At 37.2% G+C, this 119,134-nt stretch overlaps 1 protein-coding gene and 1 non-coding gene across 6 annotated transcripts; both read right to left on the bottom strand.

Annotated features, from left to right (window-relative positions):
- Window positions 1–9,186: 9,186 nt before the first annotated feature.
- On the bottom strand, window positions 9,187–81,195 carry ZFR (zinc finger RNA binding protein). 5 transcript variants are annotated; one of them, XM_073237428.1, is made up of 21 exons: window positions 81,040–81,195; window positions 80,651–80,750; window positions 67,609–67,632; window positions 65,872–66,154; window positions 64,002–64,146; window positions 61,974–62,192; window positions 56,591–56,838; window positions 53,882–54,073; window positions 53,078–53,369; window positions 51,028–51,221; window positions 49,390–49,509; window positions 48,424–48,569; window positions 44,748–44,910; window positions 43,537–43,742; window positions 36,288–36,438; window positions 34,128–34,296; window positions 29,489–29,586; window positions 28,531–28,626; window positions 15,836–15,947; window positions 15,626–15,723; window positions 9,187–13,166 (listed from the first exon to the last, which is right to left on the bottom strand). In XM_073237428.1, exons 1-21 carry the CDS (start codon window positions 81,074–81,076, stop codon window positions 12,987–12,989), a joined length of 3,273 nt encoding a protein of 1,090 aa, XP_073093529.1. In that variant the 5' UTR covers window positions 81,077–81,195; the 3' UTR covers window positions 9,187–12,986. The 5 variants fall into 5 exon arrangements, 4 of the variants coding, with proteins under 4 accessions (XP_073093529.1, XP_036857694.1, XP_073093533.1 ...); XM_037001799.2 differs by having other exon boundaries at window positions 34,155–34,296; XM_073237432.1 differs by lacking the exon at window positions 67,609–67,632.
- Window positions 75,314–75,420, bottom strand: LOC118969181 (U6 spliceosomal RNA). The gene has a single exon (XR_005057094.1). It is a non-coding gene; the product is annotated as a U6 spliceosomal RNA (small nuclear RNA).
- Window positions 81,196–119,134: the final 37,939 nt, after the last annotated feature.

Genomic DNA, 119,134 nt, shown 5'->3' with positions numbered 1-119,134 from the left:
AATGCTCTTTACCCTCTTCATCATTATAACCTCCTCCCCACAACAAGTCACTCCAAATACACCCAAAATCTACGTGAAACCAAATGTGCTTACTTTCGCAAACACAATTTCAGGACACATCCTATAGCCCCATTTTCAACTACATTGCTGTTAACCCATTTCCCTATAGTAGTACTGGAGTCACCATTGAGTTGCATTATCTCAGTTTTCAAGTGAGAAGATAGATGCAAGTAATATGCCCAGTTCTCACAACTAGTCACTGACAGCTGGGATCCCAGCCCTGATTCCAAAGCCCAAAATTTTAAGATTATAATTACACAAATTAGGAAGGAGCACAATAAAAGGGTGGAAAATTCTATCTGGGAAGGCTGAGTCAGGCTGCACAAAGGACACTCCTTATAGAGATGTTGAAGAATGAATATTTGTCGGGACTAATATCACTTTATTTTTCATAGCAGTTTTTACTTTCAAAGGAAATGGCAGGGCACATTATTACAGCCTGAGCAAATTTTTACTTTCTTACTTTTCAAAGGATTTTGAATTTCCACAATCTTCCACCATAGTCAGTATGTTAGCATCGGTACCCATGGCCAGGGGCTGGCTTCTTGGACATGCAGTTAGCACATTGATATAAGGCCCACACTTAGATGGGCTTGGGATTTAGGGCTGTACAGATTCCTCCTTGAAATTCTTAATCATTTTATCTTTGAATTTGAATTTTTAAAGTAAATTTTGATTGGACAATGGAGCAAGCCCAGGGGTCTGGGAGCCTCAGCTCCTGTGCAGATCCACCTCCCATCCTCTCCCCACCTCCTCTCTGTACCCACACCTTTGGCACCCTGGCTCTCCCTGGGCATCCCACACTGCTGCCCATCTCTTTCAGGACAGCAACTGGCCTCATGCTGACAAATGGGGAGGGGAAGTCATATGTTTCAGCTCTGGACAAGTTCACTATGGATTCAATGTGACTGAAGAAATGACACTAGAACATTCTTGGGGCAAAAGGGTTTATTACCTGGCTTGTTCTCCCAGTGGTAGGTTAAGCACTAGCATCTCTACCTCTGCTTCTCTACCTGCACAGCTGTCCTCTGGGCCTCTGCCCTCACAGCTGTCCCAGTCTCTGTCCTCGGTGCTGCCACTACAGCCTCTTCTCTGCTTTCCTGCAGCCTTGCAGCTGTGCCACTGTGTCACCCAGAGCAACATATTGCCCACATATGTGTAGTGAGCTAGCTGACCAGGGCAAGGTGAGAATCCTGGCCACAGGAACCTTCACCTAATCTAGTCTCCACCCCTCCAGGATTCTTGCCTCTCAATCTATGCACCCTCAATCCTCTACAATGGTCCCAATGCAAGGAAGCTGGAACATTGCAACCAAATTCCATAATAACAACAGAGGCTACAAAAATATACAAATAACAAAAGTTACAGCAAATTATAATAACCCTCAAGCCTGAGGAGATCCATTGCCACCAAGTGGTCATCCTGGCTGTATTCAAACCAGTTCTAATCAAATGAATTAACCAAAAGGGGAATGGTGGCCTTACAATACCCACCTTCTCCAGTCTTTCCAGACACACAGGCTGATCTTGTTGCTTTATCTCTGCCTTCTGCTTTGTCCTCAGCAGCCTGAAATGCTGCTCCAGTCTCAGTTGTTGCCACAGCTCCAGTCATCTGATTTCTTTCTGTCTGCTCTTGCCTTACCAAATCAACCCACATCTGGGTCCTCATGGCCTTCACAGGGCCCTTTAAGTTCTTCCTTAGAAAAGCAGAACATATTTCCTTGTGTGCTTGAGCCTGAGGATAGAAGCAGAGCATGGAGTGCTCCATGACCTGAGGAGGGGGCTGCACCTCTCCTTAAAGAACCCGTGGTTGCTGAGTCCTTCTGGCTTTCCACCAGCTTTCAACAAGGTGGGGTTTTAACAAAGGAGACACAGGCAGGGCCTCCACCCCCACCAGTTCGTCAACCTCCGCTCCTCCATTTCTGGGGTTGAAGACTCCACTACATCCTTCACCTGCCCCATGGCACCTGGTAGCCTGCATGCTGCTGCTTCTCAAGCTGCTTCCTCTCGGGCTACCACGACATCCTTTACTATTTCCGCAGCAGTTCATAGTGACATCATTTTAGTCAGCAATAAATTTTCTTTCTCTTGGGGTGGACCCCAGTCCTTCACCCCTTCACAGTATCACATGTCCACTGGGGGACACTCGGATGTCTCCCCATCCATAGATGCAGCCTGTTGAAACACTCCTTCCATGAGAGCACTCTGTTCTTTTTCCTCGGTCACCAATGCCTCCTGCCGACTATGCCAATTGTCTTGCCAATGGGTTTCAGCCCTGGACAAGGTCACTAGGATACAATGTGATGAAAGAAATGACACTAGAACGTTCTTGGGGCAAAAGGGTTTATTTATTACCTGGCTTGTTCTCCTGGCGGTAGGTCGAGCACTAGCATCTCTGCTTCTGCCTCTCTACCTGCACAGCCATCCCAGTCTCTGTCTTCGGCACTACCACCACTCCAGTCTCTGCTCTGCTTTCCTGCAGCCTTGCAGCCATACCACTGTGTCTCCCAGAGCATTGGGTGGAGCTCTTTATGTAGAGTCAATAACAACGTATTGCCCACACGTGTGTAGTGAGCTAGCTGACCAGGGCCAGGTGAGAATCCTGGCCATAGGAATCTTCACTTTATCCACATCCCCATCACCATACATCCCTCATTCTCATGCACGCCTGGGCACTGACTAGGAGATAACCAGGGTTGGCACAATCCCCTCCCCATCCCCCACCCCCATTCTTCCCATGTCTCTGGGTGGAGTAAGGCTCTAGGCTGGCAGGACCATGGCTATGGCCAGGGCTTCTAGCCACCTTGGTGTACATATTTAATGTGGCCAGGCACAGAGGTTCTAGTGTGTTAGGGGCCACCCTTCTGCATGGGAAGGTGAGTTGACTTCCCTAGCCCAGCAGACCCCAGCTTTCCATTTTGCACTGGGCCATGAAAATTACGGAGCTGGCCCTACCTATGCCCTTTATTATCTATGTGATCTGGAGCAAGGTACTTCGTCTCTCTGTGCCTCTGTTTCTTTCTAGGATGACACTGACAGCAATACTTATTATCTCAAAAGGTGGCTGGGGATTGTTATGAAGATTAAATGTGAGCCAAGTGATGCCTAGTTATCAGCAAGACTAAATAGGTGATGGTTGTCCTTAGTACAATCCCACTAAAGACATGATTTACCCCTTTTTGGGGACTTCTCCTAATACCTAGCTGTGGGATTTTGTTTAACAAAGAGGTTTTGTTTGTTCACTTGCTTGCTTTTAACTTCTGTCCCAGTCCTTGGGCTAGAAATAAATAATGGCTTTTATTTCTTGCCACAGCAAACTTCCCTCTCTTCAAACCATCCTGCATTATAATAATTACTTTATCCTATTCTTCAGTATCCATTTGTGGGCAAGTTGGTTTGAAATGAGATGATTCTGGAACTTTACACAACCTCTGCCTCCATACACTCTCAGGAAACTACAGCCAAGCAAATGAGGAAGTTTTTAAAGACTGAAGAGCTAGCTGCTTCCAGGGGCAGTTTTGACTCAGTGATGAAAATCCACACTTTTTTTAAGGCGCAGTAAAGGAACGAGGACAGAGAAGAAATTTACATCTGTTTCTGTCCTGCTCTGAAGCTATCAGCATATTTTACTTCATCTTTAGGGTGTGTGTCATATATCTTCGGAAGAGTCTCTCCCGACTGACAGACAAATTCCTGTCATGTTGAGGTCAAATAATTCTCCATCTATTAATAAAACACAGATGGTAGCCCTTAAACTTTGAAGTATTTTAACTCACACATGACAGTTTTAGGTCATTTTTTCTCCTAATGCTGCCCTATGCTTTCTTGGAGAATTATAAATAGGAACAAATCTTAGCTCACATAGAAGGAAGTGCCAGACCAAACGCAGTGCTATTTCTTCCCACAGACAACTGACACCTGCAGCATACTCCCAGATGACCCAGAAACATTTGCCCCTGGTGGACAGTTACCATAGCTATTCTCATTTCCATCTCTTTTGGAGTCACTGGAAGCAGCCTACTTGCGTGTGTTATTCATCTTTATTCAATAGGTGCCAAGTACATAGTAGGAATTCAATAAAGATTTGTACCTGAGTAAATGGAATCGCATTAAATGAAAAGTAGCCTGGGGAGTGATTGATTAATAAGTGGGAAAAGGGAGAGTTCGAGTTCAGACTCTTGGCATCCTAGTTGGAGCCTGTACTTTTCAATCATTTGGTTACAAAGTAGGGTCTAATTTAAAAATAAATAAATAATATTATATGTAATATAAATAATACATAAGCACATACTAATTATGTATAATATATATTTTATATGATGTATATTACTTATATATTAGAAATACATGTATTATACATATGCACACGTGCACAATATTCAAGGACTAAAATGCATGTTATTTAATGGCCATTTTTTAAACTTCCATTTTTGCAAGTGGTCCAGATCTGAAGATTTATCCTCCTCTTTGACTGGAAATAGAAAATTCCTTAGCCTCTTGCTATACCACCATGGGTCTTTCAACCTTCCCCTGGAGATGGTGAGGAATAAACCTAGATTAAGCAGCAGTCCGATCTTGTGGTCCCACAATATGAGGGCCCACTGGGGAGGGTCAGCAATTGTAAAGGACTTTCTGGTGATTTTTTTTTTCTTCACAAAACATACAACCTAAGATGGTCACAGGGTGAGGGGCTTGATGAGCCTACTCTATAATTTGTATTCTGTCTTCTTCAAAACAAAAGTTAATAGCCTGACTGATTTATTCATTAAATAAAGGTTCACACTGATGGTCTCCAGTGACTCATTCCCCAACCTCTCTCACTGAGATTGTACATTCTCTGGAAAAGGGATGGTCTCCTTTAGAACTAGCACCTAGCCATGCATTGGGTGCTACAGTATTAAGTGAGCCCTCAGTGAGGATGGGAGAATCAGGGATTCTTATCCATTTGGGGGGGGGTGCGGGGTCCATTGATAGGGCAAGAGGGAGGGCAATTTTGCAATATCCAACAGAAACTGTATCAGGAAGTTCACTTCTAAAATTTAGCCTACAGATATCCTCATACATACATGAAATGCCGTATGTCCAAGCTTACTCACTATAGCAACTTCAGTAAAGGCAGAAGATTGGAAAATGCTGAAATGTTCATCAATAAGGATGGGTTGAGTAAATTATGGTACAGCCATAGAATGTGATACTAAGCAATTGTGAAAAAGAATGAGGATGTTCTTTAGATAGAGGCTCTAAGGTTTAGTGGTTAAAAGCAGATACTCTTAAGTCAGACTGCTTGGGTTCAAGTCCTGGCTCCACCAATTATTAGATGTGTGACCTTCAACTAGGCATTTATCTTCTTGGACCTCAATTTTCTCACCTATGAAAATAAAGATTATGAGGATTATAATGGCATCTACCTGATAGGATTGCTGTGAGGATTAAAGAAGTTAATGAATACAAAGTGTTTAGAGTGTTGGTATATGAGGTATGGGAGCCAAGATATAATGAGCAATTAAAGTAAGGCGTGGAACAGTGAAGAGTAGACTACCATTTGTGTAAAAATGGATGGAAATAAGACTGCATACACCTCGCTCTCTGTTTTTGCCTAGAATATTTTTGGATAAATAAAAGAGAACTATCACATAAGTTTGTTTTTAGAAGGTGGAACCGGGTGTTTGGAGGCCAGATTGAAAGAAGAGTTTTCATTTTATTTACTTTTGGAGTTTGAGCCATGAGAATTATTACCTAGCTCAAAAATAAATTAATTGAGAATTATACACACAGTGTTGTTCTTTTTTTAAACTGAGGTGTAAGTCACCTCACATAACATTTTAAAGTAAACAATTAAAATACATTGGATTTTATCTAAAACCAAGAGCCATCTTGGTTTTAATAAGATGTCATCTTCTGTCCCTGTTTGTCTTGGCATTGGTCCCCAAATCACCCCAGCCATCAAGAACTACTCCCAATGCCACTACCCCTTTGACATATTCTTTAAAGACTATTGGAACCAATTCCAAATTCCCAAGCTTCCAGAATCTGTGTGCTGCTTTGGCCTGTGAACTTCAGTGTCTGGGAATCATTGCAAAAGGCCCACACTTCTGTCTTCTTCCCTAGAGCTATTTCAGGAGCGTCTTGTGGCCAGAAGAGGCCCTCCTGTGCGTTCTGATACTCCCTACGGTACTGTCCGCAGCGCTTTGAGATTAAATGGATGGAAAAATCTTCAGAACCTGACAGGACCACTGAACATTCCTGAGCCCTGGGAGCTCTGGGACAAGGAAACTGTGCCCTCTACAGGACTATTTAAAAGATAGTGAGTGAGGAAGGTACAGGTTTCCTCTGCGACCCGAAAGTTCTCTTTATACCACTTGGCTTTTCCAAAAAGCCTAAATTAGTACCTGTTTTCAATGACTGAAAGAAACCCTAGAGAATTTTCACTTTTATGAATTGGTAATTGCTTCTTTGCTTTGTCATTTCAGCTTGGAATAGGTTTCCTAGAACAATCCACTTTCAGAGAGCAGGGGGAAACCTGTCTCAACACTGGTTGGGGTATTCCATCAGTTTGGGCACAGGTTTAAGGAATATGATAAAGGAGGCCAGGCCCAGTCCTTCCATGTCCTCCTTCACCAGGCTTCCTCTGGGCATACTTACTGTATCATCTACAACCACAAGGATCATGCAGTCAGAACTTGGCTTGTGACACCCCTGGAGGCTGCAGAACTACTCCCAGAGCTAGAGAAAGTTCACTTTGAAGAGCTGGGAGTAGGAGTGGGGATGGAGTATCACAAGGCCCAAGGAAGTAAAATATTTCACCCAAGATCACACTGCTGGTCAGTGCCGCTGTGGTACTCATTTCTGTAACACAATCTGATTTCTGAACATGAATCTAAGCCACAGCAGCCTGATGCAGGCAACTTAATCTGGTTATTTCTGAGCTTTATCTTTATCACTTCATCTTCTAGGACTCTCTGGGCTGAATTAAAGGTTCTAGGATGCCCAAAGCCCCAGGCAGGCCTGACCTGGTCTCATTGCTTATCCTGTGTTCTTGGCAGGAAAGGTTCAGAGGGTGCCAATTTGGGCCTGCAGTCGCTCCACTCTGCCCCTGTGCAGCTGGCTGGCACAGTGATTCCTCAGAGATGCAGCTAAGTCCTCATCCCTGGGGTGGTAGTGCCCTATCCTTGAATGGCTGTGCCCATTTCCTCTGCCCAGCAGCCTCCCAGCAGCACCTTGGCTCTTAATTACTTTCTAGGTCTCAGTTGGGGGCCATGGAATACCGTGGGTCATTTCTCAACCCCTTGGGAGACACAGAAGAGTCAAGGGGCTCCTGCCTCTGGAAAGCCCATACCACCCCTCTACTCTATAGCTGTGGGCAAGGGAGGAGAGAGCATCAGCAGAGCCAGTACACTGCAAAAGGCCCAAACAGGGGTGCCAGCAGGGCAGGGTAAGTGCAGAGCCACAACCTGCTTCTTATTCTCCAGAGGGGAGGTGCTTTTGTGTGTGGAGGAGGGAAGGTGCTGTTGAGGCCCAAGAAATGTGTGTATGTGTTGGGAAGGAGGAAGCAGGATGTAGCAGGCAGAGAAATCTGTTATTCTGGTTGGCTTTCTTTCAAATTTCTCTTGACTCATTCCAGGATAACAGAAGTCAGTATCTCGCATCTGACTCAGAAATGATCTCCAGGAGAGGAATGAAAAAAGCTTGTTGATATCTCAAATACATACAGACTGTCACAGTTTAATGCTTTCCATGTCATCCAATCACATAAAGGCTGTATATCAGAAAATAATGTACTATTCCTTCTGGAACTTTAACTACAATCAAAGCATTAAGTTCAGATATTAGAACTTCCAGTACTACAGAGGGACCTGGCATCCCGGCTGTTTATTCTGATTTGAAGGAGGATGGCACCGAATTCTCTCTCCCAAGTTCTGCCCAGGGTTGAATAGGCTTGGAGATCTGGAAGAACAAGAGGTCATCTCTTTTCCACAGATGAGGGCCACTAGTGTTTGGAGTGTAATGAACTTAGAAGGAAGCTGTTGCTGTCGTAAGGGCAGAGAGAATCTTCTCAAATAAAAATGAGCCAAGGGTAGGTCCCCACTGGATATTTGATCTCTTAAAAATTCAGTCAGGCCTGTTTCAAATTTGGCTAACCCATTCCTGTCACTGAACACCTCAAAGGTTTATTGTTCAGGTGGCTGTTAAAGAACACAAAGATTGTAAAAGGCCCACTGTTTTGTTTGAAATAGTCATTTGTTCCAAAATATAATCAAAATTGCTTTTTGAAATTTTTTTGTCCAAAGATGAAAAGAGAATATAAGGAATAGAAACGGCTGAGCTGCAACTATCTCAACATTTTTTAGAGTAACTTTTCTGCTTGATCACCGTTAATGATCAGCCACTTCCCCACTTCCCTCCAGGACACTGGCGTCTGTTCACCATTTATTCACCTGGTCTCTAGAAGGAATTCTGAGGGTAGCCAAGTAAAGCCCCAAGCAAGGGGGCTCAGACACCCAAATATCTTACTCAGGTTTAAGAAGTCTGAAAACAAGTTTTACAGCTCAGCTGAACTGGGGGCCCAGAATGGGGAAAAAATTCTTTCTCCAGCCTCACTTAAGACATCAACCTAAGATAAAATATTGAGACACTTTATTTGGAACCATATAAGGTCAGAGAAGTAATCGATTTATTTTTAGAAAGGTTTCTCTGCTCTACTTTTCCCCTAATTTCCTCATATGCCAGGGTAACACTTTCCCAATCCTAAAGGCAAGTCAGAAAAGCACCCGACATAGGCCTATTTAAGGCTGACCAGAGGAAGGACATGCACTACTGGAGGTGAGAGCAAGGGCTTGGCCCTGGGGGTTACACTAAAGTTTCTAGTACAGGGAGTGGCCAGAGTCCAGGCTGGAAGAATAGGGTGGAGCAACAGTTTATGGGGCCCTGAGTGCCATGCTAAGGACTTTGGAATTTATCTTTATGCATGTGGGTGTACTGGAGGGTTTTATACCTTTTCCTTTTCAAAGAATTATTATGTAGAAATTATTTAAGAATTATTAAGTAATTTATTACATAGTGAAAGTTATTATAGAAACATGGAGATTAGCAAACCTCCTAATCAAATAGAAATAAAAGCTCCAAACTGAACAAGACATAATTGTATTATACAGGGGTAACCACTGGAAACATTTTGGGATAATACTTTTACACATGGTTTTACAATCTTTTTCATTAAACATTATAAATTTTTTCCTGTATTATTCTTACATAGTTATTTTCAACTTTTTTCCTAACATTCCTAAGGGAGCAAACAACGTCTCAAGAGTAATGGGTTGAATAGTGGTTTTTAAGAAGGGAGCACTCCCCCCTTAAGTCACTAGTCTATGTCGTTTAGATGGTTGAGCTGTTTAATTAAAATACTTCCTGAATATTTCAATTGCTTCTAATTTACACACTTGCCAGTAATTCTTAAGTAAATATATTTGAATTTATTGTTTTGCATACTTACCTGATTAAGATAAATTACTTAAAGTTTAGTTGCTGGGTCAAAGACTTGCTCTATTTGCATTAAACAAAACATAGTAATGCAGATGTCAACTGAGCTAGTGCTCCTTGCCTTTGCCTTTAAGATCTTGGTATTACTAGCTCAGACTTTAATATATTCTCTCTTTATATTCTTTGTCAATCTGGTTGACAAAAAAGCCTATTACCTTTTATTTCCTTGTCATTTGATTACTAGGTTGAAAATTTGTTTTCGTATCGCTATTAGCTATTTATATTTTTGAGAATGAATACCTATGCACATTGCTCACTTATCCTTTTAAAGAAAGTTTCTATTTTACCCAAGTATTTCATGTTCATTGTCACATGGAACAACCTCCAAGACTCCAAGATACATTAAATGAAAAAAAGGCAAGGAGCAGACCAATATGCACAGTATGCAGCCGTTTGTATAGAGAGTGAACAGGTGCACACATTCATGCTGTATATGAACAGAGCACGTGTGAAGGATATACAAACACGTGTGAAGGATATGCATAACACTGACTGCTCTGGGAAAAAGGCAAGGCAGAAGACATTTATACCATATATTCCTTTGCAGAACCGTCAATTCAAGTAAGTACCTATGCGAAAGCCATCTTTAATGCAAATTTTCAGGCCCTTCTCAATCAGAATCTTTGGAATTAGGGCTTAGAAATTTTAATTTTTAGAATGTTCCCCAGACTGCTCTCATGAACAAATCTGAGACTACTGCTATGCCTTAAAAGACTATGAAATTTGCTTATTGGGAAATTTTTAAAAACTAGAGTTTTGTCAAATTTCGCATTTAAAAAATGGTGGATTCATTAAAGGAATTATTTATAAGAAATTCATATTGACAACATTATAGCATTACCATGCAAAAGACTTATGCTTTTTGTCAATTAAAGGAGAAAAAAAGATTTAAAACACCAAGGCCTTAAAAGTCAGCTATTATGCTGTTATATAATTTTTCATTTTTAATTCTAGTTTATTCAAAGAAACAGAAACTACAGTGGTAAAGGCAAAGAAAGTTCTAATTTGGAATGCATGATATAACTGAGGGTGAAGGAGAGGACTCAACTTGTTTTACTTGGGTTACCATTAAATTATTGTAACCTAAGCATGCACAGGTAACAAGGAAAGCCAGCTTGAGAGAGTAACTGGTAAGGAAATTAGCTGCCATACAATTGGATGAGAATGTATTGTCAGGGTAATAACCAATGAGTTTCGACTAGAAAGTGTATTTTAAAAAAACTGTCAAACATAGTAATGAATAGTCCATCCAAGTTATTTCACATAAGATGATTAATGTGATATGAAAACCATGCAACAAATAATACTGATATAATTATTTTAGTAAAAATTTAAATGGTACCCATTATGTATCTGGATGAAGATACCCACACTAAATGCAAAATTGTGAAATGCACTGCAAACTTTTTAAAACATCAATTGCAAGATGAAGGCAGCAGCTTGGCAAACTTTGAAACCTGACTCCCAATTTCAACTATCACTTAAATTGATGTAGAGTAGCCGATTGAGGCTTCAATTTCCTCATCTGGAAAATAAGAAATATAACACCTTCATTTATTCTTATGTTTTAAACTGAAAACGTGAAAACACCCAGGACAATGTCTTATCATTAGTGTGTGGCATCAGTTCTTTTCTTCTCTCTTAAGAGAACTGTGGGAAACAAAATTCCCAAATTTAATTGGGTGATTTATTTTTCTAAAGAGTAAAATGAGATGCATAAAGAATAAAATTTACAAAAAAGGAAAAAAAAATAGCTTGCCCGTTACATAGATAGTAAGTGGCCAGACTAGGAGAAAAGCCCATCTCCTGCTCTGGTTCGCCAGTGACCATCTGTAAGTCCGGGGAAAGATTCTGACCCAAGGAAGAAACTGAACCAGCATGTTAATGAATTACAACATTTTCTGTAAATTATGTGCTCAGGCAATGAACATTTGTCAGAAATAGCAAGATTTAAGTATCCAATAAATCTGAATATGATTTTACTGAAGCCTAAGTAATTTCAAAGCAAAAATAGTTTATGTCAATTCTAATATATAATACATGTAAGTCATCATATGAATTTAAGTTTTTATTTGTGTATTTCACTGTAGTGCTGTGACAACAAAGGACATCTGTGTACCAGAGCATACATACATCAACGGTAAGATGTAACTTTTCATTACACCACTGATAGAATATTTAGCTTTTTGTAGGACACATAAGCATGTAAGATGGCCACACCAAATCATTTTGTTTTCCTTAATCTTAATTTTTATCAGTAATACTTTATCAACCTCACTGTTAATAGAACTGTAAAGTATCTGGGTGATGGGATATGGGGGTGGAGCAGGAATCATTCAATTGTGTTATACTGTAATAGTCGCTAGAGTACTCTCACACACACCAATAAGGAACTGTCATCATAATTAAGGGCTAGTTACTGTTGTTAGTTGCACAATGATAAAGTTCTTTTGAAAATATTGGTTAGCCCACTTATATGAAAAATGTCCTTTCCACTTATGCAGAAGAAAAAAATATTCAGAAAGTTATTTTTGGCCTTGCTATGTCAAAAAGTCAACTGTACAAAGATCCATGTGTCAAACCTAAAATTATAATTTTAAAAGTCTATTAAAAACAAAAATGTCATGCATTTTTATTATCAATAATGCAGAAGCTTTAAAACTGTTGCAAGACCATATAGTATATATTAGCTTTTATACTGCTAATGCACAACTAACAGCAAACTTGATTAGATTACCAGAGATCTTTCTTAATTACACCTTTATATATCACACTAGAGAGACAAATGCCACAAGATCTGCAGAAGCATTCAGTTCTGAGCACTTAAATGGCAGGATAACTTTTTGTGTTGTAATCCATCACATATAGAATAACAAAACAAAAGGAAAAAATTCTGCAGTTTCACGTTACAAAAAACTGCTGTAAAATATTAAGAAGGGGTAAAGGATATGATCTGTAACACAAAATAACTAGTGTCAAAGAACAAACAAACCCTCTAAATAAAAATATCAAAATACACAGCAACTGAAGCACAAATACTGCATTAAATACAGTAAAGATTTAATAAGACTAGTTAATAAAAGACACAAAAATAGGGAGAGCTAGGGCAACCAGTAATAAAACCAAAATAAAGGGAAAAAACCTGAACCACAGTTTTTCCCCTAGTTGGAGCACAGGTTTTTGTGGGGCAAAGATTGGCGGGGGAGGGGAGGGGGGGTGGTCTTTCCATTCATATAATACCTAACACTGTACATTAAGATTTTAATGTCATAGAAAAACTTGGTTCTTCTATGAAATTCATAAATTTTCTGAAGTAGACATTATTGTGAATGAAAAACAGCCAACAAATGGGGCACCTGTTGTTTAACACTGAAGATTTACAGAAACTTTTTAAAAGTTATCATAATCTTTTTTGTCTTTTTTCCCTTCAGCTTCAAACCCATCAACTCCATCGCTATCCCTTCTTCGTTTCCTATTGTTGTGGATGTTAAAACGTTGGCTCATTTGGGGTAATGGATCCATGCCTAGAACTTTGTGTATCTGGCGGAATGCAAGGAGTCTCAAAGCAAACTGCAACAACAACAAAAAAGAATTGTTAATTTAAAACACCAAAATATTAATTTTTAGGTTTATATCCCCATTTAACTATATATAAAAAAGCAAAAAGCATGTTTAATGAAAGAAACACCTTGAACATATTAATCTCACAACTTAAATACTCCATATGTTCTGGTGCTTTTATGTTCAGGCTTTTCTGTGTGAGTGCTATTTCATTTTTTAAAATATAAGTTAAAAAATAAATCTTAAAAAAAATGTAGTGTTATGTTCATTAAAAAAGAAATCCTGAAATAATATACAGCAAAAGAAAAAGTGTCTCATTTATTGAGTGAACCCCTCTTTGGCTCATATTCACAAATTTTCCCACTTTTTCTGGGGCTGCCCATGTGTGCAGGTTCAGCATTGGCTGCAGATGGGCATGCATGCGTATGAACACACATACTTTCCCAGGTTTACAAACAGAAGAGCAGCATACTTCTTCAACTTGTTACTTTAAGAACTAAAAAAAAGGTTTTTATTACATGATTATATACACATACAGGAATAATGTAGGCATCAATGTCATAAAACTATAAAATCTTGAAACTAAAGGAACTTCTGAGATATAACTTAATCTACTCTTTAAATTTCTACCCCTTAAATTCAAGATTTTTATAATATTTGATTAAATGGCAACTTCCACTATGTCATTATAACCTTCAATGTAATTAATTTAGACTATTTTTAATATAATTCACATATCCTAAGATTCAGTTTTAAAGTGTACAATTCAGTTTTTTAGTACACTTAAAAAGTTGTTCAACCATAACCACTCTAATTCTAGAACCTTTTTCATCACCCTAAAGAAATCTCATGGCCTAATAGTAGTCTTCCTTGACACATCTACCCCTAGGCCCTAAAAACCACTCATCTACTTTTCTGCTTCTATAGATTTGTCTACTACAGACATCTCACATAACTGAAATCATACACATATGTTTTTTTGGGTCTGGTTTCTTTCACTTAGCCTAAGGTTTTCAAGGTTCATCCATGCCTACATTAAGGCATGTATATATGCACCTGTTATACATGCATTCATGTATGTGTGTGTATAGCTGCATGCAATTTTATCACATGTGCAGCCTTGTGTAACCACCACCACAATCAAGACATTAAACCATACCATCATCACAAGACTCTCCCCTTTATAGCCATAGCTATCTCCTCTCTGATCCCTAAGGCACAGGAACCATTAATTTGTTCTCCATCTCTATAATTATGTTATTTCAGGAATGTTACATAAATGAAATAATGCAGTATGTAACTACTTCACTTTTAACAAGGACATTTCTAAATACCTCCCAAAACCAGGTCACTTTCTTCAAAGTTACATTAAAAAATTGCTTACCTTTCAATTGTGAATTCTATTAGTTTTTGAATGTCTTGCTCCTAACCCTAAATTTCCTTTCTCTTAAATTTTGAGCAACTCCTTCTTTCCAAAGAAGAAAAGCTACTTAGAATAACTATCTTCTTCCCAAGAAAATTAAACCTGAAGACATAAAAGCAAAACTTGTCTAATACACACAAATTGGTAATCTCTAAGATACTCATAATGTTCTATTACCACTGATGCTCCCTTACATATTTTTGACCATTACAATTTATTTTTAATCCTGACATCTTCCAAATTTCAAATTATCCTTGCCAAAAGAGACAACAAATCAAGATCTTAAGCCCAATAACTTCAACTGTCTTAGAGTAGATTATCATTGTTCATAGTAGCCTTTTCTCCCCTTAATGCATTTCTGGAATCAAAAAAGGAAAGCTATAGCAGTTTTAGATTTATTATTTTTTTCATTCATTCATTAGGTTTACCTATTCTTTCTTTCCCATAGTTCTTCTCCTAATAGGATTGGTAACTGATAATGATGATAACAGCTAACATTTAAGATCCTTCCATATACCAGGTACTATTATAGTTATACCTATTAACTCATTTAATCCTCCCAACAATCCTGTTTGAGACAAGATACTGTTTGTATCACCATTTTATACATGAGAGGGCAGAGTTGGTATTCAAACCCAGGGAGTCTTGATTCCAGAACCTACACTTTAAATTGCTACATTACATGTCCTTTCCAATGGCAGGAGAGGCTAAATTATAATAATAATTACCATAAACCATATAGCACATCACTTCTGTACAGAGAACATAGTCTCTCTACTGATCTTAGCATATAATCTAAAATCCAGATTAATGAAACATGGCAGATACTGATGATTTCTGTATCTACATAATATACTTAGACACATAGTTAATAAAATTTGATTATAATAATGAAATCTAGTTTTAAACTACATCCCTTAGAACTCACAAAACAAGCAAAAGAATGAACAGTATATAGCAATTTCTTCTAAAGAGCAATTATATAAAAACAAAACCATACAGACAATGACCCAAAAAACTTTTGAAATTAGGAACACAATGGTACCTGTGCACTGGATGTGATGTCTTCACGCTGCTGGTCAGTCATTGTTGCCAAGGTATCAAAGGGATCCTTCTCACAAGGATCCAGAAGTCCAGGACTACCTACAGCAATCACCACAGAGAGAAAAAAGCATTAGCATTATTCATTTGTAGAAGAAAAGAGACCTTACTCAACCATCAAACACACAGACATGAAAAATGAAGTAAAACTTACCTTTAAGGATAATCCCTGAAGAAATGCACTCAAAAACTCTTCTCAGTGCATCACCAGGGCTCTGAGGACTAGAGGCACTACTGATTGCTTTCTCTACTAGTAATTCCATAGCCTAAAAATAAAAACATAAAATACGTGCTGAAGAGCTTACAGACCAAAGAACTTACTCATTTTCAAACACCAGAATGACATACTTGTGAAGTTATTAAAAATTTTAAAAACTGAAAAAGTACATAGAGCAAGTCACAAAACAGAAAATAAAAATCAAATATATAAATAAAAATTAAAGCAATATATATATAAATTTACTCTTTTAAAAGATTTTGCAATTAATGCTCACTGAAGAATGATGTAAAATATATTACTAGGGTTTTTTTGCTTTTTATTTTTAATTATTGCTATCCTTCCCTATTAATATATGAAAGTCCTTAAAATTCTTTAGACATTTAGGGTTCACATATTGTTCTTTAGTATCTACTGATCTATACTGATCTTAGTATATAATCTAAAACCCTGATACTAGAGTGTTATAGCAGGTCAGTATTCTAAGACTTCTGTTTTCTCTTTACAAAATGTATTTATTATCTAAATTTCCATTTAATGTATAAGTGGACATCTATTACCCCAAAGGAAAATACAAATTATGCTTCCACTGTAAATTACATTTGAGAGACTAGAAATCTAAACCAATGAATAAAAGACAAAAACAAAATAAAAATTTAGAAAGCAGATAATTCAGTAAGTGTTTTGAGGGGTTTATTAGAAAAATTTGCTTTCATTTAGATTTTAATAAGGGGACACATAATTCACATGGCAACATTCACTCTTTTAAAATGTACAATTCAGTGGTTTTTTAGTTTGCTTAAGAAGTTATTCAATCATAACCACTATCTAATTCCAGAACATTTTCATCACCCCTGAAAGAAACTCCATATCCATTCATTAACAGTCACTCTCCATTCTCTTTTCCTCCCAATGCCTGACAACTACTACTTTCTATTTCTATGGATTTGCCTACTCTGGACATTTCATACAAATGGAACCATATAAAATGTGGCTTTATATGTCTGTCTTTCTTCACTTAGGATGTTTAAGGTTTATCCATGCTGTAAGTATGGGTGAAATTTTGTAAGACTACCCAATAACAAATCAAAGAAACTAAATAGATTGCAACTGCAATGGAATCCTTAAAATGATACTTAAGCTGAAATTACCTTAGTGAGAATCTATTTTTAGTTGTGTACTAAAAAACTTAAAATTTTATCAGAGTTAACTACATCTACCTATTCAACCCATGGACAATACTTAGAACTTCTAAATAAGAATAACTCTAAAAAGTTTGGAAACATGGATATTGTAGCCCCAAACAAATCAGGAACAAATTGTAAGAGAGACGGGAATTTAAAAAGACAATGTACATCATCAGCCATAAAAAATTATAGCTGCAGCCATGAGGGATTGCAAAAAAATGTGAACAGTGGATGTTCATACTGATAAAAAAAATGGCAAATCAAAATGAAGTAAATTACTATGACTCTGTTTATTCAGCTGAAAAATGCAGGAAGGTGTCAGGGTATTTTTTAAGGATTTTTACTTGAAACTTTATTTTAGGGAACCAGCTTCAGTTATCCAGACAACTTTATGAATTTATAATAAATTTCTCTCATTTCCAAACCAAGAATTACTTTAAGATGTCCAACAAACTGAAATCCTTGAGGATAAGGTTGATGTTATTTATTTTGAATCCTTTTTGCCTATTGTAGGTTGCCAGCCTAAAGAAAATACTCAATAAATAAATACTTCTGAAATGGAATACTTTTGAAAAGAGCATGAAAATAATCCTGCTGATGAAAGAAACAAGGGTAATAACTAGAAATATTACGAATGCTGTCAGTAAAATATGCAGCTTGCCATGAATACCCCAAACTTAGAAAAGTACTTTTAGAGAATATTAAGAAAAAATAACTATTAAATAATCAGCTATAATCTAGGTATGTCCATATATAGAATGCTTCAAGTAATTCAAAGATTTATCAAAATGTGCATATTGATTGACCTTATGTGCACACTTGTAATACTTGCATATAAAGGTAGAAACTAATTAAAAAACAAGAAATGAATTATTTATGGAACATAGTAAGTCAACATACTAAAACACACACAATGAAGCTACATCAACTATCTGCCCTCTGAGATCACTTGCTATGAAGCAAGCAATTAAAAAATATCAATTTTCCATAGAACATGGTTGTTCTCCAAGCAGTTAGGAAAGCAAAAGTAGAATACATGTGGTTTATAAACTCTGAAACATACGCATTCAAAAGTAACAGGGCAACACCAAAGATGAACAGAATCAAATTAGAGAAATGACATCTAGGCTGTAACGTAAAGGTTCTTGGGGGTTTAAGTTACTTACAGAGAAAAGCTCTCCATATTAAATGAAATGAAATCTAGGATTGTAATACTGTTTTAAAAAACACTCATGAAGCTTATTTTTCCTTTCCATCTCTGGTATATTAATAAAAATAACGCAGGTAATACTTTCTATAAGCTAAGCACTTGAAATGCATGATCTCATCTAATTCTCATAACTAGATACTATACAGTTTTAAAGATTAAAATGAAAAACTTAAGCTTTTTTTTAAGTAATAAAATTTAATTTAAAAAAAGATTAAATTGCTTGTTCAAGGTCATACAGGTAGAAGATAAAAAGGCTGCAATTTGAACCTAGGCCTGTTTGACTCAAACTTTTTTTTTTAAACCATAACTCTATTTCACTAAGTATCTTTTAATCAATAGGTGCTCCACATAGTTAACACTGAATAAGTTCCTTAGATATAGCTTCTGCCTCTGGCAGAGGTCAAGGGCCCTGTTGAAAAAAAACTCCTTTTGAGATTGCAGTTACACAGGCACTTTCATCCAGTGGGAGGGTAAACCAGTAAAAACCTTTTTAGCGCACAACTGGTATGCTCAAAGGCATGCACTAATGACCCCAGTAATAGTATTAAAGATTTACAGTAAGTCTATTATACTTAATGAAAGCACAAAAAATATTCAGTGCAGTAGTTTATTTGTAATGGACTGGAAATCTAAGTAACACTAGGAAGTCTGGTTAAATAATAGTAATAGTAGCAGTTGCCCTCTTCACAATTACAACTAACCCTTTCTGAGTACTTACTATATATATTAAGCATTGTTCTAAGCCTTTACATGCAATAACCAATTTTAATCAGAACAATCACCTTTTAGGAGGTAGATATAACTATTACTCCCATTTTACAGAAAAAAATGTTTATGTTATTAAAATAGGATTTTATGAATTTTATGACAATTGTATATAAAGTCATTTCTGTATTCCAGTTGACATTAATATGTCATATTTATACATACATGACAGACTTCCAACATTCCTAAGTCCATCTGCAGGATGCTGTATTTTTATATTTATGCACAGCACCTTACTTCAAACTCGACAATTCTTAATAAAAACTATCAAGTCTTATGGAAAAAAAAGTGTACTCAAAAGCTTTTGTGATGAGAGGACATATGTGGACTGAGTAGACGGTTTTTGTTAGGGGGTAGTTAACTGCTACATTATTATTTTTAAGCTAAGGTGAACGAGATGATACAGTCCAAATTTAATTTGTTGATTCTTTGCAAGCTAAGAGAATGTTAGGTCTTTGTCCTGGGATGTCAGCGCCCTATCATTTAAAAACTCTTCATTAGTTCTAAAAGTGACAGACAAGAACTCTCGTACTACAAGCCACCACCACTAAAACCTAAATTACTCAAATTCTTGAGAAGCCAGTAAAATGCGTGGAAAAAAATGTTGCATCACATATTTCAACCACTATTTGAGCAGAAAGTATAATTATGGCAATTCTGTTGACATCATCTTTGGCAACTATTCTTCTACATTTGATAGATCATTCTTTAAAAAAAAGTAAGTGAAGTAAAATTCACAGATCATAAAATTAATTATTTTAAAGTGACTAATTCAGTGGCATTTAGTCCATTCACTATGTTGTGCAACCACCACCTCTACCTTGTTCAAAACATTTCCATTACTTCAAAGAAAAACTCCTCACCCATTAAAGTAGTTTTTCTCCATTCCCTCCTCCCCTCTCCCTCTGGCAACCATCAATCTGCATTCTGTTTCTATGAAGTGGTCTATTCCGGTATTTCATACAAATGCAATCACATAATGTAGGACCTTTTGTGGTCTGGCTTCCTTCACTTAGCACGTTTTGGAGGTTCATCCACATTGTGATATATTATTATTTTCTGCAAAATATTTCTCATTCTTGTAAGTACTATTCAGAAATAAAATGAACAATCCATGTCAAAAAATTAATGCTATGCTTTCTGTAACTTACAGCAGGCATACCATTCTAAAGAATGTTTGGATACTGCATAGCAATTCGGATGTCAGACCAACCTTGCAAAAGAACTCTACCTTTATTTTCTTGAGTTCATCAACATGGATTCAAGACAGAAGAACTAATTTGAAGGCAGAGTACCAGTTGCAGTACTCACTGCAGTGGTAAAGGAAAAGGTTCAAAGTGGGCATTGTTACCTAAAGATTAATTCAAAGTAATCTGAATACTAAATATGAATAATAAAGTTTTTAAGAATTTTATATTTCATTTAGGAAAAAACAAGAAGAGAAATTACTTTCTGCTTAAGGTGACAGCACAAAGTCAAACCTCAAGATCTCTTGCTTCCAAAACATGATTATGATTAAGAAATATGTTACAACACACACTACCACCACCCAAGCAAAAATGTAACAGCTTCAAACAGAGGAAAAGGTTAGTGAAAAAGCATATCCAAGTTACTATTAAGTGGCTTGGGCAACAATCCATGTAGCTATGAGCTTGGCTCCATAGGAAGATGGGGGTAGAGTTGGCAGTTGAGTGAAAAACATCCAAAATATTTCACCAATATCAGAGAGGTAGAACAAGTCATGCTTCATGTAGTCCCAGGAGAAGAAATTTTCTGAAACATAAAAACCCCTTCTGACCATCTTCCATCTCTCCAGAGAAAGGAAAAGCCACAGAATTCACCATCGTGAAGACTTTCTTGAGGTGAGGAGGGGAAGAGCAGAAGAATCCTAATTATCCTTATCTATCTCTAAATAGACATTTAGTTAACATGTAGATAAATGGAAAAATGAATAATGTAAGATATATTCCAAAGGATTAAGATGTAGGGAAAAATACTGAAGATGGCTGTGAACTCTCAACACAAATGCCCAAAGTGGCTTCATATAAAGAAAACCCTTTATTGGTTCAGGGAAACAGAAGTCGTTCCTAAAAGGAGACGATAAAACAGGCTCATGAACGAAATAGAGCAGATTCTGCATAAGAAAAGGCTCAAAGGAGACCATCCTGGCTTTCAAACATAGAGCCTGAAGGGGTGCCAATGGATTCCACCTCAGAGCGCCACAGCACATTCAATCGAGACATAGGAGAGCACAGCCTCTGTCTCTAACCAGGCTGCAGGACACCAAATCTCACTCCTTTCCATAAGCAATCCTCAAAGCAGAGTTCACAGGGGAAGAAAAGGGAGAGGTATCTCAAAAGGTGTGGACAAAGACAATTCGAGTGTGAATTTCTCAGCAAAGAAAGATGATTTTGTAATGGAACCTGATGATGCTAAGCACTAAGGAGATGAAAAAACTAGGCATATTTTTGTATTTGGCGGAAAATAGCATGAAAAAAAAAAGACAAAAAATCTATTTTTTATGGATTCTGAGTGACAGTGATGTGTCAATGTAAGTTCATGGCTTCTAACAAATGTACCCCTCTGGCATGAAATGTTGACGGAGGGGCTGTGTGTGTGGGGGGAGGGGCAAACAAAGGCTATGTGGGAACTCTTTTATACTTTCTGCTCAAGTTTGCTTCTAAATTCAATTCTAAATTCAAAAATTGCTCTAAAAAATAATGTCTTAAAAAAGCCCACTCTGGAAGAATCTTAATTTAAGGGAATGAAGATACAAATCTGCTAATGCTTTGAGTTATAAGAGAACTTGATATATGTAAAAGGCCAACAGAATTAAGAGCTCAAAACTGAGATGAAAAGGAAGACTGAAGAGCTAATAAAGCAAGTAAAATGCAACATAACATTATTACAGAATTCATAAATGAATTTTAAATAGCAAAGATTAGGCCTTAGGTGAAAATCAAGTTACTGCCAGAGATAATCATGGGAGACACAGGAGGAAAGAGAATGAAGATTAAAACAATTATAAAGATAAAGGCAATCCAAGGTAAGGATAACTGATGTCCCTAAAACAGGGTTTAATCAAACGTAAGAGAAGACTGCTTTTCCCTCTAATTGAAAGATAACTGAATCTGCAGGACAAAAGATTTCAATGAAATGCTGATACTGAACAAACAGATTTCAAGACATAATTTGGTTAAGTTATTGAAATTCAAGGATAAAGAATTCCTTCAGAAATCTGTAGAAAAGGGGCAAAAAAATTTGCTGGACTTAGCCTTAACAATACTCAGTGCTGGAAGATCAATGGAGCAAACTAAAACTGGAGAGGAAAAAACGGTGACCTGACAATGTATATCTTGTTAACGTAATGGCAGGGAATCTCAAACATGAAAGAAATTAAAACTGAAATACTTTTTGATGATGAAATGCAATCAATCAAGAAACAAGGAGGAGAAACTCCAGTAAAAGACCCAGCAGTTACACTGAACCATCTAAACAGAAAACATTCAACAATCACAGGGAATGTGACTACAGACGTACTTGTAGTTATTTTTACACTTTTAAAGTTAAAAAAGCATAACTGTGTAAATTTCCTCATTTTCTTGGTAAAATCGGCATATGAGTAAGATAAATCAAGAAATAAGGTTTCAATACATTAAAGAAATGAATGAAACAAATGAAAGAAGAAACCATAACAAAAAGGGAGGATTTTTTTGGTGGAAGGGAGAATATGAAATATAAATGATAATTTTCTCAAGTTTTATAGATCTGAGGTTGACAGACATTTTTCTAAAATTGCTAACAAAGGAGAGTATCACATAAAATTATAAGCACAACAATGAAACAGCAAGAAGGAAAACACATTCACACATACAAAGACCAAGAAAAGGAAACTTAAGAACTATGACAAAGGACAGGAAAAAAATCACAAATAATCATACCAGACAAATGATAACCAAACAAGCTAGTCTCAACATTAATAAATGGGCACATTATTAACTGATGGCAGAAAACGTTAACTAAGGAGTCCTTTACAATGGCAGAAAAGTTCAAATTCACAATAATGACATAACTTGTCTTAAGTGTTTACGCCCAAAATATCACTGCAACGAACAGTAAAGCACAAACTTAAAGTAACAGGACAGAAATTAACAGGAACACAATACAAGGTTTTAATTCCTTTTCTTTAGTTCATGAACAGATGAAGTACACAGAAAAAAATATAAGGAAATACAGAAAATATGAACAAAATAACTGATGAAGCTGAACCCAAAGGTATGTACAGTACACGATACCTTGCTGAGAACACATCTTTTAAGCATCCATAGTTTATTTAAATTGTATGCATTAAACCACAAAGAAAAACTTTAAATTCCAAAAAAACTGCAAATAATAGAATACAGTGAATGGATTATAATACTATAAAAACGAGAACTTTTTTACAAAAGCAAAAGCAACCGTCCTTCAATCATGCAGAACTTAAAATTCTCTCAAAACTATGCTTGGCTTAAAGACAATATTAAAACAGATTTCAGACTACATAGAATATAAAGAGAAAATATTACATATGCAGCTAAAAATCTGTGTTCAGCCTTAAATTACAATTTAAAAACCTCCATACAATTAAAGAGTGAATGAAACAAGTATCTAACTCAAGAAATTTGTAAAAAAATAAACCCAAGGAAAAATTAAAAGTTAGAGATGAAATCAGAAATTAATAAATTATTAAAGAGGGAAATGACCGATCTGGTAGATAAATCCAGGGAACTGATTCTTTGGGGAGAGGAAAAGGTAATAAAATAGATAAACCGTAACCTAAAGTATACAAGAGTGATTTTTAAATGTCAAAATACTGACATCCTGGTGTTTTCAACTACCATATTGGTGCACATGATTTCAAAACTCAGCCAGCAGCTTTGTTTGCCCTCCCTGACTCTGCCTACTATTGTCATCTCACCAAAACCTATGCTCTTCCAAATCCTTCTACCTGTGCAATCTTTGTTTTCCACTAAGTTCTTACAGCTCTGCACCCTCAAAACATAGAGTGCCCTCTGTAGGTGATATCTCTCTCTGATAAAGAGGAAAAAGCAAGGTCTAGGGTAGGGCAGTGTTGTACTTGAGGTTCCGAGAGTAGCCCAGAAGGAGTGGCCTGAGAGTTTACTCTCTTAAGTACTGAAACTTGGACTTATTACAACAGGAACAGTCTCAAATGCACCTGGGTTGTGGGAACTGAGGAAGCAGGAAGTAGAATGATGATATAAAATGCTTACATTTTTACATATTTAAAAAATTTGAAGTTATATAATGCTTATAAATTTTTATATTTAAGATCTATTAAGAATTTAATGAATTCTGACCACAAATAACTGAAACACCCACCTGTCCATTCTGCTCCTAGATGGCAATTGCTGTTACTAGTTAGTCTAATCAAGCAGGGAAGAATTAAAAGCAGAAAGAGTGATAATAAAGATGCTCTAAATATTTAAAAGGCCAAGAGGGCAAAACTATTACATAAAAATTTGATTATGTGGCTGAATTGGTTGATTTTTCAAGGAAAATGCAAGCTGCCAAAACTAACCGAAGGAGACAAACAAATTAAACAGACTATAGTTAATAACAACAGAAAAAAACTGAGAAAATGCTACCACTTTAAAGGGGACTGGGAAATGACATCAGATGCATTTTATAAATTATCAAGAATTGTTCCAGAGTTTAAAGAAAAGCTTCCAAATTGTTTTTATATATTTTGTGCATGCTTACTGATTCTAAATCTGACAGAACACAAAAATAAAACTATAAAAATTTCCCTTATGTCACTATACAGTTCCTATAATAGATTATCCATAACAGAACTTAATAGTTCATTAACATTAATTCTCAAACACATGAGAACCATACTTATCAAAGGTAGCTCAATGAGGCAATCTATTCGTATAATATACAGTATTAACAGGTTGAAGAACTATGTGTCATGTCAATAAACCTTGAAATGTGATCTGATAAAATTCCATTTCCATTCCTAATACCAAATTACTTAGTAAATTAAGATTGATGCTTCTAATCTGATAAAGTAGTAAAAATCTCAAATGAAAGGGTATACATACCACCATGCTTAGTATTAATACACTTTTCACACTAGAAGCATTTTCAATACCATTAGAACACACAATGCACATGAAGTATTATTTTTTTTATTCCATATTCTAGAAGTATCAATTAAGTTAGAAAAGAGAAAAGGAAAAATACTGGAAAAAGGCAAAATAGCATTTGTAGATATGATTCCAAGGCAAAAAAACCCCCAGAAGAATTGTGAAGAAATTATTACAAATAAAGGAATGCAGTCAGGTGGTGGGTTACAAAATTAATAGCCAAAGTTAATAGCCTTTATATACATAAACCAGAAAATAGGATGTGAGGAAAAAAAACCCCTCTAAGACGGGTAAGATTTCTCAAGGGAGGAACAACCTAAGACAGGCACAGTCGCAGGGGGGCCATCAGGTGAGAATTTGGGGATCAACAGAGGTGAGGCTCAGAACCTCACCCCCCCTGCTTTGAGAGAAATCTTCTGCATCCGTGGATGTCTTGCTGCCCTTGTCTAGCCTGGATTAATACTTAGTCCATAGGCACACACCTGATCATCTGATCATCTACATTTGCCTTCTTACAGCACTAAACTATGTTTTCTACCTTTATCTTGCATCTACCTACCACTTCAGCATTTTATTAAAAATAAAAATAATAATAATAATAGGAGAAATGTGGGATCAACATATAAATCAAGTACAAAAATCAAACGAATATTCATATTTGACCTGATTGTTTATAGGTCATAATGCATGATCAAAACCGAAAGTTTCTGTGATGAATGCCCTTGTACTGTTCACCATGTAAGAATTTATTCACTATGTAAGAATTCGTTCACCATGTAAGAACTTGTTTGTTATGCTTCAGAAGATTGGAGACTGACGAGAATTAGGCTTGAGATGGATTAATGATTGTACATTGAGCGTTGACCCCCCCTATACTGAATTTTATTGTTGTTAACAACCATTTGATCAATAAATATGAGAGATGCCCTCTCAAAAAAAAAAAAACAAAAAAAACCCCCTCTAAAAGATAAAATACCTAGTTACAACCAAAAAGAATACTTAACATGCAAGAACCTATTCACATCTAAATAGCTTCCTAAAATTAATTCCAGTAAGTAGAACATGCCATACTCTTAAGAAGAGCTACTATTATAAAAGTGATGACATTTTCCAAATTAATCTATTAACTTAATGTAGTACTATTTAAAACATATCAAGAGAACTTTGGAGAAACTGAACAAAATGGTAGTCAAGTTCACTTGGAAAAACATACAAGAAAGTCAAAAAAGATTTTCTATACAAGATGGTGTTTATAACAGAAGGCAGAGTATGGAGAGGGAGGGGTGTAATTCAGGGCAACCAGAGCTTTAAAACACACTATGAAGCTTCACTAATTAAAAGAGTTTGGTACTAGAAAAGAAAATGGACTGAGGAATGAAAGACTACTGCAGAAATAGGCCCACAAAAAAGAACTTTAGTTATGACAGGATTTCTCAATCTCGGTGCTACTGATGACCATTTTTGACAACCAATAATGTCTCCAGCCATTGCCAAATGTCCCTTGAAGGGCAAACCATCCCTGGCTTATTACCACTGGTTTATGGTAACAGTGATATTTCAGACTGGAGGTTGGGAGAACAGGTATCATTAGTAAGTAATTAAATGGTATTGGAATAACTGGATCCATCCTTAACTCATTTACGATTTCAAATTAATTTTTAATTATTCAAGTTATGTGTGGATATTTTACCTGGTAAAAACTAAAATTATAAACCTCTATCCTCATCATTCCTTTCTCCTACTCTGAAGAAACAACTGCTATTTTGAGTTAGAATATATCATTCTAAGAGCTTTTGCTATGTATTAAAAAATATATATATATTGTGTGTGTATGTACATGTGTTATATATGCACTTGTGGAAATATACTTTGATGCGAAATAAGTTATAGAAGAAAGCATGTATTGACCTAATTTATAATTTTAAATAGAACAGGTTTTTGTAGGTAGAATACAAAACCCAAAAATCATAAAAGATCAAAAAAATTCAAAAACTTTTTTAGCAAAAATATCATAGAGCTGAAAACATAAAAACTGGAAAAAATCATTTTCAATAAGGGCTAATTTCTTATACGTTGAGTACCAAAGGAATTGGCTGTTTAAAGAAAAATTATTACAAATGCCTGGAATAATTATATAAATAAAAAATGAGACACAATTTTTCACTTGTCATATTATTAGTTGAGTGTGATGACATTCCAGAGTTAATGAGAGTATAAAGGCAATGATCAGTCCAACAGTTTTTTGCAGGTTTTAAATGTTCCAACTTTCTGGTGAACAATTAGCACAAGTTCTTTGACCTTGGAATTCCAGCCCTAGCGATTTATCACATAAATATAATACTCACATAAAGCTTGACAACAATATAATGAAGATTTAACAGCAAAACATTGGAAATAACTGAAGTGTACATCAAATGGATACCAGTTGAATTAAACATGGCATGTCTATACAAAGGGAATATACTGTACTCAACAAAGAGATAAGGTAGATCTGACTGTGCCCTTCTCAAAGAGCTCTAAGATGCATTTAAGAGATGGAAAAAATGTAAATAATATAATCAATCCTGTGTTTAAAAAAAAAATTAAGGTAATCCTGATTATTTTAACACTCTTCTCACTAACACAACTCTGAAATTAATAGGTACAATTATGTTTCTCAATGGATTCCTTTGTACCTGAATTCTTGCTATTCAGGAACCAAAAAGATTAAAAAAATCAAAGGGATACTTGGCATATATATAAAAATAGAAAGATGTATGAAATGATGTATATGCATGCATCTTTTTCCTGGAGTAAGTGCCAACATACTATTAAGGTAACTTGCCTGTAAATGATGAGAAGGATTTCACTTCTTACCTGATGTCTTCCTGCATTAATGGAATTTCCTAACTTAATACATTTTCAAATAATCTACATTTACAAATTTTTAAAATTCCAAGTATATACATTATTTTTTAAAAAGTCAGCAGAACCCTGCATAGGGAGATTAATAGCTCTAGCTTTTGTACCTCTATGTGTGTAAATGCCAGTAACTGCTGTTATTTTTAAAAAAATTAATAAACACTGTGAGAAGAGCAAAAAAAAAAAAGGGAGAGAAAAATACAAAAAGAAACCTCAAATCCCAGTCTTTAAATAGTAAATTCTCAGAAAATGAGGCATCTAAGATGCGCCCCCTCCCAGTATTTCTCACTAGAAGAGGAAAGAAACTGTATTTAGGAAATGAAAATAAAGTTGATAATTAAATGTCAGCTGAGTCTATAAAAACTGCAGAGGTATTTCCTAAATATTTATTTTTCGTATCTACAGTTACATACTACTTACCCAGCTTGGAAAATCAGACCAAGTTGGAACTCGCTGACAGAGGTCCCGGAGAATACGTATGATAATCACACAGGACTGCAGACCATTAGCTCTAGCCTTAGGAGCAACACAAAAACCAACTGAATTAATCTTAGAAATATTAAAGATATCCCTTGATGAAAAAAAGTTAAAATACCACTGTTCAATGGAAGCTCAGATAAAAATAAAACAAAAATAACCACACTTACAATTGAATTCAATGAGCTGCCATTTACAGCAATATTTTATGCCAGGGTTAGTATTTAAAAGCTGGTATTTAGGTCAAAGTAAACAGATTATACAAGAATACTATTTCTTGATCCCCTGTGAACCTTGACCTGTGTTCATTTAAAACAGTGAACTTAAAAAAAAAATCTGCCTACATTAGAAATAAAAGAAAACGTAAAGAGCTAAAAAGTTTGTCTAGGGACTGAAAGGTTAAGGAAATCTGTTTGGTTTCCCTTCTGTGCCTTTGCATGGCTGCAAAGTCACTAAACCAAACAGCTGCTTCCTCACCTTTCACTCCCTACACTTATTAACTTAGAGAAAGAGGGGGGAAAATCTTAAAACTATACACAAAGCTTTAAACACATATTCCATTATTTAAAGCAAAGTTAATCTGCAGCCTTATGGAATATAATATATATACACAAACATGTGATGTTCCTAAACAAGTCAACTTTAAATATAGCCACTAAAAATAAAAATAAAAAAACCCAAACTATGAAATACCCCCCAAACATAAGTTTATTGTCAAATTAATAGTAACTGCAATATGCAGATCTTCATACCCAGCTTTCTATGTTAACATATTTTCTGAAATTTAATTTAAAATAGTATTGCTTGGGAAATCTTTTGAAATGTTTAAACACAGTTAAACATGTGTGCTGAACTACTCTCTCATAAGGCTACAAGAAAAAAGTAAAATGATGTTCCGAACCTGGAACCACTTAGCGTGGCGTAGAGCAGCCAGAGCGTCAAGGCATTTTTGCCTGTCCAAGACGTCCGGTGGGTCTTTCACCATACCCGAGGTTACATCTAAAATGGATTGAATTGGCAAAATGCAGTGAGGAATGGGTGTTTGACCAGGTGAGCAAGACACTTCCTTAAAGTAGCATCAGTGTCACATGAGCCATTTGAGAATTTATCAGCACTTTAATGTACCCAGGGAGTTATTTTCAATAAATTTACATGATATGAAGATCAAAAGGAGAATTAATTAAAAATCTTAATTTAGAAATACAATAAATAGTTTCTGCAAATGTAAACCTTACCCACCAAAATAAAATTAAAAGGAAGGATTACTAGACACAGAGCACGATCACAAAGACAAACAAGAGGGAACACAAAAATCCACCTTAATAAATGAGAATGTACAATAAACCATTCTAAATGGTCACAGGTTATTTTGGGGCTAATACAGCAAAGAACTAATGATAAATATGGAATGATCAATACAGTAATAATCATAGAAAAAACAAAGAGCCAAAAAACAGGCAATTCTAAGAGTTCAATGTTTTCTCTTCTCAGGGAATTTTGGCAATAAGGAATTATGAATTCTTTTTAAAAATTCAAAGTTCCCACAAAGTCCTCCCAAGAATAATTGGAGAAAAAACAGTGGGTCAAGTAGAAAAGGGCAATGGGAACTAGCACAATTAAATAAAGTTAAGTATAGAAATAGAAGAGATGCAGTAAGCAGTGATGATAAACAATATGAAGTGTCTATGGTTGTACAGTAACTAATTTTAATCAGATTATTGTATTAAAACATAAATGAGCTACATGAGAAGAAAATATGAACCTAAACCAGGACAAGAAGTTAACTTTACATTCTTTAAAGTAATTGGAAGGCCAGCTGTATATTCACCTAAAAATATCTGTAAAATGTGTATAAAAATAACAGCAAATTTACTAATTAAACTATTCAAAAGTAAATGCCAATTAAGTCAATCTAATTCACAGCTCTTGGGATCTTAACAGAGTAAATATTTTCTAAGTATAGGAAAATAATATACCAGGCAAGTATCTATTGAACTTAACAGCCTTTTGGCTAAAAAGCAACAAAATTATGGGGCACTGAGGATATAACTTAATAACACTGAGGGCACCAAATGAATACAAGGGACAAAAGAGGAATGTATGATTAAAGAAAAAGTTAAAGAGGATTTTCTGCAACTCTGGGCAAGTTATTTGGTTGTGAATTTATATGCATTCTGAAATCTTAAAAGATATTTATCTTTATTTTGAGTAGATAACATAAAAAAACATTTTCAAAGTGATAATTCCATCCCATCTGGGCTTTCTATTCTTAGTTCTTACTCCTCAAATTATCAGATGGCTCAGATTTTTCAGAAGACATATTAGAAGGGAAATTTACAGATAATCAAGGAACACTATGAGGCATTCTGAGAATGAACACCAAAGAGAAACTGGGTACTAAGAAGAAACTACCAAGACAAAAAGATTAATTTTTAATGTAATAATCTCAAAACCTACAAGGACCACCTACTAAATCCAGAAATATAGTGAACGTAAGAAATGAGCTATTCTGAGATACAGAAAAGGAACACAGGAAAGCACAGCTAACTAATGAAGCAGAAAAAGAAACAACAACAAATATAAAAACCCACTCCCCTCAAAGCAGGGTTAGAGAACATGCTGAAGGACCCTGTTTCCATTTCCCTTATTTACATTCTTTGCTAAAGCTAGTATGCAAATAGGTGGCAATGTACATTGTCTTTCTGAAAAGTTTCTGAATTTCTAATGTTAATTCACAATGTTATAATTTCCTCCAATATGTAAGAAAATTATTCTTTTTGCACATGAACATTCATAACTTGGGAAATTTTAACTAATGATAAAATTTCAAAGAATCAAAACACCTATTGTAATTTTAAACAAATTAAGAGCTATAAGTAGGAAAGTTCTGTCAAATTTAGAGTGTGGATTTTTGCATCCATTTTGTGTTTCAAGTGGATTAACCCCTTATATATAGTGCTAAAATCATACTTGTTGCCTAATACCCAGTTAACAAAACAAAAATCAATTTATAAAAAAAAAGGCAAAAAAAGAGCAAATTCTTACCCTACATGGAAGTATTTCACAGATTTTAAGGGGTTAATCACTAGTTAGAAGACATGCTGTGTCCACACTATTTTATGATTAAAAGTTAATGGGAATATATTAATTTAAATTAACATGGTTATATAAAATATATAATCCACCCAACCATTTAAAAACTAGTGTGAACACTGCTCAATTCTAAAAGAGACAAAGACAAAACAAACGAAACACGCACACAAAGGACAACAAATGCCAGACTCTGCATCCAAAATCCCTCCTTAATCAAATGGCAGGTGTGACACTGAGCTCTGAAAACCTTGGTCAAAAATCCTTCCGATGTCTTGGCAGCAACCCCTGACAGGAATCAATTCCCTCTGCTAGAAGGCTTTGGACCGGCCTGATAAGCTACAGGTGGAAAAAAACATACACAATACTTGACTTGCTGCAGAAAGACTGTAGCAAAGGTTAGAGCATTTTGACCATTGCAAGCTTCAAGTCAATTAAATGTTTACTTAATGTTTAACTGTCAAACACGGTACCATAAAAATTAGATCTGTCATGCGTTTAACAGTTATTTGGGCAATTTATTCATTTCATTTAAATAATTTTTGATGCTAAACAGGATAATCACTCATTAAAGAGGCTACCGGCACCATGCGCAAGTCACAAGTCTTGTGATTTACAACTGCTCTTCCGGCAAAGCCTTCCTTACCCCTGTACTAACTTCCCAAAGCAAGCTACAGGCTTAGGCTTTAAATGATTTTAAGACACAGAGCATTGGGAGCTGCAGTGAAAGAGAATACATACCATTATTCTGCAGCAAGAAAGAAGCAATCTTCATAATGAAGCTAAAGACATGGTTTACTGCAGTTATCTGCAGCAAGGAACACTCTTATCAATGTTTCTAAACTTTTTGCATATCCAACTTTCAGCTCAGTGTCTTGAGGTAAAACCTTTTGATTTACGACTTTTCATTTCTCTCATATTTATGAAATTCAGAACAATAATTCGAACTCAAGTCTGGGTCAGACAAAAATATAGTTTTGTTTCCTTTAGAAGGGATGGGGTATCAAAGACTCTACTACAAATACTATAGTTAACTTTAGATTTTTGCAACATAAAATGACTTGATACTGCACAAATTTAACTAAGCCTAAATTTAATTAGACAATTAAATTGAAATAAAATTAAATCATCATGTGAGTATAATTTCATCCTAAGTATAGCAACTTTTACTTATAATATATCACGTTAAAATATATTTCTTTAATTATAAGAGTGATAGGCTACATATAGTTGACTAGATTGATTCAAGAACTGTTTTGCAGTACCATCCACAGCCAGACCTTGTGTGGAAACTCATTTTCACATAAAAGATATTTTACACAATACCAGTTTTTTTAAGATGCAAAGCTTATACAACATACAAGTCCTGACGTGGTGTATATACAAAGTATGCAAGACTAGACATGTCTCCCTATGACCACATTTTTAATAAAATGTTCTTTTCCTGGGTTATGGAAAAAGCCCAGTGCCTTAAAATGCTTTGCTGTAAGAAAATAAGTTTAAACAGACAGTAATTGAGAGCCTACTGATACCATTTCAAATTTTTAATATTTAATATATAGTATTTTATCCTCTAATTGTGTCACAAAGAAATATTAGTGTGAATTATAACTCCATACCCAACAAGTTCAGAGGTACAAAAACAACATGAAAGGAAACAAAGTAAATTTTATCTGACCCATAAAACAACAGAACCAACATATGGCAGACACTGACCATGCTTTTTGGCTTAAAAGCTTTTGAAGCTTTGAGAATGTTATAGAACAGTCCCTAAAGCAACATTGCTGGCACCAGCTGGATTTCACATTCTACAATTGTAACTTAAGTTTAAAAACCCTGAATTGCACATAACTCACTAACTGCACCTACACCATTTATTTTTCAATATCTCTAGTATAGTATTAGGGCCAAATGCCCAAATCTACGTGCATTAGGATGCTCTGCATTTATGAAAGTGCTTCAAACCAAAGAGCAACCTCAGAGAACTAGAAATATTTACCTGAGAATGAGCCAAATCCATGATTACATATATAACAATGCCTCTTCAAATGTAGATGCTATATTAACCAATTTTGTTTCTGAAACTCTCGTCTTTTTTGTAAGACAAGGCAAGAACAAGAACTTTTTAACGGAAGTTAAATTTGTGTCCCCCTTACTAGCAACACTTAATTTTTTCACATGTCAACTATTTCAGTAAGAATAATTTTGAACTTTTTTCCAGAAATCTGAGGTTAGCAAGAAAAGAAAAAAAATCAAGAAAATCAATAATACCATGAGTGTTTTATATAAATGTACATTATTTAAAAAGAGCATTTACTTTCTGGGAAATCACCTTAAGCAAAACTGGTTGCCATATAACACAATCAAATTCATACATAATGCCAGCATGTTGCCTTCTAGGGCTTAATGCCATCTAAAAGAGTAGATGAATAAAAAAAAATAGTTAATACTAGTAGAATGTTTAATGGCTTTCCAACCTCCTTCCCTCATGTTCTCTTCTCGAATAATTGGAGATGTCAGGGTGATAGTGACTTGCATTTTGGGTTCCACACATGAATTCAAAATTATTGCCGCTTCAGACACAGCACATTTTATGTCATACTTCTCAGGACTTATAACCTATGTAATGAAAAGTATAAGAAATTAGTTGGACCTTTTAAATTATTAGATAAAACTGTTTCATTATGGCTCTTTCATTTTTTTTCCTACCTTACCATCTTATAAGGACTAATTCATATACTACTCCCTCCAAGAAGCCTTGCAAAAAATGCAATTATCATTAATCTCTTGGGCTCCACTTTCTAGAATTCTTTGCTGTGCTAATACTTATCATTATTTTTATCATACGAGTTATTTGTGTATCCCCCTTAAGTGACTTTGTGGATAAAAAAAAATACTGCCATATTTATTAATGTACCTTCCAAACTGCATCTGGGTAAATACTCATATTTTCACAATCTGAATGAAACTAAAATAGATACTTGAGCCTAATAGGAGCCACACATAATTCAACCATTCCCATTGTACAATATGAAATCAACAGATGCACATTTTATCAGGGAGCAAAAAGTCCTGGTTAGTATCAAGAAAAGCCAGGATTCACTGTAATCTGGTACACCTGTAATAAGCCACAGTTTACATGAAATGCAACTACAGAAATTACATGGAGTGTTTACAGAATAATATCTAGGTTCAAATCCTGGCTGTGCTACTTCACTAGTGATATAAAAATGGGCAAATTATTTAACTCCCCTATATACTATTCTGGGGATAGTAATTTTAACTAACCTATAGAATTGTTAAGGATTAATTTAATTAAGTAAAGCACTTAAAATAGTGCCTGGCACATGGTAAGTACTATACAAATGTTAATTATGGTGATGATGAAGAATTCATTTATCTTGCTTATCCACTTGTACAGTAAGTACAGACTGATTCAGAAATGGAAAGAGTATTATTTTGCTTTTCAGCTTAAATGCTTAACTGTTGATTTGTTAGTATATATTTCCTGCTTTGTAGTTTTACTAAGCACACAATTAGAATGAGAACGTTTCTGGCAAATTACATAATTCTTGCAACATGCTTAAACCTTTTCTTCTCCCCCTCTGTTGACCTCGCAGCTTCAACAGAGCGGTAAGCAGACATACAATGCCCATTCTGCTAGCTCCTAATATGTAAAAAGACTCACCCACAAAAACTTAACTTCCTATCTAGAACAATGGAAATATGAAGCAAACACAGAAAGTGCCAGTTATTAGAGCTTACGTTCACTACATGCGCCCTGCTATCCCTTTTGTTATCAGTTGCTCTGCTATGATCAGGTACTATTTATTCTGACTCACTACTGTGAAATACCCATTACAAATGAAATGTCAACTTAGATTCAGAATGCCAAATTAAACTCCAAAGTTTTGAAATAAGTTTTATACTTAAATTATTTAAGGAATCTATTTTAAATCAGTCTGAGATTCTGATAAGCTAATGTATAAAATTTTTAAAGATTCAAATTTAAGAGAAAAAAAAGTTTGCTTTTGTAGGACCAAAAGGGGATATTCCACTAAATTGTGCATTGTCATGACTTTTGGAGACAGAAGTAATTCTTACCATGATAACATGGAGAAAAACAAAAATAACTGCATTAAAATTGGGAGATTCAAATCAGAAAGACTGTTTTAGTTACTATAGTTTATTAAGAACATGTATTCAACTAAATAGGAAAAAAGTTCGTGAATCTAAAAAATTTGAGCTTTCTAGATAGACATGGGCTTTGCTTGAAATAAATAAATAAATATACAACTTTCTGTCCTGAATTGCCTTCTCTCTTATGATTCAAATCTTAGAAAAAGAACAGGAAGAGGACATGTGCTACAATTTTACATTTTTAAATAAATTAACAACATGGCTTCATGCCAAATTCAAGCACCATAAAACATAAAAATACAAAGTAGAAAACAGTTCTAACCAACTTGCACAATCTAGAAAAAAACTCCATATGGAAAGCCAAGACAAAATTTTAAAGACTTGTTTAGGTTGAAGCTGAAACAAAGTTAGCCCTACCAAAAACTTTGAACTAGACAAGCAGTAAAAATGAATATTTCCATAATACTTACAGCAAGCTGTTTGGGTAGGTTTTCTGCAATACGGCTTAATAATGTCTTTGAAGGTTTCTCTGAGCACAGCAAAACAAGGTTGACATTTCTATCTCCTCGGAGAAGTAATCCTTTTGCCAAAACTCCCACTCGCAAAACTCCCTTTAAAGCTCTACAGTGAGATCAAATTATATTATGACATTTCTCTAATCAAGCAGAACCATAATAATCTCTAAACATATAAAAATAAATTCAGTAAATTTCATACTAAAATTTTCAATACAATATAAAAACATTTAATATTTTTAGAAGTATCTTTCATTTAGATAAGATATACGGATAGGCAAACAATTAAGAGCCAAGTTCTCAGAGGGACAACTGCAAAAAACACTAATACTTCTCTCACTTTATAAATTAGAATAAGTCATGTTTAATATAACACAGAAATATTTCCAAATAGCAAAGGGAAAATGAAAAATTGTATCACAATGTAAAACTATGAAAGATGTTGCTAGAGGCAACAAATTAAAATAATTGAGTTAATAAGTAAATGTAATTAGAAAAACTATAAAGGATGCTTTAAAAACAGATTTAAAATAATTTCATATGAACTTAATAGTAAAATTACGAAGTTTGAGATTGTATGGAATGATTTCTCATTTTAACAAAAGGAAGTTGAGATTAAAGATGGTGTGAGAGGTGAGACAGAGGCTTCGTCCTAAAACCGCATATAATATGAAAATATAATTAATATGACTAACCCTGAAAAAGCAACAGGAAAAAGGGCTGCATCAAACTGCATACACCTGGAGAAAAGAATAAACCTCACGGAGCAGGGTAACGTACCAAAGCTGTGGCCCAGCTGGACCCAAGCCCTTCCCCTACCCCAGTTCACTGGCATGAGGAAGAGAAAGAGCGGGGAGGGAGTGAAGGCCTGAGACTGCTGAATACCTAACTCTGGAGATCTGCCCTGGGAGCACAAACCTACATTTCATGGTGCTTTCATGATACTCTTGTGATTACGGGGTTGGAAAGCTAAGACAGGCAGAATTCCAGCCACTTGTGGAAAGCAGGGATCCATATCTGGCTGCTCTGGGACAAAAGAAAGGCAGGCAATCTGAGAAACCTCCTAACAGCAAGAGGGCTATCAAATGGGCAAGGATTGCACAGAGCTTACTGCTCAGGAGAAAGGACAGGTAGACAAAATTTTCCAGGTGCACTCTGTCCAGCAGGATGGGAACTTTCACAATCTTCAGGTGCTCCAGCTTCCTGGCTGGCTACACAGCTTGAAGGACCCCCTCCGTGATACACAGCCTACTGGGCCTTCCTCCCAGCCAGCCCCACCTCGCTTGCACACCGGCAAACCCTACCCTGGCATAAGGCCAGAGAGAGGGAAGCCCCATCTACAGCAACTATAAATACAAAGCACAGAGGCTTATGCCTGTGTGCTCGGCCCACTGGTTCTGGCAGTGGAGACAGGCATAGCAGACGGGAAGCAGGAACAGCTCTTTCCTCCACCCAGGCACCGTGACCGCTCCCCTGCGACCCCTGACATTGCTTCAGGGGCTGAGCAGCTCCAGAGAGTAGAGCTTCTGTGCACTAGAGGATGCCATATACAAATATGAAATGCCAAAGAAACCTGGTTCAAAGAAAAAATTATGAATACACCACCGGACAAGATTCAAATGAAATCTTTCATATGAATCTTCCTGAAAGAGATTTCAAAATAAAAATCATTAACATGCTCATGGAGGTACAGAAAAATATTCAAGAACTCAGGAATGAATTCTGGTCAGAGAGCCAATTGTTGAAGAGCACAATGGAGGATATTAAAGCAGATTAGATATGGTGGAGGAGACGATAAATGAAATAGAAATTAAAGGAATACAAAGAACCTGAGGCACAGAGAGAAAAAAGGAACTCTATGAATGAAAGAATATTGAGAGAACTGTGTGAACAATCCAAACAGAACAATACACATTATAGGGGTACCAGAAGAAGAAGAGAGAGAAAGGGAAAGAAAGTGTCTTTGAGGAGGTAATAGCTGAAAACTTCCCCAATCTAGGGAAGGAGATAGTCTCTCAGCCCACGAAGGTGCACAGATCTTTCAACACAAGGGACCCATGGAAGACAACACCAAGACATACAGTAATTAAAATGGCAAAGATCAAGGATAAGGACAGACTATTAAAAGCAGCCAGAGAAAGAAATAAGATCACATACAAAGGAAAGCCCATCAGGCTATCATCAGACTTCTCAGCAGAAACCTTACAGACCAGAAGGGAGTGGCATGAAGTATTTAATGAAGCTGAAGGGCCTCGAACCAAGAATACTTTATTCTGCAAGATTATCATTTAAATTTGAAAGAGGTATTACAAAAATTTCCAGATAAGCAAAAGCTAAGAGAATTTACTTCCCACAAACCATCTCTACAGTCTATTTTGGAGGGGCTGCTATAGATGGCAGTGTTCCTAAAGTTTAATAGCTGTCACCAGAGGTAATAAAACCACAGTAAAGAAAGTAGAACAGTCAATTACTAAGCAAATGCAAAATTAAATCAACTATCCCCAAAGTCAATCAAGGGATAGACAGAGAGTACAGAATATGATACCTGATACATAAAGAATGGAGGAGGAAGAAAAAGGAGAAAAAAAGAACCTTCAGATTGTGTTTGTAATAGCATATTAAGTGAGTTTAAGTTAGACTCTTAGACAGTAAGGAAGCTGACCTTGAACCTTTGGTAACCATGAATCTAAACCCTACAATGGCAATAAGTACATACCTATCAATAATCACCATAAATTTAAATGGATGAATGCACCCATCAAAAGACATACAGTCACTGAATGGATAAAAAAACAAGACCCATCTATATGCTGCCTACAAGAGACTCACTTTAAACCCAAAGACATAGACAGACTAAAAGTGAAGGGATGGAAAAAGATATTTCATGCAACTGATAGAAAGAAAAAAGCAGGAGTTACAGTACTTGTATCAGACAAAATAGACTTCAAAACAATGATAGTCACAAGAGACAAAGAAGGACATTATATAATGATGAAGGGGTCAATCCAACAAGAGGATATAACCATTATAAATATCTATGCATCCAACACAGGAACACCTACATATGTGAAACAAATACTAACTGAATTAAAAGGGGAAATAGAATGCAATGCACTCATTCTAGGAGACTTCACTCCACTCACTCCAAAGGACAGATCAACCAGACAGAAAATGAGTAAGGAGACAGAGGTACGGAACAACACATTAGAACAGCTGGACCTAAGAGACATCTACAGAACTCCATACCCAAAAGCAGCAGAATTCACATTCTTCTCAAGTGTACGTGGAACACTTTCAAGAATAGATCATATACTCTACAAGAAGATATGTCAAAGAAATAATCAATCTTCCCATGTTTTCTTACGTCTGCTACTTCCATAGCTTTTCTTCTTCCTTCCTAATTACAACCCTTAAATAGAATTCGTGCCTCATACCGAATTTACCGAGTATAATAATTCTTCCAAGTGGTAAAGATACCTCAAGACAAATGCTGGGCATAAAAGTCACAGGGCATAAATCTGCAAAGAAGTAAAAAGCTAACCTTTTCAAACAATATTGCTTCTCTCTCACTTACCAACTTTACATTTCCCTGTATGGCCCTGGAAGACGACTGGTTAGCCAGAGACGGGTAAGATTCCTCAAGGGAGGAACAACCTAAGACAGGCACAGTCGCAGGGGGGCCATCAGGTGAGAAATTGGGGATCAACAGAGGTGAGGCTTACAACCTCACTCCCCCTGTTTGGAGAGAAATCTTCTGCATCCGTGGATGATTTGTTGCCCTTGTCTAGCTTGGATTAATACTTAGTCTACAGGCACACACCTGATCATCTACATTTGCTTTCTTACAGCACTAAACTATGTTTTCTACCTTTATCTTGCATCTACCTACCACTTCAGCATTTTATTAAAAATAATAATAATAATAATAATAATAATAATAATAATAATAATGGAGAAATGTGGGATTCACATATAAATCAAGTATAAAAATCAAATGAATATTCATATTTGACCTGATTGTTTATAGGTCATAATGCGTGATCAAAACTGAAAGTTTCTGTGATGACTGCCCTTGTACTGTTCACCAGGTAAGAACTTATTCACAATGTAAGAATTTGTTCACCATGTAAGAACTTGTTTGTTATGCTTCAGTAGATCGGCGACTGATGAGAATTAGGCTTGGGGTGGATTAATGGTTGTGCATTGAGTCCCCTATACAGAATTTTATTGTTGTTAACAACCATTTGATGAATAAATATGAGAGATGCCCTCTCACAAAAAAAAAAAAAAAAAGAATAGATCATATAGTAGGCCACAAAAAGAGCCTCGGTAAATTCAAAAAGATTGAAATTGTACCAACCAGTTTCTCAGACCACAAATGTATGAAACTACAAATAAATTAGGCAAAGAAAATGAAAAATCTCACAAACACATGGAGGCTTCATAACATTCTCCTAAATAACCAATGGATCAGTGACCAAATAAACACAGAGATCAAGCAATATATGGAGACAAATGACAACAATAATTCAACACTGCAAAATCGGTGGGACTCAGTAAAGGCCGTGCTAAGAGGAAAGTATATTGCAATACAGGCTTACCTCAGGAAAGAAGAACAATCCCATACGAACACTCTTAACTCATAATTAACAAAACTAGAAAAAGAAGAACAAATGAGACCCAAAGACAGTGGAAGGAGGGAAAAAATAAAGATCAGAGCATAAGTAAATAATATCAGGAAGAATAAAACAATAGAATCAATGAAAGCAAGAGCTGGTTCTTTGAGACAATAAACAAAATAGATAAACTCCTAGCCAGACTTATCAAGAAAAAAAAGAGTCTACCCACATACACAGAATCAGAAACAAGAAAGGAAAAATCACTACAGACACCACAGAAATACAAAGAATTATTAGAGAATACGATGAAGAATTATATGCCAACAAACTGGATAACCTAGAAGAAATGGACAACTTTCTAGAAAAATACAACCTTGCAAGGCTGATGCAGAAAGAAACAGAAAATCTGAACAGATGATTTACCAGCAACAAAACTGAAATGGTAATCAAAAAACTACCTAAGAACAAAACACCAGAACTAACAATGAACTAATAGAAAGAGAAATCAAGAAAACAATTCCATTCACAATTGCATCAAAAAGAATAAAATACCTAGGAATAAACCTAACCAAGGAAGTGAAAGACCTATACTATGAAAACTGCAAGACACTCATGAGAGAAATTAAAGAAGATACCAAAAAATGGAAACACATCCCATGCTCATGGACAGGAAGAATTAATACTGTCAAAATAGCCATCCTGCCTAAAGCAATCTACAGATTCAATGCAATTCCTATCAAAATACCAACAGCATTCTTCAATGAACTAAGGCAAATTGTTGTAAAATTTATATGGAACAACAAAAGACCCCGAATAGCCAATGCAATCCTGAGAAGGAAAAATAAAACTTGGGGGATTATGCTCCCCAACTTCAAGCTCTACTACAAAGCCACAGTAATCAAGAAAATTTGGTACTGGCAGAAGAACAGAATCATAGACTACTAATGGAACAGACTGAAGAGCCCTGATATAAACCCAACCATATATGGTCAAGTAATATATGATAAAGGAGCCATGGACATACAATGGGGAAATGACAGCCTCTTGAACAACTGTTGTTGGCAAAACTGGACAGCTACATGCAAGAGAATGAAACTGGATTACTGTTTAACCCCACACACAAAAGTAAACTCGAAATGGATTAAAGACCTGAATATAAGTCATGAAACCATAAAACTTTCAGAAGACAACATAGGCAAAAATCTCCTGAATATAAGCATAAGCAACTTCTTCCTGAATGCATCTCCTCAAGCAAGGGAAACAAAGGCAAAAATGACCACATGGGACTACATCAAACTAAATCTTCTGTAAGGCAAAGGACACCATCAACAGAACAAAAAGGCCTCCTACAGTATGGGAAAATATATTTGTAAATGACTTATCTGACAAGGGGTTAACATCCAAAATACATAAAGAACTCACACACCTCAACACCCAAAAAGCAAATAACCCAATTAAAAAAATGGGCAGAGGATATCAAGAGACAATTCTCCAAAGAAGAAATTCAGATGGCCAACAGACACATGAAAAGATGCTCCACATCACTAATCATCAGGGAAATGCAAATTAAAACCACAATGAGATATCACTTCACCCCAGTAAGGATGGCCAGCATTGAAAAGACTAAGAACAACAAATTCTGGCAAGGATGCAGAGAAAGGGGAACCCTCCTACACTGCTGGTGGGAATATAAGTTAGTTCAACCATTACGGAAAGCGGTATGGAGGTTCCTCAAAAAACTCAAAATAGAAATACCATTTGACCTGGGAATTCCACTGTTTGGAATTTACCCAAAGAATACAAGTTCTCAGATTCAAAAAGACATATGCACCCCTATGTTTATCACAGCACTATTTACAATATCCAAGATATGGAAGCAACCTAAGTGTCCATCAATAGATGAATGGATAAAGAAGATGTGGTACATATATACAATGGAATACTATTTAGCCATAAGAAAGAAACAAATCATACCATTTGCAACAACATGGATGGAGTGGGAGGATATTATGCTCAGTGAAATAAGTCAGGCGGAGAGAGACAAGTGCCAAATGATTTCCCTCATTTGTGGAGTATAACAATGAAGCAAAACTGAAGGAACAAATTAGCAGCAGACTCACAGACTCCAAGAAGGGACTAGCGGTTACCAAAGACGATGGGTGTGGGAGGACGGGTCGTGAAGGGGGGAGATGCGGATTGAGGGGTATTACGTTTAGTACACATGGTGTGGGGTGTCACGGGGAAAACAGTGTAGCAGAGAAGGCAAACGGTGAATCTGTGGGATCTTACTATACTGATGGACAGTGACTGCAATAGGGTATGGGTGGGGACTTGATAATATGGGTAAATGTAGTAACCACATTGTTTCTTCATGTGAAACCTTCATAAGAGTGCATATCAATAATACCTTAATAAAAAGTTTAAAAAAAAAGGCAGTTGAGTATGTTAAATATTTAACCAACAAGTCAAAACACGTAGAATCACACCTGGAAGTTTTCAGTCACTGTAACTTTTACTTCAAGTGTTAGGAACTCCATGTATGGAAAAACACAACTGTACAAAATAAATTAACTCTTATAACATACCTGTCTTTACCTCCCTCTTTCTTATCATCTCCCTCTTTGTTCTTGCTCTTCTCATGTTCAGACAAACTGTCTGAAACAAGTTTTAAAGCACGTTCAGTGATAGAAACAATTTTCTGAACTGCCTGTAATTCCTCTTCAGTTGGATAAATGGTCGCATGTTTTGTCATCACATAACGGTCATCAGATGAGTCAGGGCGACGTAAAGGCTAGAAAGAAAAAAAATTACTTCATAAAAAAATATGTTCCCTGAGCAGAAGTAAACTCATTTTTCATCTATACATGTTTGTCGTAACTTTTTAGTAAGAAAGTCAATTATGCAAAATGCCCATTTAAAACTGTCTTTGTTTCCATAAAAACAAAAACGCAAACTATGAAAAGTTACACTATCAAAAATATTTAAGTATATATGTATATACATGCTTTGCCTCAAATCAAGTAAAATTATAACACTATCTAAAATTATAAAAATACTTTTTACTCAACTTTAAAAAACAGTGATTCTTAAAAAAAATGTTTTTTGTTTTTAATAAACAAATTTTTACAAATGGCTGTTCTGTGCAAAGACAAGAAGGAGAATAAGTTGAGGAGGAATTTGCAGTTTTTTCCTAAGTGAAAACAAAACAAACAAAAAATATCTTGTTGCCTTCCGTAGTCTAAACTTCTATAAAATGTTCCTCATAATCCAGCTTCCACGGAATATAAATTGTCAAGATGCAGGTCTTTCCTACAGTTTCCTCTTGCGCTCATCTTGAATCATTTAACTACTCCCCTTTATGCTGCACTGAATTACAAAGTAGATTTTAGACGGTCATAATTTGAAAAAAGAAAAATGATTCTACATCACTGGGGATGGAAACATAGGAAAAATTCTGAAGGCAAAGCAACTGCCTTCAAAATTAATTTCTTCCTGATAATCTAAAGAACAAAGGCAGGAAAATCTCTGATGTGAAAGAAGAGCTGGCAAAAGCAGCTCTGCTCCTATTTATCTTACACTGAAGATAAGATTCAAGATTCATGGAAACTCTATGAAGTGCTTATAAAGACATGAGTTGATAACCTCTAATGAAGGAGGGAAAATTCTAAATCAAATGAAGAACTTACATCGAGATTATGAGACTATTAAATGTAGGAATTGGCCCCCCAAACTATTATCTTCTAATGCTAACCAGTCTTGCACTCTCACCCCCTATGTAAACAAAGTGGACACTCACTGCAGGCCCCTGTGGCTGAGGAGGCATGCCTGGGCGGACTCCCAGAAGGCCTAATGGGCCTGGGGGACCGTGAGGATAGCCTCCATCAGGCATTCGGCGGCGATCATCCCAATGATGCTGTTCTTCCTCCATTCGTCTCCAGTACATGTCCTCTTCATAACGTCTGAAACATACAGAATATTAATTATAAACCTGTAAGAAAAACGCAACCTGAGAACCTATATCAATAACATCATAAAAAGCAAAAACAAAACAAAAACAAAAACCCCAAATACCAAAACCCTCAAATTAGCTTAGGTAAATGCTTTTTTACTTTTTTACTTTATTTCTCTTTCCCTTATTTACTTCAATCTAGAAGTAAATGAAAGTGAAAAGAGAATGAAAGAACAAAAGGAAAAGAAGGACAAAATTTTACAGCCTGATGTCAGTCAAAAGAACAAGCATCAGAAACTTCAGGGCTCCTTCCAATCTCTCCCTCTTTAAGGGAAGGATTGTAAACTTAAATGCCTACCCCGAAGTGGCCAGACCAGTTAAGTGAGCAAAAGACCCAAGGCACACATATAGAAATTTTCTTCATGTCTCCAAAGAAATATGCTCTCCTACTTTCTCCTTAGAGAGACCCCTTTCAGACTACCTTTAATTTCCCCATCTATGACACAAGCAGAGACAACCTATGAGGAAACCTAACAGTGGAGGACAGTAACATAGGGCAACTCACACTCTGTCTAATTCTTGGGGACACATTAAGGGTTGCGGATACTATGTAAGTAGAAAGCATGTTCTGACTAGAGACAACAGCTGCAACTCAAGCTCCTATTAATTATTGCCATAAGGGAATACAGGTTGTAATCACAAAGTCATCAGGATTTTTAAGTTTTTCAATGTCTTTGATGTTGATCATTAAATGTTGGTTCAGATTTTAAAATACTATGTATACCAAATAAAATACCTACAAGGTGAATATGGACTATGGACAGCAAGTGTGTAGTCTCTGCTTTAATGTTCAACATTTCCAGGGTCTAATTTCTTTTTCACTGCCTCACTCTCTTTCAGTTTTATCCTCATTTTCAGCTTCAAAGTAGGATACCAGTTACTCCCAAGGGAAATCTCATAGCACTAAAGCAAATTTTGGTAGCAATAAGATTTTATTAGACAAATTTGTTTAATACAATACAAAAGAAACAAGTGTGCTTCTCAAGTAGCACTGCAGAAACTACCAACTTCCTCAGGTTGGGAATAAGCAGTGTGTTTTAGGTCACCCAACTTAAGACTTTGGAGAAGTATAAAACTTTATTTTTATGTTATATAGGCCTTGAGAGAAAACAAATAAAATCAGCTTGAAGGCTCTGGAAAATCTTGTTCATTCCTGTTTTGAATAATTAACTATTACTAAATTACATTGTTATTACAGAAGATGTTCAAGTTAAATAAGGACAGGGGCCTTTATCCATTGTTTGCCAATTCATACTCAGTGCCAAACACACTAAGGGCTACTTCTTGGCATACAGTAGATGATTAGTATTTGAAGTATTAGTGAAAACAGGAAATAACTGCATAATCTAGGTACAGAGGAGAATTTCCAATGTATTACTAAGGTAGAAACTTCATAAAGGAGACTGGTAGATTTAAATACCTTAAAAATAAGTTGATACATAACAGTATGTAACAGCAAAAACTACTTAAAGGTAACACATTAATAATGGGTTAACAGCTACAGTTTAAGAAGTGTCTATACAAATCAACAACAGGTAAGTAAAAAAAATAAATGAATAGGCAATTTACCATAGAATAAATACACGTGATCAAGAATGAAACAAAAATTCAATTTGCTAGTAATACAAATAATTCAAACTGAAATAAAAATGGCTCTCACATTTCACTCTCTCATTACAGAGATTTTAGTAAGTTACAGCAATAGTTCTCAAGGTGTGGCTCAGGGAACCCAAGACATCAAAATTACTTTCATAATGATATAACACATCATTTGCCTTTTCTATTATCATTCTTTTTATGAGCATACACTGGAGTTATCCAGAGGCAAAATGGCATCACAGCATATTACACACAGCAGATACGAGAATCATGCTTCCTTCTCTTAAGCCAAACATTAAAGAAATCTGCAAAAATGTGCAATACTGTCATTCCCACTATTCTGGGAAAGAAGTATAGTTATTTTGTCAGTTTTCACCATATTGTTATTTATTAAATATACCTTATAGTCATATATTATAGCCATTAACTATACTTAATTATGTAGATGAATATAATTAAAAGGTCATTTTAAAATGAATTATTTAGATTTCTCAGTTTTAATTTCTAATGTAGCAAATCTTGATAAGTATACATAAGCAAAAGTTCTTCTGAGTCTTCAAATAATTATTGAATATAAAGGGTCCTGATATCAGAAAGTTTGAGAACCAGTAGGTTATACTATCCAGTACAAACAGAAGACATCCTTCAAGCAAATGTTTCCATTTCTGTGCCCTTATTCTTATAAACTTATTATGATTTACACAATAATATTAGCCTCAAGGATGGTTAATGTAATAATTATATTAGGGGAGTACTAGAAACAACCTAAATACCAAACAATATGGGACTGGTTATAAAGAAAATTTTACACCTGCACAAGAAAATAAGCTACCATGGAAAAAATTTTTTATGTTGATACATAAATGAAAAAAGTGGGTCATAAATTATGCATATATTATACTTGTTATTTTTTGAAATTGTGCTTTAGAACTTTTACACAAATATTCATAGCAGTATTCGTGACAGCCTTAAAGGGGAAACACCATAAATATCCAACAATTGATGAATGGATAAAATATGGTACATCCAAATGATGGAATATTATTTAGTCATAAAAAGGAATGAAGTACTGATACATGCATGAAGCTTGAAAACATCATGCTAAGTGAAAGTAGCCAGACACAAAAGACCACCTATTTTATGATTCCATTTTTATGAATTCTCCAGAATAGGTAAATGCAGAGAGATAGAAAGTATATTAGTGGTTAGGGGTACAGGGAGGGGATGGGAGAAGAACAGACAGTAACTGCTAATGGATTCATAATTTCCTTGGTTGTGATGAAAATGTTCTAAAATTGATTGTGGTGATGGTTGTACAGCTCTGTGAATATTGTAAAAGTGACTAAATTGTACTATTTAAAGTTATGTTAGTTAGATCAATAAAACTAAACATTTATGTATCTTTGAAAGTTGTTTTCTCATTTCATCTCCCCTATAGCTTTTAAAGTTTCTAATGTAAGTTTCTTTTTAGAAAGAAATATGTTATTAATATTTAGAATCTACTAAATCTTATTCTCAGGATAGTTTTATCATGTAACTAAATGTTCTCTTTTGATTGTTTTAAATTGATAAGGCATGTATTTATAACATTAAACCATTTGTATATTTAATATATACATGTAAGATACCACTTACCACATAATTCTTAATACCAGGGCCACGGTCAAATACTAGAATAGAATAGCCAATAACTTAATTTTAATGCATTTCTTTCCTAGACCTAGGATCTACTTGAAAAATGAAAATTAAAAGTACATTAAATAAATCTGGATTACTTTGAATGGAACCCACATACTCAGAATAGCTAAGTTTCTTTAGAAAGGCTGAACCAATTATCAGGCTACTGAAAGTTAAAAGACATTACCTCATTTCCATTCTCCAGCGTTCTTCTTCTTCTCGTCTTCGCCAATACTCCTCTTTCTGCATTTGCTTCCTCATTTTCTCTTCTTGAATCTTTCTTGCTCGAATACTAGGCTTTACTTCTACTTGCAAATCTGGATTTACTTTTTTCTGTTAAAATATACAAGACATTTAAAAACTAGCAGCTCTTCCAACAGTCTACACATAATTTTAAATCACAGAATCCCACATATTCTTTCATCAGAGGCTTTTAGTTGCAAATACCCATTATAAAAGTAAATCAGTAAATGAGTTGACTCACAGGAAAGGCTGAGAATACATTAATAAACATTCTTTTTTTTCTCCCACCCACAACATTACCTGTTTAACTTTAAAATTACATCTTTCTATGTGAAAAGTATATAACTTAGTAGTGATCAATGAATGAAATTCTTAGGGGATTAACAGGTATTTAATTTTCCTCTACTTGTTTGTAAACAGATGACTTTAAATGTCTTGAGTTGGTGATTAGTTTCTTTTCATATAAAAGTATTGCCCTTTAACAAACCTCTTTGTTTAGAAAACATGTATCTAGTGCGTTAGTCCAGCCTAATTAGAAAACTTTAAATTCAGTATTTAGAGTTAACACTTGAAGTGTTTTTTCATGAAGAATTACTCATCTCAAAATTCATTTTAGTAGGAATTCTACCAAAACAGTTTAAGTGAAGCAATTACCTTTTCATGAGCACTGATGTAAACAGTGTTATAGTTTCATTTTGTCACCTCACTAAAAATAATGAAATAGGTTATATTGTTCTGACCTGTGTATAACAAACTGATCAGTAAAGACCAACAATCTGAATCTAAGTAAGACATGAGATCCTAATCTTGAGTGGGAGTTCATGGGCTCAGTGAGTTATGTTCAGATGCTTTGTTTTGCATCTAGAATGTTCCAAGATGCTTAAAAAAAGATGCTTGAAATTTTACTCACTTTATATTGAAGTCTGTGTCTTCGCCCTTTTAAGTGCATCTCCTTAGCATTGGGATCATTAAAACTGCACTCACATAATTTACAATGGAATCGAATTACTTTTCCTTCATCATTTCGTACCTTGATATGGAAGAAAAAAATCCAGAATCATAAAAGGAACGCTACAGTTGAAGATCCTATTCATGAACTTCCACAGATTCTCTGATAAAAGAAATATTGTGAACAAGTTTAAGAAAAATGTAAGAAGTAATATAATATTTTAAGTTTTAAGAAAAATGTAAGAGGTGATATAATACTTTAGATTATTTAATATTTAAATCCTTTTAAATATAGAAACAACCTAAATATTAGAAATTTTAACTGTGGTGTGCAAGATGTGCTAGCATGTATTTATTTGTAATTAATTTTCATACTTTTGTCCAATTAGATACATTAAATGCTCTAATAAATAGTTACTGAATACCTCTGCTACTGAATACATGTACTGTTCTTGAAGATGGAGATAACATGATGAAAGGCATTATTTTGGTATACTAGTATCTACAAAGCTCAAGATTTTATACATATAACTGTATAGAAAGTCAAAGTCAATTTTTTCTAATTCCACGACCAGTTAGTTAGGAAGACAAATAGATGGGAATGTTATTAGGAAGTCTATATTGTACTGGAGTACATTACTACCTAAGTCTGTAAGTACATAAGTTCAAATTGTGCAAGCTTTCAAGACTGGCTCTGAATGCAATTCCTTGATTACTTAATGATTATCATTGGAGATTACGGTGTTCTGGCTCTGTACACCTTTTAAGAGCTATAACTTTAAGTTAAAATTATATATGAACTACTTACAAACTATATAAGCCAGTTTTCCATCTTGTAAACCAAGGATCCAACAAAATACATTATTTTTCTTGATGGGGGAAAAAGATGAAGGTACAAATATTTACCAAACCTACTGTATATGCTAGGCACTGTACTTCATCTAGTTTTCACAACTTTGAGAATACCCAAATTGAATAGACATGGACACTGAAGTTCAGAGAACTCATACATGTTCTACAATACAGAGCAAGGGTAGTGCTATACCACTTGATGTTACTCTTTCTGCTAACAGCAAATACTTTACAAGTCCCTTTGATGTTCCCTCAATAGCTCTGTTTTTACCGAGTTTACTTTTCCCTGTAAAACAGGACTAGTTTTCTAATCAGCTTGAGAAACCAAATAAGCAAGATCTGTTAAATCAAGAACCTCAGCTTTACATAAGAAATTAAGTGACTGTTTAGAGAAATAAATAATCAGCTCTTTGTCAGCATATTTGCTGCTCACAATTTTTTGCTTTTTATGTTGAGGATAGTTGAAGGATAATTACAAGAATGCCTACCAAATAAATGGGAAGTTACTTTACAATAGCAGAGTGATGATATTAGCAGAGAAGGAGGTAAGTTAACAAAACAATGTGATGTCACTTAGGCAAGTTTAAAGGGTATGCTTTTCAAAAACCTTTAACAAAGATTCTTTTGATATTTCTTCATGAGTAACCTAAATCTAATTGAATATAATTTAATTTTACATGTAAAGCATGCATGCAACAAAGTGATATGCTTTTTTATCTCATCTCACAGCATAATCTCCAATTAATACCTCCTCCACATAATCATGGCCTACTGGCTGCACGTCACTCTGCAACGCAGCAAGAGATGCAGGTGTAACCGGGTCTGACACTGTGTCTGGCTTTACTTCTGGTATCTGAACAGAAGTGACAGGAGTGCTTTTAACACATTCAGCTCCTTTTAAGTCTTCTGTTTTATTTCCTGTTGATTGCAGCTTATTACCACCTAGGAGAACATAAGAATTATGGAAAGTTCAGGTATCTTTCTGCATAAATGTATAAGCTGGTACAACAATAACTTCATATAAAGTTCTTATCTTTTCTACCAATAGTCAAACTTCTACTTGGCATACAATAGTTCAGAATTTTGAAGAACCTCATAAACCACTTGGCTTTTAATCCTATTAAAAAAATACATGTGGTGATATTCCTTCTCCCCCACCCAATAATCCTCTCCTTCCCCACCACACTCTCATAACATCAAATACCTAAAAAGGTAGGTCTAAGCCTAATTCACGTATGTATCTTTAGTTCCTTGCCAAGGAACTGAGCACTGTTCCAAGTTCTGGTAATATGACATAGTACAGCTGCCTCTGAGGCGACAACTTATGGAAGATATAAGTAATAGTAATAATACAATGTGAAAAGTGCTATAGTAAGTCTGCATAGAGTACTGTGAGAATGTGAAGCAAAGTAGCCATTGCCCTTTAACCTGACCCACTTAGGAAAGGCTTCACTAAGGGTGTGACACTTGAGCTGGGCTTTGAAAGAGGAGTAACAAGTATGAAATGGCCAGGCAGAAAGAAGAGAATGTCTACACAGGAAGGATAGTGTGTACAAAAAAGAGTAATAACAGACTTAAGAAGACTATAGTAAATTCAAGGAAGACTCAGTAATTCAGTATGAACTACTATCTAAGTAAAAGTTAAAATAACCGATGTGGGGTCAGACTGTGAAGGGCCTTCGATGACATTATCTAAGGGATATAGTTTTTTCCTATATGCAAGGGGAAAGCCACTGAAAATTTTTAAGCAGGAGACTAATACAATTTGAAATATATTTTTAACAAAATGACTTTTATAAGTGTTGGGAGAGACTGGATGCAATGAGAGAGAGAGCTCTGAGGAAGAGACTTTGAAGGCCTAAAAACAAGGTAGTGGCTATGAAGAAAAGATATTTTTTGTAGCAATAGAAACAAAAGGACTAGGTAAATAACCAGAGGAGGCAATAAATAATAAATAATGTCATGAAGTTTCCCACGTGGAAAAGCAGCAAATTTATGAGATTATTTCATGGTACTCTTGTGATGAGGTAAGAAGTTAGAATGAGACACTGGCAGACATCCACAGAGCTGTACAGATAACCAGAGAATACCTAAAATATGGATGGATCTAGAACTCAGGTTGGGAGGTTCTGAGTTTGCCCCAATTATTTCAAATTCACTGCACACACTAATATGAATGACATCACTCATGAATACCGGGTGAGTAGAGTGAGGCAAGAACCAGAATCAGAACTTAGGAATACCACCATTTACTGACATGAAGGCAGGAGAACCAACAAAGACACCCAAGAAAAGGGTGTGTCAACACATAAGAGGGAGCAAGAGAGAGCTGTATCTCAAGTTTTAAGGTACAGCAGTCACTGTGCCAAATATTAGAGAGGTCAACAGGATGAAACTGAAAACTGACCACTGGGTTTGGTAATTAGGTCTTTGGTGACTTCTGAAAGCAGTCTAAGAGCAGAGCAGAGTGGAAACACTATAACAGACTGACCACTAGAAAGAAGTATAGACGTATAAAAAGAATTAGGGTTACTGGTTTGAGAATATTATAGGAATGAAAAAATGTCTGTTTTAAGATTATGAAGACACAGGTATACCTATATGGCTGAAGGGAAGAGAGAAGAAACCATTAGAGGTCTGACTAAGAACTGGAGGAAAAAATACAGATACATGATGGAACAAGGTCCCAGAGCAGGGAGGACATGAGTACTACAGTGTAAGCAGAAGGGCTAATCCTGGAATGGAGGAAAAACATCATTTTGCCAGAGTTAGGAGAAACAGAGAACTTCAGTACTTGCCAACAAAGTTTATTTTGGGTGTAGATGTTTTCTTGGCAGCCATATTTGTAGGCACTGCTGATACTTTAGTGTTGGATGTGCTATTTAGAGACGAGTTTCCTGTAGTTGTAAGACCTTTCACTGAAGAAGTTGCAATTGATGAAGTATTCACAGTACAATTGCTCGATGCAATGCTTGAAGGAGAGGCTGTTGGTTTTGAAGTAGATACAGCTGTTGAAGAAGTAGCTTGACTGACAACATTTGGTTCTGTTGAAGGAATGGGTTTACCAAGTTTTGTGTGTAATTTAACCACCTACAAAATAAAAGCATATTTATTTGTGAGGAAACTCAAAGAGTAGATTTTTAAGTTTCCCTGAAAGACACTATATGAAATGAAAACCTGAACTCTATTTTTCTTTGCTGTACTTTTTCTGTTATATATTTTTATACACAAAACTCATCACTTTCAAAATAACATATGGGAAGCAGATATGGATACATGTTCCATCTACCACCAGGTGAGGGAACTAAGGTGAGAAGGATGAAATGACTTGGCCACATGCATGCCAATCAAGACAAGCATAACAAGAGGAGGAAAATAATGATACAACTAATTTCCAGTTGGAATAAAAGATCTAGTTCAATTCAAAGAAGGTCTTTAGTCTTTTCCTCTTTAAGCAATGATTATTTGATGTCAGCTTTACATATATTAGCATATAAGCAAGTTTTCAAATTTTGAAGCCACCTTTACATTTTTAAATCCCCATCGAAAAAGTAAAAGAAAACAGAGTAAGACATGAGGGTGTGTGGGAAAAAAACACCTACTTTCTGATGCTTAGCACCACGAATGTGGGCAGCATATGCATCTGCTCCTGTGCAGGACACATCACAGAGCTCACAGCGCAGTTGGTTCTGAGTCCCACGGGCAGAGCTGTTGCTGCTGCTGGTATTTTGTGAGGCTTTCAATGCAGCTTCCTTTTTTTTATGTTTTTGTCCTTCTAAATGTTCTTTATAAGTCTGTTTTAAACAAAAAGGGTAAATTCTGATAATTTTGTCTACATTTGAAATTCTTCAATTCCAAAATCTCTAATACTCATTTAAAAATGAGGACTAAACAATTGTAAAAGCAAGTGAACAAGAGCATGTGGAATTCCCTATGTGATCTATCTATGACTCTTGTATCTTGTTTATTACCAATACAGTCATCTAACACCGATTTACAGATGACTGTCGTATGCAGCCATGCTTTCAATATAGATAACTACTGTCACTTTTAAGAATTTGCATCTTTTGCTGCTTATATTAATGCTGGATAGAGAATAATTAACAGTGATCATTCCACAAAGAATTATGTAATTATAGGATTAAGATGAGAGAAGAAAATGTATCTACATCATGAGAAGAAAAATAGTTATTGTATGGTAACAAGCCTTTACAAACAGGCATGTTTATTTACAGAACTGACTTTTCTAACTTAGAATGCACTTTAACATAGAATCCCTGTCACCTTGAACAAAGCCTTTGAAAAATACAGACATTTTTAACATATACAAAATCACATATATTTGTAAGGAAAAATAGTATTATTGTAGTACTAGGCAGCAAAATAGTGAAATATATGTTGAAAATTTTCTTGAAGGCAGGAGATTTATTAAAATGAGAGGAGGTTAATAAGGACTGCTGGGTAGTTTGTTTTTTCCTTGAGTGGGGCCAAATTGTTCCTTTCAAATCTTATTTTTAAAGTTGTTTTTAAGACAGATAATTAGTACATAACTGTGTATTCTTCATAGAATTTTCAGAGCCAGATGAGACTTGAGAAATTATCTAAAGTGATGACTCTCTAATTTTTAAACTAGAGAATTCTTTCTCGAAATAAAATCTTATGCACAAGAAAAGTTGCTCTGTGTTTTCAAACAAAAGAGGGAAACCTAAGACCCAGCCATTTGATTCTCCTCTCACTAGTGGTGGCCTCAAGTGCCTCCATGAACAGTATTAGCCTCAGTTATTTAGGAAAAATCCTTATTATGGAAGTGAGGAAACAAAAGCCCAAAGAAGTTAAAGGCCTTCAACTTGCCCAAGGCCACATGATTAGTGACGGCGCCAGGACTGGAACCACGGCCCCTTACATCTGAACCGACTTACTCTCCCTTCTTACATACACGCCTAGACTCTTAACTCAAAATTTCAGTATTTTCGGGCTCTCTTGTCTCCTCCTGGCATTAGCCAGGAGCTTGATTCTCTCACTTTATTTCTAAATAAAAGCTTTTACCTTGCTCTCCTAAAAAAAAAAAAAAAATTCAGTATTTTCCTTTAAGGCTCATTAAACCCCTATGGCACTGCCTCCAACTTGCAGAAGTACCATTGGCCTATTCTTGTGTAAACATTCAGATACCCAAATCATCGATCAGCCTTATATACTCAGAGGTGCTGCTGTTAACCTATCATCCTGGAGCCATCAATATTTACCCTTTCATGTGGGTGCCACATATTCAACAAACTTCTTAGAGGTCTACATTTGCCACTCATACCATCATCTCCTTTAAACAGTCATCACAGAGTAGTTTCAATGTAATCATGTGGCTGGAGGAGAGGGCAGGTGGGCAATGTCTGCAGCCACCCGGGATTAACATGAAAGGATGTTGGTTCTTAATAAAGTTGGGAAGGGAACTCAACTCCCTAGATTTTATAAACAGACTCATGTCTAAGTCACATATTACAAGGTGTAGCAACCAAGGAAAAAGAAATTGAGGTTCTACATGCTTTATTAGTTGATATTTTTGAAAAAGACATTTCCAGTACCCTTCTTGTTCCCACAGTTCCTACTTCCTCCTGAAGATTATACAGAAATAAGTGACATTCTCTATAAAGCTTATATAAAAGTAAGTCTCAATGTTATCCTAAAAATTATAGATTAGAAGAACTTATTTTAAGGATTTTTGATATTCCAGAAAGCCAATTTTCTTCTGAGATTTATATACTCCAAAAAATAATATATCTGACAGTCATCCTTAATGCAAGTGTGAAAAGCTCAACTATCTCTACAGTTACCCTTTTTCAGTTGTAAAATTCTATTCATACACTCAAAATGGACCTTGAAGAAGAGCTAAGGAAATCAATAACCAATTGTCTCAAGTTGAAAATTTTGCATAAAGGCTATATGCTGTGTGTGCTAAAAGAAAAATGAAAATCCAACCTTACCCCCTAATCCCAATTATTTTGAATATGAAACTTTTAAGCTAAATTTAAGTTTTATATAAAGAGCAAAGTCTCTTTCCTGGAAAAAAAAGGTTATTTGCCCATTTTCCATTTACATTCATAATCATTTTTGCAGTTTTTTTCTTAACAGAATTCTTACATCTCAATACAAATACCTTTTAAAAAATGACTGTTTAGTGAAGTATGTATGTGTCACCTAAAAGCTAACCGCAAAGATAATGTAAACATTATCTGTAGGCACAAGAGTTAGAATATCAACCATCCTGAGCTATCAGCAACAACCATTAAAGACAGTGGTAAAACACCCAGTGAAAGTACCTGTGGTCCAGCACAGCTGATCTTACAAACATCACAATAGTGAATCTGGGGCGGTTTGGGAGGCTGTTTTGGCTTCAGCTGTTTATTCTGGAATGGCGCCTTTTTAGTGAAGGTGGTCCCTGTCCAGGCGGCAGTGGCAGCAGCGGCGGCGGCGGCAGCAGCTGCCTGCTTCTGCTGCTGCTGCTGCTGCTGGTAGTAGGAGGAGGCGGCCGAGTACACCGCTGCCTCATAACCTGAATAAGATGTGCCTGCAAACAGAACCAGAGGCCACATTACACAATCGTAAGAGGCCAAGTTCAATGTTACGAATTTAATTAAAATAAATTCTGTTAATAAGAAAGGCAGGTTTGCATGTGCATATTTACAAATAATGTATATCTCACAAAACTCAGGAAAAAAATGTATTAATCTTCCTTTTATGTAAGTCAATCAACAAGCATTTATTTACTCAACACATGCCAGGTCTTACAGAAATAAAAAGTATAAGACTTGGTTTTTGCCTTCAATGAATTTATGAGTTCACCTGGAGGGATGTGATAAACTTACATGGTTACGCAACTTGCAAACATTCCCTGAATACAATTTGGAAAGTGCTGGATTTGGAGAAGAGTCTGAACTAGGATACTAGATAGGAAAAAAAAAGGAAGTATTAAAGTAAGATTTGACATACCTGGTGGCTAAGAAGATAGAATATATGAAAGACGACGAAAACACACAAAGATGACACCAAGACATGGGCTGTGCAACCAGAGGGGCAAGGTGAATAAAGCTTAGCAGAAATCCTTGATATGGAGGTACAGTTCAGGTAAAAAAAAGAAGACAACAGATAGAAGATTTTGGAATTAAGGACCAAATACACTGGTTCTCATCTCACAAAAGATGAAAACGCACCATATTTTCCAGTTAAATGTATGGATTCTATCCATTTCCATTGTTCAAAGTCATGAATGAATAACATTAAACTAGGTATTGACACAATAATATAGATGCTGTTTATGTTCAGTGACTTACAGATTTAAAAATCTATAAAGGTTTTAAATGACAAAGTTACTGATTTTACTTATAAGCCTACCTTAAAACTGGAAAACTTATCCCTTCTAAACTAAGATCTCTGGAACATGGTGGACTCCCTATTTATCATATTCCAGTAAGACTTTTTTCCTTGTAGTAGAAATGGGTGGGCAAAGTCATAAAGCTTAAGACAGAAATTCTTAATTGCCAGGATGACATAGAAAAACTACTCAAAGAAAACTGAACATTGGTCTCTCAAATGCAGACTGCTATGCTGAAAAGTAAGGACTTGTGATCCACTAACTTCAATACATATCTACACATACAGGAAGAAACAATGAATTGGAAAGATGAGAGTTAAGAAGCATGAGAAATCAGAATCACAGAAATCTGAAACTGGATGTATACAGAAGAGTTAAGCAATTTTCATAAAAAGCCTTCCTAGACTTTTATGTCAGGTTATTTAATTATATAAATGCTTATGAAGATTAGAAGACAGAAAGTATTTAGTAAGAGAGGGAAAAAAAATCTAAAAATTAAAGGAAGAAGTAAGCATATCAATAAGCATTTGACCAGTAAAAAAAAAATTGGAAAAAAGTTGGTAATAATTGGTTAAAAGAAAAACTCAACAGATAAACTCCTACTGGTTAGTCCTACCAATGTCTTCTATTATTTAAGAATGTGATAAAAGACAACAATCAAGCTACAACCAAATACTTTTGAGTTTATCAGCAGAAACATGTACAGTTTAAATTTCATTCTTAAACCACAACCATAAAATTGTACAGTCAAAAATAACAAAGCTATTTTTAGATCATTACTGGTTAGGATGACTTTTATATGAAATTTTTATAATAGACCTTTTCTAAATGACTACCTGTTATGTATAGAAATAAGATAAAGCTCAGTTTTTGAATACTAAAAGTTTCACTTAAAAATTATTTTTATTAAAAATGCTTATCAATTAGTAAGTTACACAATTCTAACAGTTCAGATTTTTCAATGTACAGTATCAGAAACAAAAACATACCATTTTAGTAGTAAATCCATTATGCTACAAGCCACCATTTACTAGGAACCAATATTTCAGAACTCATTTTAATGAATTAAAAAGAATAAATGACCTACCTAAATTGTAGCTGATATAAAATTGCAGACACAAAACTCAGAATCCCTAATAATGATCTCTCTGGATGGCAATTTGACACTGTACATCACATCTTTAAAAAGTGCACAATACCCTTCGATGTAACAGTCCAAATTTAAGAATTTATCTTAGAGTAAAAGTTGGCAGACATACAAATCTTTATATACAAGGATTATTTTATCCAATCTTGTTTCTAGTTTTTCCCTAATATGGAACTGAATGTCCCAAAATACACATTTTAAAATACAGTACATCCATACAATAAATACGTAGCTGTTAAAAACTATGTGTTTCTAAGGATAGATCTTAGTTTCTAAATACCACTGGTAAGTAAGAAATCACGGCTCCTTTGCAAAATGGCTGATTTTAAGTCTAAGGCAGGAAAAGCTCAATCTGTATCTGTAACATTTTACAGTGCCAGAAAGGAAACAAGTGCTCAAAGACTAATGATGCCAAGCCTCAAACACTGAGGAGCTAGTTTGAAAAGGATCCCACTGGCCAAATTTGGGACAATGTGTGCTTCAAAAAAGAAAAATGAGAGTGATGGATTATACTACATTGAATAAAAAAGAATAAGTCCATATTAATACTAAAAAAGAAGGGGGAAAGGACTCTAAGTTTCCTTAGAGAAGGATTCCTAACAAAGGATTTTGTAACCACCACTGTAGAACTTGATTCAGTTAAGAGATTTTCAAAGGCTCTAACAGACTGAAAGTTGGATAACAGATTCACAGTTTATTTGGTTAATTATAAAAGGAAAAAGGTATCTTTACAATGGAGAAATCCGGTAGTCACTTTAGCCAGTGATTATACTTGGCATCATCAATGAATAAACTGACACTATTTATGTGCTCCTGATGTGATGAAGTGTAAAGCTTACTTAGTTTCACTGAATCTAGGCAAAACAAAAAATGAAGAAATCAGGTAAATTCAGATTGCAGGATATTCTACAACCAGCAGAAACTCTGACAACTCACAAGACAACTGGTCTGAAACTTCAGATATGTCAAGGTCATGGGAGACAAGAAAAAAACGGGATTACTCTACATTAAAGGAAATTGAAACTAGTAAGATATGACAACCAAATTCAAGGCAGGCCCCCTTACTGGACTCTGGATTTAAAACAAAGCACAAACACATAGAAAGCCCAGCCATAAAAGACATTTGTGGACAATTGAAGAAATGTATTAGATAATATACAAGTTCAATTCCTTTTTATATTTGCATTGTGACTATGTAAAAGAATGCTGTTTTTCTTGACAAATACATGCTGAAGAATTCTGGCCAAAGAAACATGTCATCTGTAACTTATATTCCTGAACAATTTGAAGATATGTTTTAAGAGGAAAAACACACCAAATGTAACAAAATACTAATAATTAGTGAATCTAGGTAAATGGTATATAGGCAACTGTACTATTTTTTAAATATTTTTGCAGAATTAAAATTTTCTAAAGTAAGTTGAGGGAAAACAATAATCAAAGGAATACTATATCTCTATATTTAGTGACATGGAAGGACATTTAGAATGAGAAGAAAGCAATTTACACAGTAGTATGTATAGGACAAATTCATTCTTATAAATGAACCATGATGCTTATATATAAATACTCCTAAGGAAGAAAAGCAAAGGAAAACATGACCTAAAGTGTTAATGGCAGTTAGTGCCTAAGAGCTAAATGTCCAGTGACTTAATTTTTCTCTACTTCATCTACAGTTTCTAGTTTTAAAGTGATATATTACTCATTCAATAAAGCAGTAAATAATTTTTTCCATTATGGGTAAGGTTACTGAAGCAACTGAGAGATAAAGGCAAAACAGAAAAGAGGGAGGAGGAGTACACATAAAAGAAAAACAAGGAATAGGAAAGGAAACTATCACACTCCTCTATTTTGTTGATGCTAATGTGGATATTTCTTAAAAATGTATCCACTCAGATTTTACTGAAATAATTTAACTTACAGTTATAGCTGGTTAATCAGATAAAAGAGAGGCAGAAAAGTTGTATGTGGGCAATCTTGAATGACAGATCTAAGAATTAATAACATCTCTTCACTCCAATTCATTTCCACATGGTTGTCACAGTTAACTTACAAATCTGCTCCCACTGCTCCCTTAAAATCTCTTTGGCATTCTTCCTGACCACAAGATAAAGACAGACGCCATAGCAGAGCCTTCATGGCTTTTCACACAGGTATTTCCAGCCTCATCCTTTTATCTGCCCATATATCCTATATTCTAGCCACAAGGAACTGTTGTTCCCAAACATGCCTGCCTAGTTCATTGCTGTATTTCTAGCACTTAACTTAGTACAGCATTTGACAGAGTAAGAGACAAAGAAAATCTCTTGAGAAATTAAAAAAAGCTTTTAATTCAGTAGCTAGGCTTCTAACATTCAGCTACAAGTATCAAGAAAAAACTCTAATTGCCCATGCCACAGTAAATTCTCCGTGGAACAAGATACAGTATTAAAGAATAAATAAAAGGCAAAATACTAACAAGCCATACAGTAGTACAAGGCTACATGGCTACAAAAAACAATGTGTGATTTTGATCACAGAAACTCTGCAAAGTACCTCAGCTGGAAATTGGTTATGAGCAGTGGACACAGAAAGAAGGTTCTAGTAACTGTACTTCTCCAGGGAAAATATATGATTATTTAAAGAAAACAAAGCTACTTTGTCCTTCCAGGAAACATGTTATATAACCACTATGGATGTTTGCAAAGCCTACCCAATATTTTCAAGATTACTTATTATTGATAATAAATATGAAGAAATAGCTTCTGAGGAGCTGAAATAGATCATTTGTAATTTAGTATTTATCACTGGTATTCCCTGAATGTTAACTGAGTTTTCAAATTCACTTTGAAAAGTCAGAAAAGAAACGAGCCTGTAAAATACTAGGTGTTATTTTCTCTAATTGTAATGTTAGGCCCAAGACTCATGACTAGCTTTCAAATGCCCAAATAGCATTTTAAGTTCTGCTAAAATTTCCTGGCTTAAAAAAATGAATACAACTAAGTACGGTCCATTTGTCACCATTATGCACATAAATATATGAATATAAATATATTTCATGCACATAAACACATTAAATATGTATTAAAAATACTTGCTCTTGATAGATTGGTTGTAGGATTATTCCACAGAAAATCAAGATAGATTCTAGTACACATCTCTCTGTAATCTGTTTACTCGTTTATACAGAGTCTCTAAGTCTTACCAGAGTAAGTAACTGCTGTAGTACTGTAAGTAGCACTCTGTGTATAGGATGGCACCACAGTTGCTGCAGCTGCTACTGGCTGAACGGTGGAAGATACAGGATAAATGGAGAAAGTAGTGGTAGCCGGACTTGGTGTGGCTGGTTTTATGGCTGTTACTTGTCGAGTTTGCTGGGCTTGTGTATACTGAGTTGCACCTTGACTGTAACCTGCTTTGGGAGCTAAATTGGGAAAGACATATCAGAAAATTAGAAGAATGAACCACTATAGTTACTGTACCAATATCCTTGAAAAACAGTAAAAATAGGCATAAATATTAAAGTTGACGCTAGTAATTTCTTCTCGGCAAAAAGCGTACAATTCTTGTAACCAACTGAAGAAAACATAACATCCATATAAATTAACTTACTATCCCTTCCCAGATGCTTTCTACATATTCCCCAAATGGCATCTTGTCAAAATATATGAATAATCGAAATACTAGCACTACTTAAAATAGGTAATACTAAACAAAGTTTTCAGAAAAGATGCACGTGGGTATTTAGGTTTAATCAGTCTACTTGAGAGTTATGCTTAATACTGGGAACACAATAGAGCATCAAAGTATATTTCAATTCACAGTAAAAATCTCAGTTTAATTATAAGAAACTTGTTCATGCACCATTCATCGCATTTTATGTATTTATCCACAGTGAACTTCAATCTAATTCCAAAGCACAAGGTGTTACTGACTTAATTCCCCAAGTGTCAACACCTTGAGTACAGCTCTTCTTTAATGACTACCTTTAATGTCTGTTAAACTTTCTGCTGCCTTTGACCATATTCAAAACAAATGTATGCCTTGAATCTTATAAACCTTATTGTCAATCACTAAATTAGTAATTAATCACTTGTTAATGATTGCTAAAGCATACAAACTTTTCTTAGGCCCAAATTATCAGAGAATCAAACTCGTTTTATACTCGATTTAGTAAAGGTAAATAAACAGCACTTAAGAATTTATAAAACTTTTTATCTATATATAGTATGAAATTTGATCCACACAACACAGATGAGGACATTTTATGAAACAAAATTAATGTCCAAAGGCTAAAAGACTTACACAAGTCACATAGTGTCAGAGCTTACACTAATCAAGGTCTTCTGACTTGGATAATTCAGGACTCTTAAGCACAATCCAACTTTGATAATTAACAAAATGAGGGTCATTATAATTCAAAATATTTCTAAACTACTTTTAAGGGATTCATAATACCTTAGAACTAAAAGTACCCTAGAGAGATCTGCTACCTCATTTATAAATGAGAACAGAGATGAAAAGAAGTAAAAATCACTTGCCCATGTTAGTGGTAAAGGCAATACTAGATGCCAATTCTACTCATCCTAATACAAGGCTCTACCCACACACTCATGGCCCTTCAAAAATAATTAACATAAAGGAGTTGCCTATTTTCAGAACTCAGACAGCTGTGTTTTAAAAATTCTCAATTAAACCTCTATGAAAAAAATCCATTTTTTAAAGACTACAAATATGTAGGTTTCTTTGCAAACAAACACTTCCTACATTTGAACCATTATGTACATGTTAATACCAGTGACCAGTAACAGAACCAACTGTCATCATAGAGGAAAGATAAAATATGGGCCCATGAAGGGTCTCCCTCTAATGGTTACAAAGGTAGTCAGCAGTATGTTCTGACTACTTCTGGCAAAGATAGGAAACTGCCCAGAAGTTACCACTGTAACTTCTTTTGTACAACCTCTATTTCAGCAAAAAGAGAACTGTAAGCTGATGACCAGAAATGAAATATATTCCAGGAGAGAAGGGCATGATTATGAATTTTTGCCATGCCCTCTCTCTCTCTCTTTGGTATTCAAAGGCATTCTATCAGAGGAGGATATGGCTACAACCTGCCTCTCAAGGTCCTATAATAGAGATTTTTGAAGGACTCAAAAGTGGTTTTTCATTAAAAAACACTTTGAATAATGTATTCCAATAGTTTACAATGAAACTATGTTAACAAACCCACCTGTCTGATAGTAGGTTTCAGCAACAGAAGGCTGAGGCTGGGCAGCAGCAGCTACAGCAGCAGCAGTTGCTGTGGGCTGCTGGTAGTACTGCTTACTATCATAAGCTACAGCAGGAGCTGTGGATCTTACGTATGAGTACGAGTCCTAAAGAAAGGGAATGAAAGAAAATCTTGGTATGAGTGAAATGGCAGGAAAAAATCCCATCTTTACTATATAAAAGTGGAATTAAGGAAAACAAAACATTTTGGACTTCATCGAATAAAGTAAAAGCTATTTCAAAGAGCAGATTTAACTTTCACAATCAGATACATCACCAGAACATTTAAAACTAATGCTTTAAAAAAAACTGTATTAAGAAATTCATGGCAGTTTTGCCTTAAAGATGGATCCCACAGTAAAGACCACCTGTGTACTAAGCCTTCTGACTACTCCAGCTTTCTTTTCATTCCTATGTACTACTATCATTAAATATAACGATGAGTTAAGTTTCCAGATAAAGGAGAAAAAAGGGGATTGGAAGTTCCTGGTAGAAGGAATACTATACAGTTGACCTTGAACAATGCCACGGTTGGGTCACTGTACCCCTGTGCAGTTGAACATCTGCATATAACTTCTGACTCCCCTCAGAATTAACTACTAATAGCCTACTGTTGACCCTTGAACAATATCTTACCAATAACAAAATCTATTAATACATATTTTATATATGTATTACATACTATATTCTTACAGTAAAGTAAGCTAGAGAAAAGGAAATCTTTTTTTCTAATTGTGGCAAATCTCAAATAAAAATTCCAATATATGTATTGAAAAAAATTTGCATGTAAGAGAGCCCACACAGTCCAAACCCATGTTGTTCAAGGGTCAACTGTACATAAACCTCCAAGGCAGTGAAGATCAGGTTAGCTGGGTGCATTCTGGCTCTATGTAAAATGAAAAGGAATGGAGAGATATGGAGGTGGAAAAGTTGAAGAAGTGGGCAGGGCCCAGAAAATGAATGGGCTTCATTTACCCTATTAAAAACAATGAAATCATGATATTATCTCTGGATATAATGAAAATAATCATACATCAAAAGGAATTCCAAGTTTAGTAACTTGCCAGATTATTAATAGCAAATACTAACATTGTGATTCATGTCAATGTTTTGCTTAAAGCAATTAATTTGTATACTTCAGAAAGAACACAGAATAATTAGGCCAAGCCCAGAAGGATCACTGTTTAAAAAGCAGATCCTAAAAGGACACCAAAAAATGGGTTACAGGAATTTGAAACAAATTTGATTCAATAAGCAAGTAGTAGTTTAGTGCAATAAACATTAGATCTTTATGTCCCCATAAGACTGAACAAAAAGTAACTAGGTGACTAAGAGCAGGATCAATTTACTAAGAAGGAACACCTTGGGAAAGAATGTACAGGCAACAAACTTTCCACCCTTAAAAAGTTTCAAGACACTATGTAGTTTGTCCTTTATAAATTCATATTCTCAAAATAGGTGACATAGCTGTGTTTCAAGTGGACAAATAACACCCTAGCACAAACAAGGGTGTTACACAATTTTTCTCAAAAATTTGTGGAAAATTAAAATATTTAAGCAGTAATTAATGGAAAATTTTTTAACTAAAGCAAACACAGATATAAAATGGAATGGAATGGACTAAAGGGCATTATCAATATTAAACTCACTGCAAAGAAATGTAATGCTTGGGCTATGCCCCTGAATTACCTAGGAATACACATTCTCTTTTCTCTGTCAGAGGTATATTTTGAAACATCCAAGTCTGTGAAACAGTGGCTTGGACATTATATTACACAATGAGGCCACTGAAGCTTATATGTTAAGGCTACTGAAACTAGTAGTTTTCTTACCTGGTAGTTTTGTGTAGTAGCTGGAGGTGGTGGTGGTGGTGCTTCTTGTTGCCTCTGGGTATAACCATAGTCAGTAGCTGTATGTGCAGTAGGGTAGCCTCCATAAGCAGCAGCTGTTGCAGCAGCTGCCACAGCTACTGGAGCAGGCCTGGCAACTGCAACTGTGGCGGCTGCTGGTGCATAGGCAGCAGTAACTGTGTGTGCAGCTACTGGAGCCTGATGGACAGTATAGCTAGCAACTGTAGTTGGATGAGAGTAGGCTACACCGGAAGCTGGCTGCTGGCTATATTGTGAAGTAGAAGAATAAACATAATAAAATTTACTTTTAAAATCTAGGAGTTTAGTCAACTTAAATGAAAAGCACATTTTCTAGTAATTCAATCATGGACTACAAAAGACCAAATATTTGAACTCAGTAAACCTCCTAATCAATACCATATTTGTTATTATTATATAATTTTCATTCCTTATTCTCAAATACATTAGACAGTCACACATACTATGTTTCAGATTGTAGATCACAGCACAAAGCAGGGATGACAAACTGGGATAAGCAGCAGTATTAGGAAGAAAAAAAATTGATCAAACTAGGAATTTTATAAGGTATTTGTTATACGCAAAGTTCTTTAGTATGTTGTATCTATAAAAATCTCTCTACAAAGAAATCATGTTAAGAAAAATACCATATTCTAACTCTAACTATGGAAAACATTTAAGGTAAAACTATTACCCAGTTGACTTAAGAAATACTTCCGATGCTCTAATGCCATGGTTCTCAACTGGGGTAGATATTTGTACTCCCTGTGGACATTTGGCCAGATCTGGAGATATTTTTGGTATCAGACTGCAGAGGAGGTGGTGCTGGTAATGTGTGCTACTGGCATCTAGTGGGCAGGGGCCAGTAATGCTATTATTACATATCCTACAATGCACAGGACAACAACCCACAATATAGAATTACCCAAAGAGTGTCAATAGTGCTGATGTTGAGAAATCTTGATCTAGGGTACCAAACCTACAACAGAATATCTATCACTTGGTTAAAATTTACAGGTCATGGGCAACAGTTCATTACACATATTTATTTTTCTCTTAAAAATGTACATGTTGCAAAAGGAGATCTATGTCAGATGCTTTGTAACCCTATGCATTTAAAACTCAAAGAGGCAAAAGCACTTTCCAAAACTTTAACTGTAAAGCAAATCAACTGCCAGCTCAAGTTCTTAATGTTTAACTTTTAAATTGAGGGCCTATGTCATATAAAACAAAGGCATACAGATATTAGCATATGAAAGTGTATTTTTTTGTTCTAGGTTCTCCAAGGAATACACTCACCATTGTATTTGCTAAAGCTGCATTTCCAAGGCAAAAATGCCTTTTAAAGAAAAAAGAGAGCCCCAAGAGTTATTTAGCTGACTGTAAGTTTTAACATGAGCCAGTAGTTAAGAATAGCTAAGAAAAAAATACCTGACATATGCTGAAACTGCACTATTAAACTAGAGTGTCTGACTCATGGGTTATGGTACAGGGTATTATTCACTGGTATGCACAATACCATACAAATGTGGCACCGAATTAAAATTTGGGGCCAACATGTTTTAAGTGTACTATGGAAAACACTGATAAGCAGGATGTGTTTGAGGAGAATCAATCTGAAATTCATAAGAATGCGTACTATTTCATATTAAAAACTGCCTAGGGACATATGAGAGCTGCCTTCTAATAGAAGAGACTTACTCCATGCTGCTCCAGAGAACAGAACTAGAACCAATGGATGGAAGGGTGGCAGATTTCAGCCCAATATGAAAAAGAGAAAAAAACAAAACAAGACAAAACAAAACTTAGAACAGAGTCCAAAGAAATTCTATAATTTATTATTTGGATGATGTTTTCCATATTTTGATATTAAAATTGGCTAATATTTTATACATATATGACAATTATAAGACAAGGAAAGGGAAGGTTTTTAAAAATCTTTTTAAATTGAAGAATAGTTGACATATAATATTATATTGGTTTCATGTATACAACATAGTGATTCAATAGCTGTATCCATTATGAAATGCTCAAAAAAAGAAGTTTAAATTTTAAGAGTGGGAAATTGGTTTGGGATTGACATTTTCTAAGGCTAATTCTACATCCTTAAGGAAAAATGCCAGCACCATATAATACTTCTTCAAAATTCCTAGAACTGAGAAATACCAGTTCTGTGAAACTTGTACTTAACATTTAGTGGTAAAATTTCATACATCCAGACTACAATGCATAGGAGTTTGGTTAAGTAAAAATTCAGATAGTCTCGGATTCCTATACTGTTTCCATTCAACCCACTGCTCTTTATCTAGTACCTGTTCACAATTCTTGGTCCCAAAACTTGTCCTGTAGGACAAAGCAGGGTAGGAATAGAACAGGAATGTCAGGTCAACTAGGCAAGCAATTTGACTTCTACTGCCTCTGACTGAAAGTCCATGTAACTCAAGAAGGGATGACCATATACTTCGGTTTATGCCTATTATCCCAGCAGAATTACTAGAGGTACTCTCTCATTCTCCTACATGTCTCAGTCTGAACAATAAATTTTATAGTCACCCTTCCCAAGAACCACATAAAAAAGATGCTGATGCATTTAACAATTACCATGTACATCCCTAGGGCTGCCTAACCTGCTATATATAGCCATGTCCCCATAATCTGGTACAGTAATCTCTACCAAAAGCATCATGAAGATTCAGTTCCAATTCCCACGGAGTCAAGGGCTAGTGCAGCTGACTGGTATTCAGAATAAAGATTCTCTGGTTTGTTATAATAGACCCATCTGGGAAATTCTCCTTTGATTTCAAGTATCCTTAGAAAAACCAACTTTTACATGATGTGGATGACCAGACTGGACTATACCAATTCAATTAAGTATTCAAAGGCTAAATAAGTAAATTCATTTTTAAAAATTCAGGTCAAATCAAGTTAAATTAGTTTTAGTAAAATTAAGTCTTAACTTGAAATAGTTCAAATCAAGTTTTTTACCTAGTTTGAACTGTCAGAATAAATGGCATTAAGTTATATCTCTACATAAAAGACTTAACTGTCTTTAAATTATTTAAGTAAAACAGACTATAAAGAATCCCAAACTTGTTGCATAAAAATACATTTGTGAAATATGAGAACACTTTCAATCACTAAGTAAAACAGGAGCTTCCATTTAGATGACACTGTCCTTTGTGAATAAATTAAATCTAAATTGCTTCTGTTAACCAGGACAAACCAAATACATCATGAGACAAACCTATAAAAACAATATGAGTACAAAAGCTTAAGAAATACTTAAAAGAATCAGACATAAAAGGGAAGGGTATTTCATGAGGGGGTTGGGTGGGGGAGGAAAAGAAAGTATTTAGGGAACAAGTAATATTAGATAAAAACACTCTTTATACTCTTGAACTTAACCTGGAGGTTCGTGGCCATCTTCCTACCTGCCTGCCAAAAAGTGGAGTCAGTCAGAGGCCTTCCAGAACAGCCAGCCAAAATAACCAGGTATTTAAAGAAAACCTACATACTGCAAAAGAAACAAAGAATGACCCTGTGGGAAACATGGGTATCTCAAGGCAACAGACAAATATTTTCAAAAACTAATTTGTATTCATAAAACAAGAACTTTATACTAGTTAAAAGATAAAGTTGAGGGATATGAAAGACATGAAAACTATAAAAGAGAAGAAAAAACTAGCAGGTCCAATAACCTACTAGAAGGAATTCTGGAGAGAATAGAAAAAAGCAGGTAAAGGTAATTAATAAAATTTCCCACTCTTGAAGGGAGGCACGTATTTTCAAGTACAAAGGGCCGACAGAGCGCAAAACAGAATGAAGGAACACCTAGAGAGACAGCATTTCACAACTCAAGACAAAAAGATCCTTCAAGTCTCCAGAGATAAGAAAAACAGGTCACCTACATACAACTAAATGAAAATCAGATGTTTTGTTGACAACACTAGTGACTAGAAGACATTAGGGTAATGTCTTCAAAATTCAAGGGAAAACTGTTACTAATATAGAGGGTCTGTACCCAGCTAAAATAGTAAGGCAGAATAAATATTTTTTTGACATTCAAGGAACAAAGGAGTTTACCTTGTATACTCCTTTTCTTAGGAAACGACAGGAATTACTTCAGTGAAAAGTAAAGCAAGAAAGAAACAATGGGATCCTGCTAACAGTGGGTCCAAACCCATGAGATGAAAGAAAGCTCAGGTCAACAGCTGTCTGGCAAGCCCCAAACTTAAGACAGGAGGGAACCAAAGGAAGGACAGAAGTCTCCAACAAAGATGTCCAGGAAATACAGAATTGTACAACAGACAGTAGACCAGGAGTCTAGAAAAATCTTAAGACATAATCAAGACACCAACAAAGAAAAAAGAAGAGGTAATGAAAGATCTCAGAAAATACGAAACTGCTCAAGACAGGCATTATCCTGGTAAAAACACATCACAGTTCAACAATTAGGGTATAAAAAAGGAAAAATCTACTTGAACTTGAGCCTAAGAAAATTTCTCCTACTAAGTGCTACAGGGCTGTAAAAATGGAACATATTAGGAATTATCTGAATAGCACTTGGCTTCACAGTAAACACTATCGTAATAATGGAACCATTTTGCTTTAAGGTTCTAGAATCAACCTGAATTATAGAAAATAAGCTATGATTACAGAACATAATATAAATGTTATCACAAGTGAAACTATAGCTAAGTTGAGAGATGGGGTAGAAAAGGGGGAAAGTAAAGCACAGGAGTTTTAAGGTTCTTTCCCCAGCAAGTACTACCTGATGCAACTATAAATGGCATGTATTGTTCCAAGTAACAAATAGCATTTTCAATTGAATACGGAAAGAGAAATGGAAGGAGATACAATATGAAAGGAGAAAGGAGAAACATAAATCCTAACTATGACTATAAGAAATCAAGATATAATGCATAAAGTTGATAAATTAAGCTTATTATTTAGAAATAAATAGGTTAGAAACAAAACCAGAATGCATTAAAGGTGGGGATCTTTAGGAAGTAGAATTGGGACACAGGGAGAAGGAAAATAAGGGAACGTTTCATTGTAAGCCCTTCTATACCACTTTATTTTTTATTATATCATATATTACTCTGGGGGGAGAAAAGCATAAAGGTATTGGAATAGAATTATTCAACTGGGAACTTGAATGACCAACCAACCCCAAATTTAAATATTACTTTCGAGTTGTTTCAACTGAACTCTTAATTTCTACATTTCTGGCTCCACCCTAACCTGTACCCAAATCTGGGCCCCATTTTTAGTGCTTTACAACGACATGGCTTTACAATATACTAAATTTATAGTCACTACTGAAATTAAAATAATTCATCTGCACAAATGGCTTGTCCATATAAGTGGTGTCTGTTAATAGGGGAAACATTTCTATAACTCCTTTAGTTTCTACACAACATTGTTTCTTAAAATGTGATCCAAGAATAGATAGGATCCAGGAGGTTCTCCCTTTTTCAGTTACATATTGCCTTCACATATTTTAATCCAAACAATTTACTGCAACATAATGAATGGAGAACCACTGAGGGCAGATTTGAGAATCCAAACATATTAACTGAGATATGAAGATTTGTAGAAATGTTAAAACAATGCCTCTTCTCTATTTTTTTGGTGGGTAAGGATGATTAAGTAAATGTTTAAAAAATTTCTAACATAAAAAATATGAATACAACCCACATAAGCAAAAGTTCTTTGGGGTCTTCAATATTACAAGTGTTAAGAGTCCTAAAACCAAAATGTTTAATAAGAAACACCATTTTTGTGATATAGAGTATTAACTTAGGAGTCTGTAATGGTATTCACCATTCATTTTCCTGCCCTTTAATTATTACACATTTAGGCAAAACATTTCCTTCTGTAATAGGGAAACAGTGTTAGTTCTCAGGGAAAATGAGCAGTGCACTAGTGGCTGCAGCCCCAAGTCTGTCGACCACAACTGCAATATCCTTATCAAGGGCTCCGAATCTCCCTGTTTATCCAGTGTGCTGCTGATCAAGTATCATCTTCTGTGTTAGCAGAGATATGAAAGGCTTTGGGAAGCAATGGCATAGAACTCTGAGACTCCCACAAGAAACCAGCACAGAAGGTAAACTAGGGAAAAGCCCACTTCCCCATTTTAGGGAGAACTGTAAGAAACTGTCCTGTCTGAGCCTTAGCTGGGTAAAGAGGGGAAAGTCTTTTCTGAAAATTTTTAACCATAAGCCAGCCCTCCCCTAGGTCTGGGCTCTGGAATTCATATTATCTGACCAGGCAAACTCTCACCCAAGAAATCAGTTTAATATATCTCTGGACTGATAGAGCTTCTAGGTGCCACAAAATGCCTATTCTTCTCTAAATGCTACAATGTTTCAAGAAACAGAGGAGAGCTCAATCAAAAATCACAACAAAACCCCGTAAGGAAAAAGTTACTATGTATGAGCAAGAGTTCGCAGAAGAAAACAAAATTAGAAGAGACTACAAATATTAGAATTACTGCATGCAAAATGTAAAATAAATGCACTTAAAAGAAGTAAGTAAAAGAAGCCTCCAAAACTAAGATGAAGGACCAAGGGGTTGATAAAAAACCAGATGAATATCTTAAAGAACAGAACTACCAGAAATGAAAAAATACAGCACATAAAAATTTTAGTTAGAAACTCAGAAAGGCATTACATAACAATTAGACATGGCTGGCAAGAAATTACTGAACTAGAAACTAAAAAATTACCCAGAATGCACAGAGAGACAAAAATTTGAAGAATTTTAAAGAGGTTAAAAGACCAGGAGGATAGAATAAAAAGTGGTAACTTACATCTGCAAATGGAGAAAAAGAATGGGGGAGAGTTAACATCTAAAAAGAATGTCCGAGACTTCCAAGAATTAATAGAAGGTAACAATTCTCAGATTCAGGAGTCTCAACAAACCCCAAGTATGATTAAATAAAAAGAAATTTTCACCAAGACGCATCTATGTGAAACAACTGTAAATATCAAAACAAGGAGAAACACTTATAAGCAGCTTAAGGGGAAAAGTTGCCTATAGAGACTGATGACTTCTCAAAAATGAGGTTAAAGACACTCTGAGATTTAAAAAAAACAAAAAACTGTTACTGATAGACATTCTCAAAGATTTTCTTTAGGAAGAATGAAAATAATCTTGGAATGAATCAATGTTAAGCAAAAGAGTGGTAAATAGGAAGGTAAATTTATATATTCACTGACTATATAAAAACCACCATCAGAATTGTGTTCAACACTGATTGGCTATGGGGTTTAAAAAATCTAAAATAATGTATTAACAACACAAAAATCAGGAGACTGATTCAGATTAAAGCATTTTAAGTCCCTGTATTGTTTAGGAGAGTAAAGATAATAATTAACTTTAGATTCAGTTAAATATTCATCCTAAATTCTAGAGGAACAACTACAGGACAAAAGCAGACTGTCTAATTTTTGACCTTGTAAAAGGGATAAGGGGAAAGTCTCAATCAAGAAAATGTAGGCAGCTTTTATCACCTGTATTATTAGATGTGCTTTTTCTCTCCTGGAAAACATAGTATGTGTGCAGTTGGTTCTATTTTGGATAAAATGGCAAAGTAACTGATAGATTAAAAATTTTTCTATTTCTTTTTCATGGCACACAAAACATAGAACTTTCAATTAGTCCAAATTTAATGCTCAATATTACTGGACTTTTCTAGGTCAAATTATAGCATGTTTTATCTACAAAATTACTGACAGATTTAACTTCTTTATATTCAGTATTTCAAAATGTTGAAAAAGATACAAAATTAAACTTTCTCTAGAATCACCCCCAAAACAAACCACCTTTAAAACTACTCCTTACTTGGTATAATGTCACACTCCCATTACCTTCACAATGCTATTAGCTAATACAAAATAATATCTATCATATAATTTTAGAATAAATTTATATTCAGGCCCCATTTCTTCTTAAAAACTAGAATAACCAATCTTACCATACCAATGTAATACATTTTGTACAATATATCTATTTTCCCAGAAATAAAAAATTAAAATATGTATTTTCATTTAACTCATCTTCAAACACAATACTTGTTTTTGAACAAGTTTTGAAGCACACACAGTGCTTCCCAATACTTTAAAGCCCATATGACCTCTAAGACCCTCAAAAATTCATTGAATATGGTATTATACTACAAAACTTATATAAAGTTAGCTAGTCTTTCTGTAGCTCCAAATGAACAAATCCTAGTTTCCTATAATGGCTACTCATTAAAATTATACTAATAATTAGGTAATTATCAAATCCTTAATCCAGTCTCTCTAAAGCCCTAACATTGCTTACTAGCTTCTCTATCTTCTTTTTGCTCCCTGCACACCCAGTATTTGTTTCCTTCTCTGGTCCTACTTTAAATACAGATATTCCCCAAGTTTGTAAATATATACATATATTATCTTTCTTCCATTCATTCAAAATACATTTACTAAATGTCTGATGTATGACAGACACTGTTCTTTCTCTGGTTTCATCCATACTCACAATGGTGGAACACCACTATATGGATGATATACAGACCCTAATCCCTTTTCTAAGATCTATTTCCGAATGTCTACTCAATATTTAAAGAGATATAATATATGCCCAGGACTCTTGTCAGCACTTATAAATACTTCATTGAGTTCTCAATTATCTCAGTGAAATACACAATGGAGAATGTAGAGGCTTCCTAGGATGCTGATTAAGTATTCTGTTTTTTTTTTTATTTGGGTGCTGGTTACACAGGTGTGTTCAGTATATGACATTTCATTAGGTTACTATTACTAGCAGTTCTTTTTTATATATTATGATTATAAAGTACATATATTTTATATTTTTATATATTCAAGAAATTTAAAAAATCAGTTCTATGAGGTAAGAATTAATATTATTTCTACTTTATACTTCAAGAAACTTAAGTTACCATGAGACTGTTTGCCCAAGTTCACATGGCAGGTAATAGAGGGAACCAGGATTCAGCTTAAAGTCTGACTTCAGAGCATATCCACTTTCCATCATATCAAGCAATTCATATACGTTCCTGTCGTGGCTCAATACATTTCCTTTGTTTAAAATTATGTTCTCTTGATTTTCAGAATGAAAGACAATGAAATCCACCTTATATTTCACAGTAAGAATCCTCCAATTCCCTATTTTAGTATTTTATTCAAAGTCTGTTACGTTCATTAGCATGGCATAGCTATTTGTAGGTATATCTAACCATACTCTCATCCACTGAAGTATAAACTCCTTGAGAACAGGGACTGCATATTGTAGATGTTCAATAAATTTCATGTGAGTTACTCATGTGAGTATACATGTATACTTTTACATAAATGCATGAGAAGACTAACATTAAAACAAAAAATAGCCCAATTTAAAAAAAAACATGGAATACTTCACGAATTTGTGTGTCATCCTTTCGCGGGGGCCATGCTATTCTTGCCTGTATCATTCCAATTTTAGTGTATGTGCTGTTGAAGCGAGCACCCAATTTCTCTAATTCATTAATTTGTCCTCTGTAAGAATGAATTAAGAGCTGCACTACACACAGCTTTCACACAACACTAAGAACATAATCATACTCAAAACAACTAATTCTGAGAGTGGTACCAAGAACAATTTAGACAACCATAGTTCATATACTGCTCATCTTTAGTAATGTGTTTAAGTAATTCTAACATATTACTATTATGTAAATTACTGTCATGTCAGTTACTACATTTATAAGCCCAAGGACTGTCTTCTGATTAATCTGATACTATATTTCTGAATAGTAATTTGGCTGATTTGTTTTTGACAAATAGTTCTATTCAGATAGCTCTGCATTCTAACCCAACTGCCCACAGCATAAGTCTTTCTCTGGGATCTCTGTTTTAATCCAGTCATCTGTCTATCCTGTATCAATACCACACTTAACATTTTAATAAACTTAAGGTATCTGATAATACAAGATCTTCCTTGTCATATCTTATCGGACTGTCATGATAACTTTTGGACAAATATTCCCTTTACTGTCAACATTAGAATCCCTTTATCAAGTTATCCCAAACATCCTGTTGAGATTTTTACTGGAGTTACTATATACCTCCTCTGTATGTACTTAGGAAAAAGTTGCTAACTTGGTGGTATTTATTTTTACTCCATGAATACAGCCCATCTTCCTTCATTTACGTATTCTTTTAAGGCCTTTATATCCTATTATATTTTTTCCTTAAGGGTTGTGCATATTTCATTAGTTTCATTTTTTACTTAATAGGTTTTGTGGCTATATATAAAGAAAACTTATTTGAAATTAGGTAATCTAATTCAATATTGCTCAAACAGGAATGTTACCAATTTTTCAGAAAATTCACTGAACTGTTATTTCTCATATTTTTGTCTGTTACTTATAAATAATCATGTTGTTTGCAAATAAATTTCCTTCCTTCCCTATTAAACTAACACTGAACTGAGGCCTACCAACTGATAAGTACCTATGTTTAAAATGTTTTACTTTGAGATAACAAAGCTCTCTATATTAAAGTACATGACAGACATCAACTAAGGAGTTCTTTTAAAACCCTTATATGTATTACTCAAATCTCTACACTTCAGAAAACTAGCATTGGTAAAATGCCTACTGAAAATGACACACTAGGCTAGTAAACCTTTTACTTAATCTTCACCTCAAGGCAAATTAAGTGAGGAACTGAGTCTCAGAAAGGTTAAGTGACTTGGCAAAGTGATCGAAGGGGTACAGCTGGGATTCAAATCCCAAGTCTGCACTAGTTCCAAATTCATGCCTTTTCATCATAGTATACTGTCAGGGAGTTTACAAAAGCAGTCAAGCATACACCTTAAACATCCTATACATGGATATTTTGGTTCACCCTGCTCTCAAGGCTAGTAATAACATATACAGGAAATAGCATCAGTGTAACAGCAGCAATCCTTTTAGAAAGAAAATTTTCATTACTTCAAACTCATTCATTATGAATCCTAGTATCTCAGATTCAACAATGGAACAGCTGATACAATTAGCAATTGCAGTAATTCTTTTTTGTAGAGCCAGTAAATTTCCAACACAACTGGTTTCAAAAACCTGTTCACCTGGTTTTTTCTTCACCTTCTCAGATATTACTCCTTTTCTACCTTACTAGTGTTACTAGTAGATATAAAAAGGGTTAAAAAAAATTGCCAAATGATTATTTTAAGTACCTACCTTTATTGAACAGGTAGAATAACATTCCAATTATCAGTGATATACCAGGAGTTTTATATATATAGGACAAAGGAAATCAGTTTAATTAAGCACAAGCTAAAGATTTAGGTTATCCAGGTAACAGACAAGTATCTTGAATAGATAGAAAGGTGTCAAGAACTGGTAAGTCCAAGGCTTTTCTAAAGTATAGGGCAACTGGCTGTTTAACACTCTCGAAGAAATGGTTACACCCTGTTAATGATTAATAATTGGAATATAGTAGGATTACTTTATTTTATATTACACTTACATATATTTGTATATCCCACAAATCCCCTTCAAAAACTGAAAAACTCTTATAACTTCCACATCGTTGACAATGAATGAGGAATAAAAAGATTTTGATCCTATGTAAGTATTAGAAAGTTTTTTTTCCACTGAGAATTATCTTTCCTTACATTCTTTGCTACCCTAACTCCTTGTAACTGTTCATAGTTTTTTCGAAGATTATCAAATTAGATGTCTAAAAGCAAGTCAAGTCTACCTTCTCAAAAAAGGTACACTACTGAAACAAGTTTACCTATCAAGTTCCCTTTCTGCCATGAAACCATTTTTTTGGAAAATTCTGCTCACCCTGCGCTCCACAAATTTACATTCTACCAGAAACACATACAAATTAATACTTAAATTTTTTAATCTCTTCATTCCCAAGGGGAAAAAAGCACATGAAAGGTCAGAAAATGAAGAGATTACATTTGCAAGACTGGCAAATAGCATAATAGGTTCATTTACTTGACTTGAAAAAACATACAAAGCAGGAAGAAAAATATTCAGTAGCTGATGGAACATGCAGCACAAGAACTGAGTAAATGCTTACCAGGGAAATGCTTAATATGCATTATAAAAATAAAAAACTTGAGTATATCTATAAGTTATTACTGTCAGAACTTTAAGAGATCTTTGTAACACCTCTGAAAGAACCTCATCTTCAGTATGGCATCATGAATCTCAAATAGTAACAAGCAATAAAGAAGTCCAAATGTTAAACAAATTAATCAAATATCTTACCAGCAGTAACCAACAAAACTAAGAACCCAAATTAAATCGAGATTTACGGCAGTTACTTTCAGCTGTCTGTATACAATGACAGGTGAAGCAATTACTCACATCATCCAGGTGTAAATGCTTAAGATTTCCCTGAGTTTGCATACTTCAAATTAAAAAATTGCAAAGTAATCTTCCATGTCTCAAAGTTACATTACCACAATTTCTAGAGAGGAAGAAAAATAAGCATCATCTCTGCATTTTTTTGTATATACTTTTATTATTAATGCTATTTGTTCATCTTCCTTGAGCCAAAGTATTAGCACTACTGGGTCTGATTTCTTTCCATTAAAAGCTAACAGAGCATCTTAATAATTAGTTATGTTGATATTGTATGCGCACAGGTATGTAACTCTCCAAAGACTAGTCTTTTCTTGTTAAGACATACACATAACAAGCAATGTTAATCGTTTGGCTTGTTACAGTTCACTGTAACTTTGAGATTCAAAGTCAAATAAAAAGTAGGTACAGAAATTTCCTAATAGTTATTCTACATTGGGATAAAATATATACATGCAACTATTTTATTAAAAAGTGATGAAGTATCTATAAATTGACATTTCCTCCCCTCATTTCTATCTGTAGGTTTGAATTAGAAAAAATATTTCCGAACTGCCACAAAGAACAAACCCACTACATTTTAAGGTTAGTAATTCAAAAATCTATCACTTTGCCCATAGTAACAGAAAAATAGTGTGTAAAGCAAGTAAAAGTTTTAATGGTTAAGTACAGCCTTATCAAGAACACACAGTACTTGGTAGCACTGGATTCATGGCACAGGTACTGATTAGCTATCTCTTGTTTTTCCACAAAAAGCAAAATGGCTTGATTTTTTCTCTCTATCCAAGAAAATTATTAGCTTTAAAGTTTTATCAAAGTAGCTGAGACTGTTAGTTGTTTCATTATCAAAACTTGTAGGCAAAGGATTTAATGCTTGCAAAGCCGCAAGATTTTGCCCCAATAATCTGTCATCTCAGTCCTTTTTCTGGAATATAAATCTAAAGATAAGAGAGACTTACAAAAAATGCCACATATGTTCAAAGCACTCAACAATCAGCAAAATACCAATTTCATCAATAAAATGCACATTACATATTTTACATCTTTTAAAAATCAATGGGATCTCAAGCATTGTCGTATTTTAATTGGCAGCAATTTTTTTTTTAGTGATACACAAAATGATGCTCCAGTAAATGGCTACTTAGATTTTCATGAAATGTGGCCAACTTCGATTCTCAGAATTAAAGTTTTTAACACAGAAAGAAAGCCCTGTATCTCACTTCACAGATGAAGAAAATTAAAGCCTAAATAAGTGATGTCCCCAAAGTCATAAAATCAAGAGCTCGAAGAGACTGGAACCCAGGTCTTCTGGTTCCCAATTATGCCCTTTCCATCACACAACACGCCGCCTGGGGTGAATGAGATGAAAAAATACCTGGGTTTGACTCACCTAATATGCTTACTACACAGATTTCTAATATAATTTCTCTCTATAAACACCTTATCACGTAAGTGCCCTTTATGCATACGGCCTCAATTTAGAGATGTCTCAAACTGACTCTAACGACAACAAAAAAAACCTACTAGTTATTTTTTCCTTTTGGTAAGATGTATAATGAATTCCAGACACTTCAGAAATTAGAGCTTCCCTTAAGATAAGAGATTTCATATGGTGCATTACAGTAACAGTACAATCTCACTGGCCCACCTCCAGCCTAAACTGTACAGTTAGAGCAAGGCTGTGGACCCATTTGTCAGCACTAGAAACTTCGCATCTCTTTTCCAGTCTCGAACTATACAATTCACAGGTGGTTGGTATGTTTACATCTCTCTCCGGGGTAAATACTAATAAAGGAATGTAATGAATGTAATGACACCGCAGTTGTTTTGCAGGGCTCAGTGCAGGGCCAGGGAAAGCCACAAGACGGAGAAGGTACCAGAGAAAACGACACGTTAGCTGGCCCCAGAGGGCCGGAGCAGCGGAGGGAACACCGGTCTCGGGAGGCTTCGCGCAAGAGGCCGGTGGCTGCTCTCTCCTTCGCCCACCCTCTCCATCCCCACGTGGGAGGCAGGAGGTGGGGGCCGCACAGGCGGGGCGGAGACCCGGGGGAGAATCCGAGCCTTGGCCTCGGTTCCCTCCCTCAACCGGTCGGGCGGGGGCGGCGACAGGGCTCCAAGGCCGCGGGAGGCCATTTTAGCTGCGGGGCCGCCGAAAACCACGGCGGCCCTCCACGTCCCCAGACCTCGGCCGACGCGGGCTCCCGCCCCACAGGGGCCGCTCCCCGCCGAGAGCCGGGCGGAGCGGGAGAGGCCGTGGGGCCGGGCCCGCGACGGGCCGGGGCGGCCGGGCAGGGGCCAGCGCGGGGGCGTCCACCCGCGGGATCCCGGCGGAGGAGCGAGCAGGGGGAGAGGAGAGAGGGCGGGAGCCGTTACCTATACTGGGCCGCAGCCGCCGCCGCCGCCGCCCCGCTGTGGGTGAATCCAAAGTAGTTGCCGGTCGCCATTTTGGCATCTTCCCCCAGCCGGCTGGGCACTGCGGCGGGCACGGAGAGTCGGGTCCCATGGCGGGAGGGGTCGCGCGGAGGGGCAGAGACGCCGAGGGAGGGAAAGGGAGAGAGAGAGGCCCGTGAGAAGCCGTCCTCGCCGGGCCGGGGCCGCGGTCGCGCCGCCTCCCCTCCCGCCTCGCACTCCCTCACTCACTCGCACGCCCGGGTGGCGGCCGCCGCCTCCTCCCCGGAGCCAGCCCCAACCCCCGCGCCTCCCCGCGGCCCCGGCCGGGAAAGGGGCTGGGCAAGGGCCTCGCCGGGGCACATTATACTCACCATAGGTGAAAGAAACTACAGGGCATATGGGAATCATGGGCTCGAGCTGCTGCGGCTGAACTCTGAACTCTCACCCACTGCCTCCCTCCTCTGCCCCGCTCCTCCTCAGCGGAGAACAGACCGCTGTCTCCCGCCGCACTGCGCAGGCGCCCCCGCGCGTGGCTCGCTGGGAGCTGTAGTCCCGCTGCCTTCGCGGCTCGGGCGGGCGCGTGCCGGGCCTGGGTGGCGGTGGGTGGCGGTGGGTGGCGGTGGGTGGCGGTGGGTGGCGGTGGGCTTGGGTAGGGCGCCCACTGTGTAGGCCAGCAGATCTCCCCCAGATGGCGGTGATTGCGATCCGCAAACCCAGGCTGTCGAGGAGCGTGCGAGAATCGCGTCGCCTGGCCGTGCGGGGAATGTGGGGGAGTGACCGGAGAAAGTGACGTCTGTTCGTTTTTTTCTGCTTACTTTTCACTCTTTTCTTTCACTTTTGCGTGTGCTTTGCGAGAAGAGGGGAGGAAAGAGAAAAAGGATGCAACCGTGCCATTCTGCTGGACTGGAAGCACACCCCAAACACCCCTTTTGGAACGCCTCTTTCCGCCCCCTCCCCCCCACGTGCACCCATTCCTTGAGTCATTCACCGCCTGTTGCACAACCCATACCCCCATCTCCCAAGTGTCAGGTTAGGTACTGGAAACAGGCAGTGAACAAAACGAGTTCCTGCTCACGTGGACTTCACCTTATGGGAAAGGGAAGAAGGTGTTAGACAATAGCCAAATAAATACTGTGTCGGTTGGTGATTGTGCTTTAAATATAAAGCAGGGTAAATAAGAAAGGGAGTAGAGGTACGTGCTATTTCAGTAGGGTGTGGATAGGGTGATCACTGGAGTATAGCCCTGAAGGAAATGAGGGACAAAAATACTTAAAATATTTATGTTAAAAAAAAAAACTAGTACAAGGAAGGAGAGCAAGTGAGGGGTCCTAAAGCAGGAGTGCTCAAGAGCAGCAAAGTTTGTGTGGTGAGAGGTGAGTGATAGGGTAGACCAGAAAGGTCCTTGGTAAAGGTGCCACGTCTTTCAAGGTAAGGACAAAAGGATACTCTCCCCCATGCAGGCATTTCTTTCTTCCCTCTGTTTCCTATTTTTTCCCTACTTTCTGGGTTCAATTTCAACCATTCTCTTTCCTCTTGTAGTCCCTCTTCTGACTTAGTTCTCCCACCTTACCTCTTTCCTGCCTTCCACCAATGCAGAAAGTGCTTCCTTTCATCTCTACTTCACCTTCTCTGTGCCCATCCCCAGACCCTCTGCTACTAATCTCTCCCCAGTGTTGGATATGAGCATTAAAAAATAATACAAAGTTTGAATCAGAGGTCACTTATGAAGTTCAGGGATTTATCACACCTTCTTATGTCAGAGCAGAAGTAATACCTCAATTGTTATTTGTGCCAACCCTGATCTCCCACACCACCTACGAAGGTACAGGTTTTTGCTCGCTTTAGAAAAAAGGAAACATAGAACATTTGAGAAAAATCAGTGTCATTATTTTTGAGAATACTGATGTTTCCTCAGGCAAAAGTTATTTCCTCAGGCAAAAAGTTATTGAGAATACTGATGTTTCCAATTGTGTTGTTTGGAATTAGACATATAGGCTATCAGAGCACACATAAGATATTAGAACTGTGTTTTAAAGGTGATTTGCATCGAATTTCATGGAGCAATCAAGCCTTCAAAGCACATACTGTAATTGCTTTGATAAGCTTGTGCTATTGGTTACTTAGGCTATTTGAATAAAACTGGAGGAGGAAAGACAGGTGTTAATCACCTGCCCAAGAAAATTATTTTTAGGCCAATCTCATGCTTGGTTGCTTTGCAAACCTTTAGAAGAAGAAAAAGGGCTGCAGCACACCCCAATAAGCAAGCAGGTAACTAGAAAGAGGGAGGTGTGCCTCTTCTCTTTGTAACTGTTCTTAGAGGTCTGAGTAGGTGTGGCAGTAGTGGAAATTGTTTACAACAGTGCCTCTTATCAAAGAGGGAATATGTGAAGAAGGACTTCAACTTACCCCTGACTTGGGCTTCCTAAGGAGGGAGTTTGGGCATGGACTTCGAGGCAAAAAAATTGGGGTTCTTTTCCTGGGAATTTGGTAGCAGAATGAAATGAACACATTATTTAGCCTTTCCTAACCTGTATGACAAGAGTAACTATAACATCTCCCTTCAGGACCGTGGTAGGCGTTAACTGAGGTAACATTTCTATAAAACACAACCAAGCACAGGGTAGTTATGTAAAAAGAACTAGGCTGGATGATTGCAGATCTTTTTTTTTTTTTTTTTTTTTTTTTTTTTTTTGAGAGGGCATCTCTCATATTTATTGATCAAATGGTTGTTAACAACAATAAAATTCAGTATAGGGGGGTCAATGCTCAATGTACAATCATTAATCCATCTCAAGCCTAATTCTCGTCAGTCTCCAATCTTCTGAAGCATAACGAACAAGTTCTTACATGGTGAACGAATTCTTACAGAGTGAATAAATTCTTACATGGTGAACAGTACAAGGGCAGTCATCACAGAAACTTTCGGTTTTGATCATGCAATATGACCTATAAACCATCAGGTCAAATATGAATATTCATTTGATTTTTGTACTTGATTTATATGTTGATCCCACATTTCTCCTATTATTATTATTATTTTTATTTTTAATAAAATGCTGAAGTGGTAGGTAGATGCAAGATAAAGGTAGAAAACATAGTTTAGTGCTGTAAGAAGGCAAATGTAGATGATCAGATGATCAGGTGTGTGCCTATGGACTAAGTATTAATCCAGGCTAGACAAGGGCAGCAAGACATCCACGGATGCAGAAGATTTCTCTCAAAGCAGGGGGGGTGAGGTTCTGAGCCTCACCTCTGTTGATCCCCAAATTCTCACCTGATGGCCCCCCTGCGACTGTGCCTGTCTTAGGTTGTTCCTCCCTTGAGGAATCTTACCCGTCTCTGGCTAACCAGTCATCTTCCGGGGCCATACAGGGAAATGTAAAGTTGGTAAGTGAGAGAGAAGCCATATTGTTTGCAAAGGTTAGCTTTTTACTTCTTTGCAGATTTATGATTGCAGATCTTTTTTAAAAAACCTACCTTCCAGTAAGTGTACTCTGCAGGTCACTCACCTAAAAACAAAAGGTAGGTGGCTCTGCCCTAGAAGGGTTTATGTCCCAGAGTGTACCTAGTCTAAGCAACACAACCATACAGTCTTCTGGACCCACAGAAGGTGAGAGACTTGATTGAAAGCCTCCAATTACAGTTATCTATCATCCTTCATGTCTGGAAATGGTTGGTATCCGAATTTAAAAAATATACTTTAACGGTCATTCTCCATTCTTCATCCAGAGTGATGGGTTCAAAATGCAAATCAAATTAAACTCTTCTGTACTCCCCCTCTAAGGACAAAGCAGAACTCTTCTATATGGCCTGCAAAGCCCTGAGTGGTCTGGTCTACCTGCATTTTCAGTTTCTTCTTTATTATCTCCATTCTAGTTACTCTGGCCTCTGATTTACCATGCTTCCTCACACCAAAGGACTTTGAATGTTCTCCCTGCCTAGAATGTTCTTCCTTCCTCTCTTCACCTAGTTAACCCTCTTGCTTCAAGATCTCCTCTCAGTCAACTCCTTGTCAGCCATCCTTGACACCCTTATGCTCTTGGAGCACCAGGCATCTCTCTTTAGCTGCCTTTGTCACAGTTGCAATTCTACACAAACGGTATGTTTGTTTGATTAATATGCACATCCCCCATCAAACTAAGACTTGATGAAGGCAGGGCCAATACTGGGGGCTTGGTGAAAGGCATCCAATAAATATGCACCAGGTAATGCACAGTTTCATCTTTCCTTGATGATTCAGAAGGCTGTTGAAGAACCTGTAGTGCCTTAGCATCTGAGGGCAAAAGAGGAAACGGTGATTGGCAGACCTGCTAACCACAAGGTGGAGCTAGCCTGAGAAGGCCTGAACTCCCAGGAAATATATCTAGTCGCCTGGCTTCACACCTTTTAGACAAGGCTTGGTATCCTGAAAGGCCCTGTTAAAATTCAAATGCCAGCCACAAAGAATAACATGTAAATTACTTGTACCAAGAGGAGTAGGCATGGTGAGTGAGAGCATGGACTCTGAAACCTAACCCACCTGGCTTCAAATCTCAGCTCTGTCACTCACTGCTGTGTGATCTCAGCCACAACCCCTCTATGCCTCCTTTTCCTCCTCTGTAAATAGAGATAATAAAAGTAGTATCTACAGCAGGGAATTGCTGGCAGGGCTTAATGGCTTCCTAAATGTGAAACTCCTAGATCACTCCTGGGATCATGTCAAACACAGTGAGTGTTGGCTTTTATTCTAATCACTGCCCTTGCCTAAAACAATTGAAAAATGAACCATAGGATGGGAATTTTTTTGCAGGGACAGTGAGAGATCAATCCTTTGAGGACATAAATGGGAGGTGCCTGGAAGAAAACAAAATCTCTGACTAGGAAAGATATATGTACCCCTATGTTTACTGCTGCATTATTTACAACAGCCAAGATATGGAAGCAACCTAAGTGTCCACCAGTAGATGAATGGATAAATAAGAAGTGGTACGTATATGTGGTGGAATACAATTCAGCCATAAAAAATAGAAATATTGCCATTTTCAACAACATGGATGGATCTAGAGGGTATTATGTTTAGTGAAATAATCCAGGCAGACAAAGACAAACACCGTATGATTTCACTTATTTGTGCCATTTAAAAACAAGGCAAACAGAATGAACAAAACAGCATTAGACTCACAGACACTGAGAAGTAATTAGTGGTTACCATGGGTGGGTAGGTGGAGAGAGTTAGGAGATAAAGAGGCACAAAAATTCTCAATCATAAGTTGGTCACAGGAGACTAGAGCCAGTGATTCTATATCAATATGATTCTATGTGTCAACATCTTCCTATATTGACAGATAGTAACTGTATTAGTGGGGGTAAGAATTTAATAATATGGGTGACTTATAGAACCACTGTGCTGTATCCTTGAAACCAATATAAGATTGTATAGCAATAATACCTCAATTAAAAAAAAGACTGTGAAAAAACAATGGGAGGACAAATCACAGATTAAAGATGGTGGCATGAAAGGTGAGACAGAGGCTTCATCCTAAAACCGCATATAATATGAAAATATAATTAATACAACTAATCTTGAAAGAGCAACAGGAAAGAGGGCTGTGCCAGACTGCATAAACCTGGAGAAAAGAATAAACTCATGGAACACGAACACCGCTCCCCTGGATTCCCAGACATTGCTCCAGGGGTTGAGCAGCTCCAGAGAGCAGAGCTTCTGGGCACTATAGGGTGCCACATACAAATATGAAACATCAAAGGAACCTGGTTCAAAGCAAAATTATGAATACACCAGAGAGAGATTCAAGTGAAATTGACCTCATGAATCTTCCTGAAAGAGATTTCAAAATAAAAATCATTAACATGCTCATGGAGGTACAGAAAAATATTCAAGAACTCAGGAATGAATTCCAGTCAGAGATCCAATCATTATGGGACACAGTATCAGAAATGAAACATACAATGGAAGGTTTTAAAAGCAGATCAGATATGGTGGAGGAGATGATAAATGAAATAGAATTTAGAGAAGAGGAATACAAAGTAGCTGAGGCACAGAGAGTAACAAGGATCTCTAAGAATGAAAGAATATTGAGAGAACTGTGTGACCAATGAAAATGAAACAATATTCACATTATAGAGGTACCAGAAGAAGAAGAGAGAGAAAAAGGGATAGAACATGTCTTTGAGGAGGTAATTGCTGAAGACTTCCCCAATCTGGGGAAAGAAATAGTCTCACAGGCCATGGAAGTCCACAGATCTCCCAACACAAGGGACCCAAGGAAGACAACACCAAGACACATAGTACTTAAAATGGAAAAGATCAAGGATAAGGACAGGCTATAAGAGCAGCCAGAGAGAGAAATAAGATCAAATACAAAGGAAAACCAATCAGGTTATCATCAGACTTCTCAGCAGAAACCTTACAGGCCAGAAGGGAGTGGCATGATGTATTTAATGCAATGAGGCAGTAGGACCTCAAACCAAGAATACTTTATCCAGCAAGAATATCATTTAAATTTGAAGAAGGAATTAAAAAACTTTCAGATAAGCAAAAGCTGAGAGCATTTACCTCCCACAAACCATCTCTACAGTGTATTTTGGAGGGACTGCTATAGATAGAAGTGTTCCTAAAGTTTAGTAGCTGTCACCAGAGATAATAAAACCACAGTAAAGAAAGTAGAACAGTTACTTACTAAGCAAATGCAAAATTAAATTAACTATCCCCAAAGTCAATCAAGGGATAGACAGTACAGAATATGACACCTAATATATAAAGAATGGAGGAGGAAGAAACCGAAGGAGAAAAAAAGAACCTTTAGATTGTCTTTGTGATAGAATATTAAGTGAATTAAGTTAGACTCTTAGATAGTAAGGAAGTTAACCTTGAACCTTTGGTAACCACGAATCTAAAGCCTGCAATGGCAATAAGTGCATACCTATCGATAATCACCCTAAAATTAAATGGTCTGAATGCACCAATCAAAAAACATAGTCATTGAATGGATAAAAAAAACAAGTCCCATCTATATGCTGCCTACGAGAAACTCACTTTAAACCCAAAGACACAGACAGACTAAAAGTGAATGGATAGAAAAAGATACTTCATGCAACTAATAGGGAGAAAAAAGCAGGAGTTGCAGTACTTGTATCAGACAAAATAGACTTCAAAACAAAGATAGTCACAAGAGACAAAGAAGGACATTACATAATGATAAAGGGGTCAATCCAACAAGAGGATATAACCATTATGAATGTCTATGCACCCAACACAGGAGCACCTACATATGTGAAATAAATACTAACAGAATTAAAAGGGGAAATAGAATGCAGTGCATTCATTCTAGGAAACTTCAACACTCTGCTCACTCCAAAGGACAGATCAACCAGAAAGAAAATCAGTAAGGAGACAGAGGCACTGAACAACACTTTAGAACAGATGGACCTAAGAGACATCTACAGAAATCTACACCCAAAAGCAGCACAATACATATCAAACAGCATCACTCTAATATGAAAACCAGGGAAAGACACCACAAAAAAATAAAATTAAAGACCAATATCCCTGATGAACATAGATGCAAAAATACTCAACAAAATATTAGCAAACTGAATTCAAAAATACATCAAAAGATCACATTCTGTTCAGGTGCACATGGAAAATTTTCAAGAATAGATCACATACTAGGCCAGAAAAAGAGCCTTGGTAAATTCAAAAAGATTGAAATTGTACCAACCAGTTTCTCAGACCACAAATGTATGAAACTACAAATAAATTAGGCAAAGAAAATGAAAAATCCCCCAAACACATGGAGGCTTTACAATATGCTCCTAAATAACCAACGGATCAATGGCCAAATGAAACAGCAATCAAGCAATATATGGAGACAAACAACAACAATAATTCAACACCACAAAATCTGTGGGATGCACTGAAGACTGTTGTAAGAGGAAAGTATATTGCAATACAGGCCTCCCTCAGGAAAGAACAATCCCATGTGAACAGTCTAAATTCACAACTAACGAAACTAGAAAAAGAAGAACAAATGAGGCCCAAAGTCAGTAAAAGAAGGGACATAATAAAGATTAGAGCAGAAATAAATAAACTCGAGAAGAATAAAACAATAGAAAGAATTAATGAAAGCAAGAGCTGGTCCTTCAAGAAAATAAACAAAATAGATAAACCCCTAGCCAGACTTATCAAGAAAAAAAGAGAGTCTACACACATAAATAATCAGAAACGAGGAAGGAAAAATCACTTCAGACACCACAGAAATACAAAGAATTATTAGAGACTACTATGAAAAATTAAATGCTAACGAACTGTATAACCTAAAAGAAATGGCAAATACAACCTCAAAGGCTGACCCAGAAAGAAACAGAAAATCTGAACAGACCAATTAGTAAACCTAATTCAAAAATACATCAAAAAGATCACCCATCATGAACAAGTGGGATTCATCCCAGGGATGCAAGGATGGTACAACATTAGAAAATTCATCAACATCATCCACCACATCAACAAAAAGAAGGACAAAAACCACATGATCATCTCCATAGATGCTGAAAATGCATTTGACAAAATTCAACATCCATTCTCAACAAAATGAGTATAGAGGGCAAGTACCTCAACATAATAAAGGCCATATATGACAAACCCACAGCCAACATTATACTTAATAGCAAGAAGCTGAAAGCTTTTCCTTTAAGATCAGGAACAACACAAGGATGTCCACTTTCCCCACTTCTATTCAACATAGTACTGGAGGTCCTAGCCATGGCAATCAGACAACACAAAGAAATAAAAGGCATCCAGATTGGCAAAGAAGAAGTTAAACTGTCCCTGTTTGCAGATGACATGATATTGTACATAAAAAATCCTAAAGAATCCACTTCAAAACTACTAGATCTAATATCTGAATTCAACAGAGTTGCAGGATGCAAAATTAGTACACAGGAATCTGTTGCATTCCTATACACTAATGATGAACTAGCAGAGAGAGAAATCAGGAAAAGAATTCCATTCACAATTGCATCAAAAAGAATAAAATACCTAGGAATAAACCTAACCAAGGAAGTGAAAGACCTATACTATAAAAATTACAAGACACTCATGCGAGATTTAAAGAAGATACCATAAATGGAAACACATTCCATGCTCATGGATAGGAAGAATTAATACTGTCAAAATGGCCTTCCTGCCTAAAGCAATCTACAGATTCAATGCAATCCCTATCAAAACAACAACAGCCATTCTTCAAAGAACTAGAGAAAATCGTTGTAAAATTCATATGGATCCACAAAGTCCCTGAATAGCCAAAGCAATCCTGAGAAGGAAGAATAAAGCTTGGGGGATTATGCTCCCCAACTTCAAGCTCTACTACAAAGCCACAGTAATCCAGACAATTTGGTACTGGCACAATAACAGAACCATAAGCCAATGGGACAGACTAGAGAGCCCTGATATAAACCCAACCATATATGGTCAAGTAATATATGATAAAGGAGCCATGGACATACAATGGGGAAATGACAGCCTCTTCAACAGCTGGTGTTGGCAAAACTGGACAGCTACATGCAAGAGAATGAAACTGGATTATTGTTTAACCCCATAGACAAAAGTAAACTCAAAATGGATTAAAGACTTGAATGTAAGTTAAGAAACCATAAAACTCTTAGAAGACAACATAGGCAAAAATCTCCTGAATATAAGCATGAGCAACTTCTTCCTGAACGCATCTCCTCGAGCAAGGGAAACAGAAGCAAAAATGAACCCATGGGACTACATCAAACTAAAAAGCTTCTGTATAGCAAAGGACACCATCAACAGAACAAAAAGGCATCCTACAGTATGGGAGAATATATTTGTGAATGACATGTCCGACAAGGGGTTAACATGCAAAATATATAAAGAACTCACATGCCTCAACACCCAAAAGGCAAATAACCCAACTAAAAAATGGGCAGAGGATATGAAGAGACAATTCTCCAAAGAAGAAATTCAGATGGCCAACAGAGACACATGAAAAGATGCTCCACATCACTAATCATCAGGGAAATGCAAATTAAAATCACAATGAGATATCACCTCACACCAGTAAGGATGGCCAACATCAAAAAGACTAAGAACAACAAATGCTTGTGAGGATGTGGAGAAAGGGGAGACCTCCTACAGTGCTGGTGGGAATGTAAACTAGTTCAACCATTGTGGAAAGCAGTATGGAGGTTCCTCAAAAAACTTAAAATAGAAATACCATTTGATTTGGGAATCCCACTCCTTGGAATTTACCCAAAGAATACAAGTTCTCAAATTCAAAAAGACATATGCACCCCTATGTTTATCGCAGCACTATTTACAATAGCCAAGATATGGAAGCAACCTAAGTGTCCATCAGTAGGTGAGTGGATAAAGAAGAGATGGTACATATACACAATGGAATACTATTCAGCCGTAAGAAAGAAACAAATTGTACCATTTGCAACAATATGGATGGAGCTGGAGGATATTTTGCTCAGTGAAATAAGCCAGGCAGAGAAAGACAAGTGCTATACGATTTCCCTCATTTGTGGAGTATAACAACAAAGCAAAACTGATGAAACAAAACAGCAGCAGACTCACAGACTCCAAGAAGGGACTAACGGTTACCAAAGGGGAGGAGTGTGAGAGAGTGGATATGGAGGGAGGGAGAAGGGGATTGAAGGGTATTATGTTTAATACACATGGTGTGAGGGGTCACGAGGAAAACAGTGTAGCACAGAGAAGGCAGATAGTGAATCTGTGGCATCTTGCTGCACTGACAGACAGTGACTGCAATGGGGTATGGGTGGGGACTTGATAATATGGGTAAATGTAGTAACCACATTGTTTTTTCATGTGAATCCTTCATGAGAGTGTGTATCAATCATACCTTAATTAAAAAAACGGTGGTGCCTGGATAGGGGAGACTGTATGGAAGATCACAGGGAGGCATGGAAGGGGAGGCAAGGGACAAAGTGATGCTGCTTCACTGTTTGCCTGGGAGCCCAGGGACAGAGCACGGAAGCCCAGAAGCTCCCATGGAATCTGTGATCCTCCCCCAGATAATTACAGTCATTGCATTTGAGACTAATAAATAAAGGATGGGGAATGAGGCTCCAGCTCTGGGTGTGACTCAGATGGACCTAGACTCCAGGCATTCTGGGACCTCACCAATACAGGCAGGTGCTGGTGCGAGGGGACAGCATATGGAGGGCAACAGAGCCGTGCTAGAGAGCTGTCCTTGCTGTCAGACTGGCTCCTAAGGGCCAAATAGGGTAGGACAGTGCTCACAGTTCAAAGGGAAAGCTCTGACTTTGTTCAGGAAATCCATATCAGAGGGCTACACTCCAGCTGGTGGAGTGTGACAGTGAAAGACCAGAAAGCAAGCTTATCTAAATGTTTCCTTCAACTCCCCTCCTCCTCTCTCATCTTCCCCACTTCCATCCCCTCCCTTGGAGGAATAGCAGATATGTGGTCTAGCAAATGTGCTGCGGTGGGAAGATACTCTTCAGAATCCAGTTGAAGTTCTTCCTTGAATTTTGGGCCAACAGCTAAAGGATAGTGGATAAATGGATGGAGACATGAAGGATTTTGAAAGAATTGAAGAAGAAACTGAGAACCATGGTCCAAGGTCAGACAGATATGAAAGGCATACTTGATAAACACAGTGATAGCGACTGGTACAAAAGTAAAGTTAGTACAGCAGATAACCCATTTCATCTCAATAAGAGAGTCTATGATATAGTGTTGTCTTTTAAGGCCAAGTTTTGTGGGTTTGAATCCTACTTGTACCACTTACTAGCTATATAGACCTAAGGTTAGTTATTTAACCTCTCTGGGCCTCAGTTTCTTCAGGAACAAATGATACTCAATTCACAAAGGTGTTGTGGACATTAAATGATTCATACACGTAAAGTTTCTTGGAACATTGCTTGGCACATAGCAAGTGCTCAATGTACTTTGGTGACTACCAAAACATAATAGATTTCATCACTGTCTCTGGGAGTAAAGGACCTTCTGACATAGATAGTCTCTGATTTCTGTCATCCTATTATACTAATTTTTTTCAATCAAATATTTTATTGAGATATAATTCACGTACCATAAGACTCATCCTTTTAATGTGTTCAATTCAGTGGTATTTAGTATATTTGCAAAATTATGCAACTCTCACCACTATCTAATTTCAGAACATCTTCATCACCCTAATAAAAAATCCTGAACTCATTAGCAGTCATTCCCCACACCCACCTCCTCTGAGTCCCTAACAACCACTAATCTACTTCCCATATTTATAGATTTGTCTTTGTTGGTGTGCTCCAGGAGGAGGGGTTCCTTGCTCTGGGCAAGTTCACTATGAATTTGCTGAGACCAAATAAAAACAACAGAAAGTTGGAGGTTAAAAGGGGCTCATACCCAGTTTATTCTCATGGTGGTCACCTGGCTATGTGCAAGTGGCTCAGCCCCTCCTGGCTCTGGCTCTGCACCTTCCTGCTTCCCAGCACAGGGCTCTCTTCTCCCTTCTTAGCACTGGGGCTCTGTGGCTTCTCTCTCCTGCTTCCTCTCTCTGCTCCCTAAGCTCTCCACTTCTTTGTCCATTCTCCTTCCTTTACCAACCCTAGCACCGGGGAGGAACTCTGAGGATGGGTCTCTAATTGGCAGACACCCAACCAATTCCATCCAGGCGCTTGTGTGTTTCCTCTCCACCCCTCCCCTGGGCTGGCACTTCCATGAGTGACAGTTCACTCCAGCAGCTTTGTCTACCTGGAAATATCCTACCACCCATGGGTATGCAAGTAAGCTAAATATGTGTACAGTGGGTGATATTGGAATCAGGGGAGGTGAGAATCCTGGCCATAAAATTCCCATTTTCTCTACAGTTGGGCATTTAATATAAATGGAATCATAAAATATATAGCTTTTGTATCTGGTTTCTTTCACTTAGTCTAATGTTTTCAAGTTTCACCTATGTTGTAGCATGTATCAGTACTTTGTTCCTTTTTATGACTGAATGTGATATAATTTACAAGAAATATATACTTGGTCATTCAAATGACCAAGTATATATTTCTCATATATATTTGGTCTTTATCTACAGTTCCTGAAAACACTTCAGAGCCATAAAGTTGAAGTGGGTGTCTTGTTCTGTTGATGGAGACTTGAACCCCAACCAAGGGTAGGGGCTGCTTTCCAGGACAACCTATTCTGTGATTAGAGGGTGGGAAGGGAAGAGGCAGAGGGGCTAAAGGTTGAATCAGCCAATGGCCAATGACTTAGTCAATCATGACTGTGCAATAAAGCCCTCACAAAAACCCATGAGAAGAGCATTTCTGCCCCTACCTTCCGACCAACTATTTTTGTATCCTGCTTCCCTGTCCAAGAGAGAGAGAGAGAGAGAGAGAGAGAGAGAGAGAGAGAGAGAGAGAGAGAGAGAGAGAGAGAGAGAGAGAGCTTCTTCCATGCTTGAGGAATGCTTCCTGGTACTATGGAGCCAGGCCCCAAGCCCCAAGAGGACAGAAGCTCTTTTATTTGGGACCTTGCCCTATGTAGCTCTTCATCTGGCTGTTAACTTGTATTCTTTACAATATCCTTTACTAACAGGTAAATGTGTTTTGCTGAGTTCTGTGTGCTACTCTACAAGTTAATCAAATCTAAAAGTGAGGCTGTTAGAACATCCAATCCATAGCAGGTGGGTCAGAAGCCCAGGTAAAGGCTGGAGCTTGTGACTGGAATCTATAGTGGGGGGTAGAGGTCAGTCTTGTAGGATGGAACCCTTAACCTGGGGAATCTTGTGCTGTCTCTGCACAGATAGTATCAGAATTAAGTTGAATTCTTGGACACCCTGCAGGCATTCCAGAAGTGTTTTCTGCCCTGCTTCAAAAAACTCCCTCACATTGCTCCCACACATTAGAATTGGGTCCAGGAACCTGAATGGATTGAATAATATTCCATTGTTTGGATATACCACAACTTGTTTATCATTCATATGCCATTTGGGTTGTTTTCACTATTTGGGAAAGAAGGATAATGTTACTATGGACATTTGTGACAGTTAATTTTACATATCAGCTTGACTGAGCTAAGGGATGCCCAGATAGCCTTTAAAACATTTCTGGGGTGTCTGTGAGGGTGTCACCAAAGAAGATTAGCATTTGATCAGTAGACTGAGTAAAGATGTCCTCACCAATGTAGGTGGGCATAATCCAATCTGTCCAAACTCTGAATAAAATAAAAGGGCAGATATGGGGCATATTCATTCTGCTTTCAGTTGAGATATCCATCTTCTCTTGCCCTCGGACCTAGAGCTCCTGGTTCTTGGGCCATTAGACTCTCAACAGGGACTTACACTATCAGTCCTGATTCTCAGGCCTTTGGACTCAAGGTGAACTTCACTACCAGCTTTCCTGGTTCTCTAGCTTGCATAAATTGGATGTGGGCCTTCTTAGCCTCCAAAATAGCACAAGCCAGTTCCTATAATCTCCTTATATATCATTATGCATCCTATTGGTTCTGTTTCTCAGTTAAGATCCTTAACCACATCTGCAAAGGTCCTTTTGCCATGTAGGAGAACATACATTAGGGTTGGTGGCCATTATTCTGCCCATCACACTTGGCATATGAACACTTTCACAATCAGTAACCATTCTGAAAGGTCTGTTTCTGTACCTCTGCCCTGGGCCTTCTTGTCAGAATTTCCTAGCCTTGTACTTTCTCAGTCTCTGATTAGCTGGTCAAACCACACAGACTATCTTTACATACATAAGAAGTAGACAAGGAGTATACCCCAAATCCTGCCCTCTGGGAGGATTTCCCTTTACCACTATATTTTTAGGGCCACCCTAAGCAGTAAAGTAGGAAGCATTGTCCAATATTAGCTGACCAGTATACCATGCAGATGGATCAATGCTTCAGACCTGGGTTCTTCCTTATTTGCCTGTTTTGTTAACTAGTCATAGAGAATTCCCCTGAAGCTCTAAGGATGGCTGGAAGAAGAGAGTGCAAGGTGATACGACCAGGTAACGTGATTATGGGCCACCTGCTTGCCTTCTGTCCTGCTCCAGCCTGGTCTCATATATATACCACTCCTATTTTGGAATGCTTCTTTTGGGGAAGCAAAATTTTTTTGTGCCCTTCAAGGTTCTTCTTACTGGTCTATGGGTTAAATTGATGTGAGACAGATTAACAGGAAAAAATAAAATTTCATTTCATATGTACATGAACCCCACAGACATGAGATGTTCAAAGAAGGGTAAAATGAGGTATACATGCCATCCTGAGCTAAGGAATAGTATAGAGGCATAGAACTTCAAGGGGGAGAGGGCAATTCACAGTGCAATAAGAAGAGCAGATGTTTGGTAATTAGAGGTTTGTCCTGCCATAAAAGTAAGTCACTCAGATAAAATTTACCCCTGGTGATAACCCTAACTTGGGGAAAGACCCCCATTTAGATTTTTCTAGGTGGTTAGAGGATGGGGAAAAGTTTCTCTTGAGCTCCCAGGGTCTTGATTGCCCTCAGCTCAAAATAGTCCACATGATAAAGTGGCACATTTTGGGAGGCTTGTTCTGAACCCCTGCACTGCTACGCAAGTTTAATTTTATGGTTTAGTGCATAAATAATACCCAGTTCATGATGGACAGTTCTCATAGTCACTGGTGTCCCATAGTCACATATTTAGTCTCTCTTGGGGCCCAGAAGGCTCCCAAGGTGGAAGAAAATTTCTAGGTATGGTGTTTAATTGATTCTAATCTGTTATAGATGATAAAAGTAGCAAAGAAAACACTCTGCAAATAATAATCATAAGACAACATAGGTTATGATGCATTTCAAATTCAAAGATGTTAAAATGTGGGGAAAAACAAACTGTGCACCCTCATCAGTAAATTAAATTACCACCTAATCTACCCTTCCACTGTACACATAAGGAAACAGGTCTAGAGAGGTAAGTGACTTGTCCAAGATCACGCAACTCCTTAGTGGCAGTGGTACATCCAGACACATCTCCTGACTTCCAGTGGTAAGCCAGTTTCATTTCCTCATAGAGATTACTAATGATTGATATGAATAAAAGCAACCCGAACTTTGCCAAATAAACTTACCTTAAGTGCCTTTATTCCCTTTTATGTCAGGAATATCAGGAAAAATAGAGGCTGGGTCTTTAGGGTCTGCACTTGTCACACACTCCCACTGGGTCTGCATGAGCACCGGCTGTGTCCAGAGGGACTGTGCCTTTCTTGGGGAAGAGGTCCAGAATCTTAAGAAGTGAAAGAGATTTTATCATTTCATTATATGCCCTTTTTGGGGTGTGGTTGAAAATAAGTCTTCTCTGTATAATGAATTAATTTTTCAATTAAAAGCCTTGTTCTAAGCACATCTGATTTGCATACAGCTTGGAAATACAGTCATTTGTACCCTGGCACCCCCCATTCCCACCTACCATGAGTCTTCTTTCTAGATGTCAGCCTCCTCATTTCCCTTTCCTCTGCCTACTTACTCCAGCAGCCCAGCTAGGCTGGAGGCCAGAAGCATCTATCTGACAACCCCTTCACTGCCTGGAGGGCCTTGGAGTTGAGTCATCCTCCCGCTGAGATGCTGTGGGAGCCCAGAGGCCCAAGACTGCAGGGCTGGGCTGTGGCTCAGCCAAGGCCTTTCTCCTTGCACTTGCCAGCAATGCTCATAAGCAGCATTCAAGCTTGAATACCTTCAGAGAGGATCTTCCCTGAGGTGGCCACACTCTTACCTTTCTAGTGTTGAATGGCTACATCTCAAAGCCCCACCATCAGGATTATGTGCAAGGTGGGGTTAGGAGAATACACTTCAATGTGTAAGCATGAGGTTGTGGAGCTCATGGAACTGTCATAATTGCAGTGGCAGTTCCAAATTATTGCTTTAACCACTTTGGAAAACTGGCAATATCGATTAAAGCTCAACAATACTACTCATAGGTATACCTACAGAAACGGACATAGATGTTCACTAAAATAAATGTACAAGAATATTTATAGGAGCAACTATTCATATGGTTCAAAGTTGGAAACTATCCAAATATTCATCAATAGTCAAATAGGTAAAATAAATTATATTCACACATGGAGTATTATCAGCAAATGAGAATGAATGAGTTATTGATACACCAGCAGCATAGATGGCTCCAAAACTACCATGAACAACAACAACAAAAGCCATACATAAAGATGTCATAAAGATTTCCACAAAGGCTTTTTTTCCTTTTTCCAGCTTTACTGAGATACAGCTGGCATATTAATTTAAGGTGTACAATGTGATGATTTGACACAGATATATTTTTTTAAATGATTATTGTTATAATAGGTAAATAACCAGACATGAGCAGAGAGGGGTTTGGGGACTTTGGCTGCTGTTTACATTAGGCTAGATGCTTGCTTGTATTCTGAACATTTGTCTATAAACTGTTCTCATGGTGAGTGAGGGTATAGTAACAGATCTGCCAAAACTGGTTCCAAGGTTCCAACTGGAAGGAGCAGTTGACCCCGACTTTACCTCAAAAGGTGATTCATTAGCATACTAAAAGTCACACCTTGGTGCCAGGACAGTTCTGAGGCAGACCATTTAAGGACAAAAAGAAAGTGTCACCCTATTTCCCAGAAAACCCTACCCATCCTAATGAATATTCCATCCCCTGCCTAAACACCAGCTATAAGACCACCCAGCCTGAATCCCACTGGGCTGCTTCTCTCTGGGGCATGCCTGTGTTCCTACCTTGAGTGCGTACTCTGCTTTACTAAACTACTCTGCCGCTCACATCTCAAGCACACTCATATTCCTCCCTTGAGTGTGTACTTGGGTTGCTTTATTAAACTGCACTTCTTGTACCTGCCTGACCTGCTCCTGAAATCTTTCTAGATCAGAGTCAAGGACCCTTTCTGGGTTGAGGTCTCACCTAGCACACAGGGAGAGTTCCCTGGTTGCACTGCCAGACAATTACCACAACATTAGTTAACACATCCTTCACCATGCATAATTATAATTTTTTACATGAAGTTTTAATTAAAAACAGGCAAAATTAATCTCTGATACTGTAAAGTCAAGATAGTGTGTGGGAAGTGACTGGGAGCAAGTATAAGGGGATGTTCTATGGAGCTGATAATAATAGGGTTCATCAGAGGAGATGGGTAATTTATAGAACTTTACAGATGTATAGATGGTATAATAAATAGGTGATTTATAAAAATTCATTAAGTTCACTTATGATCTGTGCATTTTTCTGTATGAATACATTTACTACTAGGGTCTAAGGGCAGGCTGCCTCAAAATGTGCCATTGTGATTTGCGAGCTGAAAATAATTAAGGCTCAAGACTTCAAAAGATACTTTGACCTTCCCTCTTCCACCAAGTGCTTAAAAAGAATTTGGATGGAGAAACTGCTGGGAGGAAGCTATATTATATATATAGATATCTATATATAAGCTATCTCTGTATAAAGATATAGATATCACCATAGATAGCTATATTATAATGTAAACTAGGTGTGGTAGACAGGGAGGGATGTGACTAAGTCTACTAATATTCCTCCTGTGCCCCTTTGTTTCTGCATGACCCATGAAATAATTGTTTAGTAAACATTTACTCTTTCATATTCCTGTGAATTAGATCCCTTTCCTTTGAAGTCTCAGATCTCTTACCCTGTTCTCCTTGGTTCAGGATGACATATATACCTCTGTTTTCCCTGTCTTTGAAATCTATGTCTATGGATTCCTTGCACATAATTAAATTTGGGTTTTTTTCTCCTCCCATTAATCTAGCTCATGTCAATTTGATTCTTAGCCCGGCTAGAAGAACCTTAAGGCGTAGAGGAAATTTCTTCATCCCAAACAACTTAGAATTAAAATTTACTTAACCCCCCTCCAAAAGAGTGGTTCACCACTTTATCAAACCCAGATGCCCGTATCTTATAACAAATGTTTTGTATCATCCTCTGTACTCTCCTGAAATGGAAGTTGTAGATAATTATACATACTATGTGTATAATTTAAAAAACTTTCTTTTTGAAGTAAAATTTTAATTATATAATTTTATAAAATCAATATAGTGCCTCAGTTGAAGTATAAAGAAAAAGGAGAGGGAAAACCTTTATAATAAAATGTACTATGTCTAGTAAAACATACTGTATAATTAATACAGTATGTGCATTTCAGCATATTAATGTTTGGTCATGATGCCTCTGGGAGACATCCTGTACTCTGAATGTATCAGGTGCTTGCACCTGGTGTGAAAAATCTCTGGGAATGCAACAGTTGCCAGTGCAGATGGCATCAGGTAATGCACTAGCCAATTATGAAGGCCCTGGTGTTAAAATTCTCTAAACTGGTTAACAGTCTGTGCTAAAGTCTTAAATAGAACATGGTAAACAATCCTTCCATTGACACAATAATGTTATTCCTGTCAAGTCGAAAGCATGTTAACATTATACAAACATACTTCATGTTTGTATGTCAAAGCCAACTTAGAGTCTAGGCTTAGATCATTATATCATTATAGACACACTTTAAGTGTACATGAATGTTCTATTTGATATTATGAAGTCATGCAGGCTGTGAGATAGTCCATTGTTGTATAGGAGTGCCTTGTGCACTGCAGGGTGTCCAAATCTGTGGCCCCTAACCATTAAATGTCAGTGGTGTCACTGCAACAGCCACAAACTTCCCATGTTCTCTCAGATGGCATTATTACTTTGATTGAGAATCATCTGCATAGTGGATAACTTCCAGGCTATAAGCCATAAATGTTCTCATTCATGAAACCCTTGAAAATCTACATGTTTCAAAGTTATTTGATGAGCATAACAATTGAAAAAACTCTCAGGTGTCCACTCATTGCATTGCATTTCTCTCTCAAATTAGGCTCCTTGGAGTACCAATTAAAGAAGATTTGGGCATCCTGCAGTTGGTGCCTGAGCTTAATAGTCCATGAGAGGAGATGAGTAATTTCTTGGTCAAACAGGTGAAACTTAGAGCTGTAATTTCAAGCTATCTTTCTACCTCTGCCTCTAGAGCCCTACTACCTTACAAATAAGACTCATCAAATGTTCCAGAGCAGAGAGCCTCAGTGATTTGTCAGCCAGTACAACCAAAGCTTGCATGGATCCATACTGGACACTCTTGTCTGCTAAATACTGGAGATCTTTTACCTTATGTTCTATCATGAAGGATAACTAACTTTTGAGTGATTATTATATGCCAGAGTATATACCAACCCTATGCAAAGCATTTTACAGGTGTCACCTCATTTTATTCTCATAACACCCTATGAGATAGGTACTATTGTTATTTCTAGGTTTTGATGGAGAAGGAAACTGAGGCACGGGGAAGTTAAGTAACATTCCCAGAGTCACATAGTTAATAATCTTAAAAGCCAGGACTTGAATCCAGGCATCTGATTCCAAAGTTGGAGTTCTGCCCCCAAGGAGGGAGAATACACTTTTACTAATAACCTGTACCCTGGACATAGAGAAATGGTACAGCCTTCCCTCAGCTAAATGCTTTGGTTGGAATTCAACCTGCCTGGGGAGACATCTGGTGGCCTTTTGTATCATTGAGATTACATTCAGCTTCAAATAACAAAACTGACCAGTAAGTCTGAGCAATAAAGACATTACTTGCTTACTCAACATGAAGTCCCAGGGTTGGTTAAATGGTTCAGTAATATCATTATGCACTCTTGGCCTCACTATCACCAGGGTATTAGCTTTTCTTCCTCATGTAGGTTCTCTCTTGGCCACAAGTTGGCTGCTGCTGCTCCATCCACCCAAGAGAAAGGAAGGGACAGAAGAAAAAGGAATTTTTTTTATGGCTTGTTATTCCTAGTCAACTTTCTCTTGCATCTCATTGGCAAAAACTGATTGACATGCTCACCCACTAGGCCCATTATTGGAAAAGGGGAATGGTATTACAATTATTACTACAATAATTACAATCATTATTTATCCCCTGGAGTTCTGTTGCCAGAGGTTTCCACCCATTATGAAATAAGGATTCTGTTAGGAAAGAAAGAGAATGGCTGCTGTACTGGTCTGCTAGGGCTTACTAGGTAACAAAATACCATAGGCTGGGTGGCTTACACAACAGAAAATGAGGCTGGAAAGTCCAATATCAAGGTCCGGCAGGGTTCAGTTTTGGTTGAGTACTCTCTTCCTGTTTGGAGATGGCTGCCTTCTTGCTGTGCTCTCACACGGCCTTTCTTGGGGGATGTGCTGGTAGAGGGAGACAGTGAGAAAGACAAAAAGAGCAAGCTATCTGGTGTCTCTTCTTATAAGGGCACTAATCCCATCATGAGGGCCCCACACTCATGACCTCACCTTACTCTAATTACATCCCCAAAACCTCATCTCCAAATACTATCACATTAGTGGTTGGGGCTTCAACATGTAAATTTTGGAGGCACACAACCACTCAGTCCACAATAACTGACAAGCAGACAATAAACAATACCTTCCAGTCCTTCTCTGTGGTATAATTAGGTAGTCCCAGCTCAGGTAGCAGCCTGGGGATTAGGTGCAGGATTGCTGGGGACACTAAAGATGTGATTATAGTACTGTCAGTAATAGTGAAATCATACCACTCAGGCCTGACACATTCTCACACATGCTCCCTCCTGGACCTCCTAGTCAATGGGCTTTATCGACAGAGAGTGTCCTTGATCACCTCAGCCATCATGGAGCAGAGAGTGTGGGTGAGAGCATCTATTCTGTTTAACAAGACCTGTTTTATCCCAGAGAGTCCAGAAGCTATGACAATATACAGTAGCCTGTTGGCAGTTTCCTGACTGCCTGGTGCATGTACTCTTTGTTTGCCTACACCCAGTGTCTCCACCGCAGGGAACTCCATGGCTATCCATGTTGCCCGACTGCTTGGGGATGGGCATTCTAGTCTCCTGCACAAAGAAGTAAATATGACAGATTAGTATTTCACCTATAGTAATCTACATACTTCCTCTTTTGATATCCCCAAATGTCTTCATTTCCACCATCTTTACCTCAGCCACCCACTGCTCTGGGGATATAAAGATTAGGGAGTTTTGATTGTAAGCAACAGAAACCAACTCTGGCTGATGAAATGAATAGGGGTCTTTAGATGGATGAGATTATAGAAAGCTCACATACTTAGCAGGAAGGCTGGAGAATCAGGCTTGGAATTGGGCAGGAACAGAGTCAGCTCTGGAGGGTAAGGAAGAGAAGCTGCAGGAATAGTCTGGACAGACATCACTGCCTAATGAGTGAAAGCCAACCATTTTCAATTCAATTACCTGCAGAATATTTGAACTAGAGGCAAGATCAGTTTCCAATGATTGCAAATTTAAATGTGAAAGGAAAATCAATAAAGCCTTTAGAGGAAAACAAAGGAGCACTCCATTGGGCTGGAGAGGGCAGGGCAAGGTGTTAAATACAAACCAGGCTCATTGAGGAGAGGTCTCCTGGTATATACCAGGAATAGTACATGAAGGCAGAGCCCAGAGACTTGGTGAGTAGAACATGCCCATGGTTTAAGGGTTTGAGCACAGCAGATACGAGGCCATGGCAGCCTGAGTGATTCCAGATCCCTTCTGTGATGGCTCAGGTGTTCCCAGAGCACCTCTTTTCTCCGTCAGGGCCCTTGCTGGGAAGGAGTCCCAGGTCCCACAGCTGAGCAGGGACAGGCATCATGCATCTTCTCTCAGTGAAGTTACTCAATTAGCTGGAGGCAAGGGATATGGAACCAGCCTGGGGACTTAGCAAGTATGGAATCCAGTGTTCCCAGGGAAGCTCTCTGATAGAAAGCAGAAGACAGTTCTAAGATCCAGAGGCTGAAATTCAGGGCCACTGGTGACTTCAACAGTAGAATAGAGCAATGGAAACAGATACCTGTTGCTTGCATGTGTTTTAATAATAAACAACTATTACTATTGTGCCAGGTTTGTTCTAAGCACTTTACAGGTGTTGTCTTTCTTGATCCTCCTAGTAACTCTATCATATAAGTTGCTGTTATTCTCCCTATTTAACAGATAGGCTCATAAAGCTTAAGGCACTTGTCTCAGGTCACACAGCAACTTAAAGAGGCAGAGATAGGATTTAGATGTTAATAATGTGGCCCAGAGATGCTCAAACACTGCACTCTCTACTGCCTCTCATGTAAGCCAGGAAGTCAAAAATAGATCCCGAAGCTGACTCTGAGCAAGGACTGGCAACCAGAATGCATCAGAGGTCAAGGAGACACAGATGCAGGTGCATTCCAAGTATGAAAGCCTCCAAACCCAAAGGGGTGGAGAGCAGAAGGGAGTGTCAAGGAGTCAGGGTGTGAGCACATGACTACGTTGAGGTATGATTCTGTACAGCCTTCATTCACCTTGCATCTCCCTTTTGGGTTCTTAGCTCCCTTTTGGTTCTTAAAAGTACATGTAGGATTTCTGACAACAGGCTGAAGATAAGACTCTTCTTGGATTGCTTTAGAATTCCACGTGGAACTTGCCCAGCAGATCCTGCTTCTTTGAGCTTTGGTTTTGCGCACACATTGGACCTTGGTTAAGAGTAGACAGTGATTCTTGCTTCCCTGTAGGACTGTGTACATATTCCTTACTCTGGCCTCCAAATCCCTGCATAACTCAACAACCCCAAGCCTTAGCTGCACTCTGCCCAATTTCCCCACTTATTCATATAACAGATTCATGTTCCCAACTCTTCTCCTTTGCTTTCCTAGCATATCCTTTCACCTTGTCTTTAACTCTTTAACCATTCAAATGCCACCAATCCTTCAGGCCCAGCTCAAGTTCCCTCCCCACCACTTAGCCTTCTGTATTAGGGTTCTCCAGAGAAACAGAACCAATAGGAGATACTTACATATATCATAATATATATAAAATATATTACATATATATACATATTATAGGAATTGGCTCATGCAGTTATGGAGGGTAGGAAGTCTCAAGATCTGCAGTTGACAAGCTGGTAGCCCAGGAGAGTTGATATGCAATTTCAGACCAAATCCAAAGGCCTGGGAACCAGAAAGGGTGCAATTCCAGGAGGCAAGGGGAGAACTTCCATTTTTATTCTTCGCTGCTCAAAAAGAATGATAAAAGTAGTGGAACTTTAGTAAATTGTGCTTTATTTTTTTGTGCTTTTCCAAAGTACCTTTATTTAAAAAATGATATAATTCCAACTATCAGTTATAGAAAATACGGAAGACAGAGGAACATGTTTATCAGAACACATGATGTAATAAGCAAAATCCATGATTATTGGAAACTATTCAAGATAAACAATCTGGTTGCTTCAACAGATAAATTGCAAGTATAAAAAGGAGTGGGGAAAATCTATGATTAAAAGAGATTTTAAAAATAGCAATCATTTGCAATGTATAGACATTATTTGGATCCCATTAAAAAAACCCATAAAATGAAAAAAGAATAATTCATAGTTTATGGGACAATTTCAAATTTAAACACTATTAAGGGTTTTAAGTGTAATAATTGTATTGTGATTTTGTTTTAAAAATACATCTTTTAAAGAAACATACTCAAATTTTTGCATATGAAATGTTGTTGTGTATGAGATTTGCTTCAAAATAATTTTGGGAGAAAGAAAGTAGATAAGGGTGTAAATGGGTTAGGATTATCATGGGCGGATAGTTTTGGGGATTAGGTGATGAATACATAGAGGGCTTGTGTGGATACATAGAGGGAAAATGGAAGTTCCTATGGCCAGGATCCTCACCTGACCCTAAACTACTTGATAATGTAATTGGCCTACTGCTAAATTAATGCTTCTACACCCATTGGCTATGAGCTATTATTGACTGAGTCAGCATATAAAAAGCTCTGCCCAGTGCTCTTTATGGAGTAGAGATTGAGGTGGGTTAAAGACCTGCAAACTGCTGAATGCAGACATGATTGTAGTGCTTGACCTACCACTGGGAGAATAAAGCTGAGTATAAACCCTTTTTCCTCAAGAATGTGTTGTTGTCGTTTCTTAGTCTCACCAAATCCATAGTGAATCTGTGCTGGGTTGAAACCCTCAGGTGAGACAAGGCTCATTATACTATTTGTCCTACTTTTTCATAAGTTGGAAATTCTCCACAAATAAAATGATTTTCAAACTATATGCCCAGCACAATTTAATTATAGGTAATCATTTGTACCCCAGCAACAGTGAAAGACTTATTTTAAAAACTTAGAGATTCACTCAAAAGATAGGTAAAATTTCAAATGCTAAGAAATTTTCATCCTCATTTTCTTCCTCCCACACAATGTAATTGACATCCTGGCCACAAAGTAAATTGTCAGCTCACTCCTAGTTTCTGGCTGCAACTCAGCCCTGACTTGGTGTGGGGAAGTTGGGGTTCCTGTGGCCAGGATCCTCACTGAACTTAAACCACCTGATGATGTAACTGGCCTGTTGCTAGGCTACCACTTCCACACCTTTAGGCAATAAGCTATTATTGTGCTATATACAGAGCTCAGCCCAGTGCTCTGGGCGGGGGCAGAGACGCTAGTACTCGACCTATCACCAGGAGAACAAGCTGGGTAATAAACCCTTTCACCCCAAAGAATGTTTTGCTGCCAATTTCTTTGGTCACATTGAATCCATAGCTAACTTGCCTGGGACTAAAACCCATTGGCAAGTCACTTGGCCATGTTCATTCTGTGCAGAACCAAAGCCTCAGTGAAGACTTTCCCTGCCACAGGGACAGAGGCCAGACACCAACGCTTATGAAAAACCTGAAGGGTCACTGAGGTGATTAGGACACGGCCCTGCCCTCAAGAACATGGATCTACCATTACATCCAAATGGAGAATTGTCCACATTTCCCAAGGCATCTTCCAGATTGTAGAATTTCAGGTATATGGGACTCTGTCCTCAACTCCCTTCCCTTACACCTTCATCCTTGAGGATTCATCCTGCTTCACAGTTTCACAATCATCTACAAGCTGATGATACCCAGGTTCATACCTCCAGGCCAGCTGCTCTCCTGGCTGCGAACTTGCATATCCAATGGTCTTTGTGATATTCTCATCTAAACGAAGGAGGTGAATCCTAAATCACCATGTAACACGGCTCCAGATGTTTCCTTGGACTTAAGCCCACCTTGAAGTCATCCTAGATTCTTTTATTTTTTCACTTATCACATCCAATTATTTACTAAGTTCTCTTGACTCTACCTTCAACTGTACCCCAAATCTGACTATTCACCACCTCTACCACTACCACTTGGCCCAAACCACTCATATCTTATCTGGGCCCTAACTGGTCTTGCTGCTTCTTGCCTTGATGTTTATATCAGTGAAGATTAGGTTTTAAAGATATTTATTGATCCCAAGGCATTCCCCTGCTCAACTCTTCTAATGCCATCCTTTTCTACTTACAATAAAATTCAAAGTCCTTATGTGACTGACAGGCTCCTTTATGACCAGGTCCCTGCCTACCCACCATGTCCCATTCCTGCAGGCTCTATCTCCTCCAGCCACTAGGCTTCATGATGGACTTTGTGTCTTGCCATGGGTTTCAGCCCCAGGCAAGTTCACTATAGATTCAATGTGACCAAAGAAATGACAGTGGTATGTTCTTGGGGCGAAAGGGTTATACCCAATTTTATTGCTACGATGGCAGGTCAGTCACTAGAATCTGGTCCACTCAGAGTGAGTCCGCATGCAGCAAGCTGGTCTCTGCCACTGGACCATTCTATCCACGCAGCCCTCTCAGTGTCTATTCTTGGTGCTGCCACCACTCCTGTCTCCTCTCTGCTTTCCTGCAGCCATGCCACTGTATTGCGCTGAGCACTGAGCGGAGCTCTGTATATAGAGTCAATAACAACGTATTGCCCACATGTGTGTAACGAGCTAGCCAACCAGGGCCAGGTGAGAATCCTGGGCACAGGAACCTTCACTTTATCCACAGATTGTTTGCTCCAACCTCAGGAAACTTGCTTTTCCTACTCTAGGTTGTTCTTCCTTAAAATTTCTTATAGCTTGTTTCTCCCTTGATTCAGGTGCCTACTTAAATATTAAGCTCTCAGAGATGCTTTCTCTCTGTCTTTTATAAAAAAGCCCTACCTCTTCTCATCATTTACCCTGCTTTTTATGGTATAACATTATCACTATTTAAAATTATATATGTGGGAGGGCGGAGCCAAGATGGCGGCATGAGTAGAGCAGCAGAAATCTCCTCCCAAAACCACATTTATCTATGAAAACATAAAAAAGACAACTCTTCCTAAAATAGAGACCAGAGGACAAGGGACAACATCCAGACCACATTCACACCTACGAGAACCCAGCACCTCACCAAGGGGCCCGAGCCAGGCCATGCCCACAGCAACAGTGGAGATAAACTCCATAGCAACCGGGCAGGAAGCAGAAGCCCAGCCTGCACACAGCTGCCAAGCACAAGCCACTAGAGGTCGCTATTCTCCTAGGAGAGGAAGGCAACAAACCAACAAGAAGGAAAGCTCTTCCAGCTGTCACTCGTGCCAGCTCTGCAAACTATCTCTATGACCATGAAAAGGCAAAACTACAGGCAGACAAAGATCACAGAGACAACACCTGAGAAGGAGACAGACCTAACTAGTCCTCCTGAAAAAGAATTCAAAATAAAAATCATGAACATGCTGACAGAGATGCAGAAAAAAATGCAAGAGCAATAGGATGAGATGCAGAGAAAAATGCAAGAGCAGTGGGATGAAGTCCGGAAGGAGATCACAGATGTCAGGAAAGAGATCAAAGAAGTGAAACAATCCCTGGAAGGATTTATAAGCAGAATGGATAAGATGCAAGAGGCCATTGAAGGAATAGAAGCCAGAGAACAGGAACGTATAGAAGCTGACATAGAGAGAGATAAAAGGATCTCCAGGAATGAAACAACACTAAGAGAAATATGTGACCAATACAAAAGGAAAAACATTCGTATTATAGGGATACCAGAAGAGGAAGAAAGAGGAAAAGGGATAGAAAGTGTCTTTGAAGAAATAATTGCTGAAAACTTCCCCAAACTGGGGGAGGAAATAATCGAACAGACCATGGAATTATACAGAACCCCCAACAGAAAGGATCCAAGGAGGACAACACCAAGACACATAATAATTAAAATGGCAAGGATCAAGGACAAGGAAAGAGTTTTAAAGGCAGATAGAGAGAAAAAGGTCACCTATAAAGGAAAACCCATCAGGCTAACATCAGGCTTCTCGACAGAAACCCTACAGGCCAGAAGAGAATGGCATGGTATATTTAATGCAATGAAACAGAAGGGCCTTGAACCAAGGATACTGTATCCAGCACGACAATCATTTAAATATGATGGCAGGATTAAACAATTCCCAGACAAGCAAAAGCTGAGGGAATTTGCTTCCCACAAACCACCTCTACACGGCATCCTACAGGGACTGCTCTAGAAGGGAGCACTCCTAAAAAGAGCAGAACAAAACACACAACATATGAAGAATGGAGGAGGAGGAATAAGAAGGGAGAGAAGAAAAGAATCTCCAGACAGTGTATATAACAGCTCAATAAGTGAGCTAAGTTAGACAGTAAGATAAGAAAGAGGCTAACCTTGAACCTTTGGTAAACACGAATCTAAAGCCTGCAATGGCAATAAGTACATATCTCTCAATAGTCACCCTAAATGTAAATGGACTTAATGCACCAATCAAAAGACACAGAGTAATAGAACGGATAAAAAAGCAAGACCCATCTATATGCTGCTTACAAGAAACTCACCTCAAACCCAAAGACATGTACAGACTAAAAGTCAGGAGATGGAAAAACATATTTCAGGCAAACAACAGCGAGAAGAAAGCAGGGGTTGCAGTACTAATATCAGACAAAATAGACTTCAAAACAAAGAAAGTAACATGAGATAAAGAAGGACACTACATAATGATAAAGGGCTCAGTCCAACAAGAGGATATAACCATTCTAAATATATATGCACCCAATACAGGAGCACCAGCATATGTGAAGCAAATACTAACAGAACTAAAGAGGGAAATAGACTGCAATGCATTCATTTTAGGAGACTTCAACACACCACTCACCCCAAAGGATAGATCCACCGGGCAGAAAATAAGTAAGGGCACACAGGCACTGAACAACACACTAGAACAGATGGACCTAATAGACATCTATAGAACTCTACATACAAAAGCAACAGGATATACATTCTTCTCAAGTGCACATGGAACATTCTCCAGAATAGACCACATACTAGCTCACAAAAAGAGCCTCAGTAAATTCCAAAATATTGAAATTCTACCAACCAATTTTTCAGACCACAAAGGTATAAAAGTAGAAATAAATTCAACAAAGAAAGCAAAAAGGCTCACAAACACATGGAGGTGTAACAACATGCTACTAAATAATCAATGGATCAATGAACAAATCAAAATAGAGATCAAGGAATATATAGAAACAAATGACAACAACAACACGAAGCCCCAACTTCTGTGGGACGCAGCAAAAGCAGTCTTAAGAGGAAAGTATATAGCAATCCAGGCACACTTGAAGAAGGAAGAACAATCCCAAATGAATAGTCTAACATCACAGTTATCGAAACTGGAAAAAGAAGAACAAATGAGGCCTAAAGTCAGCAGAAGGAGGGACATAATGAAGATCAGAGAAGAAATAAACAAAATTGAGAAGAATAAAACAATAGCAAAAATCAACGAAACCAAGAGCTGGTTCTTTGAGAAAATAAACAAAATAGATAAGCCTCTAGCCAAACTTATTAAGAGAAAAAGAGAATCAACACAAATCAACATAATTAGAAATGAGAATGGAAAAATGACAACAGACGCCACAGAAATACAAAGAATTATTAAAGACTACTATGAAAACCTATATGCCAACAAGCTGGAAAACCTAGAAGAAATGGACAACTTCCTAGAAAAATACAACCTCCCAAGACTGACCAAGGAAGAAATAGAAAATCTAAACAGACCAATTACGAGCAAAGAAATTGAAATGGTAATCAAAAAACTACCCAAGAACAAAACCCCGGGGCTGGACGGATTTACCTCGGAATTTTATCAGACACACAGAGAAGACATAATACCCATTCTCCTTAAAGTGTTCCAAAAAATAGAAGAGGAGGGAATACTCCCAAACTCATTCTATGAAGCCAACATCACCCTAATACCAAAACCAGGCAAAGACCCCACCAAAAAAGAAAATTACAGACCAATATCCCTGATGAATGTAGATGCAAAAGTACTCAATAAAATATTAGCAAACAGAATTCAACAGTATATCAAAAGGATCGTACACCATGACCAAGTGGGATTCATCCCAGGGATGCAAGGATGGTACAACATTCGAAAATCGATCAACATCATCCACCACATCAACAAAAAGAAAGACAAAAACCACATGATCATCTCCATAGATGCTGAAAAAGCATTTGACAAAATTCAACATCCATTCATGATAAAAAATCTCAGCAAAATGGGAATAGAGGGCAAGTACCTCAACATAATAAAGGCCATATATGATAAACCCACAGTCAACATTATACTGAACAGCGAGAAGCTGAAAGCATTTCCGCTGAGATCGGGAACTAGACAGGGATGCCCACTCTCCCCACTGTTATTTAACATAGTACTGGAGGTTCTAGCAGTGCAGTTAGACAAAACAAAGAAATACAGGGAATCCAGATTGATAAAGAAGAAGTTAAACCATCACTATTTGCAGATGATATGATATTGTACATAAAAAAACTCTAAAGACTCCACTCCAAAACTACTAGAACTGATATCAGAATACAGCAAAGTTGCAGGATACAAAATCAACACACAGTAATCTGTAGCTTTCCTATATACTAACAATGAACCAATAGAAAGAGAAATCAGGAAAACCATTCCATTCACAATTGCATCAAAAAGAATAAAATACCTAGGAATAAACCTAACCAAAGAAGTGAAAGACCTGTACCCTGAAAACTACAAGTCACTCTTAAGAGAAATTAAAGGGGACACTAACAAATGGAATCTCATCCCATGCTCATGGCTAGGAAGAATTAATATCGTCAAAATGGCCATCCTGCCCAAAGCAATATACAGATTTGATGCAATCCCTCTCAAATTACCAGCAACATTCTTCAATGAACTGGAGCAAATAATTCAAAAATTCATATGGAAACACCAAAGACCCCGAATAGCCAAAGCAATCCTGAAAAAGAAGAATAAAGTAGGGGGGAATCTCACTCCCCAACTTCAAACTCTACTACAAAGCCATAGTATTCAAGACAATTTGGTAGTGGCACAAGAACAGAGCCACAGACCAGTGGAACAGATTAGAGACCCCAGAAAATTAACCCAAACATATATGGTCAATTAATATTTGATAAAGGAGCCATGGACATACAATGGCGAAATGACAGTCTCTTCAACAGATAGTGCTGGCAAAACTGGACAGCTACATGTAGGAGAATGAAACTGAATCATTGTCTAACCCCATATACAATAGTAAACTCAAAATGGATCAAAGACCTGAATGTAAGTCATGAAACCATTAAACTCTTGGAAAAAAACATAGGCAAAAACCTCTTAGAATAAACATGAGTGACCTCTTCTTGAACATATCTGCCCAGGCAAGGAAAACAACAGCAAAAATGAACAAGTGGGACTATATTAAGCTGAAAAGCTTCTGTACAGCAAAAGACACTATCAATAGAACATAAAGGAACCCTACAGTATGGGAGAATATATTTGTAAATGACAGATCCGATAAAGGCTTGACATCCAGAATATATAAAGAGCTCACACGCCTCAACCAACAAAAAACAAATAACCCAATTAAAAAATGGGCAGAGGAACTGAACAGACAGTTCTCTAAAAAAGAAATACACATGGCCAACAGACACATGAAAAGATGCTCCACATCGCTAATTATCAGAGAAAAGCAAATTAAAACTACAATGAGGTATCACCTCACACTAGTAAGGATGGCTGCCATCCAACAGACAAACAACAAAAAATGTTGGCGAGGTTGTGGAGAAAGGGGAACCCTCCTACACTGCTGGTGGGAATGTAAATTAGTTCAGCCATTGTGGAAAGCAGTATGGAGGTTCATCTAAATGCTCAAAACAGACCTACCATTTGACCCAGGAATTCCACTCCTAGGAATTTACCCTAAGAAAGCAGCAATCAAGTTTGAGAAAGACAGATGCACCCCTATCCTTATCACAGCACTATTTACAACAGCCAAGAATTGGAAGCAGCCTAAATGTCCATCGGTAGATGAATGGATGAAGAAGATGTGGTACATATACACAATGGAATACTACTCAGCCATAAGAAGAAGGAAAATCCTACCATTTGCAGCAACATGGATGGAGCTGGAGAGTATTATGCTCAGTGAAATAAGCCAAGCAGAGAAAGAGAAATACCAAATGATTTCACTCATCTGAGGAGTATAAGAACAAAGGAAAAACTGAAGGAACAAAACAGCAGCAGAATTACAGAACCCAAAAATGGACTAACAGGTACCAAAGGGAAAGGGACTGGGGAGGACGGATGGGCAGGGAGGGATAAGGGGTGGGAAGAAGAAAGGGGGTATTAAGATTAGCATGCATGGGGGGGAGGGGGAAATGGGAGGGCTGTACAACACAGAGAGGACAAGTAGTGACTCTACAACATTTTGCTATGCTGATGGACAGTGACTGTAATGTGGTTTATAGGGGGGACCTGGTATAGGGGAGAGCCTAGTAAACATAGTATTCTTCTTCAGGTAAGTGTAGATTAAAGATTAAAAAAAAAATAGAAAGAAAGAAAGAAAAGCGGGATTCCTCCTTGATAGGATAAAACTAATGGTAAATCAAAGATTAACGCATGCTTTAAATATCCTTAATTTCGATCACTTAAAGGGTGTCAGATGATTGGCTATGGAGGTACACTTTTCTGATAATATTCCTTTCTCTTAATAAAAAAAATTATATATGTATGTGTTTCTTTCTTTATTTTCTGTTTCCTTTCCCTCCTCCTCCTAGGACTATAAGCATCATGAGGGCAAGAACTTTGTCTTTTAAACCTTTGTGTCTCTAGTACTTAGCACAGTAGTTGAATAAATACTTATAAAATGAATGAATGAATCTTCCAGAACTAATCTGATACAGACTTATCTTCTCTAGAGAATGAGAAAGTGAAAATACCATTCACCAGCCACTTCTACGTGGACTCCAGAGGGCAGTCATAAGCTATGGAGTTCATGTGAATTTCCACATGGACTACCAGAGATCTTTCCTCAAAGGAACCTGATGCCTGGTACACTGGGATGGACACATGGCCCCCAGGGTTGTAACCCGCATCCAGTTACAGAACATTAACTTTACCTTCACTTCCTGGAGGTATTCTGAAGGAAAGCAAGTTACCCCAAGAGAAGTATTTGTACTTGGCCTGTGAGCGATGGTTAGGTTGGTGAGGAGAGTCTCAAAACACCTTTAGGCCCAGCTGTCTTATATTAGTCTCCTTGGGAGAGGAGTCCTGTACTAAAATGAAAAAAATTAGTCAAGCTTCAGTGCTCTAGATAACAGCACAGGGTGGCTCTGTTTTATAGCCTCATGGAGTTTAACCCAGGTTGGAAGAAAGAGTTTCACTTTGGCAGCAACTGAGGGGAGCTGTACCTTGCCTCTGACCCCAGAGACATGGCAGGTGTTCCAGGGGGTGCTGGGGTAACTGGCCACAGTGGGGAGGATGGAGGCCCCTGCAGCAAGGGTCACAGTGCATGTCAGTGAGGAGTGACTATCGGAATGACAGTGAATGCTGGGAACATGCCAAGAAGGGGCTAGATTGAATTATGTTTAGGCCCCTTTGAATTTTTTTTTCTTGTATTTATCCTTATTTTTTTGAAGAACATTATGTTTACTAGGCTCTCCCCTACCTCAAGTCCCCCCCACAAACCCCATTACAGCCACTGTCCATCAGCATAGTAAGATGTTGTAGAATCACTACTTGTCTTTTCTGTGTTACACAGCCCTCCCCTTTCCCCTACCCCCCACATTATACATGCTAATCATAATATCCCTTTTCTTCTTCCCCACCCTTATCCCTCCCTACCCTCCCATTCTCCCCAGTCTCTTTCCCTTTGGTAACTGTTGGTTCATTCTTGGGTTCTGTGATTCTGCTGCTGTTTTGTTCCTTCAGTTTTTCTTTTGTTCTTATACTACACAGATGAGTGAAATCATTTGGTATTTGTTTTTCTCTGCTTGGCTTATTTCACTGAGCATAATACCTTCTAGCTCCATCCATGTTGTTGCAAATGGTAGGATTTGTTTTCTTCTTATGGCTGAATAATATTCCATTGTGTATATGTACCACATCTTCTTTATCCATCCATCTACTGATGGACCCTTAGATTGCTTCCATTTCTTGGCTATTGTTAATAGTGCTGCGATAAACATAGGGGTGCATCTGTCTTTTTCAAACTGGAGTGCTGCATCCTTAGGGTAAATTCCTAGAAGTGGAATTCCTGGGTCAAATGGTAAGTCTATTTTGAGCATTTTGTGGAACCTCCATATTGCTTTCCACAATGGTTGAACTAATTTACATTCCCACCAGCAGTGTAGGAGGGTTCCCTTTTCTCTGCAACCTCGCCAACATTTGTTGTTGTTTGTCTTTTGGATGGTGTAGGCCCCTTTGAATTTTAAGATAGGTAATTGTAGGGAAAATGGAAATTCCCTGGCTAGGATCCTCACCTGATACCCACTGTGTATGTGCGATGAGGTAATACTTAGCTTACAGAGCAGGCGCATGCTTGCACACCCACTGGCAATTAATGCAGATATTGTTATAAAAAGAGTTCCCCTGGTGCTAACAGCAGAGCCTAGACAAGAGACCAAGAGAGCAGGAGAGAGGGGAACAGAGGCTGGGGGCAGAGCCAGAGAGCAGAGAGCAGAGACTGAGGCGGATGTGATTCTGGTGCTTGACCTGCCACCATAAGAATAAAGCTTGGTATGAACCCTTTTACCCCCAGTGTTCTGTTGTCATTTTTCGGTCTCACTGAATCCATGGTGACAGTGCCTGGGGCTGAAACCATCAGGTAAGGCAGTGTCTTGCCAATGGGTTTCAGCTCCTGGCAAGTTCACTATGGATTCAATGAGACCAAGGAATGACAATGGAACATTCTTGGGGTGAAAGGGTTTATACCCAACTTTATTCCCATTGTGGCAGGTCAATCACTAGAATCCTGTCCACTGAGAGTAAGTCTGCATTCAGCAAGCCATTCTCTATCTCTGGGCATCTCTGCCCTCACAGCAGTCTCAGTCTCTGTCTTCTGTGCTGCCACTACTCCAGTCTGCTCTCCTGCAGCCGTGCAGCGGTGCAGCTGTGCAGCCATGGCCCAGAGCACTGGGCAGAGCTCTTTCTAGAGTCAATAACGATGTATTGCCCACAAGTGTGTAGTGAGCAAGCCAACCAGGGTCAGGTGAGAATCCTGGCCATAGTATCTTCACTTTATTCACAGACAGCAATCAATTATGTAGTTTAGAACAATTTCTATTTATAAAAAGTGAGGACTGGATCAGTCAGGTTTTACTGCAATGATTTTGTATAAATGAACAAACTCAAATTTCAGAGGCTAACATCAACACATTTATGTTTTTCACTACATGTCTTCAGGTCAGCTGGGTGGTTTTGCTTCAGTCATCGGTTCTCTTCATGCTCCACGTGTTTTTCCTGCTGGAACCAGCAGCCTCTCATGGCAGGTGACAGAAACCAAGCCAAACCATGCAAGTACATTTAAAACCTCTGCTTAGGTGACATTCATTAATATTCCACTGAAAAACAAATCACATAGTCAAACCCAACATCAACAGGGCACGAAAATATACTGTAGCATGGAGGTTTTATTCTATCGCAGGGAGGGAGTTGAAGGAACAGCAACCCAACCTCCCACAGGGCCCATCAAGGCTGTTTGGAGGCACAAGTGAGTTACCATGGAGACACCTTGAATGAGAAGACAGAAATCTGGAAGGTAAGGGCATGCAGCTGAAGGGTGGTCCTTTGTTACTGTTACTTCGATATACATGTCTTCATTTTTACCCTCAAGGTTGAAACTTTTGCCTCCTTGATTTTTGCCCCCAGGCTAAATATGAGCCGGAAAGCTCAAATTACAGGACCATGAACTTCTCTCTGGCAGGAAGCAAGAAGGCTGAGAACTTGAGCACATAGATCCTGCAACTTGTTAACACAAGGGGCTGTAATACTTCTGCAGTGAACTTCAGCAACCAGGCCTGCCATAGAAAAAGAAAGCGCCTGTGTGTTTTCCAGGTTTTTAAAAATTACCAGTAAGATCTTTGTCTTGCCAATGGGTTTCAGCCCCGGACAAGTTCACTATGGATTCAGTGTGACCAAAGAAATGACAGTAAAACGTTCTTGGGGTGAAAGGGTTTATACCCAACTTTATTTCCAAGGTGGCAGGACAATCACTAGAATCCCGCTTGCTTAGGGCAAGTCTGCAGGCAGCAAGCCGGTCTTGGCCTCTGTCCTTGGCGCTGCCACCACTCCAGCCTCTTCTCTCCTGCTTCCTTGCAGCTGTGCCCCTGAACTCTTTATATAGAGTTAATAGCAATGTATTGCCCACATGTGTGTAGTAAGCTAGCCAACCAGGGCCAGGTGAGAATCCTGGCCACAGGAACTTTCATTTTATCCACAATCTTCTTGTTCTGCATTTTTGAACTTGCTTCCTTCTTTTCATGTTTAAGAATTATAGCAACACTCAGTATACTCAGCATTGTATGGGAGTTAAGGTTCCACATAACTGATAATTCATTCCATGTCATGGCAAATTGTCCCTTCAAGTGCCCAGTGTGTATTTTGACCATTAAAAAAAAGTAGAAATTGTTCAAAAATATATAACCTACTACCTCTCTTAAAAATCAAAGGGACTTAAACATAATTCAGTTTTTTCTTATACTCAGAAAATTTATGTCTATTATTGTGCAACATGACCGTTTCTTCTCTGTTTATCTGTTTTTCTTTGTATCAGCATTCACTTCCTTTTGCTATCATTTGACTTGTTTCTTTAAAAAATGCTCAATTTATTTTCTTGCTTCCAATCTATTGTAGACAAGAAACCAGTTATCCAACTATGTTAGAATCATATGTTAAGACCTATACATGCAAATAAGACAGTATTTGATAAAGATGGAATTTTAAATCAGTAAGTGGAAATTAGTCATCCATTTAGAGAAAGTAAATAAAATGACTTCCTAACTCCATTGAAACAAAGCCACAAAAGTATTTGAATAAAATGTGGAAGAACAAAATGTGGAAGAATCTTGAAATAATGAAGACCTTCTTAATCAAGAAACAAAACACAGAAGGAATGAAGTAAAAAAATAAGTAAATGTTGACAACCTCATAAAAAACTTTCTGTACTACTAAAGATACCCAAAAGGCAGGCTAAAGACTGGAAAAAATAATTGTCACAAATATAAATGCAAAATATTAGTATACAAAATATATAAAGAATGCCTACAAATTAATAAGGAAAAGATAACCTACTAGAAATATGGGCAAAGGAAATGAATAGGTAATTCTGTATAAAGGAAATACAAATGGCCAGCTGCCACACTTGAGGTTTCCAACTCCAGGCAAGTTCACTCTGGATTTAGTGAGACTGAATAATGACAACAGAATGTTGGGGATAAAAGGGTTTATACCAAGCTTTATTCTCGTGGTGGTAGGTTGAGTGCTACAATCACATCTGTATCTGGCAAGTCCACAATCTGTCCCTGTCTGCCTCCTGGCAGAACACTGGGTGGAGCTCTTTATATAGTAACACTGACAATAATGGCTCATTGCCAACATGTGTGTAAGCATGCACCTATGCAGTAGGCCAATTACATCATTGCATGTGCATAGTGGGCAAGCAGATTAGGGTCAGGTGAAGATCCTGGCCATAGAAACTTCCAATATTTCCCTACACAAGCAAACATAAAAAGATGTTCATTTCCCCCAGAGATAGAACTACATGTAGTAAAACAAAACAGAGATATCCTTTTCATCTATCATACTGGTAAAAACTAAAGAGATCAATTACAAACAACACTGAAGCAGATGAAGGGAAACTGGTATTTGCACACATTCTGGCTTAAGTGTAAATCATGTACAGGCTTTCTAGAAAGTGCATTAACCTAGATATCCATTTCTAGGTAGCTAGCTTGGAGGAAATCTTGTACACGTGCACTATGAAACACATATAGGATCTTCCCTGATGCATGCTCATTGCATAAAGTGTTAGGAACCATCTAAATATCCCTCAATAGAGGAATTGTTTAATAAACCCTGGTAAACCTGTATTGTATTGTATGTTGGGCTCCATTTCTTTTCTGGTCTCATATTTCCAATGAGAGGAAATTAAGTTCGAATAATGCCCCATTCCCTGATTCACCCCTCTCTATGGGAGGAGGGAACATCTAGGATTAGAGAATTTGGGAAAAAAACAACTGGGCATGCTCAGCTAAATTCTTTCCTTTTCC

Source organism: Manis javanica, chromosome 1 (assembly GCF_040802235.1).
Source record: "Manis javanica isolate MJ-LG chromosome 1, MJ_LKY, whole genome shotgun sequence".
NCBI lineage: Eukaryota > Metazoa > Chordata > Mammalia > Pholidota > Manidae > Manis > Manis javanica.
The sequence above is the reverse complement of the archived record's forward strand: the minus strand, read 5'-3'. Positions and strand labels throughout refer to the sequence as shown.

Excerpts from the sequence above, each read along its gene's own strand:
- ZFR (XM_073237428.1), bottom strand. The coding sequence starts at position 81,076 with ATGATTCCCATATGCCCTGTAGTTTCTTTCACCTATG. Across the intron at positions 53,370-53,881 it reads GTGGTGCTAAGCATCAGAAA|GTGGTTAAATTACACACAAA; the intron begins GTAGGTGTTTTT and ends TTTATTTTGTAG. Across the intron at positions 13,167-15,625 it reads ACATCACATCCAGTGCACAG|TTTGCTTTGAGACTCCTTGC; the intron begins GTACCATTGTGT and ends TTGTTGTTGCAG.